The 144,179-nt window shown below is 31.8% G+C and overlaps 2 protein-coding genes across 5 annotated transcripts; both read right to left on the minus strand.

Annotated features, from left to right (window-relative positions):
• Positions 1-8,587: 8,587 nt before the first annotated feature.
• On the minus strand, positions 8,588-23,574 carry LOC143222487 (coatomer subunit zeta-1-like). Its single transcript, XM_076449088.1, has 7 exons — positions 23,447-23,574; positions 19,199-19,267; positions 16,372-16,453; positions 12,713-12,804; positions 10,785-10,918; positions 9,498-9,588; positions 8,588-8,773 (listed from the first exon to the last, which is right to left on the minus strand). Exons 1-7 carry the CDS (start codon positions 23,462-23,464, stop codon positions 8,726-8,728), a joined length of 534 nt encoding a protein of 177 aa, XP_076305203.1. The 5' UTR covers positions 23,465-23,574; the 3' UTR covers positions 8,588-8,725.
• A 5,880-nt stretch (positions 23,575-29,454) lies between these two features.
• lili (LMBR1-like protein lilipod) lies at positions 29,455-81,566 on the minus strand. Of its 4 annotated transcripts, XM_076449092.1 has the most exons (17): positions 81,339-81,566; positions 76,829-76,916; positions 75,538-75,571; positions 73,546-73,609; positions 71,276-71,415; positions 66,033-66,136; positions 65,190-65,310; positions 64,086-64,121; positions 54,159-54,227; positions 51,145-51,209; positions 49,622-49,706; positions 48,034-48,120; positions 47,366-47,442; positions 47,064-47,141; positions 44,941-45,014; positions 40,996-41,153; positions 29,455-37,583 (listed from the first exon to the last, which is right to left on the minus strand). In XM_076449092.1, exons 5-17 carry the CDS (start codon positions 71,412-71,414, stop codon positions 37,339-37,341), a joined length of 1,338 nt encoding a protein of 445 aa, XP_076305207.1. In that variant the 5' UTR covers position 71,415; positions 73,546-73,609; positions 75,538-75,571; positions 76,829-76,916; positions 81,339-81,566; the 3' UTR covers positions 29,455-37,338. The 4 variants fall into 4 exon arrangements, with proteins under 4 accessions (XP_076305207.1, XP_076305204.1, XP_076305205.1 ...); XM_076449089.1 differs by lacking the exon at positions 73,546-73,609; XM_076449090.1 differs by lacking the exons at positions 64,086-64,121; positions 73,546-73,609.
• Positions 81,567-144,179: the final 62,613 nt, after the last annotated feature.

The raw sequence follows: 144,179 nt of genomic DNA on the forward strand, positions 1-144,179 counted from the left end.
GTAAACTTTACAGAGCTCTTACGGCTTCAAACGGCGGAACTCATTTTTGCGACAATGTAATTGAACCCAAGAATTCTAGGGTTAAATGCGAGTATACTTAGCTACATCTAGCCCATGAATGTAAATAATAAAAAAAACAAACTTAAAATCTTCAAATGTGAAAATATTAAAAAAACAAACAACTAAACATTTTAGTAAATTAATAGCAAGATTTTATTATTGGGAAGAAAATATTTCTGCAGAAGTACAAACATAATTTAAGAAAATTGATTGATTGATTGATTTAGTGTTTTATGGCACAAAGCAGCGAGGCTATCTGCGCCAGACATTCGGTAAAAATGTAAAAAAATAAAAAAAATAAAATAAAAAAAAATAAATAAATGTAGTAATAGACACAAATGGAACTGAAGGTAAAACAAAAAAGTATAAAACCAATGTTGACATCTAGTCTACAATGTTAAGATAAAAGGTAGAGTATAAGAAGTTGTAAGGTATTTACTCTAGCAAAAAGGTAATGATCATAACCCACCAGGAAGACTAACAGGTAAGTTCAAGAACCACCGTCAGTCACCTGAAGTTGGTCTTTCCAGTCCTGGTTCCGGGTTATGAGTCAATATGGCCAGTACTAAAAAGTTAATTAGTAAAAGTGTGAAATGATATGCAGTAAAAGTATAATAACAACTCGCCAGGATGACTAACGAGTAGTTCAAACAGGAGCGTTAGTCACCTGAAGTTGGCCTTTCCAGTCCTGGTGTCGAGTTATTTAATGTTCTGGCCATTGTCCAATGTCAAATTGAATGACAGAGATTAAAACTGTAAAAAAGGAACCACAATTAAAAAGGTGTAATGAATAAACATGCAACACTTAAATGAGATTAAAAAGGTTAATGGCCATTAAAAAATTAAAAACATTATCAAGGTGGACAGAGTCACCATCACCAATAACTCTGTCCAATGTTACAGATTGACCCTGGGAAAAAATATGTTTAAAATATTGCCGTCGTTGAGAATTGTAACGATGGCAAGAAAGTAAAACGTGGCTGATAGTGATTTGAGTGTTACACAAATTACACATTGGTGCATCAGTTCCAGATAAAAGAAAATGATGAGTTAAAAAACTGTGACCAATGCGTAGCCTAGTGAGAACAACTTCCTCCTTTCGAACTTTACGGAAGCTAGATGGCCAAAGTCCAATTTTGGGTTTGATTTGAAAAAGTTTGTTGTCACGTTGCTCACTCCAAGTGGATTGCCAGCTGGCACGGAGCCGACCCTTGAAGATAACACCATAGTCCATGTACGGAATAGGCATAGGAGTGATGGTGCTGAAGCAGACATATTTAGCTGCCATGTCTGCAAGCTCGTTCCCGCGAATACCAACATGGCCTGGTATCCAGAAAACTGGATTGAAGTAGCTGCTAATGAGAAACGGGCCAGTCGGTTACGAATATCAGCGAGAATAGGATGTGAGCTAACGTGTAGCGATTCCAAGGCAAGTATAGAACTAAGCGAATCAGTATATATAGTGCAGTTGGAGTACTGCTCAGCTGCAATATGATCCAGGGCAAGAGATATGGCATACAGTTCAGCAGTGAACACAGAAGCTGTAGAAGGGATTCTGCGTGCAACTACTGACCCATAGCAAACCATAGCAGAGCCCACTGAATTACCTGATTTGGAACCATCTGTATAAATAGGAACTGAATGATTGTTTGAAAGATATTCATTGAATAAAAGACGGTACTTCCAATCTGGAGTATCTGCCTTTTTTAGGTGACTGAAAGAAAGGTCACATTTGGGGCTGTAATAAGCCATGGTGGGATGGGCCGACCTGTGGAACATGCAATGTTATCCAAGGACAGACCCAATTCATCCAATTGCTTCCGGATGCGAAGGCCAAACGGAGCAATGACAGATCGTCTGTTCTGAAAAAGTACTGCCCACCGAGGAAGGAAAACACATTTCCAGGTGGGATGCTTTGGTAAGGAATGAAGTTTCGAAGTATATTGTAAAGATAGTTGCAAACGGCGAAGGTGTAGAGAAGGTTCATGAGATTCAATGTATATACTTTGAACTGGAGAGGTACGGAAAGCCCCAGTGCAGAGTCGAAGTCCTTGGTGATGAACGGGGTCCAGCATCTTTAAGGCCAAGGAATCTGGCAGAGCCATAGACCATTGATCCATAATCGAGTTTCGATCTAATAAGAGCACGATATACCTTTAACATTGAACAGCGATCTGCCCCAACTGGTAGAAGAGAGAACACGGAGGATGTTCAGTGCTCTTGTGCATTTGACCCGAAGCTGCTTTAAGTGTGGTATAAAGGTCAGTTTACGATCAAAGATAAGCCCCAAGAACTTGGTCTCCGGGACAACTGGCAGCAAAACTCCACCGAGATGAAGTTCAGGATCAGGGTGAATACCCGTCGACGGCAAAAGTGCATGCATACAGTTTTGGAGAGAGAGAAATTAAAGCCGTTCGCCATAGTCCACTTCCGTACACAATTGAGGGCGGTTTGTAGTTGCCGCTCAATATATCTCATGTTTGACGACTGACATGAGATGTGAAAGTCATCGACATACAGCCCATTCGCAACAGTGAGAGGGAGTTGTTCAGTGATGGCATTTATCTTTATACTGAAGAGTGTAACACTCAATACACAGCCTTGAGGGACTCCAAGTTCCTGTACAAAAGAACGGGAAAGTGTCGAACCCACACGAACTTGGAATCTCCTGTCCATTAAAAAATTTTTTAATAAACATGGGTAGATGGCCACGTAACCCATATGTATGGAGGTCTCGCAAAACGCCATACCTCCATGTTGTGTCGTAAGCCTCTCTATGTCAAAGAATATTGATACAAGATGTTGGCGGTTGAGAAAGGCTTCTCTGATAGATGTTTCAAGACGAATTAGGTGGTCTGTGGTGGAGTGCTGTCGACGGAACCCACACTGGGTGGGCGAGAGGAGGTTGTTTGATTCAAGGAACCAAACAAGACGAGCATTAACCATCCTTTCTAATGTCTTACAGAGACAGCTCGTCAAAGCAATTGGACGGTAGTTTGAAGGAATCTTGGGATCTTTCCCTGGCTTAGAGAAAGGTAAAATAATAGCCTGGCGCCAAGCATTAGGAAAAACATTCTCCTGCCAGATCCGGTTGAAAACAATCAGAAGGACATCAAGAGAAGCAGGAGATAGATGGTGCAGCATGTCATAATGAATATCATCAGGTCCAACAGACGTACTGGCAGACCGATGACGGGCCATTTTTAGTTCCACCAGGGTAAAGGGACAATTATAGTCAAAGAAACAGTCAGTTCGAAAGGAAAGAGGTGATTGCTCCGCCCGAGTCTTGATGGACAGGAAGGTGGAGGAACAAGCAGAAGTGCTAGATACCCGGCAAAAGCTTTCACCTAGAGTGTTAGCGATGTTCCGAACATCAGTCACCTCCTGACCATCAGAGAGTAAGATCGAGAGGGGGATAGAATTGTAGTGTCCATTAACCTTTCGAATCCTGTCCCATATGATCTTGGAACTGGTGGTAGAAGATATACTGGTTGTGAACTTAATCCAAGATTCCTTCTGGCTGTGACGTCTTACCCACCTAGCATGTGCACGGGCCCGTTGGAAAGCAACCCGGTTTGAAAGTGTGGAATATCTACGAAAAGTATCCCAGGCCCGCTTTTGAGCCTTCCGTGCTAAGTGGCAAGCAGAATTCCACCATGGACGAGGATATCGTGGAAAACGTGTCGAGGTTTTAGGAATACACTGAGCAGCTGCATGTATAATACAGTCAGTTACCGCTGCTACACAGTCGTCTATTGATGGCTGATTTACGATGGCAGGATCAAGTTCTGCGAGAGCAGTGAAAGTGGACCAGTCTGCCTGATCCAGCTTCCACCGGGGCACGCGGGTAGGGTGGCATCGACCACGGCCAGTCTCTTATAAGGATTGGAAAATGATCACTGCCTAGTGGATTACTATCAACCCTCCATGAAAAATGGGAGAATAATGAAGGGGAGCAAACTGAGAGATCAATAGCGGTAAAGGACTGACTAGGTGCATGAAAGTAAGTGGAAGAACCAGTATTGAAAAGAGAAAGATTGTGATCAGAGAGCATCCGCTCTACAGATCGGCCCCTCCCATCAATAATAGCACTTCCCCAGAGGGGATGATGTCCATTAAAATCCCCTAGGATTAGAAATGGAGATGGCAATTGTTCAACGAGAGCATCCAGATCTGATTGATCATATGTCTTTCCAGGGGACAGGTACAGAGAACAAACAGTGATGGTATGACCCAAGGAAACACGGATGGCTACAGCCTCCAAAGGTGTGTTGAGTGACAAAGACAGGGTGGGCACGTGTTGATCAACCAACAGTGCCACCCTCCATGTACTCGACCATCACACAACCTGTCATTTCTGTACAGAGAAAACTGCCGAATGGAGACAGTATCAGTAGTTTTGAGAAATGTTTCTTGTAAAGAAAGACAAACAGGATGGTAGGAAGCAATCAGCGTTTTGATATCATCCAGATTAGAACGTAAACCTCGACAGTTCCATTGTATCAAGGTGGCCATTTTTAAGAACGGGTAGGTGAAGTGGCTGGAGAACCCTTCGGTTTACGACCACGTCTTTTTCTTTACTGTCTTTAGTTGGAGGAGGTCTATCAACCTCCATGGATCCTGCTCTGTGTCGGGTGGGCAGGTTTTTGTTATTGGAAGGGGAATCTAGTGACTGAGGACGCGAACGAATAATTGTTTTGTCTCTTGTGGTGGGAGAAAAAGATGTATCAGAAGAAATGCCTGTATTTGAAACTGAAGGACGTGGATCTTGAGGTGTGTTGGAAGGTATGGGAGGGACAGAGATAGGTGTGGTAGTTGATTCATCAACCTTTTTAACCACGGAGGTCAAAAGGCTTTTCATTTGTTTTGAAAACGATTCTTTTGGAGGCACAGAGAGATCTGTCTGCACCCCACTGTAGTTGTGGAATGAAGTGCAGCAGCATATGTCCGAGATGGAGTTGTGGATAGCAATTTCCGAGCCTCAGGATAACTAATGTTATGTGTCGTTTTCAAACGCTGCACCTCTTTTCCTCCAACCATTTTGGGCAAGAATGAAAGTATGAGGGTGAGAACCATTGCAGTTTACGCAATGTGGGTTCATGTCACAGTCATAGGCATCGTGGTCCTTGCCTCCACAACGAGCACATGTCAGGGAACCACGACAAGATGTCTTTGAGTGGCCGAATCTCTGACATTGGAAACATCGAAGAGGGTTTGGTATGTATGGCCGAACCCTGCAAATGAGATAACCTGCCTTGATGGTGGCAGGTGCACGTGGTGAAGTAAATGTTAAAACGAGGGTATTTGTTGGCAATGTAATTCCATCTTTGCGAGTGGAGATGCGCCTCACTGCAGAAACTCCTTGAGTGGAAAGACCAGCGAGAATCTCTGACTCGGGAACGTTCTTCAAATCCCTTTCAACAATAACTCCTCGTGAAGAATTCAAGGTAGCATGGGGTGTAACCTCAATAGGTATATCCCCAATTGCCTTTGATTTCAACAGGAGTTCACTGTGTTGGGATGTGGATGTTTCAACTAATATGTCACTAGATCGAAGTTTCTTTACTGATTTTGGAGAGCCAGCAAGTCCCTCTAGTCCCTTTTGAATAAAAAAAAGGGACATTTGCCCTAAAGGTTTTTCCGAAAGAGAATGTAATATAAGAAAATGAGGTACGTGTGTTACTGATGTTGAAGATTGCTGTTCTGAGTATTCAAGACGTGGTCGCTTACCCATTGACTGTTTTTTTACAATTTTATTTAAATTTTTTGAGGATCCATAGGAAAAGGAAAAAATTTCGGTACCCACTGACCCCACCCACCATGGAGCCCTACAAGGGGACGCACTACAAAGTCACGCAAGGACAATGCAACAACGCCAGGGTTTCGTGAGCACTATACCCAAACACCAGCATCAGGCACAATGTCCACAACACCCGTTGAGAACTTCCAATACTGGTACTTGGTTGACTCTAGCCCAAGTGGACCAGCCGATTGACCTAAGGGGGGCCACCCAAAGGCCGCCCGTCTACAGGAATTGAGGCCAAAGTGGTGTGTTAGGGTTGGACCCTCAACCACCAGGATCCTCTCCTCCCCTTCACGGGTCGCCACGCACGGCAAACACGTGGGTGGATGTTTAGATCCCAGAGAAGGTAACCAGATAGAACAGAACCTTCCCTGGGAGGTCCCCTCACCACGTACAGGAATCCACACCGAGGGGAAGTTAAGAAAAACCAAACAAGAATATTTGATAGTTTTTTATATGCAAAAACGGCTCGTTTAGGTTGAGAAAATTTTTTATGTAGAGGAGTGAACAACATCACTGATTATTTGATAGTTTTATCATCATATACGTGTAAAAGTTCGTCGCTGAACGTAAATAAGTATATATTCAACTTCCATGTTTAATTTAATTTAATACATTATTATAAAAGCTGATTACAAATAAACGTAAAGCGGATGTGGAGTTGTTACATTAAGATCAAAATATTATTATGGATATTTATAGAAACAGACGACTTCCTGTTATCGTACAACAATCTACATGAAGTTTGCCCTAAACGTTCACTTTCTATTTTTTGTTTTTGCTTAACGATACAGATGCGCGGAAAGTAAAAGGCTGTTTTTCTTTCACCAAACGCTGCATTTTTTTCTAATGATGACAAAGCTAATTCGTTTGTTTTTCAAACTTAAGTGTACCATTATAAATAAATTAGCCAATAATAAAAAAGATAAAACAACTTTAAAATATTTCAGTGAATAAAACCGCACATTGTTAGTTCGTATTAAATTTAACAATATTTTATTAATTTTAATCCAATATTCCATTTATTAACCTTCAGCACAAAGTACGTTTAACCACTAACTTTTTCATGCCTACCAAATGAAATTAAGGCTCCCTCTCACGTTATCGTCAAGTGTAACATTCCAATTTTATAATGTAATTTTAATATTTTGCAAAATTTTAATGGTTTTGTTATTGAAAAACATCGCAGACGTAAACAAAAACTTAAAATCGTTAAATTAATCCACTTATTTTTAACACAATTATAATTCTGTAATATTTTTTTATTTGAATGCGTATAATTTTTTTTCTGAGATACTGGGTTCGAGCTACAATTTTCCCAACAAATCACATACCCTATTTTGTGATTTCTACTGTCACTTGATACACTAAAAAATATTTTCATTGAAGCTTGAATTTTTCCTTTTTTTTTTACATGTATAAATAGTACCAAACAAATAATTATTATCAGCACTACAAATACGTGACATAAATATGTCATTATTGAAACATTAAATCATTTGTTTGTTATGATTGTTGTTTTTTGTTTTTGAATTTCGCGCAAAGCTACTCGAGCGCTATTTACACTAGCCGTCCCTAATTTAGCAGTGTAAGACTAGAGGGAAGGCAGCTAGTCATCACCACAAACCGCCAACTATTAGGCTACTCTTTTACCAATGAATAGTGAGATTGACAGTCACATTATAATGTCCCCACGGTTGAAAAGGCGAGCATGTTTGGCGCGATGGGGATGCGAACCTGTGACCTTCAGATTACGAGTCGCACGCCTCAACCCACCTGGCCATGCCAGGCTATGTATATTATGAAGTAGTCTATGAACACAATACTGTACTCTGCATTCTTATTTGATATTTGTTCATTACCTAAAAATATTTTCTAAAAACATTAATAAATGTTACATCCTTTTAATACAAGAAAACTAATATAACAGACAATGAAAAAAAGTTTTTAAAATTCAAGATAAACGAGATTAATCATTTTTATATTTTACATTTTTTTGCTTCACATTTATAGTAGTAAACTATTTCCTGCCGTAAATATATGACAGCTACAAATCAGTTGGATCTGAATGTAACATGAATGACATCTTGTTGGCACATGAGCAAAATGGTAAGAAGAGACTTAGTTTAGGTACAGCAGTCCATAATTTCAAACTACTTAGAACTTTTTGAACGGGACTGACTGTCACGTTTTCAACTCACCCACACTTGAAAGTACCCAGCAGTATCAACATCATCAAAATTATCTTGTAGTTCTTCATTTATTTTTAATGAAAAATAAAATTGGCCATGCTTAGAATAATACATTAAAAGCACAAACTAGGACTACTTAAGAACATGAATTAATTGTCAAACTACAAGATAAAAGTCCATCACAAAAACAATTTTAGTTTTTTAAGTTTGAAAAGTTAGATATACTTGTAAGTTAAACTGCAAATGAATTGAAATGCTCCAATTATGCAAAGTTTTCATTATTTCATTATCTAAACGTCTATTATGCAGTTTCTGAACCCCTCACGTTTAAATACACATGATTACCATGTGTAGTTCTCCTCTGCAAAACTAACTTTTTAAAGCCTTTTATAAAAACAGTAAAAAATGTTGCTGGAAAGATACATTTTAATTTTATTTTTCTTGCTTCTCCAAAAATCACTTGTTTGCCAAAATGTAAACTCTGGACATGGAAAAATTTGTCATAACATTAAAAAAAGAAGATGAGTAAGTCTTTATTTACTCTGGTGAACAATGTTTTTACAATACGTTTATTTGACTTCCTTGAATACAACAAAGAAAATTACAAGTTTCTTAAACCAAAGTAATGTGTGTGCTATATTAATTACAAAGAACTATGTTTATGATGGAGCTATTTCAGAAGAGACCATTTCAGCTGTTCTTTTGCTGATTGTAGTACCTGTAAGAGCCAAAATAAATTAGAGTTTATAAATTAAGATTTATAAGATATAGTAGTGTGAAAATATTTTAAAAAGTCAATATATCTGAAAAAAAGAAAAAAACATTTGGGGGGGGGATAGTAAAAATCATGAAACTAAATACATAGTATTAATGGCTGCAATATATAAAAGATAAATATAAACTTCTGAATTCTGATTAACAGCTGCTTTAGTTTTACCTTTTTTGACAAATTTTACAAAAGATACAAGTTTGAAACAAGATGCCTTGATTAAGTCATCACACATACTTTTTTATATACTAAAAAAGTATATAATACTGAAATACCAGTATTTCCTGAAAACATATTAATTCTAAGCTATGATACTTGGATTCTACAGGTTATCACTGCTATATTGTACAGTTTTGTGCAAAATCTGTTTAAACGATACTGCTAAGAAACAAGTTGCACTGGTAACTGTAATAAGCAAAAGCAAGTCTCTTTTAACTTTTACTTCAAAAACAAACAAAAAAGCCGATCCTCAGTGACTGCTAAGTTATTACTGTAAAACAACTATTATTTAGAAAATATGTTTACCTTTAGCCCTGTACAAGAATTGCAACGTTAATTTTAATCAAATCAAAACAAAAACTATTAATAATGCAATTATAACTATTACTGTTGTGAAGTACAAATATAATGTTTGTAAATAATTAATTTACAAAATGATCAGGATGTAACTTACCTGTGCAACTGTCTGTTCTCCTAATGGAATGTCATCTGTTCTTAAAGCTACTTTTTGTACAACAGCTGATGGATCTCCTTCAAGTATGATACTGAAGAAAAACAGACAAAAATCTATTAAGAAAGCAGTACTAGTAATAAGTTGGTCTTATGTGTTGTTGAAATGCAGGACAGAGGAATTTCATTATACTATTATAGCCTAGTCAAAATCTATTACATGCTAATCTGTATCAAATCTTACAGCTGATGATCCAGATATAGGATTAAAATACTCTTGAAACAATTATATAATTAGAAAGGGTGTACAATTTTAAAAATCTCTCTTCCAGCCAGTTCAATTTAAATAGGTAATGAAGGAACTTCCTCAAAGGTTTAAAAACTTATTATTACTGTCTTCTTGTCAAAGGTATGCTAATTATACAAATCAGACCTAAAATGTAACTTGCAAACTAATGAAGTCTACCCTAAAAACAAACTGCTGTCTTGTTAGTTGTTAAATACAAAACTAAACAATGGGCTATCTGTGCTGCATCAACCACAAGCACCCAAAGCCAATTTGTTATTGTTATAAGCTCACTAACTCACCACTGAACCACTGGGGAGCAAACTGAATGTACAATACTTTATATTATAAATAAATACATAAGAAAACTGAAACCTATAAATGATTAGACTGCACCAGATCATTAGTTTGGTAGCCTTGTTATTAAGAACAATTTCAGTCGTTATCCCAAATTCATACACAACATTAAAGTGCAAAATAATCTTTATAAGTGTAAAAATGAATTATAATAAGAATTTTGACCATTATAACCAACAATATTAATAAAACTAACTTTCAAAGAAAAGTATTCACTGTTTACGAACCACATGAAGATCAAAACTTTACTGCTACAATTCACAGACTTCATTAAGATACATTTAACCTGAACAAATGTGTTCACGTACCTATAAAGTACAAACTGTTAACACATCTTCCAATAAAACCATTAATATATTCTTTCTTTTACTTTATAATAACAAGATATTTCAAATATTAAACTAGAAATAAATGAGCTATGTGGGTAATAAATCTCTATTAGAACCATAGAGTTAAAAAACTGAGTTTCAAATAATTGTTTCTTTTTTTAGCGTTTATAACTTTGAGAAACACAAAAAATGCTTTGAGACCAATAAATAAATTATTAATCACAATTTTTCATAATTCCTTGAGTAATGATACAAGAATAGGTTCCAAGTTGTTAGTATCAAAACACTCTGTACTGTATAAAAATTAAAGAAATTTTACCCTCCATCACATATTTCATCAATGGCCAACATGATGATGTCCAAATTTTCCAGAAGTGTTTTTTTTTCCACATTTTTGCGTAAAATTTGTCCAACAGCATCATACAAGCAATTAAGGACACTGCTTAGTATAAGCTACAGAAAAAAAGGTTCATTTCTTTTTTTTTTCATTACACAAAAATAACTGATGCATACAATATGCATCAAAACAGAAAACAAGACGAGAATACATTTAAAATAAACTTTTCCACAAATAATTTTGTTGATATTAAAATAAATTTCGATTGAAATTTCACCATTTATCTATTATTCAATTAAAAAATAGTTGTACCACAAGAGAAGCAAGTTTATCCTTTCATATTTTCCATTTTAATAAAGACAGTTTCATAAATAAATTTAAGAAATATTTCTAAAACACTGACTATACAACCACCCCAAAACACATACTCCACCTTAATATATCTCAAATTATCATATAAAACCATAAAAACACAATGTAGAGAAGTGGAACATTAACATACAGTAATTTTTTTTTTTCACAGTTGAATGCACTAAAAATTAGGACCAAAAGACAATGCAGCAGTAAGTAAATAAACACATTTGTAAAATAGAGTTCTTAACTGTACTGAATTGTTAAGATAGGTACACATATGTACCATCCTATATTAACCCTTTGGATGCAATAATCAGATTTATATGATTTGACATTTATAGCTGTTTGGTAGGATGAAAGGATTTACCTTATGGTGTCACAAAAACTTTTCCTCACAGTGCAACAATTAGGATACTTGTACATCTTTGAATTTCCTGACTCATACACAAGTGTATATGATCAAGCAAAAATGCAACAAGTGCATTTTGTTATTGAAAAAAAGTTTAAATTATAAATTTTATTTTTAAGTGGCTAACTGACACTTTGAGAACCAATCCTAAATTTAATTATGCACTTGGAGTGTTGAGTTATTTTATTATTGCTTAAAAATTCTCTTCAAAAATGATTTAAGTGCAGAAAACTTTACTTCATTTTTAATTTGTACAGTATATGTAAGTGTTAATACTCCATGTAAACTTTCATAAGAGTAGTTATCACAGTAGATACTGGTTATATTGATAAACTTTATACCTTAATAACACATGTTTACATTATTAGAGTAGATATTTAAAGATGGCATCACTACACTGTAATGTAATATCTCACATTTTAAACTTAGCATCAATGTTACAGAACAAGCAATTTTACACTAACAATCATATGACACAACAAACTTCCCATATTATTTTTAACACTACCACAAAATTAGATAAGCCTACATTAATTTTATTAAATAATGTTAAAAAATTGTGTATATTTTCAAGCATATAAAATAACTACAGTAACTAAAAATGACAATCTCCAGAAAACTTTGTTCATTCAACCTGAAAATAACAATCTCCAGAAAACTTTGTAAACTCATATTTCCATCACCATTTTTATTAAAGTGAATTATTCCAGTATTTTACTACTGTACACTGAAACTCATATTTCCATCACCATTTTTATTTAAGTGAATTATTCCAGTATTTTACTACTGTACACTGAAACTCATATTTCCATCACCATTTTTATTTAAGTGAATTATTCCAGTATTTTACTACTGTACACTGAAACTCATATTTCCATCACCATTTTTATTTAAGTGAATTATTCCAGTATTTTACTACTGTACACTGAAACTCATATTTCCATCACCATTTTTATTTAAGTGAATTATTCCAGTATTTTACTACTGTACACTGAAACTCATATTTCCACTTATCCTCAGAAAGCTTTTCAAAATTCAATAATAAAATACATTTTAAACACAACCTTTATTTCTATTCAAATCTAGGCTAAACATTAAAGTAAATGGAAAAAAACAAAACAAAAAGCTACGAAGACCAATTTCTCACCTCATTCTCATGGCTACTTCCCATCACATAAAAATAGAGGTCAACGTTGCTTCTATAGATACTGGTCATTCCATCCAGCATAATGATCTCGGCTATTCTCAAAAAATATAAATTGAAAAAAGACTAAATAATTGTTTTTTGAATTTTGTGCAGTTACATGAGTACTATCTGCTCTAGCCATCCCTAATTTAGGAGTGTAAGACTGGAGGGAAAGCAGCTAGTCATAATCACCCACTGCCAATTCTTAGACTACTCTTTTACCATGAAATATTGGATTTGACAGTCAAATTATAATGTCCCCATGGGTGAAAGGGCAAGAATGTTTGGTATGATGGGGATTCAAACCTGCATCCCTTGAATTACGAATCGAGCATCCTAACCACCTAGTCATGCTGGGCCAGACTACTTTATGAACATTACATATGGACACTTACTCTGCACATGTGTATATTTGCACATATTTTTAACTTGTAATGATCTAAGCCCAAGGTTTACCATTTTATATCTTTTACATTCTTTCTCAGTATAATATCAAACACAACACCAATGAAAAGCTTTTCATTTTTAATTTATTGCTGAACTGACAAAATTAAATAATTTTATTACGTATTAGAGATCTTTATACCTATTAATATTTTTTTGGTTTTAGCTTACTTCATGTTCAAATAATGAAAAATAATAAATCTATTTTAACCCTTAAACAGCAGAAATGTTGTAGGTAGAAGCATCAGTTGATGATCGCCACTGTTTTAGAGTTAACATTAATTGAGAATGGCCTCCAGAGATTTTTAATGAATGTACCCAAAACCTCTGATAATGGTGCACTTCTGTTAGGGTGGAACAAGGGGTAGAATCACTTGAGAAAGTCAAGAAAAGTTGTATCACAAAATAAATCCCTCTTACAGAAAATACATAAACAAGCAAACATTTAAAAGCACTAATCTTTTGTGATGAGAGTTTATTATAAATCATATGAAGGTTTTATTTACCCAAAAAACCATTAACGTTGCACCACTTAGTTTGAAATAGGTTAACTCTTTTATCAAACTGTCATTAACATTGCATCACTTAGTTTCGAATAAGTTAACTCTTTATTAAGTTATTCAATAGTGAATTTTAATTTTTCAATATTTTAAACAGTTTGTTGTTTAAACACTTTTACCATGAGTGGGTGCGGGTGAGTGGATTCCATGCACCCCATATCCTCCAAAGTAATAATAAAACAGTAACTGTGTAATGTTTAAACATTTATATCCATCTCAAGATTTTAGAAATTATCAGTAAATATTACAAAGCAATTATAGACAAAATATCAGATTCATAAATTAAGGTTTAATAATTTAAATTAATTACTTGCTTGGGCATTTTTTTTTTTTTAATGTTGACTACCCAACCTGCAAATTAATTTTATTTTAAGATTAAAAATAGTTTTATGCATCAGAAAATTGCCACATTTCACATGCAAAATCTCTAATAACCTTGAGATAATTCATCAAAGGTTTTTTGTTTGCTTTCTAAAGAAAAATCTTCATATTGTATCAGTTATTTCCATTATTACATCTCTGTATGGGTTTAATTGATTTGACCAGTCATAACTATCATAAAAACTAGGAATATAAATTGTTTTTTTCATTCTAGAATGACTACACATTATTACATGAAACCACAAATGTTTAGCCTAAATTCCATAATATTATATACATATATAAAAATTTATCATTTTACGTTACTGACTTTACAACAGTGTCTGACTCCCACTAAAGAAGTTGAATGATGTGGTACATATGCACTCATGTTACCATATCCGAGAATATAAAACTGACCTTTACAAAGCGACCTGTCATGGTCATGTTCTAATTAATCAGTATTTTATAAAATATAGGGACATTTTGGTTACAATACATGTGTATATGTTATTACCATTTATAAACAAGTTTTTAAATTTCAGTTACTTTCCTTAAAACATAAAACAATAAATACAAATGTATAGAAAATTATCTCTATTAGTTACAAACTTTGAGGTTGTTTGCTGCAGAATAAAATATTTATATCAAATATATACAGTTTGAAATAACAAAAAATCACATTACTATATCATTACTACAGAATTCCACTAATTTATCAGGCTTAGTAACTAAGCTGTGTTTGGGTTTATAAAATGATTTTTTGAGCTCCATAATGTATTACCTTATCACTTCCATTCTACCATGAAATAATGGTTTTGATTCATTTTACAAACATCACAGGGAGAAGTAAGTTTATGTAAGCAAATGTTTATTATTATCTTACAAAACACAGAAGGTACAAGGTACTTTTTAAACTAGCATTTTAATATTAGTAATTTGAGTAACTAATTTGTAAGAAACTACATACTATGTATTTGGTTATCACAAACACCTTATTCAAACAAATGCTGCATTTAACATATCACGTGAAAAACAAAAATCAATATTTAGGATGTTTAAAAATATATACTTTTAAATTAATAAATTTTCTAATATATAATATTAAAATTAGGATTATAATCTATAATTTGATATACTTATTGACATATATTAATAAAATAGTAGTTTAATAAGATTATTCATATTGTCGAGAAATTAACAGCTTCTTTACTCTTTACCGTAATTTCATCACATCGTAAAACAGTCTTTCTCGGCACTCCCCTGACAATAGCAATAGAATGCATATAGAATAATGATTATTTAGTTAATCAGTTCTTTCAAAAAGGTTATTACTAACTGGGTTAAGAATGATAAGTAACATAATGACGACAAATAACCATTTAAACTTCACAGCATAATAACAACCATCACTAACATTTGTAATGCCAAGAAAGTATCTGTTGTCAAACAGTAGTTCAAAACTAAATGAAATGTTACAAATATTGAGTTGATCTGTAACTGACAAAAACTTATTTATATTTGTTTTTTAATTTTGAGAAAAACACCCAGAAGTATCGTTAATCCAAGGTACTGTTAAAAGCAGAATGTTTACAACATTTGAATGGTTCATTAGGTAAGTAATATCTTTATTGTTCTTTTCATATTTTTGATACTTTGGCATTTATATGATACTTTGGCATAAAACACTTACATAGAAGAGCAACAACGTTTACCTTCTATGTAAATTTTTTAAAAGTGGGTTTCTCGTCATCACTGACTTTGGCATATTATTCATTTACATTTTTAAAAGATAGAGCTATTACCTGCTTTCTTTTTGTGAAAGGAAATACTTTCATGTACAAGTGGAACCTCTACTGCTTTTGCAGATAAATACTGGATAAAACTGTTAAAATAATTATTAGGAAACTAACTTATTTCAACTACACATCCTAATAATTTTTTCTGACATACTGTGATACTCTAACCACAAGTAGCAAACTCATTAACTTCTGTGACAGTAAACTTTAAAAAATTAATTCAATAACATTAAAACCTTGCTTAAAATTAGATATATGGACAAAGTTGGATATTCATTACATAATGTACTGTTTCTTTTTATTCCAACATTTAAACTCATTAACTTAAATATTAACACAATGAATAGTTAAGAAGTTTAATACTTAGAATGAAAAACAAATTCACACAGTGAACGTTCCACAACTTTGTTTCTTAACTATAAATATCTATGTAATAAGTCTCAAACAACAAAATTACCATTAGCTCTGTGTGTCTTGTTGAAAAGATTCTTTTCAAATGCCTTCTGTTCTTTGACAGTGGGAAAAGTGTTGTCATAATACTGAAATGAAAACAATTACATAAAGGCTTAAACTATAAATAATTAAACTCTCAAGCAGAATGTTTAACTTCCTACCAGCAACACAATGACAAGAATTTGGTAAAATCTCTTTATGGATGAGCTCAATGAAATATGACAAGTTCAGAGTATAGAAAATGTTGTCAAAGGACTTAGAACATTTGAATAAAAGTGTAATATAGGCAGCCCTCAAATCACCAAGGGAAACGAACTTCTGATTTTTAACATTGTAAATATGAAGACCCACAGTTGTCCCACCAGGGATTTTTTTTTTTTCAATTTTTCAGCTTAGAAGTGTTTTGGTTTTAGACAACAACAAAAAAATCTTCTTTGAAAGATAGCAATCACTGGCCTAAGAGTCTGGAAGTGAGGGTATTAGAAACTTGTAAACACAGAGGAAGCACTATCTTCTATATGCACATGTAGGAAGCAAATTTCAAAAGCAATGAGATGTTGAATATATTTATCTTTGAAATCATCATCAACAGTATTGTAAGACCAATTACCAACTTTCTTCAGCCATAGGGTTCCCAAAGGAGACACTACCACTCAAGGAAGACATTGAAAAGTAAAATATCTCAGTTTAAGTTGACAAAGCATATCTATACAAGTGAATATATGTGTTAAAACATTCTAAATAACAGATAAGATAAAAGAATGAATGAGAGTGAAAAACATTTCTATCTTCTTACAGTGTCCTTTTTCAAAGAAAAGTTGAATTCATAAAAACTGACAAATGTTCTCTAAAACTGTATTCAAATTAAATATTTTGCAATAACATGCCACATAAATACCAATCACATGTTGAAAGGAAAAGAAAAAGTCCAACAAAGAAAGAAGCAGATCAAAAACGTTTTCAGCAACACTTATTTAAAAACATCGTGCCATGACAGTTAGACAAGAAATAAAAAAAAGAAAAATAATAAAAACAAAAATATTAAGGTTGGAATTACAAATAGTTAACTAAAACTTACCACAAACATACTAAGCAGAATGTTTAACTTTCTATCAGCAACATAATTACATCAAGGCTTAAATTTCAAACAGTTAATTAAACAAACTTACCACAAACATACTCCAAGCAGACAGAGCAGGAGAGAAGAAAGCTCAGTACCTGGAAATTAAACCCCGCTTCTTTCACTGGGGATCTTATTATATTTACAATAAAACTAACAAGTGCACATGAGAAGGAGGGATGTACCATGAATAAAACAAGATGGACAAAAGTAAACTTAGGCTAAGACAGCCAGAAAAAGAGGATACAACTGATACTGATACTTGAAGCTGTTGGTACTTTGTGAAACTTCACAATTACAAAATTGAGGAAAAATAAGACAACTGTACATTTTACAAATACATCATGAAGAAACCAAGGTTATGAATAAAAAATGAATTTGTGAAATGTACAATTTTCATTTTCAATTCTTAAAAAAAGAATTAGGTAAAAGGACCTATGAGTCACAAAAAATTATGTACAAGTAAAGATTATATTAACCCTCTTTCAATCCATCACATCACAAATGGACATGTTTATTGCCTGAAATTTATCACAAAAACATTGACTGTGGAACCAAACTAAATACATTACTAAAATGTGCAATGGTAGTAGAAACACTATCCTGTTTACAAAGTCCTATGTTTGTGGAAAATATGACCTGCATGACACTTAAGAGCATTGTATAAGCCAGTCTTCACTTTTTTTGCAAAGTAATATTTCAAGTAGTTAAATATACAAGTTTTAGTGAAAAAAAATAATTCAATATGGGAGACAAGTTTATTAACTTTCAAGGCAATTAAAAAGGTTAAATGACATAACACAGCAAACAAAATTATGTCTTCTGAACATACCAGTTTTTATCACAACAGAAAAACCTAAAATTCTTTGTTACAAAGTGATATAACTATTGTAAAATCAAAGCGTATCATAAATACTTTGTCACTTTTGCATATTTTCCAAAGTCATGTGCTTTATGTTATTAAGTACTTTATATTTAGTTGAATGAAACAGTTTTTTTTCTGCTAATTTCTTGATTAAAATTAATATTTTATGATTAAATACTTGTTAGCAGGTTACCACATGCACACATTACTTCTCAATTCACCCGATTACTGCCAATATTCACAAATCCCCATTCACTGCTTCAAATAAAAGTGAAAACCAGTCTACAACAGATAGGGTTAACTAGTACATTTAATTGGTTATAAATAATTTTAAAGAATAAAATATTCAATTCACATTTCATTGGTTATAGTTTTATATAGAAATATTCACACAAAATATATTTGACATTTTAGTTTGCTGTTAAGTTGTGAGAATGTATTATGACAGAAAGCAAACAGCTTTGAACAGTTCTTAATGGGAACTCTATGGGACTAAAACTATATTCTGTTATAAACAAATGGTCATTGCACATACTACAGTTCTCTAATTGTCTGAATTTTGAATACTCAAAGTGTGAAATTTTGTATGTATTTTTGTTTGTGGTGCAAGTCAATTGACAGTGCAGGAGTTTTGGTCAGATACATAGATGCTGCAAGATACTTTACGTCCATTACAATAAGAAGATTTTAACACAGATATCTATAGAGACAAGAAATAAAACTGAGAAACTTAAGTTCATGAAGTCAGTTCTCTACATAAAATCTGATCAGGAATATATTTTTACATAACAATACAAAAAAAAAAAATGCACAAATTACAATAATCTGTAATAGACTCTTTCTTACCTTTGCCAAAATTCTATTTCCATCATTGTCCAAAATGGCAATGGCCTTCACAGTGTACAGTGTTGGTTCCTTTTTAAAGAAAACAAATACAATTAAACAGTTCTTAAAAATGCTCATATTCACAACAAATAATTTGTTGAGACAAGCTTTTAAACTCATTGAAAAAGAGCAGTTACATAAACATGTTGAGATATTTTTTAAAAAGTTATCCAAACCGGATTAATGATTTTGGTTAACTTAAAGAAATAATGCACTTTAGTACAAACACGATTATCTTGTCAAAACATTTTTGAATGAAAAGAATGAATAATGTGAACACATTACACACTGCTCTTCTATAGATCATAAAAAAAAGTAAAATAAACAAAAATTTTTTGATTACCAACATCACCTGAATCGCATTTCTGATAAAAATCCATTAAGCTTTTAAAATGTTTTAAGCATCATTTATAAATTTTGTTTCTGATACTTAAAATTATTAGACCATATCTTGTTAGATCCATAGATGCCAAATAACTATGGAACAAAAATAAGAGCAAAAGAAAACATCAGAATCCCAAATATTTGACTTTTTCTTTCATTAAGTAATACATTCCAAAGTTTTATTATTGGGAATCTCTGAAAAAGGTGAATTACATAAGAGTACAAATAAAAAGCATTTTATAGAATAGTAACGTCAATTCTATAAAAGAGACAGACTAGAAGTACTTAATGAGATATACAAGAATATTAAACCTATAATAATAATAATACATAATTCAGCCAACTTGAATAAATTAGGTTAGATTAAATACATATCACGCCAATACAAATTATTTTAATTTTACATGTACTAATGAACATTTATGTGTTTGCAATAACGCAGATCTAACAACAAAAACTGAACAATGTTAAAAACACTAAAACAAAATAACATTAGATATTTAGATACCTTTACAGATAATTATACCAATGCTCTGTCACCGTTTCCTTACAACAGTAAATTACAAATATAAAGAACTTTCTACATCTCTGTTAACCTGAAGATGACCTAGAAAAGTCAAAACATTGTTCTCTGCTCTATTAGATAAAGTGTTAATACCAATACCACCCATTCTGAGATGCATTTTTACCTCAAGTGGGTTTCTCGTCATCAAGAGATATGATGTAAGGATAACTTGTGTCACTTTTTCTGATGGAGATTATTATTGATTGTGTTAATATACTACTGCCATTTCACTCTCTAACTGCTTGAGGTTTGTGATGGTTGAACAGATATGTTGTAAAAATAACTTATGTCACTTTTTCTGATGCAGATTCTTCTTGACTGGTGTTGCATACTGCTGCTTGGAGCAACTTTTGTCACTAACCTTTTGTGTTTATAGATTCTTACCTGCTACAAGAGATATATATACATTTTTTCCACAATTAATGAACAACTTGTTGTAGGTCTTCCTCTGGATGGTTCTGCACTCTACGTTTCCCCAAATTCACATTTACTAAAGCTTCTAAGTACAAGAAATATCTCCATTTTGTAAATTTAAATTTCTTGATCTAATCATATCTTTATGATCTAAGTGGTTTGGTTTGTTTTGAATTTTGCACAAAGCTATATGAAGGCTATCTGCTCTAGCTGTCCCTAATTTAACAGTGTAAGACTAGAGGGAAGGCAGCTAGTCATCACCACCCACCACCAACTCTTGCTGTTTCTTCTTTCCAATGAATAGTGGGATTGACCATCACATTATAATGCCATTACTGCTGAAAGGGTGAGCATGTTTAGTGCAATGGGGATCTAAGTATATGAATATAGTATTAGAAATGGTTGTTACCTACCCCTTCCCGAAAACAAATTTAAGGCAGTATCATGCTAAGCAAAGTCAAAATGTTGCTTTCATACATTTGTATGATAACTTTACAGCAGTTATGGTTGTCATATATCTTGCCAATTGACATATTCAAATACAATCTTCTACATAAGCTTATGGTTCAATAAACTGTCAGATGTGAATTCTGCAATTAATTTAATTAAGATAATTATAACAGAACTTATAATGAGTAGTTTATATAAACAAATGATTATACTCCAAAGATGCACAAATGATAAAATTACAAAGCAGACATAATTAATAAATTCAAACCTTAAGAATCTCTCTTACATACTAGTAAATACAACTAACAGTATTACCAGCTATTAATTCAACTATACTACAGAAGTCATGCCATAACATAGTGTTATACATACTACAGCTGAGTGAATGGTAGTGCTAACATTCACCTAATACCATGAAGACTTTACTAAATCAAAAATTAAAATAAATAGCAAATAAACAAGCGTTTAGAAAGATCATGTCATTTTGTAAAATTTTGCTTCAAATAAATTGTAGCAAAAAGAATGTTGAATTCATAATAGAATGGAATAACATAATATGGACAATTAGAGTTTAATTCAAATTCATCTCAGAAATATTTAAATGTAGAACAAACCCTTCTACACTGAATAAATTGTTAAAACAAAGTATCATAGCAAAACTTGTTTGTTGGCTTGTGCTGGGCACTAAAAACATTCCTTTGGTGCTTTTTTAAGGATTTTTGAGTCCAATGTGTAATATTAAATAATAAAATATGGTGCAATGCAACAGTATTATTACCACAACTCAGTTAATTTAGGCTATTACTTAGCGAGTTAAGATGGACTCAAAAAACCCATAAATACTGTATATACTTCACTAACATGAGAGGCCTAACTATAGGTTTTTAGTTGCCAAGCTGTACAAATGAGATACGAGCAGATAAAATTTCACTCCACAACAGAGGGTGCAGTCAATAAGGAACAAATTAAGTCTCTACATCACAGAACATATTTTCAGTTTTATCTTTGATGAAAATAAAAGAAAGTTGCAACATAACCACTCCTTTGATGATTTTACTCAAACCTAAATAATTGAGCAAATCATTTAATGCTCACAAAGTCATTTGACTAACTAGTATTTATTACCCTATCCAAACTATCAAAAATATTAAATCTTTGACAACAGTTAACAATTAACACTTGTGTGTTCCATACTTTTTTCCTTTAAAAGTTACTTTGATTAACATTACTGGCTAAAATGTTTAATATATCTAGTCTTATTACTATACTTTTATTGTAGAAATTGTTTTGTATTATTATGTCAGTAAATTAATTTACAACTAATCTAAATTTCCTGAGATTCATGAGATATCACCTGATTTGTGGCACAAAATATATTATTATTAACAGTGAAGAAACACAAATTACATTTAATTAATTAATTATACTCATTACTATGTTTATTTTTAGTTTAAAGTTGTAAGATTGTCCTTCTTAGAGGTTAATTTAGATCTTATAATTTTCTTTCATGTTTCTCAACTCCTCCTCCAATGAAAATCATGTAAATAAACCTTCAAACCTGGACTCATTTTGGTATTTCTTCTCTAAACCCTCTCAACATCTCTTTTAAAGTACTTTAATCAAACCCAAAATAAACACACTATTTCAGTGTTAAGTTTTAGCCATTTTGCAAACAAACCAATGAATTAATTTGATCCATAACATTACTTCTATGCATAAAAACTAAAATAACATTTACTTTATTTCTAATTAGCTTACATTGTGTAAGCTAATAATATTTACTTTATTTCTAATTAACTTACATTGTGTAAAAAAGTTTTGCCCAGATAATTAACAACAGTTATATCACAAAATAAGTAACTGTATGAATAATAAAGACCTCTTGATTTAATGTAATAATCTTTATTACTGTCAAGTAATCTTTGAAGTTAATTTTTAAAAACCTGTCACTGTAGATTCTAAACTTTCAAAACACACAAGTTAGCACTAATATTATAAGAAGTTACAGAGAAACTTGAGCTGTAAAGTGTTATTTACACGCTGTACCAGTGAAAATGGTATCAATTTTAACTCCTCAAAATAATTACGACAGTTGGTTGATAATATCATAAAGTCATTTATGCATGAGACCGATAAAAACGTAACTTACAAGTCTCCGGATAAGTTTTAATAAAGGTTTTACACTAACATTTTAAGTTCAATGGCAGTTAATACACACTAGCAATTGCACATAAATTTAACGTGCAAAACTGGGTACTGTTAAATCAAATTTTACTTTAAAACTAAAAAATTAAAATAACTTTATACATTCGGAAAGCTGTTTTATAATTTTACTTGTAGATCAATTAACTGCTTAACACATCTTAAATTAAATACCAGCAACAAAAATTACAAACCAACAAATTCACGTCCATCCTGTCAGATCCCACGTCACAACAGTGCCATCATGACGTACAATTCAATTCTTCAGAATATGAGAAATAAAATATATTATATATTTTATAAGAAAATAGAATAATTTTTCTTAGACTTAAAAATATTCAGTAATTTACATAAGTAAATCGTTTTTTTCTAAGTTTATTAGTTTTTGTCATTTTTTGGCATCAGACGAAATATAAATTATTTCAAAATAAAACGCGAATAATTTAGAATTTATGTTTTATAAGAGCAAATACATCTTAGTAAAGTGAAATTTTGGAAGAAATCACAAAGCTGCAGTATTTTTAATCACTTGTTCATACGGATTTGCAAATTTAGCATTAAAGTTGTGATTATAATGACTTTTATATTACTGTTTATATACTTCATGGACCCAGCATGGCCAGATAAGGCGTTCGACTCGTAATCTGAGGGTCGCGGATTAGAATCTCCATCTCACCAAACATGCTCGTCCTTTTAGCTGTGGGGTCGTTATAAGGTTCAGTAAATCTCACTCTTCGTTGGTAAAAGAGTAGCCGAAGAGTTGGCGGTGGGTGGTGATGACTAGCTGCCTTCCTTCCGGTCTTACACTGCTAAATTAGGGATGGCTAGGGTAGATAGCCCTTGAGTAGCTATGCACGAAATTCAAAACAAAACAAATATACTTCGGGAGTCATATTCATAGTTGACTTTACGATCTCTGGTATTAAGAGAAATATTTTATCGGCAGTCACGTGTGGTAGAGAAACTAATGTGTTTATTTTTATTTGAAACTTGTAGTATTCTCCCCCTCCCCCGAAAAAAAATGTGTGAAATTTTTTATCACTGTTACTGCTGTGTGATATCATATAAATTACCGATCAATCCTTAACGTTTTTCTACTGTAAGGTGTTATATATCATAATAATCTGGATAAATTTGTTTCATTCCTCTTCGAAAAATGTATTAAAACATAGACACTGATGTTCATAGATTCTTTATTCTTTAGGGTAATTTATTTTAAAATAAAACATTATTTTTGTAGGTATTCCAATTTAATGTTTCAAGGATATTGAGTCCCTTCCTAGGATAAAAAGACCAAAAGTGAAAACAATACTTTAAGTGAGGTAAACATTTTGTTTATTGATTCAAGTAATTTCTTAATCATGGTAAAACAAGTTGAAGGCTTCAAAAATATTTCTACAATTGCATTTTAAACTGCATAAGTTTTCACTTGTTAAAGATGAAATAGCTTTTACATACTCAGCTAACAATATTTCCTCCCGTATCACACTCCCCAGTAATTAAGTACTATTTAGAAATTTGGCTAATTGAAAAGAGAATATTGCTCTGATAATTATTACTAAAATTCTGTCACACAACAGGTTTTGGTAAATGATATTGTATAAATTAATTATTTTGTCTCGAACGATTAGTTATTATTAAATGGAGATATCTATATTTTCGTAACTTTAAAAGGCACGAAATTATTCATTTGATTCATCTTAATTTTTCACATTCGAGTATCAGTTAAACAATTAATAATTACCATATTAAATTGCAACTTATGAATTTGTGTACGTTAGAGGGTCAGTAGCATGTTTGCAGAGTTACAATGCTAAAATCCGGGGTTTATTACCTTGAACAAAGTGTAATTAACTAATTGTGTAGCTTATGCTCAAATCAAACAGTTTGTATTTATGTAAAACTACTGTGATGTCATATATATATTCTACGTTATTAGTCCCTAGATAAATCTTTCAACTTTTCAATGTATTTCCTTAACTAATAAAAACTTTAGGCTTGGTTATTCGCGAAATTAAATATATCATCAAAGGCGTCACGTGCTGTCTTCTCAGGAATAACATCAGAAAAGATGCTATAAATAGAAATAGCGATCAGTGGCGGCATCAGGATATTTTCGTTGGGGGGAACTGAGGTAAACTGTGAAGGGGCTTCCAAAATGCCATTAATATGAAGTATAGATGGTAAATTATAATAATGTAAATACCAAGGTACATTTCAGAAAGGTGTGCTATTTTGAACTGCGTTTTCAATGCAGTTTTCATTGTAAATTCATACTCTGATTGATAATTCATTATTACAAATTAGAAATAATCTGTTTATGAAAATATGTGTATGTGTAAAAAAGGAAGCTCACCTAAACTCCACATAATAATAAAGAAATAAAGGCTAACTATCTTTCATCATGTTGTGTTTATAGCCAATATTACTTCAAAAAAAATGCTCCTGTTCTGGTGATTGGCAGCAAATTTTGGATGGCTGATACACAATGCAAAATGATCCCACAGAGAACACAACACCGACTAAATGCTTCATAGATTTGACCTATACACAATACACTTATACATGCATGCTATGTTTTACTTTTCAATAAAAGATAAATTAAATTAATGGGTAAATACTTGTGAAACCTTTGATTTATCAAGTAAAATCCCTGATGATCTGTTGTAACTTGAAATCAAGGTGGTTGTCTAATCTTCGTTAAAGCTAAAGACAGAATGGCATTACACAGAGAGCAGCAATACAGCGCATGGTTTCAGTGCATTCAAAACGTTGCTATGGGACGCATGACACATACTTCCGTCTGAATGAAGACGTTGAGTTCTTCAGGTCTATGTCTCTTTGTTGTTAATTGTTAAGGAACAACGACGATTGTGTTTTCCATATTTTATGTAGGTAACAATATGGGGGGGGGGGCTCAAACCCCTTTTGGCGCCGCCACTGATAGTGATACAGTCTGGCGGTGGCAGCTCAACAGTTATACACTTCTCGTTGACATAAGAGTAGCCTTTCGTCATGTGCACTGTTTGTAATAAATAAATATTTTATTTTTTCAACTCAGTTCAATCTTTTTATTTTCTCGCACAAGATGAAATCTCAATGAAGTTTTCAAATGGAGATTACTTCACAGATTTCCTGTTCAATCTCGCTGTTAAAGCAAACTTATCTGATGCTCGTTTGGAAATTAGTTTTTCCTGCAAATACCTTTGGATGTATTGGAGAATACACCTTTGTTACGTTATATTTCTGCGTAACCAGGTAGATTTAAATACAAAAATCTTGTGATTCACAAACTAATAAAGTTCGCACCCAAAGTTCTAACTAGATGTGTGTGTGTATATATATCTCCAATGAAAAACAATATTTCATTGAACATCAAAACTAAGTTGTACTTGAACAAATTGTTTTTATTGGATATATATATATATATATATATATATTAAATTTATATATATATATACATTGTTTGAAAACCTGTGTTAAGTATCTCTTCTTTGAGTAACAACCTGGTGAAAGGTAAAGAAAATCAGCATTATTCTGTAATACAGGATCTAACAAACCTTCCTGTTTTTGTGGTTTCTACAGGTTACTCTAAGGGAAATCAAGGGGATCTAAAATTATCACTTCACTCAGTCTATATGTCACCAGTCCTACCTTTGAACTACTGACCAGAGGGAAGGCAATCAGTCAGCAACTAGTAACATACCATAAATGAATGACAGATTAGAGGTGACTTGGGCCATGGGCATCAGGAGGAGAAAAGTAGCTCCCTTACTTCTCATAATAAATTTATTTGTTCAGTTTTTGAATTTCATGCAAAGTTACACGAAGGCTATCTCTGCAAACCATCCCTAATTTAGCAGTGCAAGATTAGAAGGGAAGCAGCTGGTCATCACCATACAATGCCAACTACTGAACTATTTTAGCAATGAATAATGGGATTAATTGTAACATTATAATCCCCTTACAGCTGAAAGGGCAAATATGTTTGGTGTGATGGGGATTCGAGTCAAGTGCACTATCCAACTGGCCATATCAGGCCCACACAAGATTGACATCACAACCAGGGAGAGACCTGATAAAGCAGGAAGTTCAGACAATGTAAGAAGTTGGAATCAATGAGCCTTCATTTCCAGCCTTCTGTTCATCACTTGTAATTATAAAGAAGAGGGGTGGATCAAAATACTTCTGCATAAATTTAAAAAAAAAAGTGAACTTTGTAATGAAATTCTACTCTGAACTTATGCACAACCAAGAGGCTATCAAGGCAAAACTAGATGGGACTAGGTTATTTTCAAAAGTCAACCTCAGTAAAGGTTATTGGCAGATTCTAATGGAGATGGCATCTAAAAGAAAGACAGCATTTGTGATACCAGATGGATGTTACCAATTTAAGTGGATGCCATTTGAGTTAGGCAACTCAGCAACAACATTGAACTGTATGATGAGATGGATGTTGTGTAACACCACCAACATCAAGTACAATGTGGATGATATTCAGACACACACTGCATGATAAAATACCACATAAAAAAATTTAGAGAGCTGTTCTATCAAGCAAGGGCAGCAGGTCTTACCATCAGACAATCTAAGTGCTACATTGGATATTCTGTGGAGTTTCTTGGACACAAGGTGAGAGTCTGACAGATAACAATGGAAAAGGTAGTTCATATACAAGACATATCAACTCTGATGACTAAGCAGCAAGTCATGTCGTTCCTGGGTTAGCAGGATAATACAGTAAAATGCATCTTGAACTATGTTGAAGTTACTGTGCCACTGACTGACTTGTCTAACAAAGGCTTGCCCAACAAGGTGAAGTTGGAACAACTACAGGAGGTGGCATTCCAGAAATTAATAAACATAATTGGTAAGTTTGTCAATTCTTAGAATATCACACATCAACAAAGCATTCATTGCTTAAGTTAATGCTTCAGATATTGGAATTGGGGCAGTTCTCTTCCAAAATCATGAAGACAGACTGTTATATATAGAGTAATATATATATAAACAATCTGTTAAGTAGGAAGAACTACTCTGTGATTTAATGAGATTGTTTGGCTATCATACTTGCCTCATCCAGACAGATTATCTATCACTTGAATATATTCATACATGCAAAATCGACAATGTGAGGAACATGAGGTGGGCATTATACCTCCAGAACTACAAGATGCACATTGAAGCCATTGAGGGGACTGCAAATGTTGGAGCAGAATGTATGTGTAGACTTTGCAGATAAGCTAAAAACAGTCTTTGTACACAAGTGTTAAAAAAAAATTCCCTTAAAGTGTCTTATTGTCATATATAAAAGACTGTTTAGTTTTATTATTATTAATTCATTAATTTTGTATTTGTAATTCATTAGTGATGAGGTTATTGAATATTGTGTTTGAAATATAGGCTATGGAGATTTCTAGAAGGCCTAAGTGAAAGACATAAATAGCTACATTAAATATTCATGTTAGAGATATTGGATCAGAAAAGTTAGAAAATGCAAATTCAAACATTGTGGGAATGAATAGCCTAATGGTTAATATATTAGAGTGAAATTAACAGTGTGAAGACCAGGAGAATAATTTGTCTCCTAAAGGGTGTTCTTAACTAATTGAACCCCTCTGTGTGGATTTTGACAAAGGCAGATGATTATTGGAAGTGCAGGATTCAACTGCAGCAACTCATGCAACATCACAAGTGATTTACACAGAGATATTATTGCAATAAAAATAGTTCAGCTTGTCAACTGAATTGGCTTAAGTGGACTTTTGGCAAGAAGAGAACAAGATAGTGTTTAAGTACATTTAACTTGTTTTGAAAATATATACATTATTCTAAAGACAAATGGAATGTGTGCTGTTTGTTTATTATTGAAATCATTGCCAAAAAGTCACAGACACCTACTGTAGAAGAATCATTGACTCAACACACCAATACATTTACATTACTACATACACTGCTTAAAAAACAACAACAGGTATTTGAGAATGGCTAATTCTAAAAAAATAAAATGCCCCTCCTGCATCATTTACTTGAAGTATCAATGTTATGTGCTATAGTGAAACATATATTTTACTGAAAACAGTCTATAATATACAAAGTTAAAAATTCAGGTTTAGATGAGTTTATTTTCCATACAGAATAATAAAATCATGTCTTAGAACACTAATCAGTTTACAGTACTGAAGTTGATGAAATAATCACATTCAATAAAAAAAATGTTTATTACTTTTCATTACACAAACACTATACAGTCAACCTTATGAAACAGACAGATATGTAAACACAGTAGGTGGAATGTTCATTGATAATAGTACAGTCACAGTGAATTTGAGGTGCACAATCTAAATGTTATTTATTACTATATTAACACACTTCTACTAAACATATTCTTAACAAAACTGTGAATGTGATAATCAGTGATTAATGCTATTGAACAAGATATGCACCAGAATTACAAAGCAAAATGTGTTTCCTCCTGAAAATATCAATCGACACTTTTAAATATCTATGTTTAATCAATAAAAGAAAGAATGGTTAAAAAATATCGGTATCTTTAAAAATTTACCCTATTGTGAAAATCCCAGAGCATTATGCAAGTTTACTTGTAACTGTAAGCTATTATGGTCGTGCACACAATACTCATTTCCTTAGCAGTTACTAACAAACGTGAAAGAATGAAAATACAACAACAAAACAAAGTACAAATGTACTTTTAGTAGGATATTATGTAAGAAAATTCAGAAAATGGCAGTAAACATTCAAAACTACACAATATCAATATATAATATTCAGTTATCTTTGGTTCAAGTGCTACAATGAGCAAAGATATGTATGCTTTGGTGTCAGATTAACTGCTAATAACACAGTATTACATATACATATTTTGATGAGATTTTGAAAACTAAGAACTTGTTAACATATACTCTGTTTAACAGAATTTTCAAACCATTCTTTCTCTTCAAAATAAAAAGGAACACTTTCTTTTTTTGTAAACCTTTGGTAGTAATATTACCAATTTAATATTAATTTGTTACTATCTTATTTTCATAAAGACAAACATAACTTTTCCACATTCACATGTAGTTTATTTCACATTTCATATTTTCTTTAAACACAATGAAATACAAATTTGAAGTTGGTAAATAAAAAACAAAAACTTCCTTCTTGCACAAATTTCTACTTCCAAGACTACAGCTCATCAGAATTATCTGCTCATGGTGGAAGGCTTTTGAATGTGCACTTCCATTTTAAAGTATAGTTCACTTTAAGATGTATCAACCATGGTGATGCCAGTTACAATAAACTGTAACTGATGTAAATATTGGACAACAAATTACACCACCTTCTAAAACTGTTTGAAATTTATTAGTTAGAATAAATATAAAAGTACTGTGTAAATGTCATACATTTTAGTTGCTGATGAAAAAAAATGAATACTTTGTGTTTTAATACTTCATGTATAAACATCAACACATCCTTAGCATTTACAAAATAATTTTTAAGGTGCAAAACAAGCCTACATAAATATTAGTATGTGCTTATTTATACTGCCAACAATATTGAGAAGAATGTCCATTACAAATGCATGATAATACACATTTTAATGGAGGGAAAACATATGGAAACTTTTTCTGTTTCAGTAAAACATCATCGTTGCTTGAGAACATGCAGGAAATGAGATATAGAACATAAAGTCTGGGTTTCAACAATAACAGAATTTAAAAACAAAGTAAAGGAACATGAAAGAGAAACCCTTCAGATTTAACTTGTTTACCTTGTATAAAAATAACTGAAGTACTTAAGGCAAGATAATAAGGATAAGGAAACTTTGACAAAGGCTCAGAAATGTTGAATTTTATACAATCCACTGATAAGAATTAATCATTTAAAATAATAGATAAATACTGGATGACACACAGAACAAATGCAAGTACATTTATTCATTAAGTTCAAAGTTATTATGATATATGTCAAACCCTAAATACAATAAGATATAGAATGCTACGGACATATCACACAAGTTACTTGGCACTGAATTTTATATGTATTAAAAGTTGCATGTCCTCATAAAATAAGCAGTTTTATTATTTGTTGTAATTAAAATCCTATCATATTTTAATAGAGTTATAAACTTGTAAGTTAATTATGCAGTACATGAGCACAGTTTACTTTGAACATGCTACTTCTAATACCACATATATTCATATCTTAAACAATCAAAATTCAAACATAACCTCTACTCTTAAGCTATTTTTGGACACTCAAGCTTAAGGCAAATCTTGTGTGTAAAAAAGACAAAATTACAAAGGTGTAATAAAGTCAACCATGTTGAATATTATCATCAATATATTCTTACATGCATATTACATCACAAAGTAATGCAGTGCAAATATCATACAACATTTAGCTAACAGATAACTGTAAACAAAAAATATATGACACAAGAAACTACTAATTGTTAAAACAAATCCTACACAAACAGCATACCATTCATAGCGAGTTAGTATCAACAAAAGCCAAGCTGGCAGACAAATAAAACAAACTCAAGTTATTCAGAACAATGGAAAAATAAACTGGGAAAAAAACCTCATTTCTATAAGTATTCTTCAACACACTGTGTTAATCTTATGAAGCTATTAGCATGCCAAACTATTTACAATATGAAAAAGTACAATGCTACAAACTTTCGGCTTGGGTCATTCCAAAGCATCTGTATAAGTAGCTAAACACACCATATATTGTTTTTAAAGTTACTACAACCTCTCGTACGGCTGCATGTACTGGCCTTGTTCTTGAGCATAATCAACTATCACAGTTTCTAATTACTTTATTTCCTCTGTTTTCAAGTACCTTACTCACTATGCTGAATATGAACAAAGAGTACTATGAGATAAGAGCAAATAATAATCTGAATCTGAACAGAACTATCAGATTAAAAGATTATTAACATCCAAAGACAAAGTCAGATATATTAGATAAAGAACACATCCATAACTGAATGTCAACATAGTACTACCATTAAATAAGTAGCATACACACATACACAGTCCTTAAATCAAATACTCAACTCATTCTGATTCACGATGTACTTTGAAAGTGTGTGACCACTGTAATGAAGTTCAGGAAATTTCTTTGCCATAATTTGATTGAATTGTCTCCTACTTCTAAACTAACATTTTCACCTTACTAGTAACGTTGAGCTTATATGGCTACATAAAGAAAACGAAGAAACCTCTGAGCTCTACAAAACAGAGTAGCAGAATCTGACAAAAATGAGAATAGTATTGAAAACCTGCTTGCACTATCATTTCATATAATAAAATAATACTGTTGTATTATTTTGGTGTAATCGTGTTTTCAACATGAACAATTTATGTTATGCAACTTAATCTCAACCAACATCTATTGCTTACATTTCGTAATGTCATACAATGTTCGACATCCTAAAATTAACATTTTTTGTGTGCATATATAAATAAATATATACATATACACACTAAAACATTTTACTGGTTATTTATTGAGAAATATTTTAAAAATTATAAAGTTTGAACCTTAATTTTGTGAAAACAGGTCTGAATTTATTTTTCAAAAAATAAATTTAAAGTAGATATTTTAGCTTGACACATATGTATCTCATTTTTATTTAAACATACATGCAATAACTAGTGTCTTTATTTCAGTAATATAACTTGTTTTCCTGGATGTTTAACAATCTTTGAAGTTAAGCACTAGCAACAAAATGGAATATCTGTGCTCTATCTACTGCATGTGCAGAAACCTGGTTTCTAGCATCGTAACTCTGCAGACACACTACTATGTTATTAGGATCATTTAGCAATGTGTAGTAGTTACCCATTCTGTAAAGATGAAAAGATATAACATTTAATTTATTTTAATTATGAATATTTATACCTTCTTTCTTCAGTATCAAAGCCTAAATTTATCTGGCTTCACAAATTAAAAAAGTTAAATTTTAAAGTTTTTTCTTGTACAACTGAAAGATGATATAACAGTTTAAGATACTTAAATGTATTATGCTCGTGGCATATTTCAACCTACTCATGTAAAACAAACTGATGAAATGATATACATTCATCATTTAATCTCCATACTATTAAAACATTTTTTCTTACTTTTACAAAACAAAAACCATATCAAACTGTTACATTTGTTCGTTTCAAAATGTGAAATGACAATATTAAAGACTGCAGGATCTAATTTTCCATAAACCAAAGCCTAACGTGTATGAACTAAATTATTACACTGTGATTGTGAGCAATTCTTATTCCCTTCCTTGTGCAAAACAAGTCATACTCAATTAGGCTTAAAGTTTTCAACAGTATTTTATTTTGTACTGATATCTGACACCCTTCATAAATTCCAGGTTTTTGTTTACAAATTTCAATAGCTGTTGTTTTCTTATTACATTTATGAAAGAAAACTGTTCATTATCTATTCCATATCTTTGGAGAAATACATACTGAATATTGTAGAATTTCTGTCAGATTTTGATAAAAACAAGCTTTTTTTCTTAATGGACTAGCTGCACAGCATCCAGAATAGGAATTAAACCCTGAATTTTAATGCTATAAACCCTCAAATTTATTGCTGAGATATCAGGTGGATATATATATAAAAATAAAGGACACCATATAAGTACACATGCTTGATAAAATGTAAACTCATTCTTCTATGTATTTGAATAATGCAAAATTGGTCAAAGTTGACAGATGTTAGAAACAAAAACAACACAAGAAAGCTCAACACTTGTTGTCAACTTGATAAAGTAAAAAACAACTGATTGCATAAAGGCAATAAACACATTTGATAATATCACTGACATAAGTCACATCAAATTTGCAACTGGGTTTGCAAAGGTCAACTTAAAAAAGAAAAAAAACCAAAAACCCTATTTCTATTATTAAAATTACATATGACCTTAACTAGTTATTTAACTTCAGTGTTTTGATTTTTTTATAATGTTGAACTAACCCAGTTGAGCTTCTGTAGTTCAATGTCTGGTTCCATAGAAACAAAGCCATGCAACACATTTTTTTCAGCGAGATGTCAAAACACAGTAAAAATGATTGAGACTAGATTATCATAAGAAACACAGCTTGAGCACAGTCCAATAACAACAGCTTTGGAAAATGTATGCTAGTTTTCATTCCATGTAAGAATAAGGAAACAGTTATTTAAAAACAAATACATATGAGAATAAGGTTTAAAAATCAATGAATAAACATTGTTATACTGAAAAATATGGGATATTTTTTCATGGTGATTTATCTTTGTTAGAAAGGTGCAAATAAATGACACAACATTTTCATAATTTATATTATGCAATGTTAAGATAATGAAAAAAATATCTCTTAGGCTTCAGAGGTTCACAAAAACAACAAAAGAAACAGATCACTTAAAGGTCCGAGGAAAGCTAGGCCTAAGTATTTTCAATTGATTAAACAGTCCTGTAGGACCTATCACTCAATACATTTTGCATCACGAGTATATACCCTTTCAGTAGGATAGACAGCAATGACAAATTCTTTCCAAGTCAGTTTGTTGTGAAGTTGACCAACAAGAGAAATATATTATTATTAACAATGTACAGAAAAACATTTTACCTCAAAACAAATTAATAAAGGGTGCAACTGCAAAATACAATGAGTAAATAATTAATAATGAAAATTAAAAAAAAAAATTGTGATGGAATATTTACTTTTTTTATTTTGAAAAACAAAGGTATTTTCACAACTGTGATAAAACTTAGTTATATACCAAACACAGAGAAAACTCAGCAACCAGTAAATATTAAAAACAAAAGTTATGCCATCCATTATAAGAAAGTGAAACTAAACCATGTTAAAAAATTAACACCATGCAACTGACTTTTTCTTATGTAATGGGAACTTTCTTTCATTCAAAATATAACTGTATGATAACTTCCTCAACCACAAAAATGAAATAAAAAACAACAACATTTATTTAACTTATTAAATTATTTGAGAATAAAAAGTGTGTTTAGTTTCATTTGAATGTAACATCAAATAAAATTATTGGGGATAATTATTTTTTTGTGATTTCAAAATGATCAAGCAACTGTGACAAGTGTCAAAGAACTTAATGAATGAAGACAACCACATTTTGTTAAGTAGTATTCATGCACTTGAAAACAATCAAAACATTCAAATATTTTATTGTCAATTTCTGTAAAACAAAATTTTGTTCTATCCTTATTTTGTAGTTATAAAAATGCACAACATTACACAGCTTTTTATAATGCAACTTATGAATACCATAAAAAGATGTTTGTCACTACAAGCTCATCCAAACGAATCAATAAATGCTTTTGCTATCATTGGCTTTACAAGGTGTGAGCATTAAATCATGATAGTAAAATATTTAGTGTAATTTTATAAAACTGTAACAAAATTACACTGTTTATTTGTACTGTTAGCTGATGGTTGTACACAGGTTATAAATTCATCCCTCACAGAGATTTTGTTGAAAAAAACTGTTTTTTGCCAGAGTTTTACCAATTTCCCTTTCATTTTTTACACTATTTTCTGCTATATTAACTATGAAGCAGCAGCCAGTATCAATTCCTTTCAAGCTTGTTGATCAAATAAACTTCTTGTTAACTTAGATTTTTACATGAAATGTGTATTTTTATGTGTCCCAAGAATGGTTGACTTGCATTTTTCACTTTTTTTCTTTGACCTTCAATTAGTTGACTTCACTAAACCCATGAGTAAAAATCATCTGTGCTGACACTTCAACATAAGATCATGCTCACACACAATGGAAATAACCATATTTGAGATATATCATATCATTAATATCTTCAGACTTCTTCACTCAATAATGTACGATACAAAATGTTTAATAACATCTTATAGTAAAGTAATTAATTTTCCTCATTTTGAACAAAAACAAACAGTTATAAACAGGACTTTTCTCTATCAACTTTCTATGTTCACTCGGCATTGCTGATGCAAGACAAGCTCATAAGGAATACCTTACATTGAACACCTTAATATAATGGGATGGGCAAGGTTCGGCCTTTCAATGACATAATGGTGTAAATGCTCCTTGTGTTGTAAGTGTTAACAATTCCATGAGGTTATGACATTGTTTCTAGAGTGCTAAATGTATTGACACCATTTTAAGGCCATATTATTCTTTTTTTTTTTTTTAAATCAAAACAATCTCAAGTTAATGATGTAAAATCTGAAGTTGTTAGCATGATGTTAATTTCACATGATTTAGTTCTAAATTTTATTCAAATATTTTGTTTGAAAAATGTTGATTTCATTAATGAGCTGTGTCCTTTACATCTACGTTATAAAAGCAAAATAACACGAGTATAATTTTACTAAACACAATATTTACATGTTGAATGAGGAGTGACTGCCAGGGAACATTTAAAAATACTAAATATTGCTTAACAAAGACAAAATCAAACAAATTTTAATCTTAAAAACAATTCACATACAGAATAAATCTGAGAAAGTGAAATTTTGATTTAATATAGGTAACACATGGTGAGCATAACCATAACTTCACTTCCATGGCATATTCTGACTGATTGTTGATCCTGACTAGCAGTTGAAAAATAGTCTTAATAGTTACTTGTCTAGCAGAAATAGACAGCTAATTAATATTTGAAACTCCAAGGCCTAACAATGATGAAAAATATAATCCCTGAAAAGTTTTATACCATAATTTGCAGTGGAAATTTGGAAGCTCGATATAAATAATTTTCATCAACAAAAAGTTAGAAAGATATGAGAAATTATCCATTATAGTTAAGCTTTTAAGACTAAGAAACTTGTACTTACATCGAACTGAAATTAAAGTAATTATTACAGAAATCATATATTTTGAATCTCTTCTTGGAAACAGTGTTTTTTATAGGTAGACTATAACAAAAACACTCCTTATCTGTTAGAGAACATGTGTTCAAAATAGGCTTCAAATAAATATTTCCAAAGCAAAGTATCAAATTAATGACCTTTCATCCAACTGGGTGTACTTAAACGTACACAGTTTTTGTTTTAGAAATATTCCACCATAATTCTCTTTACTCATCCTTAAGACGAGCATTTCCACCATTAATCGAGAAGGATCGATTCTCTCGTCTCAAAGTCCAGTTTCCAAGCAAGCGCAGGCGACGCAGCAGTTCCTGCCTCATGGCTGCTGTGAATTTTGTAACTAGACATAGTGCCGTGGCTCCAGCAAATACCACATTGTAAAAAAGAATGATGTAAAAATTTCCTAACCACTCAATTCTTCCAAACTCTCCTAACAGATCAAAGTTAGTGATTCCTGAAACAAAGTACAAACTTTACCTTTTGCTTTCAGATTTCTAGCACTATATATATACATATTTAATTAAAATGGTCTCTCATTTTTTTGCATTATCCTTTACATTTACAGATAAATTAAAGCAGTCTAGCTACAGATAGGTTGATTGTACAGACTTTAATTCTGCAATACTTTCAATGATTATAACCTGAATCTTTACAACTAAACAAATCTGAATTTTAAACTTGTATATGTTATACAAAGTTTCATGCAAGTACATCAAGCAATTTATATTTCTGGGGGAAATGATACCTAATCAATTACTTAATACATGGTTCTCACATTTTGGGTTTAACAAATCTCAGGGGCTTTTCCAAAACTACTGAGAAGTTTAGGTGGACCTTTCAAGTCTACTAGTAACTAGACACTTCATGCATAAATCACTTCTTTTTGTGTCAGTCTATTAAATTAATAAGCAGAAAAAAAGATTGATTTTAGTGCAGATTTTATTAGTTTATTTTATTTTTACAAATCCAACACGTCTTCCAAAGATTTTTGTATGTCATTCTTTTGGGAGACTATTATAAATCAAACACCTCTTTCCACACGTGGTGTCACACATCCTCTCTTTCATAATTCATTAATGCTTATCTCTGATGTTTAATTCTATATAATCTATAATCAATAGAAAGCCAAGGTTTTCACCTAACAAATGATGGGAAAGATGAATTGAAGATTAGCTTCAATGAATTTGCAACAGCTCTTGTCTCATGGTTAAAAAGCCAGAAAAACTGTGATAGTTAGAGGAAACTGTCTGCTTTTTCTATGTTCTTTGATGTATTATTTAATTAAATATAAATTATTTTGTGAATTACCACCATTTGTACAAAAAAGTAGGGTTAAGTTTCATCAACAGATGACAGCAAAAAACAAAGTTACAGGCAAATGTTTTTTTATTCTTTATTTATTGTTGTAAAAATAGCTAAAATGTAAAAATATGGATTGCATTAGGTTAGTTAAGATAAAATTAATAATAATAAAAATGTTTCATGAGGCACGCACACTAGCAGCTTGAAATATTAATGGGTAATGTAATTTGATGGTGTAACATGAGCTGAATGTTCCCCAAGTAAATTACAACTTATAATGGTGCAAATAGTAGTTAGGCACAAATCAAAGGGTAATAAAACAATAAAATGTAATTATAAATAGTTGCACGTTTAAAGCCACTTGAGATAAATGAATGTAGTTTAATATTACATTTGATGTAATTCTAGAAAGAAAAAAAAGAGTAATTTAGATTTTTTTTGGTGGTTACAAGGTCGGTCAAACTATACTTAAAGAAAATAACAGATATAATACAAAAAATCAAACATTTGAAAAGTATTTTGAAAAGAAGTACTCAATATATTCATAAAAAAATCTGTTTTTAGTTTATTAAAAATACTTTCCTAAAAATGTTTCTGTATGTGAAAAAATTTCAAATTTTACAAAGGTATATGTATATACTATTTTAAAAGTTAATAGTATCAAATTTAAAAACACTGAACAAAGTACAAAGAGGTCACATGGTTGATCAAACAGACTGAGTCTGCATTGAAAGGGTCAATTAATTAACAGAGTGCACAAGAATATGGGTTTGTACCCATTCCCTTTTCATGTTAAAATAAGTAATTTTTAATGAAAAGTGAAGAGTGATCCTATGACAAAAAATATCATGTAATAAAAATTAGCTGCAAGTCAAAGGTTGTAATCTGTTGGACACTCACCAATTACACTGCAAAACAATATTTTTGAAAAGTTTTTGCTGATTTTGACAGGTGGGTATGTACAAATATAGTTTTGGTTTTGCTTCATCATGTAGAAACTCTGAGAAATAGACAGTTAACTGTTTACCAGCAATAATGTATTTAATTGCATTTATGTTTCTAATACGCTATTAAGTTCAATATAATTAAAAGTGTTTTGTTCTTGATTTTTGTTTGTATTCAATGTCTGGTGCATCATGTTGCTGTGTCCAACAGTAGTCAGCAAGCATTGACGAATTCCAGTTAACTTGATATCATTTTTCCATTGCAGCAATATCCTGGTGAGACTGAAGATTTTGATGAAACGGTTCGTGATGGGAAAATTTGTATGTGATTTTTGTGGTCAGCAGTAAAAACTTTGTTGTGCAGTGTTATCTGTGAATTTCAATGACAGGATCTTTATATTAACCCTTAAACAGCAGTCATCATTGATCGATGCTGCTCGTAACTACATAGGGTTGCAAGACTTAACATGTGAATGATAGTAACCTATGTAGTTACGAATTGAAGAAAACTATCAAATACCAATTACAAAGTTTCTCTTGGACCTCTATCCAATAGATTAGTACCAATTAGCTGGTGCTTAATAAAGTTCTTCAAAACATGAATTATTTATTACACACACACAGTGGTAAATCCACTCAAATAAAAAATCACAAAAATGTGGAATCTGATCAAAATTTTAATTTTAACCATCAAAAATTAAGTTTAGTTTTTCCATAATATGAACCAATTTTCTGTTGCTTATGCACTGATCCAACCACATCTATAAACATTTGATGAAAGCAGGAGAAATACCAATAACCATTTACAATACTACTACTTATTCACCAATTTATCCATTTGTAGCTGCCACAATTTTCATTTAATCACTTTGCCATTTTTACACCAATAAAAAAAGAATTGTTAAGCCTTTCCAAGTTAGTACCTCTTCAAGAGCTACGAGAACCACATTAAAAAGAACTTCTTTGATTGTATTTTGGTAGCAAAAGATAAGATTTCTTAAAAACAAATTTATTCAGATTTGTATAGTTTGGATAAATATTGTAGATATAAGACATGACTAGCTGAGTATACAGGTATACAATATATAATATATTAATTTTCATTTAATCACTTTGCCATTTTTACACCAATAAAAAAAGAATTGTTAAGCCTTTGCAAGTTAGTACCTCTTCAAGAGCTTTAAAAGAACTTTTTGATTGTATTTTGGTAGCAAAAGATAAGATTTCTTAAAAACAAATTTATTCAGATTTGTATAGTTTGGATAAATATTGTAGATATAAGACATGACTAGCTGAGTATACAGGTATACAATATATAAGTGCTTCCATTAAATCTGCTCCTTTAGCTCAAAAATCATAAAACATCCACAATATGTTTTACACTTAACTATATATACATATATGAAATAACTTTGTGCAGCTAGTGAAGCCAAATCTTTCATTATAGAGAATTAGAAACTAGATTATTACTTTTCTTATTTATGAAGCAAATGATATGAAGTAAAAGTGAACTGTAATAAGTAAAGCTAAAACTAATTACAATACCTAAAGAAAAACATATACATGTAAATCACTGAAAAGAAAAAATATTAGTTGACAATAATAGAAGTAAGGATTTACCTAATGTTCGTGTCAATACAGGTAAAGCTGAGCTGAGAACAAGAAGTACTGCACAATTTCCTACAACTTGTGTCATAGAAGTATCATGTACAGTGGGCTGAATACGACAAAACAGAGGTAAAGTATACAATCCTACCACTGAAGCACACCACAAATATCTGAAGACAGTTAAGGCTTTGTTTATATCTCCATCAACTTTATAATTATATGATACACAAGTATCAAGATCAAATTCCACATCTGACCGTATTACTACTTACAAGGTCTTTAGAACCCAGCCTGAAATATAGCAAAAAGAAAGATAAAAAATAAAAATAATAATAATAACCACTAAAAGGGCCAGGATATTTTCCAGTCTAAAAATATTTATTATTAATTTTTAATATTATAAAATACTTATTTTGTTAAACAATTATCTTATATTTTTATCAACAAGTTATCTGCTATCTTATTGAACTCAGGTCTTATTTTGACAATCAGTAATGCCTCAATATAGCAGAATTTCATAAAAATTTCTACATATATCTTGAGGTGCCATTCATAAGACATAAGAATGACTGATCAATTAATAAACTTCAAACAACTTAAATACCCTTCATAAATCTAATATGTTGAGTGTTATGAAAGTACTGTCCTGTACTTGAAACAATGACACTTTTATATAATATTAAAGCAACATTTATAGAGTATATAAATATATATACATTATTTTTTTTTTTTTGTGGAAAGTTGTATAATAAGCACAAAATTCTTTGTGCAGTGGTTTGGTATCAATAGTAAGTAATTTGTACTCAGGCATTTTGTATTCTTAAAACCCACAGTAAACTGGGTTTGGTTTGTTTTGAATTTTGCAAATATTGTGAGGTAGGGGTCGATAACAAATCTGTAAACCGATTATCTGGCATGGTTTGTTTGTTTGTTTGAATTTTGCACAAAGCTATGCGAGAGCTATATGTGCTAGCTGTCCCAAATTTAACAGTGTAAGACTAGATGGAAGGCAGCTTGTCATAACCACCCACTGCCAACTATTGGACTACTCTTTTACCAACAAATAGTGGGAATGACTGTCACATTATAACGTCCCCATGGCTGAAAGGGCGAGCATGTTTGGTGTGACAGGGATTCAAACCTGGAGTAAACTGGGAAATATGAAATATCAATATTTTGTATTCATTTTATTGTACATATTTTTAGGTCTAGTGAGAAAGAATATATGGTCTCTAATAATGATAACACTATGTAACAAAATTTTTACTTTCTCTTGTTCCTGGGCAGAAAGTGTTATTTCTCAATTGCAATTGCTTATGCAATCCAAGTAAATGGAAAAGACCTATTTTTCTCTTCAAACTTTGCTTTTGTGATCTGGAAGCGTATAACCAAAACATGATCTAGGGGCTGATACATGAAAGTGATTTACATTACAGTCACAAATCGTGAAAAACTACTCATTTCTAAACATTTTTGTATAACTTTAGTATAAATACATGTAAATCCTGATTCATGTTGTTTATTCAGACATTATGTAAATAAAAATGTGCAAATTTGCCCATTTAATTTCAGGTCACAAAAGCAAAGTTTGATGGGTAATGGTCATTTTCTGTACTTTTACAACACAAGTAATTAAGAAATAACATGAACTATATGGGAACAAAATTTGTGTTACATACTGTAATTAGTAATAATAGTTACATTAAGTGCACCCTATATGGTCTCTAGTAATAGACATTAAGTGCACCCTTAAGGTAAAGATTAAAACTGTTTTAACTTTCTTTACTTCAGTAGATTTAGATTACGTTTTATTTTAATATTTTCATGCACTTCACTATTACTGAAAAAAATGAAAACATTTTCTTCCATTTTAATATAATACCTTCTTCACTAGAAAACATGTCTTACCTTTGTTGTTGTCATAACCCATGTTATACTTAAATGCTGACAGGATATATTTATTCATAAAGACAATCATGCTTTTGTGAAAATCAATGTTTAACCTTTTAACAACTCTGCTTACTCCACTTGAATCAAATGTCATTAAGATATTGAATCCACAAAAATGGCTCTTAAAACATCTTACTTGTCAATCATGAGATGAATGCAAGTCCAAAGAATAACAACCATGTTAAGCCTAATGACTGATTCTCTTGATATAATATCAACTTCATAAGATCAAAAATTAAGCTCAACCACCCACATTTGAAGCACTTGTATTTAGTACTCTGTTATCAAATTGTAATAGTAAAATTTAGACAGTCTCGTGCCTTACCATGTTCAATCTAATGACATCTTTTTTTAAGAGTAAATTCTAAACGTACTTTTATTAAGCATCTAGCACATCATTAGATTAGTTTGAAACCTACTTGTGTATAAATAAATACCAACAATGTATCTTGAAAATCATATTATTTTTGCCAAGCATGTTAACCCTATGTATATCAGAGGATAAAAGTGTGTTATAAACTTTTTACAGAGTTACAATCAAAATTTAATTTATCTACTTTATTATCAATGTATGTCAATAAGATTGGCATTAAAACATAGTGTATGATTCAAACTTTTGTATTATCTAAGTTTCAGTTTCTTAATTTCAAAATGATATGGTTAAATAATTTTATTTCCTGAACTCTGTGTCAAGTGATACACCTGGCACCCTGATTACCCTATTTCACTTCTCTTTCCACCCCTTTATGCATTTCAGAGTATCCAATAAATCAGATAAATATAAGGAAAACCTAGTATATAAAAATGTGAACATTTAATCTTCTTGCTTTACTGAGATATTATTTTTTGTAACACACTGATGACATCTCCTCCTATTTCTTTGTCTTTCAAAAAGTATGCTTATTATTCTCTCTCTCAATGCTATTACATACCCATAACCAATACACAGAGCAATTTCGAAGTCATATAAATCTGAAAATTTTCAAACTGAACAGAATTAATAATTTTCACCTATTCATAACTTAGATAGTTAGAAAGACAGATTAGTAGTTTTTGAACATTTTGCTCTAGTGTGTAATATATTTTTTGTGTTTTAAAATACATATTTGAAAGCAACAGTAATTTTGTGGATAAACAATGCAGTGTACAAAATCAAGTATGTTCTTCAGTACAAGTAAGGACTACCATAATTTCTTATTTATGTCAATTTGTATATACTGTTATATATTTTTAGCTGTGGTACAGTGACTTATGGAATGGCTTTGAGTTGTTTTCACCTACAAGCTTTCATAAGCCCATAGCTCCGTCATCTCTAGACTGATTTGAAGTCAAATTACAGTTTTGGACTCAGGAGTTCAAGCCCTTTCGACTGATATATCTTACCATGCCCAAGGTCTCAGATTAAATTACTCTAATTCTGCCTAAAAAAATCTTAATTTGAGAGTAGGCTTGTAGATACCTCAATGAATAATAATATTGAATATAGCACATGCATGCCTTACCCTTGATATTGCTGTTGTACAAAAATATAGTTAATAAAATGGAAAATACAGGTCTTATAGATAAATGTGCTCCAATCCTGCCTAAATGAATTTCAAGTACTGTGGATACTGAGAATTCCCTCTTATTTAAATTACTAATGTGTAAAAATTAGAAACTTACCAGGTCAGCTAACAAAACATGAATGAAAACATTCACACGACCAGCTCCAGACAACTGTGTCATGCAGATGAACTGAATAGGTTGCTTACACTAAGTTCTTCTGCTGGGGTTAATGTACTAAGCCATTAAATAGATCATTGTACAGTAATATAATTAAAAGCAAAACTGATGTAAAATGTTTAGGAAATTGAAGTTATATTCGAATAAGTCATTGTTTTCCAAAAATCTAAAGCTATTCTAGAAAAAGAAAAAGGTACTCTTCATTTCATTTGGTATTTTATTATTTATTTCTCATATCATACAACAATGAAACAACATTCTATGGAAACTGGTATCAAAGGATACAAGATAAGGACTATTTCTAAGGCAGCTCCAACTGGTCCTAGAGTTGACAGAGAGCTTATACCTAAAGAAAATTGCTGGAAAAAAAAGAATCTTTAGTTGATTTCATCTGATACATTACATTATAATGTACAATGTAAAAGAAATAAGTGAAACATTTCATCAAGCTGTCAAAATTGAAAATAAAACAAATACACTTGCATCTTATAATTTTGTTACAACCTTAAAACAGATAAATAATCATGTACACTATTGCCTTAAAATTAATGTTTACCATCTACTGAACACTGATAATACAGGGTGTTCAAAAGGTCACTGTGCAATTATATATTTATTAACAGAGATGTTTCAATATAGAATACAGGAGGTAAATATGAATGACAATTATAAACAATGTTGAAAGTGACCCCCGTTGGCATTAATACAGGCTTGGATCATTCTTATTTTGTTTCTAAACACAGCTATCAGTTGCTGGCTTGAAATAGACTGAATAAATGCTGTTACAAAACTGCACAGTGACTTTCTGAACACCCTGTAGATCGGCACATGTGCAAAAATCTTAAAATTAAATTACATAAATTGTGCAGTATTTGTGATTCACTATTACTCATTACCATAAGAAGTATACTTGTGCATGAAAAAAGAACTGCAAAGATTTACTTTGTTTCAAAAACTTTCTTGCAAGACTACAGAGGTTATCTACACATATCCATTCCTAATTCTGAACTGTTAGAACATAGGAAAAGTAGTTAGTCAACAGCACAAACTGCTAACTCTTGTTTGACCAAATTTTGGGATTTGAATGATACTGTTATTACATCCATAGCCCAAAGTGAGGAATGTAATTTTGCAGCAATAAGCCCTAAAGTGAAAATCTTCAAAACAATAGCCAATGTACATTAACCATTTAGCCATGTTCTGCTTGACCAAAAAAGAAACGTGTCTATGAAATTTTATAGCCATATTTGTAATCTCCGATATTCCATATTTTAAGTTATCTAACTTGTAAAGATGTTCATATTAGTGTAATATCAAACTAATGAAGATGAACCAAAACTGTTGTTACAGACATTCCATGAAGAAGAGAAATATTAATATATATATTGTAATTTTCATACAATAAGAACTTGGAACAGTAAAACTGATTCTTACAGATGCACTACAACAATTCAGATGTTTTATAAAATTACAGGTTTACAGAATCACAGATAATTTTATGCAGAATCCATAAGAGGAAAGATAAAAATAATTACCTGTCCATTCATCTATTGCATGTAGCTAAGTCGTAGTAAGCTATACTTCAATAGATAAAACTACAATCAAGTAATTTAAGAAGTGTAGCAGATGTTTTACAGTTCCTTGGGTTACTGAAGAAATATCTGCTCTCACTCCTTTGATAAATACTAATGGGTACTGATAAACTAAAAAAAACAATTAAAGTTTGGATGTTTAATGAAGGTATTCCTACAGAGGATTTATCTGTTAAATACAAAACCAATGTTTTGTATTTGTCTTAAAAGAACTTCAAATTCAATTAAGAAGTAGTCAAAGCATTTATAATAGTAATACAGGATGAAAATAAATGAGTTAATAATATGTTACCTTTATTACGTTTTCCAATAAAAACAGTAACTTGATTGATTGCTTCACGTATGATGGTTTACTCAAGTCATTTACATTAAAAAGAATTAAAATTTTCCAATTATAAAGCCATATAAAATAAGAAGGAATCTTCAGTAGCTGCTACACATGAAATTCTTTTTGGCAGGATAAAGTACATTAACCTACAAGACCTTGAGCACCGTTAAATATATTAATCAAAAGGTTAGACTTCTGAGACCAAAACTGTAATTGGATCTCAAATTGGTCAAGAGATGACAGATATATGAGCTAAAATTTTGTAAGTAAAAACATTTAGAGACGTTGTATGAGCTCTTGTGCTGCAGTTAAAACCAAACAGTGTAGTACAGCAAAGAAATTTTCTCAGAAAACAGAATTTAAGATTGCACAGTTATTAAAAAATCTCAGAAAACTAAACTGACCAGTCATTTCTTTATAAGTATACAGTATTGTGAACAATTAGTTTGTTTCAAAATGAATCTGAAAGCATTACAAATAAGACTCACCTTAGAATATAAAGGTAGAGCTCGTATGCCCACTAAAAGTTCTAAGGTGTTGTGAGCTACCATTAAAGCTGAAATTCCCTGAAAAATAACAAACAATAAATTCTAGCAGATACTTTACAAATTTAATTCATAAGGTTGATTGAAAATCATATTTTTTTTTCATACTTATTTACTTTTAGGATTACAATACCTGAAAAATTCAACATGGAACTATTAAAACAAAAACACTTTATAGCCCTAAACTGATCCCTAAATTACATTCACACAAATACACAAAAAAACTTAAATCTGTGAACACTTACAGTTAATCCTAAGAGTAAAAGCATTACTACAGGATAGACCAAGTTCCTTCTTATGGGTGAGAGTTTAGTCTGATGTTCTATAATGAATAAAAATACATTGTTTTACCAATTCCTTTGCAATTATAGAATAAACATGATTATAACTTGAAAGAAAGAGATATCCTTGCTTATATAAACAAATAAAGGCTTCCACAACAGTTTTACTGCATGATTAATATAGTTATTAAGAAAATCATTTTACTTTTTCTCTTACTGATTTTTTGCTTTAATGAGAATAGAAACAAATGTAAGATTTTTCATAATTAAACCATAATTTCTTTATATGCATAATAATACTAGAAAAAAAAAGATGGACTATGTATAAAAGATGCCTAAGTTAATAATATTTTACATCAGATATTTATACATTTTAACCAGTTTAGTCATCCATTATTTCAGAGCTTTATACATCAAATGATAGTATTGGATAAAGTTCATTAACTTTATGTAAAAAGTTTGCTTCTCTATGAGTTTATTTATTTAAAAAGACTTAATATTTCAATAAGTGATTTCTTTAATTTCAAAGCATACATACAGGTAAAAATATGAAAGATTTACAAAAACAAAGTTTTATACAATGTACTGCACATGTGGATTAAATATATAACTAAACTTTCACTTATCCTTACCTAGTTCTTTTCTAACTCGTTCAGCTTCCTGAAGTTTTTGAACTAAGTGATTCGTCCCATTTTGCACTGTACACGAATAGGCCGTTGCTGTTGATGAAAAAACAAATCTTTACTTTTCTGTTTATCAGATAGGTTATTGACAATTTATTGGCTATATAAAATTGTGATGCCAATTAACTTTCATGTACATGCTAGATTTACATGAGGAATTTATTTTTATAACAATTAACAGTACAGTGTTTTGAAATGGAAGCTCAATCTTCCTTTAGGTACAAAAGCTATATGAAGTAAATACAATGCTTGTAACAATTAAATATAATTTTCAGATTAAATTTAAATGTTTTAAATAATCACTCAGCACAAATGCATAAGTTTATTTCTCTTTAACACATGCAAAAGTAATAATGAAGATATACTATTCACCACTGCTGCTTTTTTAAATCACCTCTTTACCAATTAATAATCACTAAATACTTTTGAGAAACATAGCAAACCATTAAAGTATTACAAAAAATCAATCTTCTTATGATCATTAAATGGTAATTTTCAACTCCATCTCTCACTTCTAAAAATTAGACTGAATTACACTGACAGGATGATTCAAGCATTGTCATAATGACTCAATCTTAGCTAAACTGTTTCAAAAGCTTCTTCATAGCAGGAAGAAGTTAGAAGTTGGTTTTACTTTTAGAAACAGAAATAAACAACATTACATAACTTCTTTTACACATATATATTTACAATAATAATCTACATACACTACTGTATAGTAAAAAGTAACAGTAAATAATGCACACAGTTGTATGTGCATAATTATGATTTTGTAAATTCCAATACAATCACAAAAATATTTTATCACTTTGACCGAAACTCCATCTATTTCATTTCAATAATAAATACAGGTTTTGCATTTTGTACTTACGGTAAAGCTATTAAGCTGTCTTAATTTTGACCTACTGACCAGTGGAAAGGCAGTCAGTCAACACAGCATCCTTCCATCCATGTTTAGGTTTTGATCGTCATTCTTATAATGCACCGAAAACTTACAATGTAGATAAAATGCACAACCCACCATCTACACTTGGGTTTCTATCTACGTCTAGAATGTCAGTCTCATGTCACAAAATGCGTAATTTATTAAACCGAGCTTACATGCTGCAAAATTCATAGTTATACTACACAGCAAAAGTCCAAATAGTATAAAATGAGCTATCTGCAGTAGCCCTCCTTAATTTACCAGTGAAATACTAGAATGAATGCAGCTAGTCATCACCACCCTCTGCCGACTCTTGGGCTATTCTTTTACCAACGAATAGTGGGATTGGATTGTTCACCACATTATAACACCCCCATGGCTTAAAGGGTGAGCATGTTTGTATGGTAGGATGGGGATTCTAACCTGCAACCCTCAGATTGCGAGTTGAGTGCCCGAACCATCTGGTCATGCTGGGGTCACTAGTATAGAAAACCTGATGAATGAAACAGTGTAAAACAGTTGTGTTGCTTTAAAGCTTGTAAAACTGGACTGACCAGAGAGAGAGACAAAACAGAATCACCACAAAAATAAAATATTCAATCACATATTTACAGCAGGCAGTATTTTGTATTCTCATTCGAAGTCCTTCTTCTTCAAACAAAGCAGCATAATATTCATCATGAACATCTCTGAGAAACTGTGAAAAAATATAAAATAATTTTGTGTTAGTAATAACAACTCATTTCTTTCCTAATTACTATTATTTTTTCTTCAAATAACCACGTATAATTAGCAACATATGGGAATACAAATATTACTATATTTTAATTTTTAAGACAATCAGTAGGTTGAGTATGCTAGCAAGTGTTTCAGAGACAATTTCCATAAGAAGTCTGTTGCAAAATTTGTACAATTTTTTAACTGTTTGCTTAAAAGTATAACATGGTTAAATACTTATTTGTAGAGAAAAATAATTTCATTGTTTAGAAGAAAGCGAGAAATGTGTGTTTTCTTATAGCAAAGCCACACTGGGCTATCTGCTGAGTCCACTGAGGGGAATCAAACCCCTGATTTTAGCATTGTAAGTCCGTAGACTTACCGCTGTACCACCGGGGGACAAAAGCAACAAATAATAGGGATTACAATACTCAACATGTTAATGTAAGGTTGCCCCAATCATTTATCTGTATGATATATAGACTGCTTAGACACAATCACCGATCCTTAGGATGAATTTATTACATCTAACAACTTAGAGATGTTGACACCAACACATGCTCTTATGTGGAGAGGATTTGATTATTTGTGTATATTTAATTTAACAAACATTTACTCAAAGGCTATTACTGTAAACCTTCCCAAATTTTTGTAGTAATAAAGTAGAGGGAAGGCAAGCTAGTCAACACAACCAATTATCGGCTTACTCTTTACCAAGGAATAGTGGGACTGACAGTCACATATATCTTCAATGTACATTTGATGACAAATTAAGTTCCACAATCCATAAATTGCAAGTTGAGCACCTCAACAATCAAGGCCAGATGCGAGATGGAGTTTACCAAACCAAGGAGAGAGTTTAACTTATTGCTATTTTATAAAACAATATTGATTAGATTGAAAAAAATAGATATAGATACACAAAATCACTTTTGAAATTTTTTATACAATAATTTCTGCTACCGAATGATAACTACATTTAAAATAAGTTACAAAGAACACATGATATTGCTGAAGTAACTTGGATAACTGAAAATAATATGAAATAATATTTTGATTGAAATACTGTATTACTAAATGCAATGACATCAGAGAAAGAATTTCTGATTTACATGTCCTCTTGTGATCAGTGTGCTATCAATCTGCAAATACATTGTTTGATCAATTTACAACAATCTCAGTAATAATGAAACAAAAGCATTAATGGAAGCAGAATGTGATATGTAAGTATTATAAATTAGGGCTAATAACAAATTTGTCCCTTAAAATTTAAAATCTAAGTATCAGCTTCACTGTTAACTTTATATATTGATGGTGTTATCACACAAAAGCAAGAAATATGGTTAAAGTAATTCAGTGTTTACATAATATTTAAAACTAAGTTTAAAATTTCCATTTTATATAGAAACAAAGTTTACCTTTGGTTTTATAACTAATCCTCCAACTACAGTGAATAGTCTAGCAAAGCCAACAGGTGTACACACTTTAGGAGGAAAAACAGAATATTATCAACAATTTGTCATACAATATTTTAAGTTCTGTACTGAAAGTGAAAGAAAAGGACAAACCATTTGTCATTCTTATACCATATAACTTGTAGTGTGGTTAAGTTAAAAGCTAAACTGTGTGTGCTTGTGTGTGTCTATATATATACTTTTGTACACACAACTTGAAATTCATACTTTTACTATGTAGTCAACCACTGTTTATGCAGCCGTATTTAAATTAGGCAATGAATTTCATAGCCACATTATCATGTCAGACTCAGGAACCTTTGAATAAAAGAGAACTTCATATGGATTAATTATCATTTTTTTTGTAAGCCAGATGAAAAAATAATTTTACAGAAGTTTCGATAAAATGTTCAAAATGAACAGTTATCTATGAACCAATGATACGACAATAACAGGTGTAAAAATTCTCAACTGACTCATGCCACTTCAAGTTCATTAAGTACCTCTTCCTAGTAATAATAACCACACCCTCAATATAAGTGTAAGTGATAAAAGAAAGACTTATACAACACCAACATCAAACCAGGTTATCTTATTCATTTCGTTCCTAATGGCCAAGTAATGCATCCTTGCAAGCTCACCTTTGGGGGTGTAAAATGCATGAAGACTCTTAGGTCCTTAGCTATAAAAGGTCAAGTGTAGCATCCCCACAAGTTCACCCTACAGAGTGCAACAGGCAATGAGACCTACAAGGCTATATACCTAGTGTTTCAATCCCAGAATTTTTTTGAGGAGCAAAACTTACAGGGAATTTTCAATAAAACGTTTTATATGTAGAATGTGTTGCTTATCTCCTCTGGGGGAGTAAAACAAGTAACACACAGAGTATTAATAAATATTTCAATTAGTTTTAGGAAACCTCAAACTTGGGAGACCCACATAACAGTTGTTTCTCAGGAAGAGAAGTTTTTGGAGTGAGGCATTCTATAACCTCACTTCAATTTCTTTCATAACCAAACAAATAATAAACATTTGTGGGATTACTATCACAGTACAAATTTGTTTTAGAAACTAGTGTTACCCATTAGCATAGGTTTTAGTGCATGTTTCTCCCACAGAAACAAGTTTGTTAATGTTTTAAAGACAGAACTGGCAAAACAGAATATATTAATGATAGTATAATAAACCTGCTACCATGAAAATATAAATGTGGATAAATGATAAAACACACTGTATTTTAGAAATATTCAAAGCTTAGGAAAAATGGTTAGTTTAATGGTGAAGGATCAAACTTCAAAGGACGTGAAACAAGATGAAACCTGTCCTATACAAATAAGACCACATACAAGATGTTACAACAGACCAGTGCTCAGTTATCATCCAATATGTAACAGGTGGGATCATACAGGATCAGATTCTGGCTTTTGTGAGTTCACAGTTAGAAAGAGACAAATAATTCTTTCATTTGTTGCAGAGAACATTTGAAAGGCACAAAACTGATGTGGAGCAGGCATGGCTTGAAAACATCCTCACCAGGCCACAATGGTATGAGTAGTTAGACAGTTCAAAGGACAATAAAACAGTAAAATTTAAGTGTAAATACATATATATTGTTGTGAATTTAAAATTGCTTAGAAGAAACAAATGCACTTGTTTCATGTTACAATCTGAAGTCAGTCTGAAAAAAAAAATGATAATTTATATTTATTTCAATTTTTTTGTTTTGCTGGTTAAGAGGTCAGTTAAACTGACCAATCTTGAATAGAGTTAGGGTAAAAAAATAATTGATAAAATATAAAGTTTTACCAAAAAAATGTATGAATATATTCAGGAGATTTCAGAGATTATTGGAAATTAAATGATATTTTTAGGATGAAGAAAACTATTTTTAATCTTAACATGTAATTCACTTTACACTTGGCCTAGTATATAAAAAAAAGACAATATATTCATAGAGAAATCTTTATTAAAAATATTTCACTAAAAATAAGATTTTTCTTCATGTAAAAAATTTGTAGCATTTACTAAAAGTCTGCCAAATTTTGTGAAGGTACATATATTATGTTAAACATTAGTTGTATCGAAACTATAACACGTACAAAGTGGTCATGTGGTTGGTCAAATGGACTGAGCCAGTGCTGAAATTTAGAGCACAATGAATTATTTGTCAATATATCTCAACTACACCCCAAAATTTTTATTCTGAAACTGGAAAGCTTGTAGATGCAGAATATTCACCATACACCCAGTCTTGTTGTTAAAATTAGGGACATGACCTAAGAATTCTCACAAAAGCAAGTAGAATTATTGCATACCTCATAGTAATCACACATTCTGTCACTTGGGTAGCTTGTGAGCAAATATTTTTCAAAGCTTAAGACAATAAAAGTAAGCATCAGGAGACAGTTCACAAAAGAACATCTTGAAAACGTGATGATGATCAACATGAAACTGATCTTGGAGACAGGTCGAACAGAGAAGGATTGTTAACAATGTCCTCTAACAGAAGTACTGAACTTAAAAGAAACTACTTTTACTTTGATTATTATCAATAACAAATCTAACTTCAGACTGCTTTGTGACTCATTTCAAGTTGTGTTTTAATTTTTGAGATTAATGAAAGTTAACAAATTTTGAATTTTTTTCTCATGCATTTGAACTTGTAGCATTAAATTACAGTATTTCTTTTGCAATGCTAATATTCATGAACAGTGCACTTGTAAGCTAAACCCCAAGTTCTTTTTCAAAGGTAGTCTGCTTTTGTTTATGTGATGCAACATCGCTTTAACATGAATAAATTCACTTTAGAATTGACTCCCATTAGGCCTACTTGCACTTGCCAATGCAATAAAAGATTTCATTAAATACAGTCTATAAATTCAAATTCTTATCTGCTTTAAATGTCATTATCATTGAAGACACAGCAACTAGATCAACTCAAACTACAAGCAATAAAATGGCTGTGCACAAAGACTTACCTAACAACATCAACACACCAAGACAGGAGACACACGAATACAACAAAGGAAGGTAATACTTCCATACATCTGTTGAATAAAACAAGAGTATTAACAACTTTAAATGTATGTTTTAATAATTCTGGAATATCACAAAACAACAAAAAGGTATTTCAAAAACATACTACAAGATAAACAACCCAAGTCACCTTTATGTTATTTTCCTAGTCTTGATTATTTTAGTCTATGTAATAACTTCAATAACTGTTTTATATAAACACAAATAACTTTTTTTAATACTCATATTTTTCCTTTGTTATAAAGAACTAAGCATTAGATCATACTTCAAATACAATGATTAGGTATCTTAATTAATAAATTTTAACCACACTGCTGACTGTATTTATTTTATTCACTTTGATACATATAATCCAACTTTAAGATATAAAGTCAAATTACAAACTAGAAAAATACTACTGAGGTTGATCCAAAAGCACAAGATAGAATATTAGTATAACATATTATGAACTATTTTAAAATTATCTAGTGATTAATAATAACACATTTATTACATAGTACACCATTTTCTGACGACATGTTTAATGTATGGTTGTTTACAAGTTAGTAAGGATCTACAGTAGAATTAAGGCAGAAACAAAGCACATTTGATGTGTGTGTACAGTAAAGTATGCTTATTTCTTGTATGATTCAAAATATATATGTATACATATGTTCAAAAACTTTCAAGAATTAAATGTGTTTGTTACGCTACATGCAAGTGTTAAATGTTCATTGTTGCTGCTGTTGTTCTGTTGATCATGATTAAATTTTGTTTCCTGTCATGTGAATATGTTGTTAGTAAGGACCTATTAATATTATTCACAGTACATCAAAAATGTGTAATATGAATAAAACATGTTAAAATTGGATGATACATAAACATTTGTTAAGCTCTCTTACTATTCATTTGCTTTTAAAAATATACTGTGGATGAAAACATTTTCTAGTACAAAAATAACCTATAGATAATTAAATTATTCTTTATTCTATTGATGTAACAAGATTAATATTTTCTCCCTCTTGTACACATTTACTTCATTAATGACAAAAATATAAAACTCAACTTTCACTCAACTGAAGCAATGACATGAATCTTAATGAAAGTTCTCTCTTTAAAAAAATGCTTTGAAACAATTCTGTATTTGTGAATAAGATTCATAAGTTTCATTGATTACATGTTTAAAATTGCAGAAAAATAAAAACTATTTATAAAAATGGAATGTTACTGACATGTGAAACTTATAAGCTGATGTTCCTTCTTTGTATTTCCTTAAACAGATGTCAACAACATAGATTATATTAGATTACTTGTTGTATTCTTCTATATATTATTATACAATCGTTCTGTATATCTATATGATAATTTATTTTCACTCGTGAACAAAAACTGCCACAAAGGAATAGGTTCTATATAATGACATAGAATAATTATATTTAACTAAAAGTAAGATGGCAATAATTTATTACTTATTTGTTATAAAGAGCATGTCACAATCGAGCAGATCACGATAATTACTGTGGAACATTAATCCTCACCCAACCCTACTTAAGAGGCCAACTTGCCATTTAAAGTAAGCATTTATCCAACAATTGCATTGCATAATAAAACCTTACCTTCTTGAAACTTCAAGTTTCATTTAAATTTCATTTTGTTTTATTTTTATCATGTATGATTTTAACTTAACAGTACCAAATGGAACTTTGTATATATTTCAGTTACAACCTTCAAGAAATGATGCTCAAGTTACATTTTTCTACAAACAAATCATGTTTCTGGTTTTATGTTGAAACCATTAGTCTGTTCAGTATTTAAATTTCTGGTCACAGAAGTTAAAAGTGATATTTTTGATACACGATCCACATTAACCTAACAAACAGAAAGTCCCAATGAACTTCACAAGTTTACTTATTCCCAAGTTTAGTTTCTGTATTCCCTACAAATCTATTCACAGGCTGTCTTCTGCACTCGTCGCTTCCTAATTTAGAAGTGTCAGAGTAAAGGGAAGGCAGCTAAGTCAACACCATTTACTATCAATTCCTGGGGTACTTTTTGCCAAAGATTAATGGGCATGACCAGCACAATGTAACACTCCCATGGCTGAAAGAATGAGCATTTTTGACAACAGGATTGAAACCTACAACTCTTAGATTGCAAACTGAGTGTCATAACCACCAGACAAGTTAAGTGAATTATCCCACTAATAAATTTCAGTATTGATTGTTCCTTACAATTGATTTATTTTCACATATTGGTTTCTACATGTATAGTCAACGTAGTACACAAAGAAATGGTAGAAACTTTTTATAAGTTCTGAAACATTAGAAATTATATTACCTCATTTTATTATTTGTGAAAAACCAATACAATACATATTCACAAATGAAATAACAAAAGATACCCGATACAGTGGAGCACCATTAAGCTGCGGTATTTGGGGGGTGAACCTGCTTAACCGCGGGTTAAACCTTTGTGACTGAAAAGCCGAAGTCGCCAACAGCTCTGCTGAGGAGCCTCATCTGGGCCACTGCGTGATCATTGTATCGGATTATCGAATTAAAAATAATACTTTAGTTATTGATCACTTTTTTCACGGATTTACCGCAGATTAATGTATGGAGAGGTGTGATTCGGTAACAATGGCGGCCTCCATAAAGCTGACATAGAGAGCGGATAAGGTAGATTAACGGTTGATTTCTATTGTAATATATTTTATTTATTTCCCAAATTAAAGCAAATCCTTTTTAAATATCCCCAGGATTAAATTCATAAGCCGCATTTTTACAAGTTCTTAAATTAGCGGTGAGCCGCGATAATCCTTGCTCACAAGACTTGCTACAGCGGGTTAAGTGATTTCGCGGTTTACTGGTCCGCAGCTTAATGGTGCTCCACTGTATATTCTAAGTTATACCTAAGTTTATCTAAATACATATATCAATTCTTAAACTAGGTGAAATACACTGTCACTATCAACATTACTGAAATTTAATTTTACGTGACAAGGTATTGCAAATCACAATAATTAACCATCACTAAACCTTGATTATTTTCAACTAACAAGTTGGAGTTGGTGTGACATGTTTTGTTCATGACAAAAGCATTCAGACTTCTTGAAAAGTGATTGTTCTGACTAGTAGTAACAGTTTCTATGTGTACATTTACAAATATTTACATGAAATCACTACTGCAACATGTTTATTCTAAATATACACAATTACCACATATTAATATCATTAAGTAATATCCTAATACATAACCATGTTTCTAATGAAATGTATATTTGTACAGTACAAAACATAATACATCTTTACCACACAGTCTGAATAAATATATGCATATTTAGGTTCTTTAATTTCTGCAGTGCATATAGGTGTACAAAAGACAATTTAATACTACAGACAAATGACCTTCTAACACCAAACTGTTGTTGTTTAATTGAACACTTAATGTTTTAAGACACAAACTATAACTGACAGTATATAGCTTTATTATATATATTGTTTGAGTGGTTAAATTAATAAAACCTTCAATGAAAACAATATGTTTCATATTTTTCTAGCACTATATTGTTTTAAATTTTCAAACAACCTTAAATTTTGAAGTAACATTCTAAATTCCACATATTTTTCATTTCAAGGAATCACACTAACTGTTTTCATTACACACCATATGAGACACTTATTCTAACAGGAATACGTTCATATTGAATGCAAGTATACTATTTTTTCTCTAATATACATATTTATACACACACAAATAAAAAATTAAAAGCTTTCAAATATTTCTATTAAAACACATCACGACTCAAGTTAATGTTTTCCTACACTGAAAATGTATTTCCAATATGTACCTACCTTCTTTCACTGAAGGATAACCTCGATTTGTCCTCTATTATTCTGGTACAATTATCATTTTCAAGAATTGGCAGTTACAAACTAAAACACTGGCATATTAGTGAAAAGGAAGGGTGGGAAGTGAGTGAGAGGAGTTAAAGACCTATGAGAAATACATTTTAATTGTAGGAACTTTTGGTACCACCTCCTCTCATGCAAAGCTAGAATCTCATAATGAAAAGGTAGAGGGATTGATGAAGGCATGACAATATACAAATAAGGGCATAACAACCACCTGAAAATAACAGGTGTGTCAGAAAAAGAAAGTAAGGCACACCTGTTGGATACAGCACTACTTCTGGTACAGGTATGTACCTTGTTAAGTAATGAAACAGTAACATATAGAAGCAGAATGGATGAGGCAGGCACTACATACTCAAGAACAAATTTACAGCACTTTGTTTTGGAGTAGTATGGGATAACTATGCAATAAATCAGCATAGAGTAGACACACAAAACATAAAAAAAACCATGTGTCAAGGAGAGAGTCTTGGAGTGATCTTCCACTTCAAAATAATTACACAGAGTACGAGGGCTGTTCAAAAAATACGCGGACTGACGTCATAAAACAAAATGTACTTTATTTAGAAGTTACAGGTCTGGGACCTCTTCAAAATACTCTTCTCCCCAATGCACACACTTATCCCAACGGTGTTTCCACTTGTTGAAACAGTCCTGGTACGCTTCTTTTGTAATGTCCTCCAGCTCCTTCGTTGCATTTGCCTTAATCTCGGGAATCGTCTCAAATCTTCTTCCTTTCAAAGGTCTTTTGAGTTTGGGGAACAAGAAAAAATCGCAAGGAGCAAGGTCAGGTGAGTAGGGGGAGTGGGGAAGAACAGTGATCGAGTGTTTGGCCAAAAACTCACGAGTTCTGAGGCACAAATTTCGCAGCAAGAGGTGCATCTTCAATTTTTCGGTCAAAATCTCGTAACAAGATCCAACAGATATCCCACACTCTTCAGCAAGCTCCCTGACAGTCAGACGTCGATTTGCCCGCACCAGGGTGTTGATTTTGTCGACGTGTGAGTCGTCAGTTGACGTGAAAGGACGTCCAGGACGCTCATCATCTTTAATGGACTGTCGACCATCCTTAAAACGTTCATGCCACTTGAAACATGCCGTACGCTTCGTAGCAACATCACCGTAAGCCGTGTTAAGCATAGCAAAAGTTTCAGTTGCAGATTTTCCAAGTTTAACACAAAATTTAACAGCAAGTCGTTGCTCCTTCAGGTCATTCATTCTGAAATCCGCCAAACGAAAAAAATCGCACTTCACTTAAAACCGCGTAGCTAATACACAAATGAAGATATCTGCAATCGGGAAATGGCGTCATAATCAGCTGATCTGTGCGAACCTAGCGACACCAAGCGGATTCCCCTGGAACCAACTGGAGCTGCACAATTCAAACAGTCCGCGTATTTTTTGAACAGACCTCGCAAGGTGTCAGATAATGTTATATAGTGGCAAAGTGGCCACAGCTAAAGAATTGTAAAGTGTATATGAACAGGCCAAGTGTGGTCTTACTGGGCAAAAAATATCCAGGGGAAGTGCCTTGGGATACATCAGGTTATGTCAAGTGTGAGTAAAAAAAACAGTGGAAGTGCCTTGCATAAGATCAAAAGTGCAGTCCACCCTGGTCAAAAAATATCCAGGGAAAGTGCCTCAGATATATTATGATAAATAAGTACGATAAACCTAGGCAAAGCATCTGGGTAAAGTGCCTTAGATCTAGAACAGTACATTACTGCCTATCAAATGATTATAATGACAACAGCCCTCTTATTGCTGAGTTGGTAGTAATAAGTTATGAGTCTGATTTCTGTCATTGTACAAACATACTTAAGAGGAAACCTCCACGGTCCACCACTACAGGACTCTTGTGCTTTATTAGAAGTAAAAAGAAAAAAAGAATATATGCCAGGAAGTCTGGAGGAACAACATACTGAAGACTGTGCAATGGATATCTCAGATTCTCTATTTTTAAAAGCAGAAAGACCCAGAATGCAAGAATTATGGTTTAGTGGGAATGGGCAAAAATTCTCCATCTGCTTTACTCATGAGGTCCATGAGTGAGAGTCCTTTATATGAAATAAACTGATAATAAAAGTTTGATACATATATCAGACACATGCCACTGGAAAAGCATCCAGTGGTCTTACAGAAACACTTCATTTCTACAGTGAGTGTTTAGATATACAGGTTTAGTACATAGTTCTAATATTCATCATACCTGACCAGGCAACATCTGCTGCTAAGTGGGATCCTGAAATATGATGTATATCAACTGAAAAAGATACAAAATAATAACAGGTTAAGTTACCCCAGTCAAAAGTGAACAGATGCATGGATAATTGCAACTAAATCCTACAGACAGTGTGCTACGAATATATTAGGAATCGTCCACATACCCAGTTGAACAATCTCCTCCAAAGGTCGATGGATTTGAGCAGCTAAAGACATAGTTAAGTAATGAATTTGGTGTAATGAAACATTGTGCAGCAGGTGACAGTCTCTGGACAAGTAAAAATATGCTAGCTGTATTAGTTGCTGAACTCAGCCAATAAGGATAACAGGATATAGGTCCCAAAAAGCAGAGGGATTCCAGAAAATAAATAGGTGGGAACAAGAACCATGAAAGGTGGTATGAAGATGATTGGATCCAAACATGAGTATAGAAGGAGGTAGGGGAGCAAAACAACCTTCATGGGCAGCAGCTGTCTTACAAAAGAAGATCTGATGCAGATAAAGGATAATACAAGAGGAATGGCAAAGGATAGGGGAAACAGTAATGGAATAAGCATTGGAATGACGATTATCACATACCAGGATGAGAAGAAAATTGGTCGTAAGGGAAAGACAGCACAAGAAATATGTTGCAATGGGTTCAAAGGAAGAACCAGATAAGGCATGAAAAACAATACTTAGATCCTATTCTGGAAAATCAAAATGATTTGGAAGAGAGGACGAACAAGACAAAGGGGACATAAAACAGAAGGAAAATAACTGGAGAAGTGAAAGCTTTATATAATCAAAAGAAATGGAATATGTTTGAGAGAGCAGTCTGACAATTAGCAACTGTTGACATGGTCACATCCTGACCAAAGAACCAAGTAAAGAATTGGGACAGATGCAGAATAGAAGGATAGAAGCCTGAACATAATAGACCAATATCTATGGTATACAGACAATGAAGACGACCAAATTGTACTAGTAAGGAAACACATTACACGAGGAGTAAGTCCCAAGCTGAGGCAAGGAACTAGATAAAAGCCATGCATGGAGTTTGATGATGCCTGAAAGAAATACATCTGATCAATGTTGTCAAGAGTGATTTGGATGATAAAGGCAGGGGCTGCTGCTCAAGTAAGGGTCAGAGCAGAGGGAACCACACACAAGCTAGCCAATGTGGAGCAACTAGCAAAACACAACAAATGGTCTGGATGACAAAAAAATGACCCTGGAGATTAGTGTTAGAGGAGGGTAGGCATATAGATAAAAGCCCAGAGCTGAGGGATGTGAAACAGGAGACCAAAAGGAAGGTAGCATTTCCAGTGAGTGGCAAATCCATCTATATGTAGTATTTCCTAGGCAAGAACACTCCTACTAAAATACTTGAAGATGAAGGGACTACTCTATTGGTAAAACTTGGTTAGAATAAGACAAATGGTTAGCCACCAGATTCGTAATTCTGGACCCAGTACATGAGGTTGAGTGTCTGAAAACAGAAAGATCAGGACTTGGTTCCCCCTTTGTTTGGTTATGAAGCTGATGACAGTGAAATTGTTGGAATGAAACTATCATCATCAAGTGCTCCCAGAGGAATGGGAGGAAATGAGACAGCTTGTCAAATCATCAAAGGTTCAAGGAGGATGATATGGAATGTAGTTTCCATGACTGACTGCTGTCCTGAAATTTCTCTGGACTTGAGGGAAGCTCCCCAACCTACAAAGGAATCATCTGTGAACAGGTGAACATTGATACAAGGTATGGAAACCCCCACTGTAGCCACCATACGAAGTCAGTCCTAATTCTAGGAAGGAGGCCAATAGGACAATCCAGGGGATCATGAAATAAGTTTCACTGATTAACAAGTATCCACTGTACAATTGACCCAAGAGAATGAGAGCTTTCAATGAAGCCCAAGTTCCCAAGAGAGACAGACATCTATCTTAGTGAGAAAAGACAAAAGTACTGCTTTCATGATCGCTTGCTCCATATTCTGGAGCTGAAGTGGCAAAAGCTGGTCTTGACTGAGATGGGAAATGAAGAGAACCTCTAAATGAATAAGAGAATGGGGTGAGGGAACCCAAACTAAAGACAAAAACACTCTGACAGAACCTGTAGAACCTACAGATCTGCCATGATCCACAAAATGACTGAGAACTGTTGCAACCTGACCCCCACCCGACCTTGAAAAAGACATACCATCATCTAAACCTCTGACCCTGGAGGAATGGGAAAAATGAGTAAGGATGCAAGTGCCTGGAATATGGTAATTGATTGGAAGAGGAAGAAGAGGCAAAGGAAATTGGTGAAGAATGAGTGGGAAGAGCTACACAAGACAAATGAGACACCAGGAAGGGCAAGGAACAATGCTGTGTTGTCACATCAACCTAGATTCCAAAGACTCAGGATGATTCCTAAAAAACTATTTCCTGGAGAAAGAGGGCCTTCAAAGAAGACAAGGGAAGATGCACCCTGTCAAGTAATGTCTTTCCCAAGCAAATCCCAACAACATAACAATCAAATGTTGAGAGAGCATGCAGATGCTGAACAATAGGACAGGGCAGACCACAGGAAGATTCCAAGTTCATCAGAAAATTTGTCAGGTGACTGGCAAAAGGCTTGAGACAACAACTTGTAATGAGAAAATAACATGCAAAACAATGTTCATGGCAAGATGAATCCTAGAAAACCTACATTGATTAACATGAATCAAAGTTCCTAGACACTATACCCACAGGGGAAGGAGGGGATCCAGATCTTTGGAAACAAAGAAAGGATTTGAGGCCCATTGGTAACCCAAAGAACATTGGTCCAACTACTGGAAAGGGCAGGGAATACCTGCACCTGACAGTAAAATGTTGAGCATGAACTCTAGTGAATTGAGTGGGGGAGGAAATACAATATTCAGAATGAGGTTCTTCACCCAACAAGACAAGAGAGGAGTCAAGAACTAAGGTTGAAACATTTAAAATTTGACATATCTGATCAAGAAGGTGGAGAAACAGTGAGATTGGCAAACTCTCCTGACTGTGAGCATTATGTGACTGACCGAAAACAAGGCCAGGACCAGAATAGTCAAAATTATCTTCATCTGAATAACTTCTTCCTCAGAAGTTTGTTCAGACAAAAAGGGAGAATGAACTGACTACTGAGCAAAACTGTCCAACTCCCTGCATGTTTAGGCTTGAACTTCCTTGTTAGATATCAACCCACTTTGACAGGAACTAGAGAAATTACTGTCCTCAATATTAGTGATAATTTTATTATCCACCACTGTAAAACTTGAATTTATATTTCAAATCAGAATTCAAATGAAAAACAAAACTAAAATTAAAACTTCGAGTTGAAACTGGTGACAGACTGGAATCACAATGAAAAAGCAAGTATGGAGAGAAGTAAATACATGTCTACACATTTTAATGCTAATCAAGAAAATGATGACCGTGCTAAAACAGCTGAGGTAAGTACCTGTACTAGTATAGGTTGTCACATCAACCTATAGTATGATTGGTGGTTGGTAATCAAATGTTCTGAAATAGCACAAAAGCAGATGTACAATACACAGGTGTGATATTACTGATTTTTTTTTTTTTTACCAATGCTTAGAGAGAAAGTTAAGTTTAAAGTGGCTCTGAGTGATAGGAGTTGGCACCATTTTAGAAACCCAAGTGTTATTGATAAAGGACTATTAAAACATAGAATATTTTGTAGAAATTTTAAGCTCTACAGTAAATATATCACATATATACATATATTTTAGGTCCTACTTACACAGGAATACTGTGTGGAGATCCCACTTATCGGCAGCTTTGAAACAGTAATGATAAAACACCAACTAAGACTTTTATAAAACTTGTACAATTTGCTTAAAATACAAACATTTTTTGAGTCTTAATTTTTAAGTGAAGAATTTATTTTAATGAACTCTAAGAGAAGCTGCAAATATTATTACAATTTAATAGCTTTTGATGTGAGGAAGTTTTAAACATAATAGAAACATTTATATTTTACACAAAGTACAAGTAAAAGCAGTACAAAAAATAAAAATTAAAACAGAAACTACAAAAAATATCAAAAGCAAGCTTTTAAACTTTACAATAAAACTACTGAATTTTTTGAAATTAAATATATATACAGGTTCTCGTAATTACATAAACAATATGCTTTATACTGACCTGGTGTGTAAGAAAACTGGCTTTAGGAAATGGAAACCTTTGATTTGAAATCTTTCTTTAGGCAGCTTTTAACAAACAGTATCTAAAGCAGTTTGACTTACAGTATTTAAAAGATCTAGTCCAAAAATAAACTATCAAAAACTCCAATAACCTTTCTGCATAACAGTGTCCAAAACATGCATTATTATTATATAAAATAAAAAGTCAGACAACAAGTAAGTATTGTCATAAAATAAGCCAGACACTTCAGTATTTTCAAAACAAAAAAATAAAGTAAAAGAGGTGTGGAGCTTATTAAAACAGTTGTTTTGGAATTTCGCACAAAGCTACTCGAGGGCTATCTGTGCTAGCCGTCCCTAATTTAGCAGTGTAAGACTAGAGGGAAGGCAGCTAGTCATCACCACCCACCGCCAACTCTTGGGCTACTCTTTTACCAACGAATAGTGGGATTGACCGTCACATTATACACCCCCACGGCTGGGAGGGCGAGCATGTTTAGCGCGACACGGGCGCGAACCCGCGACCCTCGGATTACGAGTCGCACGTATAAAAACAGAGTAAACATCCTAATGAACTAATTTCATTAGATCTCCATAGAATCATGAGTGAAATATTGACTACTCACACTTGCTTTACAATGTTTGTGCCTTAGTTTTGGAATGTAAAAAATTAGCAAGTAAGAATTATAAATTATACTTACTAAAGAATGATCGTATGCTACCAGTGTCAAGCAAAGCAGACAAGATATATGTCATTCCTAATGTAAGAAGGCCCAAAAGAACTAAAACAAGGAACGTCTCATACACTCGTGCCATAATGCCCTGAAACATGTAAATTATATTTTTACAGTTCCTAAGTTCATAATATTGACTACATAAACTCTCAAACAATACAAAACAATATATTCCTTATGGATTTTCTGTATTTATTTTTATCTAACTTCAGACCAAATACTCTTTTGTCAATTCTGTCACTTCCTCAGTTGATTTGTATTTATATTATAAACATAAAAATGAAAAATTTGTTTGAGCTTACACAATTTTTTATCAGTTGTACATTTTACTTTTATTTGGTTCACAGCGTTTCTTTAGATTTACCTGGCATTAACAGGTGAGGTACAGGAATTGGGGCTAAGAGTTTAATTTTATTAAAAAAAAATCACCCAAGAACCTATAACAATACCAATGTACAAACAAGAATGTGATAAAGCATTTGCAAGATTAATAGAGTACTAATAAATCTGCAAATCTGTACCTTAACTGATGGTAAAACATAAACAAAAGTCTTATATGCAACTAACAAAAACTGTTTGTTGGTTTTAGTAAAGCCATAGACTTACTGGTCTCATAGGTGGACAAGAATGAAGACAAAAACGTTGACAAATGTGTTGATAACATATTCATTAGTGTCCTGTATCATGGTGTGAAAAGCTACAAATAAAATGTGTATGGAAGCCTTTCTTCTTCCATAACTTGTGGAATGAGCATATTTGGGATAAAAACTTGGCAATTCTTGGGAGAAGGCGTAAACAGGTTTCCCTTACCTTTTTGGAGCCAGGAAGTCCTTCAGATTCAGGAAACAGGTAGGCAAATGGAAGAAGAACAAAAATGGATATATTGGAAAACAAAAAAATGTAGTTCCATAATCCTACATGAAAAACAAACAAATATACATTGTTAGTAGATATTAGAGAAAGTAATACACCAAAACTGAAAATAAGATATTTTTACATATATGAAGTTCTCATAGATGACTTTCTGTAATGTGTACATCTAGAGCCTATATGATCCCACACAAGAGTAAACTGCAAAACTACAAAATGTATGAATGTAAGATGTAGAAAAAAGGTGGTATGATACATTGCCTATGGCAAAACACGAGGCCTTGAACAAATCTGTTAAGGACACAAGAACAAAAAAAAGGTTGAAACTTTTGCACTACTGACCTGTATCACTACTGAAGTAACAGACAGTAAGAACCATTTAATTCTGAAAATAAGAACACAGAATAAATAATAAAAGAGACAAGCAAAAGAAGGAAAAATGTAGCTAAATAATTAGTTCCAGGATGGCACTGATCTTGTGAACTGCCATGTCCAAGTGTTTGTTTACCTCCTGTTTGAAAGGCTATACAGGTAGGCAAAGCTCAACACTCACACTGAAATGATATGAAAGAAGCCATGAAAAGAGTGTCTATGGTAAATTTTATTTCACAAGCAGGATATTCTAAACTGTTATCATTCACACTGCAAAATATGATACAACCTAAAGAAATGCAGATTTCATGTATGTTATTATTGTTCAGTAGCTCTTAGCATAACTAAAATGCTCAACAATTACATTTCATGGTGGATGATATATGTAGATCAGAACTTTGGCTCTGAGTAAAACCAAGAGTGCAACACAATATTTTTAAAGTTCATGAAATAATTTAAATTAACAGATTAACTTACATTTTTTCCTGTAACTGTGGATGGGTGGGTACTTTACTAGTTTAAACTTTTCCTGTCACTGTGAGTGGGTACTTGTTAGTGATAAAATCTAGTTAAAATGTTATTACAATCATTATCAATTTTGTTTTGATGAAATCTGATACCTGTTATTAATTAATGGATTATATTTTGTCTAAAACTTCATGGCTCATAAGTTACTGATATAAATATTATTTCAACTATGTTGTTACTTTGTAAATCTGATGTTATATTATCGAGCAAGAGGCTAGTGTTTGCAGCAACATACAAATTATAAAGTGTAGTTGAATTACTATTGTATACACTTCTTGCCAGGAACATGTAATGGGTTAGCAGAGTATGTCGTTATTGAATTTACTATTAACTTTACTGTAATGGAATATATCTGCTACCAACTACTGTTGCTGTACATTGTAATTAATGAAGTAAATTAGTTTCTATGTGTCAAACAAATACCTGCATGAATAATTTTTGTAAACTCTTACATTAAATCAAGTGTTACAAACCAGTCTATTCTATGGAGGCCAGCTGTGAGTGATATATATTGAGCTATTAAAGATGACCGACATACATATTTAAAAGAATAAAGTGAGTAGCACCTTTCTATTAGCCAGTTACAAAAAAGTTAATTATTCATAGTTGAAAAGTATGGCTCAAATTAGCCTAGTAAACACACAGATTAACTTTATGTATTCAGGCTTGACTCTTTTGCTAACGTTCTGATGTTGTAGAGTTTACATTCACAACTTAATTAAATAAATTTATCAATATATATCAACAAAATTAGCATCATAATGTCATTTATAATTAAAAGTTTCATATTATCTAAGTTTTAGTTTCTTGATTTCAAAAGAAATATTTACAAAATTCTAAATCTTTACTTCTGTAGTCATGTAATGTGTGGGTGCTCTCAGTAGCATTGCATTTATACTACCAAAGTTGTATAGTCACAATCTATAAATATTTCTACAATGCAATGTACACTTTTAACATTCCAACTTTTCTGCATCTTGACATATCAATATATTTCCTCAACACTCAACAGATGTCCCACTCATCTATAATCAACTTTCAAGGAAGTTTTCAAAACAGTCTGATCTTATATTTTAAGCTCAGAACAGTTATTTTTAAACTAGCAGCATGTTGTTAGACTACAGAAATTATGTACACATGGTAAGCAAAATATAAACTTATAGCATTTAAACTTTTTTTAACCTCCTTGTATTTTAGTTAGAAAGCCAGTTCGATTACAGCTATTCACATATTATTTACATTTTAAAATGCATATTTACAAAGCTGAGAGCAGTTCAATAAGATTTCAGTAATGTTTAGCTCACTAGGCATTTAAGTACAATCTTCACGTGTAATGTCGTCATCCAACTGTGATGTGTTGTTTCTTAGTGATGAATAAACTGTACATTGTACAAGCCATGCAATAAAACTATAAATTAGAAATAAATATGAAAATGTAAACAGTTACAACTGTAAATATGATTTAGTGAAACTATGGAAATAAATTATGTATTCAAAAAAACAAGAAAGACTATGTATGCTCATTTTATTTCACAATTTTCAAACTTCCATTTCATTATACACTGATGATTCAGCTACAGTTAGTGTTATTGTTAAGAAAATTACATTTATAATATAAACTTCTAGTTTAAAATCCTTAAGAATTCTGCCCACCCAGAAACCTGACATTCATCATACACTGCCAACAGGAATAGAAAATGGAGGACAGAGAGATCTGAATTATTAATAATACTAAGCAACATGGGTTCACCGATATCCACAAGTTTTAGATAAAACTACATAAATCATAACACAGTTTGTGTATCTCGGGTTGGTTGGTATGGGTATTACTACTTTTGCTGATAAGCAGGAAACAATGTTCTGACCTTCTCAGGTCATCTTCAGGTTAATAAAGCACAGCTTGACACAATGAAGCTAAAATTATTGCACAGGGCTGTATTTGTAGCCGTGTATATAAAAGGAAGGACACTTTCAACTGTCATTTATTTGTTTCCTTATTTTCTGTCCATTTATCTTTGAAACAATCTTATTTTTAAAACAAAGCTTAATTATCAGAATGTAATGGTTACACTAAGTCTTCTTGTATGCAATGGGTCAATTTGATTCACCTTAGAAGAGTGAAAACTAAGCATACTGTAGCTGAACTTACTAACTGCATCTTTAAAAAAATTTGTAAGTTTTTATTAAACACACAAGTACTGTAATTTCAAGCATTGTTCTGTTACACTAAGAATGAAAAAACAAAATCATTTTTAGCACAATAAAAGAAAATCTCTATCAGATATTTCAGATTATTAATTTTCAGTAACACAGTTAACATAAACAGAGCTAGTAATTAGCCCTGATAATGGTAACCATATTATTGAAAAGTCAGATGATATGTCTAATACATTCTATCTTTCATTTTGCTAAGAAACACAATTTTTTTTTAGTTCTAATAAGTTTGTTGTACTGAAAAGAGCAGGTTTTTTAGTAAAGTATTTCTACTAAAGATTTTGTCTCTGAATTATTACTGAGTCAGTACAAGTGAAAGGTGTTAAGTTTAAAAATACTTATTTTCATTTTACAGTTTTAATATTTCTAGAACCTCCTATATGAATGTCAAATTTTTTTGGTAAACCTTTGTTTTATCTGTTATTTTTTTACTATAATACCAACTGTATGAAATTTATCAAAGTAAAATGACAAAAAGTTAAAAAAAAATATATAAAATGAATGCATTATTTGTTACCAGACCATCAACTTAGTTATCTGCAAAACTTCCTCTGTTAACCTTTCACACTTGCTTTATTTTGATTGTTTAAGTGCTGGATGTGTTCCAGGGAACCTGTTTATTACTCTGTAAAAAGCAATAAATCGTGAGGGGAAATTCCATATCTATTTAACTCTATAGATAAACCAATCAAGTTATATGTAATTTGGGTTCAAGCTCACAAGCTTAAATTATGCCATTTTTGTTACCCGAGCCAAGAAATTGTTAACATTTACATTCTAGTTATTTTTATTCAAAAGTATATACCAATAAATATCTAATATAATAAAACAAGAAATATTGTACTTCAAGACTGGAAGCTGTTTTACAATCAGATGCTAAGTTTTAGTAACCCCACTGTTTTTTCTCATGATGTCGATTGTTCAAAAATATATAATAATTCATGTAGCTTTCAAATATGCTTTACAGAATACGCACAAAACAATTAGGCACTAAATCAGATTATTAGAAATCTAATATAATTTAAATATTTTCAAACTAAGCTTTAAATGGTCCCCTAATATGTATTTTACTGCTAAAAGCAATAACATTATTCAAAACATGCCAAGCTTTTCTTGTAAAGCATCTCCTTTAACCGGATATAAACATATGATTTAAAGGTTCCTGTACATTATATGTTGTCTATAAGCATATAAAGCAGATTTGTAAAAGTAATGTAACAACTGGCTTGAAAAGCAAAAAATATGCAAGGAGCTTCTCTAATCAGTTTCACAAACTTATTGCAATCTCAGCAAATCAAGAGTGTAGGAGGTTCCAGTTTTATAGCCTTGTTTGTTTTTATGTGTAGCTTCTGTTTCTAATTTGATGTCTTGGCAACTTATTTTTGATGTTGGAAAATTGTGAAAGGGAGAATTTGAAACTAGATAGATCATGCAACACAGAAGAGCAAAGACAGATGTTTTTAAAACATTTCTTTTTGAAGTTAAGATATTAAAACTTAGCCTTTATTAAAATTCACATTATAAATTGCTTTTCATTTCAGCCAGAATTTCACCATTGTGCTTAATCAAAATTAATATATTTTAATGTCAGGTTTATTGACATACATTGTTATTAATGTTCTTCAATCAGAAGTTGAGCGTAACATTGACCCTGTTGTACATATAGTGTCAATCAAATGATTATTTCGTTAACACTCTTGTATCTGATCTACGTATTTTTCTTTATTTCTATATTTCTTTCTGAAAAAAAAACCAAAAACAGTTGCAATTTATTTTCAAATCCTTTATTACAAGAGATTTAAGTGAATCAATACTGTTTTATCATATTGATGTTGTTTAGGAACATGTTGAATAGCTACTTCATCATAAATTTAATTTTGTGGAAAATTACACCATTATTGAATTTTATATTTCCTAAGAGTTATTTAGATTTGAATCAGTTTGAAACCAAACACAGTCATAGGTGTGGATTATATTAAGTTTTATCTAAACTATTTAGTCTTTTATGGGTAAAATACTTTGATTTATAACAATTGAAAGCTATATAATAGTAGTGATAAGCTGTTTACCCTGAATGAGTGAGCTATTTAACCATTGCACATAGTAGCTATTGGGGTAAAACAACAGGACTTCGTTGCTAACAATAGATATGGGCAAAAGTAAAGCTGCACCTAAAGAGATGCCCAAGGAGAATGTACACATCCACATCCTGTAATAGAAACATAGAAAAATTAAGTCTTCTATCTTTCTGAATTTTTTTAAAAGACCAACATAATATTGTATAGTTTTATTTAATTTGACCTAAATATAACATAGACAAAATATTACAACAGACTAAGTTATATATAACTTTTATATAAATGCTCCTCATGACATATTCTTTTAATATATTGAAACAAAAAAATTCCTGTGGATGTTCCATTTAAAACTGGATAAATCTGAGTCCCCCACTATGAGAAGACTAGTTTTGTTTTCCCAAATTTCCCTTGTCCTAGAGTCACTGATAAGGGTTGTAATTCACCTAAACCAGTATAACTTAGCTACAAGAGGTGAACTGAATGATGCACTAGGGTTTATACTTATTTTTTAGTATTAAAAATATACTATTTATTATACAAAAGTAATTTAACATTGTGGAAATTATTCATATCACCTAAGTAAACCCTGTATTGGTAATTATGTAAATAAATTTAACATATGAAGTATTGTATCATGTACTGAAATTCAATTAAACTAAAAATGGATCATAAATAATATTTTTAAGAGGGAAAAGCAAGACAATCATATATTTTAGTAACTCTTTGACGAAGTAAAAGTATATTATATATTTACAACATCTGCATTGCGTCACATTTTTAAGAACCTGAGTATGTTTTTGTAATTTGTGTATTTTATATTACTTATTAGATTAATTAATCTGACAGTTCCAAGATACTACAAAAGAATCACTTTCATTTATGGCTTTTATATTATTCTTTAGTATTACTAAAAAGTTTCTGTTCCATTGCATTCCATCTATCCAGGATGACACTATTAATATTATGACAGCATGATTACATTGTATCAGTGATTTAAGTGTTCTAACAATTATTTTATAAATTAAAGCAATAAAAACTACACATGGATTCAACAACTGGCTGTTGACAAGACCATGTATTGCTAGGAGTACCCTGCCAACATTTATACACAGTATTAGTTAAATAATTTACTACTAATTTAAAAAACTACATAGGGCTTGGAAAAAAATGAAACAAACACGACACAGATGAAAGTGGACACATCACCTGATTCAACCATTAATCACATAGCAGTCTAAGCTATCTTGACTTTACATGAAAAATAAAATACTTACTAGTATCCTCACTTTGTCAATAGAAAGTTTGGGGTTTGAACAGAATCAAAGCTCCCAACATGATACATCTACTTTGGTTAACTACACAATACTACTTTTACGACTATTTTTCAATAGGTAACATTTTAAAATCAGAAATTCAGGTCCTATTTGTTTCGACTATGAAGAAACCAGTAATATACTTATTTTATTCTCCACGTAAAATCAAGACAGCTTAATCTGTTATGTAGCTGTTGGATTCATCAGTTTAATCTGTTATGTAGCTATCAGCTTTGCAGTTTAATCTGTCATGTAGCTGTCAGCTTCGCAGTTTAATCTGTCATGTAGCTGTCAGCTTCGCAGTTTAATCTGTCATGTAGCTGTCAGCTTCGCAGTTTAATCTGTCATGTAGCTGTCAGCTTTGCAGTTTAATCTGTCATGTAGCTGTCAGCTTCGCAGTTTAATCTGTCATGTAGCTGTAAGCTTCGCAGTTTAATCTGTCATGTAGCTGTCAGCTTCATCAGTTTAATCTGTCATGTAGCTGTCAGCTTCATCAGTTTAATCTGTCATGTAGCTGTCAGCTTCATCAGTTTAATATGTTATGTAGCTGTCAGCTTCATCAGTTTAATCTGTTATGTAGCTGTCAGCTTCATCAGTTTAATCTGTTATGTAGCTTTTAGCTTCATCAGTTTAATCTGTTATGTAGCTTTTAGCTTCATCAGTTTAATGTTATGTAGCTGTCAGCTTCATCAGTTTAATGTTATGTAGCTGTCAGCTTCATCAGTTTAATCTGTTATGTAGCTGTCAGCTTCATCAAGTAACACATTCATTTTGATCGCTGTTTTGTTTCCTTCTTATTTTAAAGTTCAGTAGCCAGCCCTATGTAGGTTTTTATTTAGCAATAAATTTTTTCTTATATTTTATAAGATGGGATATGTTACTAGGTTATAGAGTGTATTTTAAAGCTTTATAAATTTTGCACAGAATAATAATAAAGTAGGTACTCACAGACCATGAAGACTGTTTTGTTCTATGAATTATAGTTACTGCTCGAACTAGATAGGCACTAAGTCTGTTGAAGAAAGATTATGACAAAGAAAACTAAGAAATCTCAGTTTTGGGTATTTACCAGTTTTCAACATTCTGAAAAGCTGAAAAGCAGCATATACATTGGAGACAGAGTGACTATGCCAGGTAGCTCTCACATGTAGCTTCTGGTGACCAGTGTGTGTTTTTTATCCACTCCTTCACTTTGTACATAATATAGAGTGTGGCCCCCCAAAAGACACTGATTGTTTAATGTACAAAACACCAAGTTTTCTACATGTTACAGTCATCTAATGTTCATCTATTATTGGCTAGTAATTAATGTTTCACCGTGTATTAAGCTTTTCAGAGGAACACCACATTTCTGTAAGAAAACTAACTTCAAGAAATAATAATATTGTTTACACTTGTGTTATGATATTTTCCTTTCTTTAAAATTTTGTACAAAGTAAAAATAATATAGGTAGTCAAAGATCATGAAGGCTGTTTTACTCTATCAAATGACGATAAAATTACAGTTACTACTAGAACTAGGTAGGCATTAGGCCTATTGAAGAAAGATGATGAATGACGAGAAATTTCACTAGTTTTTCATTTTGGATGCCCTGGATAGCCAAAAAGCAGCATATACACTGGAGATAGAGCAACCATGACAGGTAGATCTTTGTTGTTGACTTTTGTATTACTTTAATATAGGCATCTGTTCCATGTCAACATACAGAGTGTCGGTGTAATCTTTCATAAGGTTTATGTTTTGGTCTACAGATAAACATCTTCTGCATTTTAAGGTGAAATCATCAAGTGTATGGAAACAAAACATTTCTGCACAATAACATTTTACCAAGCTCCCACTGAAAGTTGGTAATCAGGGGGAAATAATTCTAAAATAGTTTTACTTTCTAGCAAAAGCTCATACCAACAAAAAGAGGTAACCCTACACAACAAATCCATTATTTCTCACTTGCATAACATAGCACTCTGTGGTGAGTGAAGTGATCCGATGCACCTGAAATCTTGAAGAATAGCGAGACATTTGTCAACCTTCCTGGTTTTTGTTTTATTGAACAGTTTAGGTAAGGAGGTAAAGTCTGCATTTTACTTCTTTATAAAATATAAATTAATAGTCCCTTCAGAACACTTATCTTTCACCCTTAAAAATGCTGATACAATAGCAATTACATTCTCAATACTTATTTATAGTAGAATATTATGTTGCCAAGTTTACTGACATATAACAATATTTAACTAAATTTGTTGTATTTCCAGCGTTAATAAAGAAATGACATTAACATTTATTTATCAGATATAATAATTACAAATATCTCTTTCTCTAATTTCTCATGTCTTGATATTATGAAAATCATTTACATCAGAAAATCTGTAGACACATTAAAATGTTCACCAAATAATAAATCTTGAGATTTTCAGTAGAGACCTTAAAACAAAATTATGTAGCAAAATTAAATTGCTGTAAATGATAATAACAAAATCTCTCCCACAAATAAGAATTCTAAAACTATGAATTGCACTTGAAAAGTTAACCAATCAAGAAAGAAAAGTTATAGTGTACTCTTAGAATGTTCTGTATAATTACATCAGTTGAAAAGTTTTAAATTCAAACATTTGAACTCGAATTTCTAGCTTTATAAACTTAAAATGTGTATTTAAAACTATGAAAACATGATTAATTTCCAAGCCAAGACAAAGTGCAAAGTTTAGTGGTATTAACTAAGTTGATTCTCTGCAAATTATATTTAAGTAGTTGAAAAGAATATTTCTTATATATTATTTTAATATCAACAATTTTGTTTTATAAAGTACAACTAGTGTATTAAGAGCATATAAACAAACAAGAACTTAATATGACTGCCCACTATGATAAAGATAATTGTTGCCATTTTAACTATAGATTCTCATTTATTTACATAATAAAAACAAAACAGTATCACTTACGATATTCGATATACTAAAGCATCCTCATCATCCCCTGAAACAATACATAACCAGTCAAATATCTATCCATGATGACCAGTAAAACCCATTTGTAGAGAAAATATATATGTAAAACAGCTGGTGTAAAATTTCCTCACCCAATACCAGCCGTTTTTACATATATACTTAACAGTCAAATATCTGTTAGAGAAGAAATGTCTACTTTTATTATTCATACTACTTTTTATGTTAGTTTTTCATTACTAGGCATTCTACTAATTCAGGAAACAATAACACTTTATATGTACTTCCTAGGTTTTACTTGCCTGTTTTTAAATTGTTGCAAACAAAAGTAAACCAAACTTCTTTAACAAACATCTCTGTTACCTTCAGAATAAAATACACTGTGTTTAAACTTTGTTACCGTAATTGATGTCCAACTAATAGTACATATCATCTAACCACATTTAATCAATAAAATATTTTATTCTGTAAGCCTCAGACAATTCATCAGTTATACAAATGCAAGGCAAGGTTTGTTTCTTCTAATGTTATACTAACATGAATAAATTTAACTTCATTCACTCAAAAAATAAATCATGTTTTTCACAGTGTATTAACAATTTATACACTCAATACTTGTCAGCCAATTCTAAACAGAAAGATGATCATAACTTAATTTTTTTTTTTTACACTAAAGAAAATATTATCTGAGGGGGGGGAAAAAAAGAAAGTAGCATACACTTGGCCTGCTTTTGAAAATCATGTCAGTAAACTGGAAAGCTTCTTTGACAATGTTACTTAGATTTCAGAATAAGGATTTCACACTCAACAGGTATTCCTAAAATATTTTAATAATGTGTTTATAATTTTAACATTAGAAAAATGCAGAACTTAAATATGAATTAGTAATACTTCTAAAACCATTAAAAACAGAGCTGGGTGGTCACAGGATTTTGCTAACTGATCAACTGCCAGACTCATTAATTGATTACTTTTAACTAATTATTATTCTTACATGATACTTGAAAAATTAGAAGTTCTATTACAATATTTGATGAGGAGGTAACAAAATTTAAAACACAAAATTCAGAAATGGTTTGAATGGGTAATGCAAGAAACTTTATGAAGAAATAGTGTCGTAAAAGAATAATTAGAGAAGTTTTATTTTATGCACGCTATTAAAAATAATTTTATAAATTCACTTGGATACATTACCAAAACTAATTGGTTATAGCACTTTATGAGCAATATACATATACTTGAGAAATATTCCAATAATTTAAAATATTTATAGTAGCTTTGTACTCACCAGAATATAGTTCTTCCCTTTTTTTTCGAAAAGTAGAGATCAGAGCATAAGAAGACAGGTATAATATCAAGAAGAAAAGCAAGAAAATCTAGAAATAAGAAACAAATTTTATAAGATTTTAAACTGACTAATATTTCTACCATACCTAAATCTCAAGAGAAACATATAACTATTAAATTCACTGGAATGTTTTACATATTCACAGTATAAATGATTGTAAAAGCAGATATATGTACAAAATGTGTGTGTTCTCCCTTTAGAATAATATATGTACAAAATGTGTGTGTTCTCCCTTTAGAATAATATATGTACAAAATGTGTGTGTTCTCCCTTTAGAATAATATATGTACAAAATGTGTGTGTTCTCCCTTTAGAATAATATATGTACAAAATGTGTGTGTTCTCCCTTTAGAATAATATATATGTACAAAATGTGTGTGTTCTCCCTTTAGAATAATATATGTACAAAATGTGTGTGTTCTCCCTTTAGAATAATATATGTACAAAATGTGTGTGTTCTCCCTTTAGAATAATATATGTACAAAATGTGTGTGTTCTCCCTTTAGAATAATATATATGTACAAAATGTGTGTGTTCTCCCTTTAGAATAATATATGTACAAAATGTGTGTGTTCTCCCTTTAGAATAATATATGTACAAAATGTGTGTGTGTCTCCTTTAGAATAATATATGTACAAAATGTGTGTGTTCTCCCTTTAGAATAATATATGTACAAAATGTGTGTGTTCTCCTTTAGAATAATATATGTACAAAATGTGTGTGTCTCCTTTAGAATAATATATGTACAAAATGTGTGTGTGTCTCCCTTTAGAATAATATATGTACAAAATGTGTGTGTACAAAATGTGTCTCCCTTTAGAATAATATATGTACAAAATGTGTGTGTTCTCCCTTAAAAATGTGTGTTCTCCCTTTAGAATAATATATGTACAAAATGTGTGTGTTCTCCTTTAGAATAATATATGTACAGAATAATATATGTGTGTGTTCTCCCTTTAGAATAATATATGTACAAAATGTGTGTGTTCTCCCTTTAGAATAATATATGTACAAAATGTGTGTGTTCTCCCTTTAGAATAATATATGTACAAAATGTGTGTGTTCTCCCTTTAGAATAATATATGTACAAAATAATGTGTGTTCTCCCTTTAGAATAGAATATATATGTACAAAATGTGTGTGTTCTCCTTTAGAATAATATATGTACAAAATGTGTGTGTTCTCCCTTTAGAATGTTCTCCTTTAGAATAATATATGTACAAAATGTGTGTGTTCTCCTTTAGAATAATATATGTACAAAATGTGTGTGTTCTCCCTTTAGAATAATATATGTACAAAATGTGTGTGTTCTCCCTTTAGAATAATATATGTACAAAATGTGTGTGTTCTCCCTTTAGAATAATATATGTACAAAATGTGTGTGTTCTCCCTTTAGAATAATATATGTACAAAATGTGTGTGTTCTCCCTTTAGAATAATACTTATTATTTGCAGTAATTTCATTTTTAAAATTAAAAACTCATCGGAATTTAAATTTATACTCTTAATGTAGGGGTTACAGTGATATTTAAATAATAAAAATAACAATAAAAAATTCACACACCATTGGATTTCAATCACAAATTAGAAGATTTATACTGCAAATTCAGTTATCTAGTTCATAATTAATGAAAAACAATTAAAATTTGCACTTGTAAATCAATCTTTTGTTTCACACTACCATCTCATTGTAATAATGTTAAGAGAATATCACTGATTTATCAACATCTTGCAACCTGAGCAACACTTGTGTCAAGGCAAGATAAAATGTAGTCCCTTTAATATTCAATAATTTCAAATTCATATACCTGTATTTATATTATATGGATAAATAATTGAAAGCTGTCAATAACCAGATGTTAATAATGATGTGCGAGTTTACCTACATATGTATGAAAGGACGTGCAAAATCTTGTAATCACATTAGTTGCAAACTTGAAATACCATGATTAACATGTACATATTACTAGTAACTTCTGCCCATTCTACATCATATCATGATGTAATTGATACATTGTTTTTAGCCACACCCAGTGATATGATGTGTAGCAAACTCTTTTCAGGACAACAGTCTGCTTAAAACCAATGATGACGTAAAGCAACACATTGGCAGGGTAACATATAGGCTGTTTCAATCTCCATTTATCATATTTTGACACGTTACTGGTTCAATTTGGACACGTATTCATGTATCAGCTGATGCATTATGTAGTTCATTACACCAAGTTTACTGTATACCTTTGTTTCTGACAATTCAATGACTAAAAATAATTTAAAATAGTTTTTAAAGTTTTATTTGTGTGGTTTCAAATAGTAACTATTTCTTGAACCAATGAAACTGGTCAGATCAAAGTACAGCATTAAGATAGTATTGTTTCATGTATCACTGATCCTTATTGGTTCAGCCAATTCAAACAAACACCCTGGTTTTGGATTTAATATTTGCTCAATACTTACTGAAAAATGGTAGATGATGGTTTTAGTGATTTATGCAAGGTTTTTAAACTCAATTTAAAAATAGTAGGAATACAGTTCCCTTGAAATAAAACATGCAAATTCAGTGTGTATTAGTTGAATAGACATTTTAAATCTGTTAGTATAAAATATACAATTAGTATTTAAGTTAGATTTTATACAATCACAACTATGATTTCACTTCTTTGGGCAAGAACTATAATTATCTTAGGCTCACTTTTCTTAATAAACATAAAAAACATTCTTTAAGATGGAAAGCACTGTACAAAATTGTCTTAAGATTTAGTAGATACAATTAATTAAGGGGATTTGAGTGAAAGCTTAACAAATGCTTTAATAAGAGCTGGCTTGCATTTTTTTTTAGTGTTTAATTTAGTAGATATGATGGAAGATGAACCAAAAGGTCCCTTTGCCCTTTAACATTATATTACAATAAAATCTATAATGTAGTTGGTGATTAATAATTCCAATTTGAGACCATCCACACCTTTAGATATTTCAAATTTTACTGATTCTAATAAATCCAGTACACCTAGAAGATTCTTTACTCATAAAATTTGTTCTATCAGTAAAACAAAAATTTGAAGCTTCACACCACACAACAACAACAAAATCATTAAATATCAAAACACTTCATAGTAATGACATTATGAACAATATGATACACTTTACAAGGTCTGAATATTCACTAAGATGATTTTACTATTTTGCCCACTAAAAGGTTTACAGTACTTAAGTACTCTAAATTATTTATATATAGAAAATTGGCACTTAAAAATATGTTAATTTAAAGCATATGCACAAAATTACAGACTTGTAAGTATGGATTACAGACTGGCTACTCAAGAAGCAATAATTCATTTTAAGCCTGAGAAAAATGATCAATATTACCCTTTATTTTTATCTTTCCTTTCTTCTTAGTGTTTTCCTATGATCAAACAAGCATCTGATTTGTATGTCACAAATTACTACATAGGTCTTTTTTTGAATACCAAATTCCTTGGCTGAGCTAGAACTAAATTTTTGTGAATTTGTTTTTCAAATTTTTTTAATGTTATGATGGAAATTTCTCGAGCTGGCAATCAAATAATCTTCTTTTGTTGATTAAGCCATTTTTCAATAAAATAAATGAATTGTAAAAAAAATATTTGAAACAATACCAAAACTACAGAGAAAACTTACATCAAAGTTATAAGCAAAAATATTAACATTTCAAGTGCATAACTGTTTCTCAGTTTATGTTCAATAAATTTACTATTTGTATATTGTATATGGGTTTAAAATTAGTTTGGAAATTTTCAATGAAAGCACTTATTAGACATGCTATCTGTTGGTACTTTTGATATATTCGTGAATCAGTATACAGAAGGTTGCAACTATTAATGAATACAAGTTTCTAACTTCTTATTGATAGTTCTCATTTACATTAATTAAAACATGCAACATTACACTTTTGTATGAAATAAGGGTCATCCTTTTCACTTTTAATTATTCCACTAATATTAATCACTTTTAATGTTAGTAGGATATGGAATATACTGCAAATTTCAGTATGAAAAATCAAGACACCATAAAAGTGAACGTTTATTATACAACTTCTGCTGTTCTAGAAATACAGAAAAAAAAAAGCCTACCTTCTAGAACCATTACGAGTCATTTGGAAATGAAACTTATCAACTGTTTTGTTCCAGGGAAGGGTAGGGTATGTTTTTCTGAGCATCGTGAACAGTTACGAGTTAGGCTTACGTCAACATAAAATTAGAAATAAACTTTAACCCTACGAAATTTCTTGTAACAATAATCAAGTTTATGAAAACGTTTGTTGTTATGAGAATAATTTATATGAGCAATGTGCAGTCGCGTATACTACAAGTACGTGCACTTAAGTTATTGTCTTTCCTTAACACTTAAGTCTCAGACTTTGACTGAACACGTTAGTTCACTGTCTAGTAAATATATTTATATACTACCATACCACGTATTCTCTGACTGCATCGTGGAATAGTTTCTCCCGTAGTTCTGTATCTTCTTCCATTGATTCGAGCTGTTTCTTATAGTACGACATACAAAATGATAGAAAACTTGAAAATAAATACCTCATAATCAACTACGCGTGAACTTAAAACAACAGAAAAAAATTCATACATTGACTACTTCACGTTGAAAGCTAACCCCATTATTGTCATTATACTAACTTTCAAGGTCCACAAGAGGGCTACAAGTAATTCTTTATGAGTTTAATTCACAAAACGTTTATTTGTAAAAACAATCATCCTAAAAGAATTGTTAATAAATTTGGTGTTAAAATAAAGGTAACCGTGATTTATTTTGTTCTTTGTTAATAAAATGTTTTTCCAGTGGCATAACTACAAAAATCTCCTCCTCCTCCACGCATAAAATATCTCTCGTATGTTAAACACATAAAATACATTTATGGAGTTACAATGCTAGAATCCGGGTTTCGATTTCCGCAGTGGGTAGATGAGTTAGTTCAGTGTAGTTTTGCTTTAAAACGTACACACTAGCGTGAAAAGTAACTGGACAGCTATATTTATTTCCCTATAACTGTAGTTACGATTCAGGCACACTTTTGGTTGAAGACACTATGGGGACCACTGGACACAGAAAGAGAGCCCAACGAGCATATTATCTGAAATCATGGATGTTTATCTTATTATTATATCGATAATTGATAATGTAAACTATATACGATAATATACCGAGATTTCACGTTTATTATATATATATATTCAATGCTATGTACCTACCAGTTTACCTGTTGAAACTTTTGCTTTTCTGCAAACCTCGGGACCGAAACAATTCGTTTGAAACCGTTGAAAAGTTGATGTGACTAGCGGATTAGAAGAGGTTACGTGACACACGAGGGCAGAGAGGGAATTTGATCATTGTTAATACTAAGGAATTCGTAGGCCTATAACACGCATTTACATGACTTCTGTAATATAAATTTAATTTAGTTAACCAAGTTGCGGAAGGTAAGTTATAGGACTGCTTATTTATGTGCTCTAATTTTCACGAAATTACCGGGTTCCTCAAAGAGTGAGGTGACAAATTTTACCTTTTGCAATTTTAAAGATCAAGACTATTTTGTGATACCATTTAGAAGTGAATGCAACTAGCGGTTAAGGAAGAGTTACGTGTCACACAGCTACTGCATCTTTTTATATAAATATGAGGTCAGAAAAACAAGAAGGTTCAAGAAGCCTCAATACAAAACGATAAAAATCCTATTACCCGAGCTTTTCGAAATATGAACCTTTCTTCCTCAAGAGTATATTTATCTCAAAGAAGAAAGATCCATCTTTCGAAAACGATCTGGTTACATAGTTTTCATCGTTTCTTATTTATATGTACATATATATTTTTCTTTCACGGTAAAAAGTAGAGTCCTCTTTATAACTCAAATACTTCAGATACACGCTCATAAGCTTCTATTGCAAAGAAGAAATTTTGGAATTTAGAGTTCTATTCATTTTATCACCGAGTATTTTCAATATATTAAAAGTTGAAATTTAATAATGTATTTATCTGTACTATTCACTATGCTGTGTTAAATTATGCTATTTTGAAAATATTTCTCACGTTCAAATTATATAACCTCACGTAACAGCAGTCAAATTATTTCTTTTATTTGTTACGATGAAGGAAAATTTAACATATAAATATGTTATATGTGTTATTTAGTAAAACGGTCTGGACTATCATTTCTTTTATATATTAGTGATTTATTTATTTAAAGCTGTCGATAAGATAGTTTTAAAGCTAGGTGATACGGCCCAAACGATCGTAAGTAAACGTGTTGCTTAGTAGTTATTTTGAAAGTGATTTGGTTAAATTTTCTTAGTTTTATTGTTATAATAGTTGGCGAGCAATATCTGGAAATTAATTTTAGTTACTTTATGAGAGTAATACCACCATAAAAGCGACTATATTATTATTACATCGTCTAAAAGTGTAGATAAGTAAGTAATATGACACCAGATAGCTCCTTTTTAATCTGAATCTATAAATTTATTTCATGCTAAACAATATTTTGGTTATGCTGTTTATAGGAAGACTGTGAATGTTAAAATGACACTAAGTAATAACCAATAAGGTCGGAATGATGGCATTCAAATTTCACTCGAATTTATCCTACCAAAAAGACAAGAATAGTAGTTCAAACAGTACAATCTATTCACTACCTTGAATGAAAATAAAAATAATTTGGGGATGAATTTTATTACACGTTCTTTACTTTTATATAACTATGGTGTAAAATTCCATGACAAGTTGACAGAAAATAAAGCTATAAAACAAAAACTGCTTAGTTATTTATTATCCTACCAGCCGTGACTACAAAATATTTGAAGTAGTTTTCATATCCTTTGCTTGAATATTTCGTATTTTATCATTTTCATGTGGGCCCGGCATGGCCAAGTGGGTTAAGGTGTTCGACTCGTAATCTGAGTGGTTCAGGTTCGAAACCCCGTCCCACCAAACGTGCTCGCCCTTTCAGCCGTGAGGGCATTATAATGTAACACTCAATACCACTCTTCGTTGGTAAAAGAGTAGACCAAGAGTTGGCGGTGGGTGGTGATGACCAGTTGCCTTCCCTTTAGCCTTGCACTGCTAAATTAGGGACGGCTAGCGCAGATAGCTCTTGTGTAGCTTTGCGCGAAATTCAAAAATAAACATTTTCACGTACGTCATTTAAGCTACGCTTTTTTGCAGGCATCATATGTTAGATTTTAAATCCTGGCCTATTTGAAAAACAAACAAACAAAACTCAATCAGACAAACAAACTCACGTAGGCGTAGCTATATTTAATAATACTGTGAATATGTAACTTTATTTAATAAAATTACACGTAAACATGAAAGAAAGGTAATGCTGTTTACAAGTTACAACAGCTTACAGCTGTGAGTGTTTAGGGTATGACGCGATTTTACGAGTTGAAACAAAGAAACTCACCAAACGAAGATTGAAACCTGCAGTAAAGACAAATGTAGCTAAAATGTGTCCATACAAGTCTACGAAATGAATCGAAGCTAAAATATTGTAAAATAAAGTAAATGTACAATTGTAACGAAGGCAAATTTAGTTCAGTATGCAGAAATGTCTGAATGTGTGTTCAATAAGTGATAAGCATATCGTTTTTAACGAATTACTCATGCGTCTTTTAGACTTAGGTAAATTAAGAAAGCCCATAGAAATTTTATTTAGTGCAATGTTTATTTCTTGTAGGAAAGTACACAGAGGTTAAATGTTGTTTATATGAAATACTTTGCAAGTAAACAAATAAAGTTGAAATCGAAACTAGTCATCACGTGATGATAACAACATTGTCTCATATTCGTTACATTGAGAAGTTTGAATAATCAAAAATTGGCTAAGGTATTTGTGAATCGAAAAGCCCATACGTAGTCTGAACTTCTCTGACAAAGGCCTTTCTGATAATGTGTGATTTGCAGCGTTTGATTTAGAAATTTGCGAGAAAAGTTTCGGACAGATAAAAACAGCCTATTACTTAAATAGATTTCTCTCGCTATATTTAGCATCTTGAGAGCGTTACATTGTATGGTGTTTTCGCATAATAACGTATCAGTTACTAACTTACATGATCAACTTTTGTGAATTAATTGTAGTTACGAGTCATATAATAAAAATCCGTGATTCAGTTCCTAGTGGTGGACTTAGCAATAAGCCCAATGTGACGTTTTTCTTTTTAAAAAACTTTTTCACAACGATAATCTTTAATATGTACGATTTTTTTTCATTACCGCATAATATACTCATTCAAAAATATCAATGTGTACATGAGAACTGTCTATTTACCTCACGTAGACACACTTTGTTTTGTTTTTTCAGATGAAACCGATAATGACATATATTTTGTCTATAATAATAAAAGGCCGAATTCGTTAGTCTGTGTGGCTGTTATAGCTTCAAGAGAAAAGAACCTAGAATTATAAAATTTTGCTTCCATACTGAGTGGACCCTGAGGTTGTGCACTTGGGTGTTATTGCTTATTTTATTTACGTGCGTCCGCGCATGCGCTTGCATATCTTTTTAATAAGCCAAATTAGCGAAGAATCACATGAAAAAAAGTGGTTCCTTATATTACAGATATATTAGCTTAGTTAAAGGCTTTCTAGGCAAGGACGTTGGGTAGTAGAGAAAATACCATAAATTGGTGGAGTTCTGGGATCAATTGGTTTTATAAATCTGTACTGATAGTTTGAAAGCAGCCCTTTTTTGAGCAAAAATAAAGTGTGTGTTTTCTTATATCAAAGCCACATCGGGCTATCTGCTGAGCCCACCGATGGGAATCGAAACCCTGATTTTAGCGTTGTAAATCCGTAGACGTACCGCTGTACTAGGTGGGGTTAGGTAATAATAAAAGAGTGCAGAGTTTCCTTTCTCAGGTACGGTTTAACTTTGTGTCAGATGAGTTGAAGTGGATCTAGTCATGGGGATTTTGTTGTTTTGTAAGATGTCAGGAGAATCAATGATTTTAATGGATTCACCTCTATTTGCTGTGAAAATATTTTTGTTATTCCTTTTTGGGGATTCCAGAATATTTCAAGTGCAGTTTAAATTTATCAGTTTTGTTAATGTTTGTTTGAGCTTTAATCGAAAAAAAATCTTCAAATGATTTAGAAATGGGGTTATTTAGAGCAATATATGGGAAGGAAACTGGATGAAATTTTAAAAATAAAATTTGATATATTAATGAAACTGCGTTGGGCAGTTTATAGAGTAATGAATGTGATTTTTACTTGTAAAAGGTCTGTGGATGAATCTTGGTCTTAAATGTTTTTCTGACTGCAAGAATTCTAGCAAAATATTCCAAACCAGCTTGAAGTTCTGAAAAAGTAGAGTATTTCGGAATAGCTCCAAACTTAAAGCCTTTTCCAGTAATCTAGATTAATCACCGGAAAGTAGAGATTCCGAAACAATAAAAAGACATTTTTTTACAAGGTAAAGCTGATGAAGGTTATGGAAAATAACGATGAATTCAAAATGGAATTTAGCTGTGGTAAAACTGGCTATATTATTTAGAGTAAACAGTAAATCATAATTTTAACTGTATGCCGTTGACAGTCTTTAGAAAATGGTTGTTCAAATGAGTTAGTGTGTAATTCAGGAATCGTGGGGCTAAATCAAGATCATAACATGTCTTGAGGAATTTGATTTCCAGCTTTGTCTTTCCTATGAAGAACTGTCCTTATTTTAAAAACTTCTCAACAGAAGATTTACAGCTAAAACCACGTGTATATGTGTGTTGTATTTGTTTTTTATAGCAAACCCAAATCGGGTTGTCTGCTGTGTCCACCGAGGTGTCGACATAGGTGTTTATACGCTCTGAAAAAAAAACAAAACAAATTTTATTAGTAGTAGATAAACATTTTCTAGATCCTCCGAAAGTAAATAAATAAATTACTAGTTAATTAACTGTAGTTGATGTATCGGATAATGCCGGGTTAACTTGGCAAAAAGATGCACTAATACAGATAAACTTATCAGTAAATACGATGCTAAATTTTTAATAAATGTATATTCTACATTCGAATTTATAAATAGCTGCAAGAAAAACAACTTTTAATTTCGTGGTCAATATTAAGAACTAAAGTAAATCTAAAGAGTATAGTGGAAGTAATCAAATGAAAAAATAAAAAACAACTCCTGAAATGGTGCATGAGGAGAACAAGAAACTTATATATATTAAAAATAGAGACGTACACGTTTATTTTTGTATTCACACCGTGTAACAAACTTTGTTTGTATTTTTTAATACCCGAAAAGTTTCAAATACTGAAATATAAAATACAGAATATCGCGCAAAGCTACACGAGGGCTATCTGCACTAGCCGTCCCTAATTTAGTAGTGTAAGACTAGAGGGAAAGCAGCTAGTCATCACCACCCACCGCCAACTCTTGGGCTACTCTTTTACCAACGACTATTGGGATTGATTGTGACAATATATTGCCCCCACGGCTGAAAGGACGAGCATCTGTGGTCTGACGGGGATTCGAACCCGCGACCTAAATACAGAAATATACAAGTAAATAAATCATAAACAAGAAGTAAATAAGTAGTAGAAACACTTCTTTTAGTATTTAATATTTACAAAGCTAGAATAATTTTTATAGCAATGTATTCGTATTCACAAACTGTAATAAATCTATAAGTTTTTTCTTTATATATCTATACAATACGGAACATGCAAATACTTTATGTTAGGGCTAATGTATCTTTATTTAAAAGTTTTAACTTTAATTTGTAGTGGATAAAGCATTTTAAGCATTATTATATGTATTCTAGTATTGAGATAACAATGTTTGCGCTTTGCATATAAATTGCTGATTAAATATAAACTGTATGCTTTCTTTCTCTCTCTATATATATATATATATATTTCTATTGTATACTAAATGGGAGACAAGAATTGCAAATTTCTACCAGAAAAGTAATTCGATCAAAAATATTTCACATTAATAAAGGACAGGACCAAATCATGAAGATAAATTTGGGCTTAAAATATTGTACTAGTAAAATAAGAACATTCGTGATGAAGAGAAACACTTGAAGTAAAAATATATTTTAGGACGGCTGGTATGGGAATTAATACTTTTATTGATAAAGCAGAGAACAACGTTTGGACCTTCTTAGGTTAACCTGAAGATGACCTAAGAAGGTCGAAACGTTTTTCTCTGCTTTATTAGTAAAAGTGTTAATACCCACACCAGCCGTCCTGAGATATATAAAATAAAAACTTATTCTGACAACAGAGGACGCAACCGTTGCTGCTAAGCAGTTACCAATGAGTGAAAGAAACGGGAGGTAAGGTTAGTTCAAATTGAATTTTGTAGATATTACTATTTTATACGTTTCTCCGACCTTGATTTAAGATTTAGTAGCAGTTTTATACAGTTTCACTTTATTTAACATCTATAACATGGATTAATACAACAGTCGTCAAAGGGCATATGCATATCTGTTTAAATTACAAGTTGTTATTCCAAGAATATAAGTACGCATATATATAAACTCACAAAACACTGGAATGCGTAGCAAAGAAGTAAAAAAATAAAAGTGGCAAATACGGCTTTATATAATCCTTTAACATCCTAATAACATTTTGTTAGTGGAATTACAAGTTATTATAGTTTAGATATTTTAAAGCATACTCACATAAAACAAACAAACATACAGGAAATTACACAAACATTGACCCTAGAAAAAAACTTTACCCAAAATGTATTTCCTTTAATTCAGTGAGGCCAAATTTTTCAGAACTTTCAGTATAATTCTTCACCATCAGCGTAAACGTTTTCCGTTTGCCCGCATCAAGCCCAAGGCTACACAATGGGTTGGTTAACTGTGTTGTGCCAACCGCTGGCATGGAAAACTGACTTGTAGCGTTATAAGCACCTCAGATTTATCGTTGAACCACTGAAGGGGTAAGTGTTAAACTATATAATAAAATTAAGAGCAAAAGAAGTTTGGTTTGAATTTCGCGCAAAGCTACTCGAGGGCTATCTGCGCTAGCCGTTCCTAATTTAGCAATGTAAGACTAGAGGAAAGGCAGCTAGTCATCACCACCAACTCTTGGGCTACTCTTTTACCAACGAATAGTGGGATTGACCGTAACGTTATAACACACTCCATAACTGAAAGGGCGAATATGGTCAGTGTGACGGGGATTCGAACCCACGACTCTCAGATGACGAGACGAGTACCTTTACCCACCTGGTCATGCCGGGCCGCCCATAACTTATTGATGATAATTTTAACTGTTGTTTCTCTTTCACAATTTGAATAATTACTGTATATTATTTTTATGCATCGTTAGTACACTTTCCAAAGTGGTTCGTGCGTCAAGATATTCATATCCTCCAACGTCATCATAACTACAGAATATTATGATAGATTATTTAAAACGACGTTTCTCTCTCTATTCTTATTAAATACTTTTAAAAATAAATATTGCTTTTTCTTTCAGAATTTTAATAATATTCTGTGATATAATTTTCAGTTGAATGATTAAGCAGTTAAAATAATGATAATAATGAAAAATAACTTTAAAGTTTTTAAATTTTAATTACCGAGTGAAGCGTTACGTAAGAATGATGTGTTTTCGGTTTTAAATTACATTGTTGTAGTCGCTCAGTGGCTCAGCGGTAAGTCTCCAGATTTACGACGCTAAAATTCGGGTTTCTACACTTATGGTAGACAGAGCACAAATAGTCTATTGCATCAACATCAACCAAAACACTCATTTTTACATGCCATGTTGTGAAAGTTTTATTTCACATTATAGTCCAGAAGAAATGTTACACGTTTATTTCAAAATCTTTAACACACAAATGCTCCCAAGGTCCTTTAACTGAGATGCGTCAAATTATGAAGGAACCTGTGTTATTCGAACAATAGTAGTTAACAATGACTGTTTAAGTAATTAAGTCTTCAACCTTTAAACACTCGTACGTCACTTCATATTTCGCATACTTACGACTGAGAGTAGGTAATAGAGAATTTTATTTTTGCATTATCATTATGCAATGCAATTCATAACTATGATAGTCTAAGTGACTGTGGTGAAGTTCTAAAAAGTATAAATTTTATGTTGAATTAAAACAAAGAAGATAATTTTAATAAATGTATGATAAAAACGTCTACAGCAAGAAACTTTTACAAACGTATTTAGGCTTAAGCCTTATCGATCAAAGCCTTTCTCGTCGTTAGACCTCGTTCCTCACGTTCGTTTGCTTGCCTTGGTTGTAATTTGCTTACATAGTAAGTATATTGAAATACGGGCAGAGCATGGTCGGGTGGGTTAAGGTGTTCGACTCGTAATCTGACGGGTTCGAATCCCGGTCGCACCAAACAATCCCGCCCTCCCAGTCGTGGGGGCGTTATAATGTTACGGTCAATCCCACTATTCGTTGGTAGAAGAGTAGCCCAAGAGTTGGCGGTGGGCGGTGATGACTAACTGCCTTCCTTTTAGTCTTACACTGCTCAACTAGGGACGGCTAGCGCAGATAGCTCTCGTGTAGCTTTGCGCGAAATTCAAAAGACAATCTTAACATATATATCAGATACATTTTTTTAGTTTCTTTAACGTTCTAAAATTAAATAGATGAAGGACCATGGCGGGTTTAAGTTTCATTTTCATTTTTCTGTTTAATTCTTCGAAAAATTAAAACGTGTCTTGTGAAAACCGAAGCTCAAAAATGATTTAGGCCACAATAAAGACGATGATTTATGTTTTATCATTAATTATATCACATTGAGATTATATCACATTTTTTTAGCTTATTCGAGCATATTTTATTTAAAAAGGGAAAAAACAGAATGTGAATCAAACAGGTAAAAAGTTCACGAGAGCTAAAAAGGATATGTCAGTGTATAAGCCACTGTAACTAAAGGTAATGTATTTTTTTCCATATTAAAACTCATCATTTGAAGTCTTAAATCATGTTCACTTCTTGCAAATTCAAAACTATTTTCTTTCATAGCATACATACATTTATTTTTAAATTAAATTACACAATATTCACAGCAGGAGCACACTATTTTGCCATGCACCAGATATTAGATAAAAACATATATTTTTGCAAAATTTCTCTTATAAAATATCAGTTGAGAAACCAGAATTTATTTTTGCATATTTTATAGGACTAATTTGTTGCTGTTTTTTCGGATATTTGCTCAAAGTTACACAAAGGACTATCCGCATATAGTTGCCCTTAGTCATTAACAGAAAATTAAGATGTGAAACCATTGAATTACTCTCGTCCCATGACCGGATAAATAGATTTCAACTTTTAGACCATACCTACAGCTCAAAAGGTAGGAGTATATGTATTTTTTTGTGACAAGGGGTCGCGAACCACAAATTCCCTGATTCATAGTCTCGGCACGTTAACCACCACTTTTCCCTTCCTGTTCACTAAGACGTGAATTAGAACGGCAGATAACGCTTTACATACACGCACGTTTTCGCTTTATCTCAAAACCTCAACTCTCCGTAAAAAAATATTTCAAAATACCATCTTCGATACTGAGACAGACATGCAATCAATCAATTCGTGGATTTAAGTATTCGAATAGTCGAAAGGATTATGGGAAAATAAGTTAAAACATGTTGTTTTTTTGGGTAATGGTATTTTATATGGAATAGTAAAAGTTAGGTTTTAAAACATTAAGTGTTAATATTCTTGTGCACTGGCTCTCTTCTTCCCTTTATGAGTTGATTTGCATATTCTATTAAGTATAAATCAGGAAGGGAAGATTTTTTGTTTTGTTTTATCTTTACGACAGTGGGGGTTCATGTGTTTATGTGAACAACTCCCACTCCTTCTGGGACAAAAAGAAACGTTAATTCCATAACTGCCATATTTACTTGAAGGTTAACAGCAAAAACCAATATTCGTAACACAACCAAGACGTATTCCAACGTACTAGATGGACAGCTGTCCCACTTCGTAGAACAAAGTGAGAGGGTAAATGTCAAATCATTCTACACTGTACTGAGGTTTCTGCAAAAGCAAACAAACATTACACTGAAAAAACCGCATTCTGACCAGAATGTCTGATATTTTGAAGTCAGCTGGAGCGATTTAGGTTGTGTCTGTTTACAATCTGTATTAATAGCCGGGAAGATATGGGGCTTAAACTGATATATTCAATTGTTCACACAACCTACTTGTAGCCGGGGCGATACGATGTTTAAACTGATATATTCAATTGTTTACACAACGTACTAGTAGCCGGGGCATTATGGTGTTTAAAGTGATATATTAAATTGTTTACACAACATACCAGTAGCCGGGACATGATGGTGTTTAAATTTAAATTTAATAAAATTACTCGGTGTTTAAAGAGTTATATTCAATTGTTCACACAACGTACTAGTAGCCTGGGCATTATGGTGTTTAAAGTGATATATTCAATTGTTCACACAGCGTACCAGTAGCCGGGGCATTATGGTGTTCAAAGTAATATATTCAATTGTTCACACAACGTACCAGTAGCCGGGGCATTATGGTGTTTAAAGAGATATATTCAATTGTTCACACAACGTACTAGTAGCCTGGGCATTATGGTGTTTAAAGTGATATATTCAATTGTTCACACAGCGTACCAGTAGCCGGGGCATTATGGTGTTTAAAGTAATATATTCAATTGTTCACACAACGTACCAGTAGCCGGGGCATTATGGTGTTTAAAGTGATATATTCAATTGTTCACACAGCGTACCAGTAGCCGGGGCATTATGGTGTTTAAAGAGATATATTCAATTGTTCACACAACGTACCAGTAGCCTGGGCATTATGGTGTTTAAAGTGATACATTCAATTGTTCACACAGCGTACCAGTAGCCGGGGAATTATGGTGTTTAAAGTAATATATTCAATTGTTCACACAACGTACCAGTAGCCGGAGCATTATGGTGTTTAAAGTGATATATTCAATTGTTCCCACAACGTACCAGTAGCCGGGGCATTATGATGTTAAAAGTGATATATTCAATTGTTCACACAGCGTACCAGTAGCCGGGGCATTATGGTGTTTAAAGTAATATATTCAATTGTTCACACAACGTACCAGTAACCGGGGCATTATGATGTTTAAAGTGATATATTCAATTGTTCACACAGCGTACCAGTAGCCGGGGCATTATGGTGTTTAAAGTAATATATTCAATTGTTCACACAACGTACCAGTAGCCGGGGCATTATGATGTTAAAAGTGATATATTCAATTGTTCACACAGCGTACCAGTAGCCGGGGCATTATGGTGTTTAAAGTAATATATTCAATTGTTCACACAACGTACCAGTAGCCGGGGCATTATGATGTTTAAAGTGATATATTCAATTGTTCACACAGCGTACCAGTAGCCGGGGCATTATGGTGTTTAAAGTAATATATTCAATTGTTCCCACAACGTACCAGTAGCCGGGGCATTATGGTGTTTAAAGTGATGTATTCAATTGTTCACACAACGTACCAGTAGCCGGGGCATTATGGTGTTTAAAGTGATGTATTCAATTGTTCACACAGCGTACCAGTAACCGGGGCATTATGGTGTTTAAAGTAATATATTCAATTGTTCCCACAACGTACCAGTAGCCGGGGCATTATGGTGTTTAAAGTGATGTATTCAATTGTTCACACAACGTACCAGTAGCCGGGGCATTATGGTGTTTAAAGTAATATATTCAATTGTTCACACAACGTACCAGTAACCGGGGCATTATGATGTTAAAAGTGATATATTCAATTGTTCACAGAACGTACCAGTAGCCGGGGCATTATGGTGTTTAAAGTAATATATTCAATTGTTCACACAACGTACCAGTAGCCGTGGCATTATGGTGTTTAAAGTGATGTATTCAATTGTTCACACAGCGTACCAGTAACCGGGGCATTATGGTGTTTAAAGTAATATATTCAATTGTTCACACAGCGTACCAGTAGCCGGGGCATTATGGTGTTTAAAGTAATATATTCAATTGTTCACACAACGTACCAGTAACCGGGGCATTATGATGTTAAAAGTGATATATTCAATTGTTCACACAGCGTACCAGTAGCCGGGGCATTATGGTGTTTAAAGTAATATATTCAATTGTTCACACAACGTACCAGTAGCCGGGGCATTATGATGTTAAAAGTGATATATTCAATTGTTCACACAGCGTACCAGTAGCCGGGGCATTATGGTGTTTAAAGTAATATATTCAATTGTTCACACAACGTACCAGTAGCCGGGGCATTATGGTGTTTAAAGTGATGTATTCAATTGTTCACACAACGTACCAGTAGCCGGGGCATTATGGTGTTTAAAGTAATATATTCAATTGTTCACACAACGTACCAGTAACCGGGGCATTATGATGTTAAAAGTGATATATTCAATTGTTCACACAGCGTACCAGTAGCCGGGGCATTATGGTGTTTAAAGTAATATATTCAATTGTTCACACAACGTACCAGTAGCCGGGGCATTATGGTGTTTAAAGTGATGTATTCAATTGTTCACACAGCGTACCAGTAACCGGGGCATTATGGTGTTTAAAGTGATGTATTCAATTGTTCACACAACGTACTAGTAGCCGGGGCATTATGGTGTTTAAATTTAAATTTAAATTCAATTGTTCACAGAACGTACCAGTAGCCGAGGCGATACGGTGTTTAAAGTAATATATTCAATTGTTCACACAACGTACGAGTAGCCAGGGCGATACGGTGTTTAAACTAAAGAATTAAAATGATAGCATGCCTACCTTATATTGTATACTATATACAATAACTTGTAAGCTAGATAAAAATCATTTACATACTTATAATTGTGACGTACGCACAAACTTCATTTCAGTAATAAGTTGACAGCATTAACTTCGTTTTTAAAACTTTGGTTTCTTATCGTTACAACACGTGCAGATATACCAAAAAGATAAATTAGAACTCCTCTTCTCTTTCCTCCAAGGAAATTCCAGTGACACCCATCATATTAGAGCTCAAACATGGACATTATAATCGTATGCTTTTGTAGATAAAGCAACGAAAGAAATGTATTAAAAAATGAAGATATAAATTGTCGATAAGTTGTTCAATGTTTTAACACTAACTTGTTTACGTTGTTAACGTAATAACTGCATTAATTGTATTTTATAAAATAATTTTCTTTACTACTGCCTGCCTCCCGCTAGTACAGTGGTATGGCTACAGATTTACAACGCTAAAACCAGTCGTTCGATTCTTTGCGGTGGGCTCAGCAGATACCCCGATGTGGCTTTGATATAAGAAAACATACACCCAAACATAGTGCGTATATATATAAGGAAATCGAACGAGAATTAGCCCATTGAGTTGCTATTGGAATAATATAATACGTTAAAGGTTTTGAATGACCCTATTTCATAGTTTACTTTCTATAGTGCATATTGGTGATAAAAAGGCATTTTAGTGCTAATAATAAAGACCTTTTTAATACGAGATATGTGGTTTTTCTTTAATTAGATACTCAACGTTTCGCTTTACAGCTTCTTCGCCATTCTCTGTACATATCCTTACCTCAGGCAACAAGTACACAGAGAGAAACCTTGAGGAATCTCTTGTCATCAAGCAGTTACAACCAAATATGAATAGTTAACCAAAACGACGCCATTTCGATGACGTGAGGAAAACCAATAAATCAAATGATAGTTCAATAATATACATCTAACTCACACAATCGAAATAATACACACTTGTAGAACGTTGCACAGTTTATTATATAATTAAAAAAGACAAAATCATATATTGTTATTCTGAACCTATGAAACTTACACGTGAACATTTGAACATTTAGGTAAAAGTAAGAACATTGTAGCCATTAATTAGGTGTATTTGTCTCCACTTCCTACATTTTGTCGAAAATATTGCGTGAGTGAATGTCATAATTACCAAGATAAAACTTATTATTACTATTTTAAGATTTCTAAATGGGCTTGTAAAACAACAACAACGAAAAGACACAGAATACGTTTACAAAGCTGCTAAATCCACAATATTGAATATCTAATTTTAAGGTACTGAGGGGTAGGGTTTCAAAACACACTTGGATTTTTTGTATTGGTTGCTTGAATATCAAGAGTTGTTAACACCAGTTGAAAGATTAAAATACACTGAGAGGGTTCACACAACAGAATTGGATCCTTGTATTGGTTGGTTGACTATAAGGAGTAGTAAACACCAGATGGAGGATTTAAACACACCGAAGGGTTCATCAACAGACTTGGATCCTTGGATTAGTTGATTGAATATAATAAGTAGTTGATATTAGTTGAAGGAAATGTAACACAATCTGTTGATTCATCAAATGCAGCAATAAATATAATTGATCTGTACAAACGACCTCCAAATTAAAAAAAAACACACCAATAACTAATAAGTTGTCTGTGAAATATCAGAGTATTACCAAATTTACTTACATCTAAGAAAAAACTAGGTTCTTTAAAAAAACACGATGTGTTGCATCACAGTTAGCTCACATTGTCAGTTCAAAGTGAATTTCGAAATCGATCGTCTATTTATTACTGTAATAACTGTTTGTATTGAGCTTCTAACATTGAATTTCGTTATAAATGATCACAAAACTTTATTTATTGAAACGATACCAAAATCTTTGGTTAGTAACATCATTTGAGACTTAGTTTCGGGACAAAAAGATTTTTATGAAGGTTTGTTTGTTTGTTTTTGAATTTCGCACAAAGCTACTCGAGGGCTATCTGTGCTAGCCGTCCCTAATTTAGCAGTGTAAGACTAGAAGGAAGGCAGCTGGTCGTCACCACCCACCGCCAACTCTTGGGCTACTCTTTTACCAACAAATAGTGAGATTGACCGTAACGTTATACCTCCCACGGCTGAAAGGGCGAGCATGTTTGGTGTGATCGGGATTCGAACCCGCGACCCTCAGATTACGAGTCGAACGCCTTAACCCACCTGGCCATGTCGGGTCTTTTTATGAAGGTCCAGGGCTCTTAGGCTAAAATAGAGTTTTAGTATGGAATAGTGGCCCAGCATGACCACGTAGTTAGGGGCACTAAATTCGTAATGTGAAGGTCGTGTTTTTAAATCCTCGTCACATCAGAATGCTTTTCCTCTCAGTCGTAAGGGCATTATAACGTGTCGGTCAACACCACTATTCGTTGGTAAAAAAAGTAGCTTAAGAGTGGGGGTGGTGGTGATGACCAGCTGCTTCTCCTCTAGTCTTATACTGCTATCGTAGGTCCGGTAGCGCAGTTAGCCCTTGTGTAGCTTTGTGTGAAATTCAAACAAGTATGAAACAGCTAAAGATAATTGAAAAAAAAAAGACATCCACACATCATTCAAATATGATAAATCTCGAGCTTTTTCCCCAAGTTTGGTTGTTGATAAATGAAAACCTACATGATGACCGGATTGAACTTTTCCCACCACGGATATCGAAACTCAATTTTCACCGTGACAAGTCTTCAGAGGGGAGCTTTGAGCTCGCCACCTCTAACAAGAATGAAAACATTATTGACGACTTGGAATGACTATAGAAAATCGTTATGATGTACCGTAATAATCTGTAGGATTCTCGTGTTTAAGAATTATAGGATCAGTAAAAAGAAAAGCTGCTTTAAAATCTCCATTCCATATTGTGTTCTCAGGTGATGAATTGTACAGTTGGTAAGATCTATTTAACTCGAAGTTTTTGTTTCTCTTTTAGTTGGTTTGAGAAAAAACATCATATTTCTATGTTAATCCTCCCCCCGTCCCTAGAATTTTTTGTCTAGTGTCATGTATTATATTTTATAGTTGTTGTTTGGTTTTGAATTTCGTGCATATGTACGGGAAGGCTATCTGCGCTAGCCGTTCTTAATTTAGCACTATAAGACTAGAGGAAAGGCAGCTAGTCATTACCACCCACCGCCAACTCTTGGGCTACTCTTTTACCAATGAATAGTGGGAGTGATCGTAACATCATAACACACCCCATGACTGAAAAGGCGAATATGTCAGTGTGACGGGGATTCGAACCCGCGACTCTCAGATGACGAGACGAGCGCCTTAATCAGGCCATGCCGGGCTGCTGTAGTTTTTGTTATTTCTATGCCTAAGTAGGCTAGCGCAGACATCTCTCGAGTAGCTTTACACGAAATTCAAAAGAAAAAATTATAATCCGTACATAACCATTATGGGACACTAGAACTCTTATATTAAAGAATCGTATTAATAATAACAACTCTATGTATATCTACACAGGGTGGACAAAAAGTGACCCTCCTTAAAAATGTTGTTTATTTGTTATAGTTTTCAGTATATAAGATAAAATGTGTAAAAGTATATTTTTAGAACACTCAAAGAGACCTGTTCAAATATGATCACAGGTCCTAATTTTAACATTGGCTTTCGTAAATACCTGAATGATTCGTGATTTTAGTTACATTTTCTCATACAAAGTGTAGTGCACCTGCTGTAGTTTCTTATATCTTCTTATTACAGTTAGCTACAAAATGATCAAATCAGTTTTTCTGCACTAACACTATGTAACAAAAGTTTTACTTTTCTTGTTCCTGGGCAGAAAGTGTTATTTCCAATTGCTTATGCCTAAAGTAAATGGAAAGAACCTATTTTTCTCTTAAAATTTTGCTTGTGTGACCTGGGTAGTGAAATTTTTAAATTTACCCATTTTCCATAACATTTCAGGGGCCTGGCATGGCCAAGCGCGTAAGGCGTGCGACTCGTAATCCGAGGATCGCGGGTTCGCGCCCGCGTCGCGCTAAACATGCTCGCCCTCCCAGCCGTGGGGGTGTATAATGTGACGGTCAATTCCACTATTCGTTGGTAAAAGAGTAGCCCAAGAGTTGGCGGTGGGTGGTGATGACTAGCTGCCTTCCCTCTAGTCTTACACTGCTAAATTAGGGACGGCTAGCACAGATAGCCCTCGAGTAGCTTTGTGCGAAATTCCAAAACAAACAAACAAAACAGGTATATTCAGTGCTGAGTAACTGATAGAAAATTTTCTCGAACTTTCTAGAATGTTGTAGAATTTACAAGAATTTTCTAGAATGTTGTAGAACTTACTAGAATTTTCAAGAACCTTTTGGAATTTTCTAGAACTTTCCATTGTAATATATATACAGGTGCTCACCACTCATCACCTCAGTTTAGTTCTAGCTGCCTCAGTGAACACATAGACTTATCCGATGAGGCTTTACCAAGTTTCTCTGCTATCTTTGCCTCTGGGAAGGCAGGAACACCACAGCGCACTACAACAGGATGCACTGACTACAACGGACCGAGTTCTCTGTGGGGAGGCACAATGTCAAGTGTGAGCCACTAGGGGACCTCCAGAGTATGTTGTTTCCCCCATTGCATATAAAACTGGGTCTTATGAAACAATTTGTCACAACTCTTGATAAGGAGTCTGAAGCCTTCAAGTACCTTCGAGACTTCTTCCCTAAGCTGTTTGAGACAAAGGTCAAAGCTGGTGTCTTCGTTGGACCACAAATAAAGAAGATCCTGCAGTGCACAGAATTTCCCAAGAAGCTCAGTAGAAAGGGAAAAAAAACCTTGAGGCAGCTTTGTCGCAGTGGTCCGGGGCTTCTTGGGTAATCACAAGATCGAAAATTATGTGGAACTGGTTGAAGTTCTGGTGAAGAACTACGGCAAAATGGGCTGCAGGCTCATCTTGATAACTTCAAGGAGAACATGAGAGTATATTCAGAGGAGCAAGGCGAGCGCTTCCACCAAGATATACTGGACTTTGAACGCTGCTACCAAGGAGCGTATGACGAAAACATGATGGGAGACTGTATTTGGGGGCTGATACGTGAAACTGATTTACAATACTGTCGCAAATCTCGAAAAACTACTCGTTTCTGAACATTTTGTTCATTTTTGTATAACTTTAGTATAAATACATGTAAATCTTGATTCATATGTTGTTTTATTTATTTATTATGTAAATGAAAATGTGCAAATTTGCTGCACTTTAAAACATAAGCAATTAAGAAATAACAGACAAAATTTGTGTTGCATTGTGCAATCTAACGTAAAAATAAAACTCAAAATAATGCAAAACAATTTTATAAATTAATATTTAATCAGCATCCCCTTGGATTCCAGTCCTGCTTTACATCTACGTGAGGATTTCAGTCCTGCTTTACATCTACGAGAAGATTTCAGTCCTGCTTCACATCTACGTGACATGCTTTCAATGTGTTTGTACAGATATTGCTGAGTGATTGGCTGCCATCCTTCTTTGAGTGCTTCAAAAAGTTCATCTTCCGTGTTTGGCTTGCTATCTTTTGTTAATCGGTTCAACTCAGTTCATAAATTTTTCAATCAAACTGATATAAAGTGATCGACCTGGCCATTTCGTATTATCAGTTCTCTTACTTCTAAGATATCTTTTAAAGACTCCAGAATTCTGGAGAAACTTGATTGATCATTTTGTAGGCTAACTGGAGTAAGAAGATTTACAAAAACAACACCAGGTGTACAACACTAGATTTAAACAAACAACACCAGGTGTATAACACTAGATTTTAAAAAAACAACACCATCTGTACAACACTAGATTAAAAAAACAACACCAGGTGTACAACACTAGAAAAAACAACAACACCAGGTGTACAACACTTTGTATGAGAAAATGTAACTAAAATCATGGGAAGTTGAGGTATTTATGAAAGCCAGTTAGGGTTTGTGATCACATTTAAACAGATCTCATCAAATGTGTATTAAAATCATGTAGTTTTACATATTTTTCTGTTATCTAATGAAAAATATAACAAATTAACAACATCGTCAAGGGGAAGAATTTTTGTCCACCTCTAGTATGTGTGTATATATAGTGAAATTAAATAATTACATTCAAATAAAGGCAAATGAATAAACAAAATCATGAGGAAGGATTGTGTTAAAAATAACAAATCCCAACCTCTGATTAATTATATTATGAACATAAATTTTAAGCCGTAAACAAAACACATTAAAATTAAACAAAATACGCTGCATATTTCGAGATTCATCCTTTTACCTCAGTTAAAAAATACCCTAGGATATATTTTAAAATATGTAGCGTATTTTCTTTAATTTTAATGTGTTTTGTTTATGGCTTAAAATGTATGATTATAATATATATTTATAGGTGTATAAGACAGGCTCGGCATGGCAAGGTGGTTAAGGCACTCGACTCGTAATCTGAGGATGGCGGGTTCGAATCCCCATCGCACCAAACATGCTCGCCCTTTCAGCCGTGGGGACGTTATAATATGACGATCAATCCCACTATTCGTTGGTAAAAAGAGTAGCCCAAGAGTTAGTGGTGGAGGGTGATGACTAGTTGCCTTCCCTCTAGTCTTACACTGTTAAATTAGGGACGGCTAGCGTAGATAGCTCTCCTGTACCTTTGCGCGAAATTCAAACTAAACATATAAGATAAATAAACAATTTTTACTAGATATTACAGAAGTAATATTCAAGTAAACATACTCAGCATAAAGAAAAGATACATCAGGTTTACCACCCTTGTTTTAAGTTTTTGATCTTTAGGTTAAAATCTTGCTCTTTGGCGTTCGCTGTGTCTGACTGAGATAAAGAATAAACGTAACCTATCCTTAAATATGACTCTCTAACTTCAACAAAAAGAATGAATCATATTTTTGAGAACTTTCGTAGTTTTTTTAAAACGTACACCACAACCATCAGATCGCAAGTCGAACACCATTCCAGGTCACTTTATAACGTAAATATTCAATGTCAACAACCTACATAGTTGGTCTGTGAAGGAGGAGTTGTTAGTTTGGTAGATGAAACGGTCGAACTGCTATTTGCAAGATGATAAACAACTGACGGTTGAGTGTGGAAGGATCAATAGGTGGCAACCTAGGAAACGTGACCTAACGCCCCTCAGTGGCACTACAGTATGTCTACGGACCTACAACTGTAGGGACCGGGTTTTGATACCTGAGGTGGTCAGAACACAGAACACAGGGCATAGTGTAGTTTTGTGCTTAATTACAAACAAACAAACTTATCATTGTTCTCCTGTTCTTATAGTGGGAATATTCATACTGATCAAACCACGTTTGTTGTTTTATACAAACAAAAAAGATGGAGATATGTTTTAAAAACTCCGAGTCTTACGTCGGAAAGAGAATTTTTTACGTCGTAAATATCACTCTGTATCATCAAAGAAAGATAAAGTCTCTTATGGTCGCTGTCCACACACACAAACTCATAAAGATCGTGGGTATTACTTGAGTAGGTTTGTCTGCGCATTCACCTCTGAGATGCGTCATGGCGACAAACACAGAGCTGGTGAAAAATCGTTGTAACAGAAGAGAACACAGTATGAACGGTTTGATTAAAGGACCTCCTTTAAAGTCGTTTTTCTGAAATAATGACATTGAACGATCTGAATCTGAATGAATTTTGAATTTATTTTATCATATTTTAGTCATCTTTATTATTTGTTTTCTATGGTACTGACCAGCGACAGTGAGATAACTAGGGTTAAAAGCAGAAATAAACAAATAGATAAAAGGTTTAAAAACTTTATTCGCGTCATATTACAAGATATTTAACGCCATACCTTTACCAACTACAATGTCATGATTCAAGCTAGAAATGAATTATCATAGAAAAAGAAATGACTCTAAGCTAGTAAACGAGGCAGGTGTTTGAAACTAGAGAACTGGACATGCTTTTCTTTGATCAGCCAACAAGTATTTCAAAAATACGAGGTTTAACACAAAGCTACTCGATAAATGACTCACTTTGTGAATAATAGCTATAAAAAAATTCTTTAGTCAGCAGCTTTCACGTGAACACATGCCAAGTATTGTTTTGATTACCATGGGAAAGATAAAACCAGTATTCTGTCACTCAAACAAAGTAAACTATTAAACAAAAACACGGCTTGAATTTAAGGTCTCATGGAAGGTCAAAGTTAAGTTTGTGAACTTAAAATGCTAAATGCTGGAGTTTAATATTTTACCCTTGATCAGAACGCATACAGGTCATTGTATAGCGAAGCTTTAATTAACCCAACAACAAAAGAACAAAACAATCCACGATAAAATTACATTACAAATACATATACATATATGTACATATTGAATAAAATATCTGAGCACAGTAAGACACAATTCAAAAGCTTACAAAATATTGCATTAATCCCCCTGGTTGATTTAATTTATTTTGAATTTCGCCCAAAGCTACGCGAGAGATAACCGCACTAGCCGTACCTAATTTCGCAGTAACAGACAAGAAGGGAGGCAGTTAGTCAACTCTACTCACCGTCAAATCTTAGGTTGGACTTTTACCAACAAATAAGGGGATTGACTGCTACGTTATAACGTCTCCACATAGATGGACATTCATATTTAACAAACATATGACCACGATGTTTGAGAGGGATATGACACAGTTTACAATGTTTTAACAGATAAAGATATTCGGCTCAAATGTTTATGGTTTACAATTTGTGTTGATCGCCTTAACCACCAGGTCACTCTAGGTGGAAGGCAGAGCACAGATAGCCCATTATGTAGCTTTGAGTTTAACAACAAACAAACAAAACACGCTCTGCTAGTATGAATTAAATATATATATATTAACAAATACCTTTCATTTTATTACAAACTTTTAATACCATGAAGTGATGAATTAATTCGCCGAGTGCTTTTATACCTGTTACAAATGTTTCCGGTGGCTCAGACGTTGGCGTGAGAACTTATAACTATTGAATTCGGGGTTTGATCCCCGTAGTAGATCAGAAATAACTATTTGCGCAACTTTGTATGCGTGTGTGTGTGTTTTTTATAGCAAAGCTACATCAGGCTATCTGCTGAGCCCACCGAAGGAAATCGAACCCCTGATTTTTAGCGTTGTAAATCCGTAGACTTACCGCTTTACTAGCTGGGGGGATGCAACTTTGTGAACAAGCAACAAAAACATACTGTAATTATAACAAATTGTTAGTCAAATTTATATATATATATAATACGTCACTGGTAAACTTGTTAACTTGTTGTTCGCATTAATACAATTATTAATGCGAAAATTATGGCGAAATATTTCAAACTGTTTGTTTCTGAATTTCGCACAAAGTGACACGAGGGCTATCTGCGCTAGCCGTCCCTAATTTAGCAGTGTAAGACTAGAGGGAAGGTTAATCATAACCACTCACCGCCAGTCCTTGGATGATTCTTTTACCAACGAATAGTGCAACTGGTCTTACCTTTATAACGCCTCCACGGCTGAAAAGGCGAGTATGTTTTGTATGACAAGAACCCGAATCCGCGACCTTGAGGTCACTACTCGAGTGTCATAACCACTTGGCCAAACTGGGCACATCTTTCAAACTAAGTTTTGAAAACATTTGTAGTCATTAAGGTATTTTTTTAAATAAACACAGTAAAGTTTAATGTTTAAAAAATGCGGTTAACATAATTTCCAAAAATGAAAAAATAAAACAAAACAAAAGTGCACCAATGAAAATATGTCAAATTATAAACGAGTCTGTGTATCAAAATAACAATAACTGATGACTCTTGATTTAAAAACAAAAAAGATATAATTAATTAATTAATACGTAATTTTTGTAAGGTTTGAACCAGAAATAAATTTTAATTTAGTCGATAAGCTCGAGCTTTTGGACTTTTATATATGGACTTTTATATACGGACTTTTTAAATTACATTGAAGATCGTTAGTACCGGTGTTACAGCTGGTTTCGATTTTTGTTTCTAAAATGTCATTATACCTGAAAATGTAGGTATTCTGAAATCAATAGAATTTTCGATATTTCCATAATTATGCTAATAGTCTCCTTTCCGACCATCATCGTGATTCAAACAACTTAACAGTGTTTTTATAGGGCGAATATTTTCTAGTTTGCGAGGAAAATCAGGATTTTTTAAATATGAATTCGGTTAGCGTCTAAAATTACAAAATCGAACATTTTTGGTTCTTATAAATAGTTAGTTACTTCCAAAAACTTGCTATATTTGTAGTGTTGTAACGATTTCGTTTTTTATAACTCAGTTAAAGCAGTGAAAAGTTTAATGAGCATAATGAAATGAAAGCGATAACAATTGGTTAGACCAAACTAAGAAATAAAACTTTCAATTCAATTGTTAATTTTTTTCTGGCATCTACAAGTTGACCAATTAACACATTCACCAACTCATTAATCCTTTCTGGTACAGCATTAATACATTAATACAGCATTAACCCATCGACAATGCTGTACCAGAATAACTAATTAATTAATTAATGTTTTTTATATTATCACAATATTTACGAAAATTCAGGACGTCACGTAAAAATCTATACTTCAAAGAAATTTCAAGGTAGCACACATCATCACTGCTTCATTTCAGATCTCGCGCTAAGAAATAGTGGTCTTGATGACAGAAATTAAATTTTGAAAATTTCAATCGGAACACTAAGTTATGCATGGCCTGGCATGGGCAAGTAATTAGGACTCGTAATCTGAGGGACACGGGTTCGAATCCCCGTCGCATCAAACATGCTTGCCCTTTCAGCCGTGGAATCGTTATAATTCGACGCCAACTCTTGGGCTACTCTTTTACCAACGAATAGTGGGATTAACCATCACATTATAACGCCTTCACGGCTGAAAGGGCGAGCATGTTTGGTGTGACGGGGATTCGAACCGGTGACCCTCGGATTACGAGTCGAACGCCTTAACCCACCTGGCCATGCCAGGCCCGTGAGTGCTTTATAAAGTGGTGGTCAATCGCACTATTCGTTAGTAAAAGAGTAGGTCAAGAGTTGACGGTGGATGGTAATGACTAGTTGCCTTCCATCTAGTCTTACACTGCTAAATTAGGAACGGCTAGCGCAGATAGCCCTTGTGTAGTTTGGCGTGAAATAAAAAACAAACCAAACCAAATTCATTCAGCACATAGGCGAAATGACTAGGTCAAGAGATCTCCAGGTTTTAGATATAGCTCTCTCTGGTTTTGAGTTATTGACAAAAGGGATTGTATCTTTCAATCAGCATCCTTTGCTGCAAAAACACTGCGAATAACGCAACTGATTGTAACTAATGACGTAACTATGTACCTGCAGCTTTTGCAGTTGCGGGTGTGGCGGACGACGAAGACGAAGGACTTGACGAACATAAGAACTGTCGACAAGGGGATATATACATAAGAGGAAGGTAGATTTTCAAAGCACCAGCTGTTGAGGTAATCTTGTCTGATATTATAATGGAATTTGGATGTAACTCTTATAGTTGCACATTCAGAGCCTCAAAGAGCGTTTTTGTGACAACGAGTCACGAAGCGCTGAATTCATAGTTTGGTCACGCTCACCACTGAGCAATGCTCAGCTCAAAACTATGTATACACGTGCCGAGTTTTCGATGATAAAATTCTTGCAAACCTGCCACAATTATTGTTGAAATAACGTTGTACAGGCCATGTCATGTTTATGAATTGGTTTTAAACAGTGTCTGAAAAGGTTCATCCAGAATATTAATTGAACATAACATTGTTTTCATTTGTTGAGGGGAGAAAGATCAACATATGATTTGTGTTGAAGTATCTATATATTGAAAGTATAATTCACAATATTTAATAATAATATTATATTATTTTTCTAATTAAGCATCAAAAACAGAAGGTTTGGGATTTTTGACGTAAAGACAACTTTGGTTGCAGCAAGAAAAACGATAAGAAACCAAACAGAAAAACAAATAAGACAGAAACTTATGCGTAAGAAACGCGCGATTACTCCAGATCTGTGTTCATAGTTCTGCCGAATTGGAGTAAAAAGGTGGTTTTTGTATCCGAAAGACCTAATTTGCATATATTGTGCTTCAAACTGAGTGTGTTTAGAATAACATACTCTTGTTGTTTACATTTCTGAATCTGTTATTTCTCGGGAACTATAAAAAAGATGTTTAAATTGTAAACCTGTCTAATTATTAGGGTTAAAAGAGTTAAAATGTATTCTTTTTACAAATCACCAATAAATTTCGTTAAAAAACAAATATAAACAAATTAAATTAAAATTTTAGGTGCACAAACAAATGATTTCTACGCAATAGTACTTTTTGAAGTTTGCACAAGCTCGTTTTATAACAGCTTTCAAAAAACATGGATCGACACAACATGCCACATTTGACCGTTATTCGCTGTAATTTAGAAAAGAATAAAACATAAAGTAGATTCTAGATGTGTTTTCATTTCGAGAGTATGATCGATTTGAAATCCATTTTATTAAATCGCTAGGGTTATTTCGTGGAGATCATTTGTATCAAGAAACATGTTATTACCTTTTGATTAAAGTCATTCGGAAGAGACCTTAGGAATTATTGGAAAACTTAAATATCTGTGGGCCCGGCATGGTCGGGTGGGTTAAGGCGTTAAACTCGTAATCTGGGGTCTCGGGTTCCTATCTCCGTCGCAACAAACATGCTCGCCCTTTCAGTAGTGGGAGCGTTATAATATGACAGTCAATCCCACTATTCGTTGGTAAAAGAGTAGCCCAAGAGTTAGCGATGGGTGGAGATGACTAGCTGCCTTCCCTCTAGTTTTATACTGCTAAATTAGGGACGGCTAGCGCAGATATCCCTCGAATAGCTTTGCGCGAAATTAAACAAACACAAAACTTAAATATTTGAAGATTGCTAGATGATATTCATGACAGTCGGTATGGAGTGTCTCGGGTTCGAACCCCGGTCGCACCAAACATGCTCGCCCTATTGGTCGTGAGGGCAATATAATGTTACGTTCAATCCCACTATTCGTTGGTAAAAGAGTAGCCCAAGAGTTAGCGATGAGTGGAGATGACTAGCTGCCATCCCTCTAGTTTTACACTTCTTAATTAGGGGCGGCTAGTGCAGATAGTCCTCGAGTAGCTTTGCGTGAAATTCGACACAAAACAACGGTATTAAGTGATGGAAACTTGAAACAAAAGTGTATCCTCTGAAGAGTTCCTCCTCCTCCTTTGCCCACTAATCCTTCTTCCTCAATCCACACGTAAAATGATTTTATTTTATTTACTGCGCTTTTTTACTTAATCATTTAAAATAAAAATGTATTTTTAAAATAAAAAAATGGTATAAGAATTTGAAACCCTACAACATTACTTCAAAATTAACTTCTATGCCTTTTCAAAGAAGAATATGGTGGGTCGGCGTTAAATCAGAGGTCTTATAACTAAAAAAACAAACAAATAAGCTGTATTTATACTTGCTGTGGATAGTTGGCCCATTTTTGAAGTTTTTTGGTTAATGAACAAACAAGTTTTCAACATGATCAAACTGATAACATATATATATTTTACGTTAACTTCACATAAGACAAAAGCTAATAATAGCTCAATCGGATTCGTATTACTCGAATTGTCTCTATTTGTGTATAACATTGTTAAACTTATTAGTGGATCTCAAATATTGTAATTATGTATAGTATATTTATGTCTCACTGCTGGCTGGTGATGTGCTGTTATTTTACATGTTGTTGGCGTCATGATATTCAATATAATATTTTGTTCCTACGACGTACAATTTAGTTCGAATTTAGTTAATTCTAGGAAAAGAACGAAAATCTTGGTGTATAATATTGAATGTGAGGATAAAATCCCATGTGAGACATTAGTTATTATTAAATAGAATCTTATCTTTTTCGTCTTATACTTTAACTTATAAAAAAATATAAATATAAATTTTTTGGACCCTCCTACTCCTAGACATGAAGTAATTGTCTTACGGACTTCTATGCTACTAGGAATAAAAACATCTTTTGTTGAAAGTTGACGTCACAACTCTGAGCTGAATCAATTTGTTTAGTAACGGTGAATGAAAAGCTCGTATTAACTTTCAAAGACGATATGGAGAATATAAAACACGGTTAATAAAATGATGAAGTAGAAAGAAAGATTTATTACAGTATCGTAAAAATATTATTCGTATTATTGGCCATTCACGGTGAAATATAGAACATCACTGTCTCCACTATCATAAAAAAAACAAAACACACGTCATATGGCTGTAATGCATCAGTCTTTGAGTCCCAGCATTTTACGCTTAAAATGACATGATACATATATTAGGCATAGCTCATCCTAGTAATTATAAGAGGCCTAACAAAGATTGTACTTATTGTATTTATTGATAAAAGAGTAGCCCACGAGTTAGCGGTGGGTGGTGATGACTAGCTGCCTTTCATCTAGTCTTACAGTGCTAAATTAGGAACGGCTAGCGCAGATAGTCCACGTGTAGCTTTGCGCGAAATTCAAAACAAACAAACAAACATTTTTTTTTATTAAAGATCCTGTAACAAGAGAAGTCACGGACTCAGAAGCAAATGTATGTAAAATTCTGACACCGTCAGTAATTCAGGATTAGGGTTAGCTGTTGAATATCAAGACAGGCTTAGGGTTACGTTTGTTTGTTTTGATTTTTGAATTTCGCGCAAAGCTACTCGAGAGCTATTTGCGCTAGCCGTCCCTAATTTAGCAGTGTAAGACTAGAAGAAAGACAGCTTGTCATCACCACCCACAGCCAACTCTTAGGCTACTCTTTTGCCAACGAATAGTGAGATTGACCGTCTCATTATAACGCCCCCACGGCTGAAAGGGCGAGTATGTTTGGTGCGACTGGGATTTGAATTCGCGACCCTCGGATTACCGGTCGAACGCATTAACACGCTTGGCCATACCGAGCCACTTAGGGTTACGGTTATATAATATTAAAATAGGGTTAGGGTTATAGTTTCATAATATCAACAAAAGTCATGGTGGTGGTTTTAGTACGAACTTACTTTCAGAAGTAGTTTTTTTTGTTAATAATTAATGGTGTTTAAATTTTCAAACACAGTTAACATAAATATGTTTTTAAACTTTCCAAATACTACAGTATTTGAATAGTTGTATGAAGTGCAAAACCTTCGTCAGCAATCTTTTTTTTTTCTAGAAAAACAATAGACGAAACTTTAAGTGGAAAAATAATGAAACAAATGTTGCTTTATTATGTCCTGCAAAGGAATCGAAATGGAATTTCAAGATTAAAGAAAAAAATATGTAGTTTCCAATCACGTAAATCTTTAATATTTGGTGAAACTATTTGAAATGAAACCTGAAAAGAACAGAATTCGTAGCCTCTGAAAAGAACGTTTTTTTCATTCGTGCAATCTCGCAACTTGTAGCTACTTCGATGAATATATTCAAATTCAAAGAAACTTTCAATTCCATCCATGCTAAATGTTTACATCTTCAGATGCTCAAAAGAAGATTAGATTAGATGAAAGATTGGAAACAACATTTATGATGACAAGAAAGAGAGCGAGAAAAGAAAATTAGATTTATCATTTCGTTTTGAAAAACACCAGGTGAATGTTGTAAAATCATAAATTACGAGATGCAGTAAAGACGCTCCAACAGTTGTCATATTGGTTGACTAAAGTAATAAGACCTTTCAAAAATGACGAACTAAAGCAGAAATAAATTGTCTCTGAAGAGACTGTGACAAAAATATTTTAAATGTGTTCAATAAAGCGACAGAGGCGATTTGTTCAAAAGGATTATTTAAATTCCTTCTACAACGTTTAGTAACACGTTTGGGGATCATTATAAACAATACACTTGTCAAAGAAAGAACAAATACAAACTTGCAGTACTATAAGTGGTTCGAAAAGATATTCATGTAAAAATAGACAATGGGATGTAACATCAGTAACTTGTTTGTCAAACGTCAGGTGCCCACTTCGTTTTCTAACTCTTCTACAGTTGTCAAACAGTTTAAAACAGTGTGTTTGCTGTCAGGACCATCATTTCACGAAAGGCTTCTTGTTTTGGGACAGGGAAGCAAAGAAAGCTGACCCATTACAGCTGAGGGCACTAAGATATGGCATAATTTGTGCATATATGTATGTTAAATCCGGCTCGACTAGAAATTCACAGAAACTTCCATATGGGCTAAACCACATCCAAGTGATGCCCTTATGGGCCTGTCATAATTTTTAAACAAAAAAAATTCAAGGCATTTATGATGTTATACTTTTTAAATTAAATTACTAGTTAAATATTTTCGTTTTTTGTAAATACTTTTTACAGCGTTTTCAGTGTAATCATTCGAACATTAAAGACTTACAACGTCACAAATCTGGTTTTGATACGAATGGTGGGTGAGCACAGATAGTCTATTCAATAGTTTTTATATAACAGCAAACAAACAAACGTTAATAGTGGGTATAGATGAAAACCCTGAGACTCCAGTAAGTAATGTGACGAATAAGTGAGCCAAGCCTTGAATTTAAACATTATGTTGGATTTATGTTTGTATCTCCTTTTATATTTATGGCAAAATCACTGAGGCTGCTTTCCTTCTTGTTCAGTTGAAAACTAGAGACCATGTTTAATCTTCGAACTGGCCGTTTAAATCACTGGCGCAAAATGTTGAAAATTTTAGTTCTGGGTGTGGTCAAGTTAGGTACGAAGGCCACTGTGTCAGTTTTACTAAACATTAACAAATAGTTTAATTCGCATGTTTACGACACAGAAAAGTAAGCGTTTCCATACACACGAGTGGGTAGGAAGTTAACATCAAACTTTCGGCTCAAGGTTATGATGTTAAATAGAAGCTATAGGTTTTCATCAAGTAGATAAATGAGACTTCTGACGCTTCTTAATATAGGTCATTACTATAATACACTAACTTAAAACTGGCAAAACAAAAACAAATGATATGATATAAAAAGTTACATTTGTTTACTTCCTTATGAATGCGAATAAGTTTAAAAACTTAACAAAAACTAAAAAGGAAGCATTTACAGTTTATTTTTATGACAAAGCCACTAAGACCACGTGTTGCTATCTCTAGTTTTGTTTTCCTCGTTTATGTTAAGGGACTGATTATGACAAAGCCACTAAGACCACGTGTTGCTATCTCTAGTTTTGTTTTCCTCGTTTATGTTAAGGGACTGATTATCTCTGCTATAAGGCAACACAAAAAGGGGTGTCATATACACTTAAACCCGGTTAGTCAACTTTGAATTTCAGAGCTCTACCACACGACCAAATCTCCCCCCCCCCTCATGAACCCATGTAACCTTATTTATTTTTAAAACTTTCTCTGAATGTCATAAATTCTTATAAATGTGGGATACTCTGGCTTGAAAGGCTTTGTAAATTTCATTTGAATATATGCTCCCGGCGTTCCAGCGGTGAGTTTCAAGTCTTAAAACGCAAAAATTCAGTGTTAGATCCTCGCAGCAGATGATCCGTTGGTTAATCTTGTGATTAAAATATTCTCTTTAAAATAAATACTGAGCACAAAGAAAAGCCAAACTATACTGAAGAAACCTATTTAATACGTGGGGAAACTTCAGACCTAAGTAAGAAAAATAATTATTACTTATAATTATTTTTAAGTAATTTAATACGTGGGGAAACTACAGACCTAAGTAAGAAAAATAATTATTACTTAAGTTCTGATACAGTAGTGGCAATTCCGTACCATTTAATTATTAATTGACGGGTTTCACTAACTACGTCTTTGTAGTAACTTCTGTAACTTATTCTGATATTCCATTGTTAATGTAAAGATGATAAACATTATATTAATGTTGAATGAATAACGGTGTATTTTCTGCACATTTCTTAAATATTATATGATAACGGAAAACGCCAAACCAACACTGTAGGCCCGGCATGCCCAAGTGTTTAAGGCACTCGACTCATAATTCTAGGATCGAGGGTTCGAATCCCTGTCACACCAAACATGCTCACCCTTTCAGCCGTGGAGGCGTTATAATGTTTCAGTCAATCACACTATTCGTTGGTAAAAGAGTAGCCTAAGAGTTGGCGGTGGGTAGTGATGACTAGCTGCCTTCCATCTAGTTTTGCACTGCTAAATTAGGGACGGCTAGCGCAGATAGCCCTCGATTAGCTTTATGCGAAATTCAAAACACAAACACTCGTTAAAGTTATTCGTATAAATACAAATTAGCGAGGAAGAAGTATAGGTGAGTTCTTAGTTTTTTGAATTAAATGTTCACTCTTCTAACAGCGGTATTTAGCGATCTACACTGTTTAGGTTTAATTCTGTCCTTCATGCAGGCAAGTGGTTATTATGGGAGCTGAAATTCTAATTTCAGGTTTATTTATCTCTTCTAGTGGTCTGATTTAAGCAGCCTGTTTTATTAACACTTTTTTCTTGTTCACGGTTTTCTGCTTAATGTGAAGTAACTCCCACAAACTGATCGCAACCTTTTACTCTGTTGAATATATGGAATTTTGTGGCCTTGATCACTCACGTATATCTGCTCCTATTTGTTTTTATATCTAGTTTAATTTCATGTCTGAGATTTGTTTATACAGGTTACGTCTGAAAGACAATCTTCCTAAGGCTCCTTCATTGTAATTTATGTCTTTTATTATGTCTTCCCTTTATGTTCGTTGGTTTAGTTGTCTAGAATTTATTAGTACTTGTAAGACAAGCGTGTTCATCCAAGCAGGAGTCCTTGTAAGGAAACAATCAATAATGATCCATTTATTTCGTTAACAAACTGACAGCTGATAAAATCTATGCAGTATTATCAACATATAGGAGTAAAAACAGAAATTCTTCAGTCAAACTATGGAAAAAGAGAAAATAAAATAAAATAACGACAACAAAACAACTATAAGTTTATAACCAAGACTGTTTATTGGCTGAGTTTATAAAAATAATATATTGCAACATTAAAAATTAATCTATCCTTAGTTATGTATCCTATTGGTATAATACTGAGTAATCACACACACAAAAAAAAGGGAAAATTATTCTATTCCATCTTTTGGAAAATGTAAAACAACAACCAAAACATCGATACAGACGATTTTCATTGAGATGTTTTTCTAGGGTAGAACATCATAATAGTGTGTGTGTGCTCTGTCCATTACGTGGAATGGATTGTTTGTTTGTTTGTTTATTGAATTTCGCACAAAGCTACTCGAGGGCTATCTGTGCTAGCCGTCCCTAATTTAGGAGTGTAAGACTAGAAGGAAGGCAGATAGTCATAACCACCCACCGCCAAATCTTGGGCTACTTTTTTACCAACGAATAGTGGGATTGACCGTCACATTATAACGTCTCCACGGCTGAAAGGGTGAACATGTGGAATGGAACTCCGAATTTTAGCATTTTAAGTTCATAAACTTACCTCTGATCCCCTGGGGAAACTTTAGATAAAACATATTTATGAAAAATATTCCATCTGTTTATCGGTCAAAAATTGTGAGGTTGATGAGAACTAACATTGTAATTAAGAAACGATTTATTTATACGTTCTAATATATCCAGAAAAAAACATTTTCTGCAACAGATGGCAACCTAGTCAGAGTCTTTTCAATGTTCCTCGCCAAGTACGAAGTTTTAACAGACTGAGACGCTGTTGGTAACATTTCTAAAGTTTAAAAACACACAAAAAACATTACATTAAAATGTTAAACATATAAAGTAGAATAGGAAGGCTGTAAAATGTTGTAGATAAAAATACATGTACAAATGTTTGAAGGGTGACATTGAGACATTGAGAGATAAACTCTCTCCTACAGTCTGTATTTGAAGTTATACGAGAGCTATCTGCGGTACCCATTCCTAATTTAGCAGCGTAAGGCTAGAGGGAAGGCAGCTAGTTATTACCACCTAACTCTTGGGTTACTCTTTCACCTACGAATAATGGAATGGACAGTAACTTTATAACGTTTTCACGGCTGTAAGGGCGAGCATATTTGGTGTGACGGGGATTCGTTCCCGCGACCCTCGGATTACGAGTCGAGCGCCTTAAACACATGGCCATGAAGTCTGTAATAAAACAAAATATATACAAATAAATATTTTGACTTTTGAGTGTATTTGGTTCATATAAAATCAGTTCAGGCGTTACAAAGATCGAAATAAAACATGACGTCATCGACGGGTCACTTATGACGTTTTAAACTTTTGATTAAGTTTTGTATGATTTAAATATTTTTAGTGTGAAATTATATTAAATGTGATTCATAGCAAGAAATTGTGAAGCAAAGTATAAATAAGGTAAGCAATTTAAAATTGAATGAAATTAATACACTTAACAGAAGTTCTAGAGAAACCAGCGAAGAGATATCTTTCCGAGAAAAAAAAAAGGAAAATCTACCGATGGTGTTTTTTTTAGTCATTTTTCAAACACTTACTCTGTATGAAACCGACAAAAATATTCCGCCCATACCTTTCAGGTTTCTACAATAAAAAACCGATTTTATACTTATTTCTTACTTTTGTTAAAAGTGTCTATCCTGAGAACGGCGCTGTTGTCTCTAATGGCTTTTTTCTTTTATTTCTTCAAAGCTGAGTGGTTTAGATGACTGGTTAGCAGGTTTCTAAGGAGAAGATATAGGAAATGAAAACAAATATGGAAATAAAAGAAGAGAATATGAAGAGAGATTTTAACAACACTTTTACAACAGCTTAAGTACGCCCTCTTGTCCCTCAATACACGAGCAGGAACAGTCGTGTATAAACACTTGGAGAAGTTTAATCGTTTCGTTCTTTTAAATAAGTTGCCAAACATATCATGCCTTTTATTTTACATGAAATTTGTATATTCTTGCTAACAACGCAAGTAAGTTGGTGAGTCAAATTTGTCTTCAAAATGAAATCGCATTAACAGTAACTTTATGTACTTCAATCTTCTCCAGCGACACAGCAGAATGTCTGTAGATTTACACTGCAAGAAACCGGGTGAGCAGAACACAAGTAGCCCTTTGTGTAGCTTTAAGCTTAATTATAAACACAGGTCTCAAACCTAGTTGACTTTCATACATTTGTTTCTGATAATTTATGTTTATTTTGGAAAGTTATGACAAATCACTGCTTGCTCTGCTTGTTTTTTAATTTCGCGCAAAGCTACAAAAGGGCTATCTGCGCTGGCTGTCCCTAATTTAGTAGTGTTAAGACTAGAGGTAAGGCAGCTAGTCATCACCACCCACCGCCAACTTATGGGCTGATCTTCTACCAACGAAGAGTAGAATTGACCGCAACATTATAACGCCCTTACGGCTGAAAGGGCGAGCACGTTTGATGTGACGCAGATTTAAACCCCTCAACCCTCGGATTACCAGTCAAGTGCCCTGAGCACCTTGCCATGCTGGGCCGCTTGTAGCAACTGTATTAGAGCTACTCGGAGCCATCCGTAATGTTGAAGTACTAAATAGATGAAAGCGGCTAGTCAACAACGCTTTATCGCCCACCATCTATGTTAAATATTTGATTGTCACTCTTATAACACAACCACAACTTGTTAAAGTGGGAAGAATAATTTCTCATATTGCATGGATTCGAAGCCGGAATGCTAACTAATAAATCCAGAACTCTACCAAAGGACCAAAACTCGTGTTGGTTGCGATAATAAGGTATGGATAAGTTTTAGTGAAATAACATTTAGGTTATTTACTTTTCTGCATACTACTTTTCTCACTTTTCTTGGTTGTAATTATGTATATCTTGGCAATAAGTAAATAAATACAAAACATTTAAGTACAATAAAATGCACAACAAGATAGGCCGCCATTTTTTGTACCTCATTTAACATCAGCCTCTTGTCTTCTATCCTCCAAACCTGTTATTCTCCTTCTATAATGCCCAACACGGCCATGTGGTTAGAATATTTATTTCACAATCTGAGGGTCGCGGGTTCAAATCCCCGTCCCACCAAACATACTCGCCCTTTCAGCCTTAGGGGCGTTATAATGTGACGGTCAGTCCCACTATTCGTTGGTAGAAAAGTAACTCAAGCGTTGGCGGTGGGTGGTGATGACAAGCTGCCTTCCCTCTGTCCTTACCCTGATAAATTAGGAACAGATAGTATTAATTCAAAAGTAAACAAGCAAACAAACCATAATACCACAACTGCGGCAATTTTCTGTTCTTTACTTTTCAACTCTTTCACTGTTATCAAAAATATTTTTAAACATATTTACTGATGATGAATATTCATATTTACTGTGGTAAAATAATAATATAATTTTATTGTTTTCTGAATCTAATAACGATCACAGTTACCATTAGTGGAAAATCGTGAGTGTGTTATAAAAACACATATCTGTCCAACTGGGGCTAAACGGTTCGTGTAATGTTCTAGTCCTAGCGACATATTTCTCAGTCATAAGGCAAGAATAACAAATCGTAGGTTTTAAACCTATAAGAAAAGCATATTAATGATGAAATATTAGCTAATCGTGTTTTTAATATTCATTTTCAATATTAAGCAACATTCGAACTTTTGTTTTCAAAATCGGGGCATATCCGTAAGTTCAAAATATTCTTGTTATAAACAAAGAATACTTATTTGACTAAATAACGTTTTTTATTTACCGATAAGCAAGTAAATATGTTTAAAAACGCTACGTTTCGTAGAAGCATCATAAGAAAATATTTTAATGTAATCTTACAATAGTTCAAACATGTTATAATATCAGTCGTGATATTACGTCATTATAAGTAACGTAATACAGATCACTAATAGCTATGTAACAGTACTTCAAGTACACTATGTCCGCTATGCCCATTGATGAAGACAAATATACACTTATCGGAAAAGCCCTAAAAGACCAAATGAAGAAAAAAAAAAGAAGGTCAAATCTTCGTATGACGAAGTTCGACTAATTCTTCCGAACTTCAGTTTTAGGTGACACAAACGCAGGGCGAACGTTGACCTTTATCTCTTAACAGATAATACCAATACCAGCGCCAGCTGAATATAGCGGAATAAGTGGTGTAAAGTGACTTGCGCAAGGACACAATACCATGAAGCCAGGTACGAACCCGTAATCATCTGACTATGATTTCAAACCAAAAAGTCACTAAGTCAACCTATGTATTGAATAAAGAACGTAGCGTTAAAAAATAAAGTAATTATAATGTTGATGTTTTATGTCAAATATAGAGGTTGAGTAATGTTATTGTAAAATGGGTTTGAAACCTTACCTGATAACCATGCATCTTAACAATAGCCTTGCAACGTAGTTTCAACAACCATCATATGCTTTGTCACGTTCAAAGTACATCACTCTCTCGTGCATGCCTTCTATAATTCATATATTGTTCGAGAGACGACGTACATTGTTTCTTCATCTCTCTATTTGAAGTATTCGACGGTTGAAAGGATATATCAAGGAAATAATTTATGTGACTTTTCCAGACTTAGAACCATTATTATTATATTGCCTGGGTCATGTGGACGACTTTATGTACTGACGTTTGTGACTTCTCACCTGTTAATAGGCGCCGCACTTTGCTTACTACAGCTGTGGTTGTTGCAGCTCCCTTTGTGTGAGATCCTGGTTTCTAAAGTTCATCAATATTCTTCTAGTTCTCCGATGCCATTCAGTTCAAGAGGTATTCTTGTGTTGAAAATTTTAAATATTCTGTCTTAACACATATTTATGAGCTGATTGTAGACAAAATTTCTGTCGGAAAGATTTGTTACATCTCCTTTCCAAATGTGGTTAAATTGCTGTGACATAGCGATACTTACGACCGCAAAACAATGCCAAAATGCCGTTCTGTTATATTTTGTTTCACCGTGACTTAATATTAGCTGAAATTGTTACAAAAGTAATTCATTTTCATACTAACATAAAGTACTTAAAAGCTAACTAAGGAAAATATGAGATAAATACAACTGCAGACCGGTTTATTTATTGATTTCAAACTTTTATTTCATGTTAAAGGAAATTTCTACAGTTTCAAAGATACTTATTGTTTTCATTGTGAATGATTTCAACATCTGAAACAAAAAGAGTGATTATGTTTAACCATGTGTCGAAATAAATGTTTATGTTATTTCAATTAATTATATTAATATATCTGATTAACTAATATTAAACAAAAGAGTGATAGTACTCATTCCTGTGTTTGAATAAATGTTTATGTTATTTCAATTAATTATATTAATATATCTGATTAACGAATATTTCAGTTAATTGTGTTTTCCCCCTTGCGGAGGCCTGGAATGGCCAAGCGTGTGAAGGCGTGCGACTCGTAATCTGAGGGTCGCGGGTTCGCATCCCCGTCACGCCAAACATGCTCGCCCTCCCAGCCGTGGGAGCGTTATAATATGACAATCAATCCCACTATTCGTTGGTAAAAGACTAGCCCAAGAGTTGGCGGTGGGTGGTGGTGACTAGCTGCCTTCCCTCTAGTCTGCTAAATTAGGGACGGCTAGCATAGATAGCCCTCGAGTAGCTTTGTACGAAATTCCAAAAACAAACAAGCAAACCCCCCAGCGGCTTAGTGATAACTTTTTTAAAGCAAATATAAATTGGACTATCGGTTACGTCCACCGTGTAGCTTTATGATTAACACCAAAAAGAGAAACAAACTTTTTTTTTTTCCAATTTAACTCCAGTATCGGAATCTTCAGTATAATTAATGAAAAGTGTTGGATAAATAATATGAAACTCAAACGTGCACAAAAATCATTAAACTTTACCATACTCTTTACCACAAAGAGTAAAATTGTACGAAACACCTAATTTTTTGTAATCATTAAGAAAAGAAGGTGTTTAATATAACATAGAAATTGTATATATACACACACACATAGATATTAGGTGGGCACCTACCTACGAAAGTACAGGTGAGGAAGAATAGGCAAATTATATAAGTTTATATTAAAATATTTTGGTAAGTTTTAAGGAGGTTGATGTAATTTATCAACTACTTTTAATTCATCAAGTAATTATATTTTTATTCATAGATTACCAAATGAATGAAAATTGACTGGAAATTAAGTTAAAAAAACTTGTTTGTTCGGATATTATAGCACAGCAGAACAGGATGTCTCTAACTGTAAAATGATTGGCCAGAAAGAGGCCAATCACGTAACCGCATTCACCGTCAATATTTGCACTACTCTAATCGAACAGTGAAATTTATTCGTCGCTCTTATTATGCACTCAGACTAAAAGATCGGACTGTTAGTTTACGGCAGGGGGTCAAAAACCATGAACCCTCGGATTCACAGTCCGGTACATTAACCAATATATATATATATATATATATATATATTTTAATAATATTCATTTTCCTGTTGCCTGTAATTACTTCACAATATTTACAAGGTTGTTGATAACTTACAGTGTGATTAAATAATTGTAGATCAAACACTGAGTATATATTAATAACAAAGTAAATTCTAATTCGATTTCGCTTCCAACGTTAACAACAAAAACACAAAGGATTATTTCTTTTCTAGCTTTCATATTAAGCAGTAATCTATTTGTCAGGATGAGAAGGTTTAAAGGAAACAATTTGGAACAAGAAAATTGTTTTTTTTTTTTTGAAATTCGCACAAAGCTACTCGAGGACTATCTGTGCTAGCCGTCCCTAATTTAGCAGTGTAAGACTAGAGGGAAGGCAGCTAGTCATCACCACCCACCGCCAACTCTTTTACCAACGAATAGTGGGATTGATCGTGACATTATAACGCCCCCACGGCTGAAAGGGTGAACATGTTTGGCGCGACGGGGATTCGAGCCCGCGACCCTCAAATTACGAGTCGTACGCCTTAACACGCTTGGCCATGCCGGGCCTTAACAAGGAAATGCTGTGTAAACAAATTGTGTGTGTTTCTTAAGAAGCAAGCACAAAAAAGACAATTTACGTCAGAGAAACAAGAATCAGGGCCGGATTAAGGCTTAGCGGTGCCCTAGGCTTAGGTAAGATTTGAGAATAATAATAATAATAACTCACTCTGGTCTCTATTCCACCAGTTTTACGATCTATAACTTTTTTCATTTACTTGGGTGACCGGCGGAGCTCCTGTATGGCCGGGGCCCCTGGTGATCTATGCGTTGATCCGGTACTGAAGAAAATATATAACACTGACAAAATCTTTGGGGTCTAAAGCATGCTACAACAGCAGGTATTGTAGTAAACCGTCGGCTCAGGACGGTTTAATACCATAATCAAAACAAGATGTCATCAAGAGATAAGGCTTTCTAAGAACTATATTCTGGAATTACTTTGTGTCGAACATGTGAAGGTTTACCGAGATTAAATACATAAATGAGGAAAGAGAACAATATATATATAAAACTATTCTGCATGAGTTGTTGTTTTGAATTAAGCACAAAGCTACACAATGGGCTATCTGTGCTCTGCCCACCACGGGTATCGAAACCTGGTTTTTAGCGTTGTAAGTCCGCAGACCTACCGCTGAACCACTGGGGGGCTGCGTGAGTTACACTTTCTGTTTGCTTATATCAGAGTTCGTTCTACGTTTACCAAACACTTAAAATATTTGAAAAAAAAAAGACTAAATGTTCGAGTGACTGAAATACTGATACCTTACATTTTCCGAAGAAATCCGGATAACAAATATCATGTGGAAAATTGTAAACCAAAATCTTTGTTCAATATTGCAGACTTAGTCCTGTTTTTGATAAATGTCATCGACATGTTCGCTCTTTCAGGCGGGGGGTCGTTATAATTTATTGGTAAAAGAGTGGCTCAAGAGTTAGCGGTGGGTAATATTCACTGACTGCCTCCCCTCTAGTCTATTACTTTTAAGGCAGGGACGAATAATGCAGATAATTCTCGAAAATGTTTGAGCAATTAAATATTGTAGACTGAGTCTTGTGTCTGTTTAATATCAAATGTTTGTGTTATCTCTGTTAAACATTATTGAGTAAGTCTTGTTTGTGTTAAATATTGGAAGTTTGTGTTATCTTTGTCAATATTGTAGAGTAAGTCTTGTTTGTGTTAAATATTGGAGGTTTGTGTTATCTCTGTTAAATATTGTAGAGTAAGTCCTGTTTCTCTTATCTCTGTTAAATATTGCAGGTTTGTGTTATCTCTGTTAAATATTGTAGAGTAAGTCCTGTTTCTGTTAAATATTGGAGGTTTGTGTTATCTCTGTTAAATATTGTAGAGTAAGTTATGTTTTTGTTAAATATTGGAGGTTTGTGTTATCTCTGTTAAATATTTTAGTCTTGTTTTTATTAAATATTTTAGATTAAATGCCATTCCTGTAAATATTATTAGACTGAGTTCTGTCCTTGTTAAATATTGTAGACTAAGACATCAATTCATGATAACTGATTGTCAATTTGTGTAACTGGCATGGACTAATGGTTAATGTGCCAGTAAACACAAACCACGAAGTGGCTGCTACCTGTAAATAAGAGGTGTAAATGTTACTGTCTATTGAATGTTTTATCAACAAAAAAAACTTGTAGTTGTGGTTAGTAGTGAAGTAAGTAAATAGTGGAAAATATTACTGTTTATTGAATGTTTTATAAACCAAACAAAACTTGTAGTTGTGGTTAGTAGTGAAGTAAGTAAATAGTTGAAAATATTACTGTTTATTGAATGTTTTATCAACCAAACAAAACTTGTAGTTGTGGTTAGTAGTGAAGTAAGTAAATAGTTGAACATATTACTGTTTATTGAATGTTTTATCAACCAAACAAACCTTGTAGTTGTGGTTAGTAGTGAAGTAAGTAAATAGTTGAAAATATTACTGTTTATTGAATGTTTTATCAACCGAACAAAACTTCTAGTTGTGGTTAGTAGTGAAGTAAGTAAATAGTTGAACATATTACTGTTTATTGAATGTTTTATCAACCGAACAAAACTTGTAGTTGTGGTTAGTAGTGAAGTAAGTAAATAGTTGAAAATATTACTGTTCATTGAATGTTTTATCAACCAAACAAACCTTGTAGTTGTGGTTAGTAGTGAAGTAAGTAAATAGTTGAAAATATTACTGTTTATTGAATGTTTTATCAACCAAACAAAACTTGTAGTTGTGGTTAGTAGTGAAGTAAGTAAATAGTTGAAAATATTACTGTTTATTGAATGTTTTATCAACCAAACAAAACTTGTAGTTGTGGTTAGTAGTGAAGTAAGTAAATAGGTGTAAATGTTACTGTTTATTGAATGTTTTATCAACCAAACAAACCTTGTAGTTGTGGTTAGTAGTGAAGTAAGTAAATAGTTGAAAATATTACTGTTTATTGAATGTTTTATCAACCAAACAAACCTTGTAGTTGTGGTTAGTAGTGAAGTAAGTAAATAGTTGAACATATTACTGTTTATTGAATGTTTTATCAACCAAACAAAACTTATAGTTGTGGTTAGTAGTGAAGTAAGTAAATAGTTGAAAATATTACTGTTTATTGAATGTTTTATCAACCGAACAAACCTTGTAGTTGTGGTTAGTAGTGAAGTAAGTAAATAGTTGAACATATTACTGTTTATTGAATGTTTTATCAACCAAACAAACCTTGTAGTTGTGGTTAGTAGTGAAGTAAGTAAATAGTTGAAAATATTACTGTTTATTGAATGTTTTATCAACCAAACAAACCTTGTAGTTGTGGTTAGTAGTGAAGTAAGTAAATAGTTGAAAATATTACTGTTTATTGAATGTTTTATCAACCAAACAAAACTTGTAGTTGTGGTTAGTAGTGAAGTAAGTAAATAGTTGAAAATATTACTGTTTATTGAATGTTTTATCAACCGAACAAAACTTCTAGTTGTGGTTAGTAGTGAAGTAAGTAAATAGTGGAAAATATTACTGTTTATTGAATGTTTTATCAACCAAACAAAACTTGTAGTTGTGGTTAGTAGTGAAGTAAGTAAATAGTTGAAAATATTACTGTTTATTCAATGTTTTATCAACCGAACAAAACTTGTAGTTGTGGTTAGTAGTGAAGTAAGTAAATAGTTGAACATATTACTGTTCATTGAATGTTTTATCAACCAAACAAACCTTGTAGTTGTGGTTAGTAGTGAAGTAAGTAAATAGTTGAAAATATTACTGTTTATTGAATGTTTTATCAACCGAACAAAACTTGTAGTTGTGGTTAGTAGTGAAGTAAGTAAATAGTTGAAAATATTACTGTTTATTGAATGTTTTATCAACCAAACAAAACTTGTAGTTGTGGTTAGTAGTGAAGTAAGTAAATAGTTGAAAATATTACTGTTTATTGAATGTTTTATCAACCAAACAAAACTTGTAGTTGTGGTTAGTAGTGAAGTAAGTAAATAGTTGTAAATATTACTGTTTATTGAATGTTTTATCAACCAAACAAAACTTGTAGTTGTGGTTAGTAGTGAAGTAAGTAAATAGTTGAAAATATTACTGTTTATTGAATGTTTTATCAACCAAACAAAACTTGTAGTTGTGGTTAGTAGTGAAGTAAGTAAATAGTTGAAAATATTACTGTTTATTGAATGTTTTATCAACCAAACAAAACTTGTAGTTGTGGTTAGTAGTGAAGTAAGTAAATAGTTGAAAATATTACTGTTTATTGAATGTTTTATCAACCGAACAAAACTTGTAGTTGTGGTTAGTAGTGAAGTAAGTAAATAGTTGAAAATATTACTGTTTATTGAATGTTTTATCAACCAAACAAAACTTGTAGTTGTGGTTAGTAGTGAAGTAAGTAAATAGTTGAACATATTACTGTTTATTGAATGTTTTATCAACCAAACAAAACTTGTAGTTGTGGTTAGTAGTGAAGTAAGTAAATAGTTGAAAATATTACTGTTTATTGAATGTTTTATCAACCAAACAAAACTTGTAGTTGTGGTTAGTAGTGAAGTAAGTAAATAGTTGAAAATATTACTGTTTATTGAATGTTTTATCAACCAAACAAAACTTGTAGTTGTGGTTAGTAGTGAAGTAAGTAAATAGTTGAAAATATTACTGTTTATTGAATGTTTTATCAACCAAACAAAACTTGTAGTTGTGGTTAGTAGTGAAGTAAGTAAATAGTTGAACATATTACTGTTTATTGAATGTTTTATCAACCAAACAAAACTTGTAGTTGTGGTTAGTAGTGAAGTAAGTAAATAGGTGTAAATGTTACTGTTTATTGAACGTTTTATCAATCAAACAAACCTTGTAGTTGTGGTTAGTAGTGAAGTAAGTAAATAGTTGAAAATATTACTGTTTATTGAATGTTTTATCAACCAAACAAAACTTGTAGTTGTGGTTAGTAGTGAAGTAAGTAAATAGTTGAAAATATTACTGTTTATTGAATGTTTTATCAACCGAACAAAACTTCTAGTTGTGGTTAGTAGTGAAGTAAGTAAATAGTTGAACATATTACTGTTTATTCAATGTTTTATCAACCAAACAAAACTTGTAGTTGTGGTTAGTAGTGAAGTAAGTAAATAGTTGAAAATATTACTGTTTATTGAATGTTTTATCAACCGAACAAAACTTCTAGTTGTGGTTAGTAGTGAAGTAAGTAAATAGTTGAAAATATTACTGTTTATTGAATGTTTTATCAACCGAACAAAACTTGTAGTTGTGGTTAGTAGTGAAGTAAGTAAATAGTTGAACATATTACTGTTTATTGAATGTTTTATCAACCGAACAAAACTTGTAGTTGTGGTTAGTAGTGAAGTAAGTAAATAGTTGAAAATATTACTGTTTATTGAATGTTTTATCAACCAAACAAACCTTGTAGTTGTGGTTAGTAGTGAAGTAAGTAAATAGTTGAAAATATTACTGTTTATTGAATGTTTTATCAACCGAACAAAACTTGTAGTTGTGGTTAGTAGTGAAGTAAGTAAATAGTTGAAAATATTACTGTTTATTGAATGTTTTATCAACCGAACAAAACTTGTAGTTGTGGTTAGTAGTGAAGTAAGTAAATAGTTGAAAATATTACTGTTTATTGAATGTTTTATCAACCGAACAAAACTTGTAGTTGTGGTTAGTAGTGAAGTAAGTAAATAGTTGAAAATATTACTGTTTATTCAATGTTTTATCAACCGAACAAAACTTGTAGTTGTGGTTAGTAGTGAAGTAAGTAAATAGTTGAAAATATTACTGTTTATTCAATGTTTTATCAACCGAACAAAACTTGTAGTTGTGGTTAGTAGTGAAGTAAGTAAATAGTTGAACATATTACTGTTTATTGAATGTTTTATCAACCAAACAAAACTTGTAGTTGTGGTTAGTAGTGAAGTAAGTAAATAGTTGAAAATATTACTGTTTATTGAATGTTTTATCAACCGAACAAAACTTGTAGTTGTGGTTAGTAGTGAAGTAAGTAAATAGTTGAAAATATTACTGTTTATTGAATGTTTTATCAACCAAACAAAACTTGTAGTTGTGGTTAGTAGTGAAGTAAGTAAATAGTTGAAAATATTACTGTTTATTGAATGTTTTATCAACCGAACAAAACTTGTAGTTGTGGTTAGTAGTGAAGTAAGTAAATAGTTGAACATATTACTGTTTATTGAATGTTTTATCAACCAAACAAAACTTGTAGTTGTGGTTAGTAGTGAAGTAAGTAAATAGGTGTAAATGTTACTGTTTATTGAACGTTTTATCAACCAAACAAAACTTGTAGTTGTGGTTAGTAGTGAAGTAAGTAAATAGGTGTAAATGTTACTGTTTATTGAATGTTTTATCAACCAAACAAAACTGTAGTTGTGGTTAGTAGTGAAGTAAGTAAATAGTTAAAAATATTACTGTTTATTGAATGTTTTATCAACCAAACAAAACTTGTAGTTGTGGTTAGTAGTGAAGTAAGTAAATAGGTGTAAATGTTACTGTTTATTGAATGTTTTATCAACCAAACAAACCTTGTAGTTGTGGTTAGTAGTGAAGTAAGTAAATAGTTGAAAATATTACTGTTTATTGAATGTTTTATCAACCGAACAAAACTTGTAGTTGTGGTTAGTAGTGAAGTAAGTAAATAGTTGAACATATTACTGTTTATTGAATGTTTTATCAAGCGAACAAAACTTGTAGTTGTGGTTAGTAGTGAAGTAAGTAAATAGTTGAACATATTACTGTTTATTGAATTATTTTATCAACCAAACAAAACTTGTAGTTGTGGTTAGTAGTGAAGTAAGTAAATAGGTGTAAATGTTACTGTTTATTGAATGTTTTATCAACCAAACAAACCTTGTAGTTGTGGTTAGTAGTGAAGTAAGTAAATAGGTGTAAATGTTACTGTTTATTGAATGTTTTATCAACCAAACAAAACTTGTAGTTGTGGTTAGTAGTGAAGTAAGTAAATAGGTGTAAATGTTACTGTTTATTGAATGTTTTATCAACCAAACAAACCTTGTAGTTGTGGTTAGTAGTGAAGTAAGTAAATAGGTGAAAATGTTACTGTTTATTGAATGTTTTATCAACCAAACAAAACTTGTAGTTGTGGTTAGTAGTGAAGTAAGTAAATAGTTGAAAATATTACTGTTTATTGAATGTTTTATCAACCAAACAAAACTTGTAGTTGTGGTTAGTAGTGAAGTAAGTAAATAGTTGAAAATATTACTGTTTATTGAATGTTTTATCAACCAAACAAACCTTGTAGTTGTGGTTAGTAGTGAAGTAAGTAAATAGGTGTAAATGTTACTGTTTATTGAACGTTTTATCAATCAAACAAACCTTGTAGTTGTGGATAGTAGTGAAGTAAGTAAATAGTGGAAAATATTACTGTTTATTGAATGTTTTATAAACCAAACAAAACTTGTAGTTGTGGTTAGTAGTGAAGTAAGTAAATAGTTGAAAATATTACTGTTTATTGAATGTTTTATCAACCAAACAAAACTTGTAGTTGTGGTTAGTAGTGAAGTAAGTAAATAGGTGTAAATGTTACTGTTTATTGAATGTTTTATCAACCAAACAAACCTTGTAGTTGTGGTTAGTAGTGAAGTAAGTAAATAGTTGAAAATATTACTGTTTATTGAATGTTTTATCAACCAAACAAAACTTGTAGTTGTGGTTAGTAGTGAAGTAAGTAAATAGTTGAAAATATTACTGTTTATTGAATGTTTTATCAACCGAACAAAACTTGTAGTTGTGGTTAGTAGTGAAGTAAGTAAATAGTTGAAAATATTACTGTTTATTGAATGTTTTATCAACCAAACAAAACTTGTAGTTGTGGTTAGTAGTGAAGTAAGTAAATAGTTGAAAATATTACTGTTTATTGAATGTTTTATCAACCAAACAAAACTTGTAGTTGTGGTTAGTAGTGAAGTAAGTAAATAGTTGAAAATATTACTGTTTATTGAATGTTTTATCAACCAAACAAAACTTGTAGTTGTGGTTAGTAGTGAAGTAAGTAAATAGGTGAAAATATTACTGTTTATTGAATGTTTTATCAACCAAACAAACCTTGTAGTTGTGGTTAGTAGTGAAGTAAGTAAATAGTTGAAAATATTACTGTTTATTGAATGTTTTATCAACCAAACAAAACTTGTAGTTGTGGTTAGTAGTGAAGTAAGTAAATAGTTGAAAATATTACTGTTTATTGAATGTTTTATCAACCGAACAAAACTTGTAGTTGTGGTTAGTAGTGAAGTAAGTAAATAGTTGAAAATATTACTGTTTATTGAATGTTTTATCAACCAAACAAAACTTGTAGTTGTGGTTAGTAGTGAAGTAAGTAAATAGTTGAAAATATTACTGTTTATTGAATGTTTTATCAACCAAACAAAACTTGTAGTTGTGGTTAGTAGTGAAGTAAGTAAATAGTTGAAAATATTACTGTTTATTGAATGTTTTATCAACCAAACAAACTTCGTAGTTGTGGTTAGTTGTGAAGTAAGTAAATAGTTGAAAATATTACTGTTTATTGAATGTTTTATCAACCAAACAAAACTTGTAGTTGTGGTTAGTAGTGAAGTAAGTAAATAGTTGAAAATATTACTGTTTATTGAATGTTTTATCAACCAAACAAAACTTGTAGTTGTGGTTAGTAGTGAAGTAAGTAAATAGGTGTAAATGTTACTGTTTATTGAATGTTTTATCAACCAAACAAACCTTGTAGTTGTGGTTAGTAGTGAAGTAAGTAAATAGTTGAAAATATTACTGTTTATTGAATGTTTTATCAACCAAACAAAACTTGTAGTTGTGGTTAGTAGTGAAGTAAGTAAATAGTTGAACATATTACTGTTTATTGAATGTTTTATCAACCGAACAAAACTTGTAGTTGTGGTTAGTAGTGAAGTAAGTAAATAGTTGAAAATATTACTGTTTATTGAACGTTTTATCAATCAAACAAACCTTGTAGTTGTGGTTAGTAGTGAAGTAAGTAAATAGTTGAAAATATTACTGTTTATTGAATGTTTTATCAACCAAACAAACCTTGTAGTTGTGGTTAGTAGTGAAGTAAGTAAATAGTTGAAAATATTACTGTTTATTGAATGTTTTATCAACCGAACAAAACTTGTAGTTGTGGTTAGTAGTGAAGTAAGTAAATAGTTGAACATATTACTGTTTATTGAATGTTTTATCAACCAAACAAAACTTGTAGTTGTGGTTAGTAGTGAAGTAAGTAAATAGTTGAAAATATTACTGTTTATTGAATGTTTTATCAACCGAACAAAACTTCTAGTTGTGGTTAGTAGTGAAGTAAGTAAATAGTTGAACATATTACTGTTTATTGAATGTTTTATCAACCGAACAAAACTTGTAGTTGTGGTTAGTAGTGAAGTAAGTAAATAGTTGAACATATTACTGTTCATTGAATGTTTTATCAACCAAACAAACCTTGTAGTTGTGGTTAGTAGTGAAGTAAGTAAATAGTTGAAAATATTACTGTTTATTCAATGTTTTATCAACCGAACAAAACTTGTAGTTGTGGTTAGTAGTGAAGTAAGTAAATAGTTGAAAATATTACTGTTTATTGAATGTTTTATCAACCGAACAAAACTTCTAGTTGTGGTTAGTAGTGAAGTAAGTAAATAGTTGAAAATATTACTGTTTATTGAATGTTTTATCAACCGAACAAAACTTGTAGTTGTGGTTAGTAGTGAAGTAAGTAAATAGTTGAAAATATTACTGTTTATTGAATGTTTTATCAACCGAACAAAACTTGTAGTTGTGGTTAGTAGTGAAGTAAGTAAATAGTTGAAAATATTACTGTTTATTGAATGTTTTATCAACCAAACAAAACTTGTAGTTGTGGTTAGTAGTGAAGTAAGTAAATAGTTGAACATATTACTGTTTATTGAATGTTTTATCAACCAAACAAAACTTGTAGTTGTGGTTAGTAGTGAAGTAAGTAAATAGTTGAAAATATTACTGTTTATTGAATGTTTTATCAACCAAACAAAACTTGTAGTTGTGGTTAGTAGTGAAGTAAGTAAATAGGTGTAAATGTTACTGTTTATTGAACGTTTTATCAATCAAACAAACCTTGTAGTTGTGGTTAGTAGTGAAGTAAGTAAATAGGTGTAAATGTTACTGTTTATTGAATGTTTTATCAACCAAACAAACCTTGTAGTTGTGGTTAGTAGTGAAGTAAGTAAATAGTGGAAAATATTACTGTTTATTGAATGTTTTATCAACCAAACAAAACTTGTAGTTGTGGTTAGTAGTGAAGTAAGTAAATAGTTGAACATATTACTGTTTATTGAATGTTTTATCAACCAAACAAACCTTGTAGTTGTGGTTAGTAGTGAAGTAAGTAAATAGTTGTAAATGTTACTGTTTATTGAATGTTTTATCAACCAAACAAACCTTGTAGTTGTGGTTAGTAGTGAAGTAAGTAAATAGTTGAAAATATTACTGTTTATTGAATGTTTTATCAACCAAACAAAACTTGTAGTTGTGGTTAGTAGTGAAGTAAGTAAATAGTTGAACATATTACTGTTTATTGAATGTTTTATCAACCGAACAAAACTTGTAGTTGTGGTTAGTAGTGAAGTAAGTAAATAGGTGTAAATGTTACTGTTTATTGAATGTTTTATCAACCAAACAAAACTTGTAGTTGTGGTTAGTAGTGAAGTAAGTAAATAGTTGAACATATTACTGTTTATTGAATGTTTTATCAACCAAACAAAACTTGTAGTTGTGGTTAGTAGTGAAGTAAGTAAATAGTTGAAAATATTACTGTTTATTGAATGTTTTATCAACCGAACAAAACTTGTAGTTGTGGTTAGTAGTGAAGTAAGTAAATAGTTGAACATATTACTGTTTATTGAATGTTTTATCAACCGAACAAAACTTGTAGTTGTGGTTAGTAGTGAAGTAAGTAAATAGTTGAAAATATTACTGTTTATTGAATGTTTTATCAACCGAACAAAACTTGTAGTTGTGGTTAGTAGTGAAGTAAGTAAATAGTTGAAAATATTACTGTTTATTGAATGTTTTATCAACCAAACAAAACTTGTAGTTGTGGTTAGTAGTGAAGTAAGTAAATAGTTGAAAATATTACTGTTTATTGAATGTTTTATCAACCGAACAAAACTTGTAGTTGTGGTTAGTAGTGAAGTAAGTAAATAGTTGAAAATATTACTGTTTATTGAATGTTTTATCAACCGAACAAAACTTGTAGTTGTGGTTAGTAGTGAAGTAAGTAAATAGTTGAAAATATTACTGTTTATTGAATGTTTTATCAACCAAACAAAACTTGTAGTTGTGGTTAGTAGTGAAGTAAGTAAATAGTTGAAAATATTACTGTTTATTGAATGTTTTATCAACCGAACAAAACTTGTAGTTGTGGTTAGTAGTGAAGTAAGTAAATAGTTGAAAATATTACTGTTTATTGAATGTTTTATCAACCAAACAAAACTTGTAGTTGTGGTTAGTAGTGAAGTAAGTAAATAGTTGAAAATATTACTGTTTATTGAATGTTTTATCAACCAAACAAAACTTGTAGTTGTGGTTAGTAGTGAAGTAAGTAAATAGTTGAAAATATTACTGTTTATTGAATGTTTTATCAACCAAACAAAACTTGTAGTTGTGGTTAGTAGTGAAGTAAGTAAATAGTTGAAAATATTACTGTTTATTGAATGTTTTATCAACCGAACAAAACTTGTAGTTGTGGTTAGTAGTGAAGTAAGTAAATAGTTGAAAATATTACTGTTTATTGAATGTTTTATCAACCGAACAAAACTTGTAGTTGTGGTTAGTAGTGAAGTAAGTAAATAGTTGAAAATATTACTGTTTATTGAATGTTTTATCAACCGAACAAAACTTGTAGTTGTGGTTAGTAGTGAAGTAAGTAAATAGTTGAAAATATTACTGTTTATTGAATGTTTTATCAACCAAACAAAACTTGTAGTTGTGGTTAGTAGTGAAGTAAGTAAATAGTTGAAAATATTACTGTTTATTGAATGTTTTATCAACCAAACAAAACTTGTAGTTGTGGTTAGTAGTGAAGTAAGTAAATAGTTGAAAATATTACTGTTTATTGAATGTTTTATCAACCAAACAAAACTTGTAGTTGTGGTTAGTAGTGAAGTAAGTAAATAGTTGAAAATATTACTGTTTATTGAATGTTTTATCAACCAAACAAAACTTGTAGTTGTGGTTAGTAGTGAAGTAAGTAAATAGGTGTAAATGTTACTGTTTATTGAATGTTTTATCAACCAAACAAAACTTGTAGTTGTGGTTAGTAGTGAAGTAAGTAAATAGGTGTAAATGTTACTGTTTATTGAATGTTTTATCAACCAAACAAAACTTGTAGTTGTGGTTAGTAGTGAAGTAAGTAAATAGTTGTAAATGTTACTGTTTATTGAATGTTTTATCAACCAAACAAAACTTGTAGTTGTGGTTAGTAGTGAAGTAAGTAAATAGTTGAAAATATTACTGTTTATTGAATGTTTTATCAACCAAACAAAACTTGTAGTTGTGGTTAGTAGTGAAGTAAGTAAATAGTTGAAAATATTACTGTTTATTGAATGTTTTATCAACCAAACAAAACTTGTAGTTGTGGTTAGTAGTGAAGTAAGTAAATAGTTGAAAATATTACTGTTTATTGAATGTTTTATCAACCGAACAAAACTTGTAGTTGTGGTTAGTAGTGAAGTAAGTAAATAGTTGAAAATATTACTGTTTATTGAATGTTTTATCAACCGAACAAAACTTGTAGTTGTGGTTAGTAGTGAAGTAAGTAAATAGTTGAAAATATTACTGTTTATTGAATGTTTTATCAACCAAACAAAACTTGTAGTTGTGGTTAGTAGTGAAGTAAGTAAATAGTTGAAAATATTACTGTTTATTGAATGTTTTATCAACCAAACAAAACTTGTAGTTGTGGTTAGTAGTGAAGTAAGTAAATAGTTGAAAATATTACTGTTTATTGAATGTTTTATCAACCAAACAAAACTTGTAGTTGTGGTTAGTAGTGAAGTAAGTAAATAGTTGAAAATATTACTGTTTATTGAATGTTTTATCAACCAAACAAAACTTGTAGTTGTGGTTAGTAGTGAAGTAAGTAAATAGTTGAACATATTACTGTTTATTGAATGTTTCATTAACCAAACAAAACTTGTAGTTGTGGTTAGTAGTGAAGTAAGTAAATAGTTGAAAATATTACTGTTTATTGAATGTTTTATCAACCGAACAAAACTTGTAGTTGTGGTTAGTAGTGAAGTAAGTAAATAGTTGAAAATATTACTGTTTATTGAATGTTTTATCAACCAAACAAACTTCGTAGTTGTGGTTAGTTGTGAAGTAAGTAAATAGTTGTAAATGTTACTGTTTATTGAATGTTTTATCAACCAAACAAAACTTGTAGTTGTGGTTAGTAGTGAAGTAAGTAAATAGTTGAAAATATTACTGTTTATTGAATGTTTTATCAACCAAACAAAACTTGTAGTTGTGGTTAGTAGTGAAGTAAGTAAATAGTTGAAAATATTACTGTTTATTGAATGTTTTATCAACCAAACAAAACTTGTAGTTGTGGTTAGTAGTGAAGTAAGTAAATAGTTGTAAATGTTACTGTTTATTGAATGTTTTATCAACCAAACAAACCTTGTAGTTGTGGTTAGTAGTGAAGTAAGTAAATAGTTGAAAATATTACTGTTTATTGAATGTTTTATCAACCGAACAAAACTTGTAGTTGTGGTTAGTAGTGAAGTAAGTAAATAGTTGAACATATTACTGTTTATTGAATGTTTTATCAACCGAACAAAACTTGTAGTTGTGGTTAGTAGTGAAGTAAGTAAATAGTTGTAAATGTTACTGTTTATTGAATGTTTTATCAACCAAACAAAACTTGTAGTTGTGGTTAGTAGTGAAGTAAGTAAATAGGTGTAAATGTTACTGTTTATTGAACGTTTTATCAATCAAACAAACCTTGTAGTTGTGGTTAGTAGTGAAGTAAGTAAATAGGTGTAAATGTTACTGTTTATTGAATGTTTTATCAACCAAACAAAACTTGTAGTTGTGGTTAGTAGTGAAGTAAGTAAATAGGTGTAAATGTTACTGTTTATTGAATGTTTTATCAACCAAACAAAACTTGTAGTTGTGGTTAGTAGTGAAGTAAGTAAATAGGTGTAAATGTTACTGTTTATTGAATGTTTTATCAACCAAACAAAACTTGTAGTTGTGGTTAGTAGTGAAGTAAGTAAATAGTTGAAAATATTACTGTTTATTGAATGTTTCATTAACCAAACAAAACTTGTAGTTGTGGTTAGTAGTGAAGTAAGTAAATAGTTGAAAATATTACTGTTTATTGAATGTTTTATCAACCAAACAAAACTTGTAGTTGTGGTTAGTATTTAAGTAAGTAAATAGTTGAAAATATTACTGTTTATTGAATGTTTTATCAACCAAACAAACTTCGTAGTTGTGGTTAGTTGTGAAGTAAGTAAATAGTTGAAAATATTACTGTTTATTGAATGTTTTATCAACCAAACAAAACTTGTAGTTGTGGTTAGTAGTGAAGTAAGTAAATAGTTGAAAATATTACTGTTTATTGAATGTTTTATCAACCAAACAAAACTTGTAGTTGTGGTTAGTAGTGAAGTAAGTAAATAGTTGAAAATATTACTGTTTATTGAATGTTTTATCAACCAAACAAAACTTGTAGTTGTGGTTAGTAGTGAAGTAAGTAAATAGTTGAAAATATTACTGTTTATTGAATGTTTTATCAACCAAACAAAACTTGTAGTTGTGGTTAGTAGTGAAGTAAGTAAATAGTTGAAAATATTACTGTTTATTGAATGTTTTATCAACCGAACAAAACTTGTAGTTGTGGTTAGTAGTGAAGTAAGTAAATAGTTGAACATATTACTGTTTATTGAATGTTTTATCAACCAAACAAAACTTGTAGTTGTGGTTAGTAGTGAAGTAAGTAAATAGTTGAAAATATTACTGTTTATTGAATGTTTTATCAACCAAACAAAACTTGTAGTTGTGGTTAGTAGTGAAGTAAGTAAATAGTTGAAAATATTACTGTTTATTGAATGTTTTATCAACCAAACAAAACTTGTAGTTGTGGTTAGTAGTGAAGTAAGTAAATAGTTGTAAATATTACTGTTTATTGAATGTTTTATCAACCAAACAAAACTTGTAGTTGTGGTTAGTAGTGAAGTAAGTAAATAGTTGAAAATATTACTGTTTATTGAATGTTTTATCAACCGAACAAAACTTGTAGTTGTGGTTAGTAGTGAAGTAAGTAAATAGTTGAAAATATTACTGTTTATTGAATGTTTTATCAACCGAACAAAACTTGTAGTTGTGGTTAGTAGTGAAGTAAGTAAATAGTTGAAAATATTACTGTTTATTGAATGTTTTATCAACCAAACAAAACTTGTAGTTGTGGTTAGTAGTGAAGTAAGTAAATAGTTGAAAATATTACTGTTTATTGAATGTTTTATCAACCGAACAAAACTTGTAGTTGTGGTTAGTAGTGAAGTAAGTAAATAGTTGAAAATATTACTGTTTATTGAATGTTTTATCAACCAAACAAAACTTGTAGTTGTGGTTAGTAGTGAAGTAAGTAAATAGTTGAAAATATTACTGTTTATTGAATGTTTTATCAACCAAACAAAACTTGTAGTTGTGGTTAGTAGTGAAGTAAGTAAATAGTTGAAAATATTACTGTTTATTGAATGTTTTATCAACCAAACAAAACTTGTAGTTGTGGTTAGTAGTGAAGTAAGTAAATAGTTGAAAATATTACTGTTTATTGAATGTTTTATCAACCAAACAAAACTTGTAGTTGTGGTTAGTAGTGAAGTAAGTAAATAGTTGAAAATATTACTGTTTATTGAATGTTTTATCAACCAAACAAAACTTGTAGTTGTGGTTAGTAGTGAAGTAAGTAAATAGGTGTAAATATTACTGTTTATTGAATGTTTTATCAACCAAACAAAACTTGTAGTTGTGGTTAGTAGTGAAGTAAGTAAATAGGTGAAAATGTTACTGTTTATTGAATGTTTTATCAACCAAACAAAACTTGTAGTTGTGGTTAGTAGTGAAGTAAGTAAATAGTTGAAATATTACTGTTTATTGAATGTTTTATCAACCAAACAAAACTTGTAGTTGTGGTTAGTAGTGAAGTAAGTAAATAGTTGAAAATATTACTGTTTATTGAATGTTTTATCAACCAAACAAAACTTGTAGTTGTGGTTAGTAGTGAAGTAAGTAAATAGTTGAAAATATTACTGTTTATTGAATGTTTTATCAACCAAACAAAACTTGTAGTTGTGGTTAGTAGTGAAGTAAGTAAATAGTTGAAAATATTACTGTTTATTGAATGTTTTATCAACCAAACAAAACTTGTAGTTGTGGTTAGTAGTGAAGTAAGTAAATAGGTGTAAATATTACTGTTTATTGAATGTTTTATCAACCAAACAAAACTTGTAGTTGTGGTTAGTAGTGAAGTAAGTAAATAGTTGAAAATATTACTGTTTATTGAATGTTTTATCAACCAAACAAAACTTGTAGTTGTGGTTAGTAGTGAAGTAAGTAAATAGGTGTAAATGTTACTGTTTATTGAATGTTTTATCAACCAAACAAAACTTGTAGTTGTGGTTAGTAGTGAAGTAAGTAAATAGTTGAAAATATTACTGTTTATTGAATGTTTTATCAACCGAACAAAACTTGTAGTTGTGGTTAGTAGTGAAGTAAGTAAATAGTTGAAAATATTACTGTTTATTGAATGTTTTATCAACCAAACAAAACTTGTAGTTGTGGTTAGTAGTGAAGTAAGTAAATAGTTGAACATATTACTGTTTATTGAATGTTTTATCAACCAAACAAAACTTGTAGTTGTGGTTAGTAGTGAAGTAAGTAAATAGGTGTAAATGTTACTGTTTATTGAATGTTTTATCAACCAAACAAACCTTGTAGTTGTGGTTAGTAGTGAAGTAAGTAAATAGGTGTAAATATTACTGTTTATTGAATGTTTTATCAACCAAACAAAACTTGTAGTTGTGGTTAGTAGTGAAGTAAGTAAATAGGTGTAAATGTTACTGTTTATTGAATGTTTTATCAACCAAACAAAACTTGTAGTTGTGGTTAGTAGTGAAGTAAGTAAATAGGTGTAAATGTTACTGTTTATTGAATGTTTTATCAACCAAACAAAACTTGTAGTTGTGGTTAGTAGTGAAGTAAGTAAATAGGTGTAAATATTACTGTTTATTGAATGTTTTATCAACCAAACAAAACTTGTAGTTGTGGTTAGTAGTGAAGTAAGTAAATAGGTGTAAATGTTACTGTTTATTGAATGTTTTATCAACCAAACAAAACTTGTAGTTGTGGTTAGTAGTGAAGTAAGTAAATAGTTGAAAATATTACTGTTTATTGAATGTTTTATCAACCAAACAAAACTTGTAGTTGTGGTTAGTAGTGAAGTAAGTAAATAGTTGAAAATATTACTGTTTATTGAATGTTTTATCAACCAAACAAAACTTGTAGTTGTGGTTAGTAGTGAAGTAAGTAAATAGTTGAAAATATTACTGTTTATTGAATGTTTTATCAACCAAACAAAACTTGTAGTTGTGGTTAGTAGTGTAAGTAAGTAAATAGTTTTAAAATGTTACTGTTTATTGAATGTTTTATCAACCAAACAAAACTTGTAGTTGTGGTTAGTAGTGAAGTAAGTAAATAGTTGAACATATTACTGTTTATTGAATGTTTTATCAACCAAACAAAACTTGTAGTTGTGGTTAGTAGTGAAGTAAGTAAATAGTTGAAAATATTACTGTTTATTGAATGTTTTATCAACCAAACAAAACTTGTAGTTGTGGTTAGTAGTGAAGTAAGTAAATAGTTGAAAATATTACTGTTTATTGAATGTTTTATCAACCAAACAAAACTTGTAGTTGTGGTTAGTAGTGAAGTAAGTAAATAGTTGTAAATATTACTGTTTATTGAATGTTTTATCAACCAAACAAAACTTGTAGTTGTGGTTAGTAGTGAAGTAAGTAAATAGGTGTAAATGTTACTGTTTATTGAATGTTTTATCAACCAAACAAAACTTGTAGTTGTGGTTAGTAGTGAAGTAAGTAAATAGTTGTAAATATTACTGTTTATTGAATGTTTTATCAACCAAACAAAACTTGTAGTTGTGGTTAGTAGTGAAGTAAGTAAATAGTTGAAAATATTACTGTTTATTGAATGTTTTATCAACCAAACAAAACTTGTAGTTGTGGTTAGTAGTGAAGTAAGTAAATAGGTGTAAATATTACTGTTTATTGAATGTTTTATCAACCAAACAAAACTTGTAGTTGTGGTTAGTAGTGAAGTAAGTAAATAGTTGAAAATATTACTGTTTATTGAATGTTTTATCAACCGAACAAAACTTGTAGTTGTGGTTAGTAGTGAAGTAAGTAAATAGTTGAAAATATTACTGTTTATTGAATGTTTTATCAACCGAACAAAACTTGTAGTTGTGGTTAGTAGTGAAGTAAGTAAATAGTTGAACATATTACTGTTTATTGAATGTTTTATCAACCAAACAAAACTTGTAGTTGTGGTTAGTAGTGAAGTAAGTAAATAGGTGTAAATATTACTGTTTATTGAATGTTTTATCAACCAAACAAAACTTGTAGTTGTGGTTAGTAGTGAAGTAAGTAAATAGTTGAACATATTACTGTTTATTGAATGTTTCATTAACCAAACAAAACTTGTAGTTGTGGTTAGTAGTGAAGTAAGTAAATAGTTGAAAATATTACTGTTTATTGAATGTTTTATCACCCAAACAAAACTTGTAGTTGTGGTTAGTATTTAAGTAAGTAAATAGTTGAAAATATTACTGTTTATTGAATGTTTTATCAACCAAACAAACTTTGTAGTTGTGGTTAGTTGTGAAGTAAGTAAATAGTTGAAAATATTACTGTTTATTGAATGTTTTATCAACCAAACAAAACTTGTAGTTGTGGTTAGTAGTGAAGTAAGTAAATAGTTGAAAATATTACTGTTTATTGAATGTTTTATCAACCAAACAAAACTTGTAGTTGTGGTTAGTAGTGAAGTAAGTAAATAGTTGAAAATATTACTGTTTATTGAATGTTTTATCAACCAAACAAAACTTGTAGTTGTGGTTAGTAGTGAAGTAAGTAAATAGGTGTAAATGTTACTGTTTATTGAATGTTTTATCAACCAAACAAAACTTGTAGTTGTGGTTAGTAGTGAAGTAAGTAAATAGTTGAAAATATTACTGTTTATTGAATGTTTTATCAACCAAACAAAACTTGTAGTTGTGGTTAGTAGTGAAGTAAGTAAATAGTTGAAAATATTACTGTTTATTGAATGTTTTATCAACCAAACAAAACTTGTAGTTGTGGTTAGTAGTGAAGTAAGTAAATAGTTGAACATATTACTGTTTATTGAATGTTTTATCAACCAAACAAAACTTGTAGTTGTGGTTAGTAGTGAAGTAAGTAAATAGGTGTAAATATTACTGTTTATTGAATGTTTTATCAACCAAACAAAACTTGTAGTTGTGGTTAGTAGTGAAGTAAGTAAATAGTTGAAAATATTACTGTTTATTGAATGTTTTATCAACCAAACAAAACTTGTAGTTGTGGTTAGTAGTGAAGTAAGTAAATAGGTGTAAATGTTACTGTTTATTGAATGTTTTATCAACCAAACAAAACTTGTAGTTGTGGTTAGTAGTGAAGTAAGTAAATAGGTGTAAATATTACTGTTTATTGAATGTTTTATCAACCAAACAAAACCTGTAGTTGTGGTTAGTAGTGAAGTAAGTAAATAGTTGAAAATATTACTGTTTATTGAATGTTTTATCAACCAAACAAAACTTGTAGTTGTGGTTAGTAGTGAAGTAAGTAAATAGGTGAAAATATTACTGTTTATTGAATGTTTTATCAACCAAACAAAACTTGTAGTTGTGGTTAGTAGTGAAGTAAGTAAATAGGTGTAAATGTTACTGTTTATTGAATGTTTTATCAACCAAACAAAACTTGTAGTTGTGGTTAGTAGTGAAGTAAGTAAATAGTTGAAAATATTACTGTTTATTGAATGTTTTATCAACCGAACAAAACTTGTAGTTGTGGTTAGTAGTGAAGTAAGTAAATAGTTGAAAATATTACTGTTTATTGAATGTTTTATCAACCGAACAAAACTTGTAGTTGTGGTTAGTAGTGAAGTAAGTAAATAGTTGAAAATATTACTGTTTATTGAATGTTTTATCAACCAAACAAAACTTGTAGTTGTGGTTAGTAGTGAAGTAAGTAAATAGTTGAAAATATTACTGTTTATTGAATGTTTTATCAACCAAACAAAACTTGTAGTTGTGGTTAGTAGTGAAGTAAGTAAATAGTTGAAAATATTACTGTTTATTGAATGTTTTATCAACCAAACAAAACTTGTAGTTGTGGTTAGTAGTGAAGTAAGTAAATAGTTGAAAATATTACTGTTTATTGAATGTTTTATCAACCAAACAAAACTTGTAGTTGTGGTTAGTAGTGAAGTAAGTAAATAGTTGAAAATGTTACTGTTTATTGAATGTTTTATCAACCAAACAAAACTTGTAGTTGTGGTTAGTAGTGAAGTAAGTAAATAGGTGTAAAATATTACTGTTTATTGAATGTTTTATCAACCAACAAAACTTGTAGTTGTGGTTAGTAGTGAAGTAAGTAAATAGTTGTAAATATTACTGTTTATTGAATGTTTTATCAACCAAACAAAACTTGTAGTTGTGGTTAGTAGTGAAGTAAGTAAATAGTTGTAAATATTACTGTTTATTGAATGTTTTATCAACCAAACAAAACTTGTAGTTGTGGTTAGTAGTGAAGTAAGTAAATAGGTGTAAATATTACTGTTTATTGAATGTTTTATCAACCAAACAAAACTTGTAGTTGTGGTTAGTAGTGAAGTAAGTAAATAGTTGAAAATATTACTGTTTATTGAATGTTTTATCAACCAAACAAACCTTGTAGTTGTGGTTAGTTGTGAAGTAAGTAAATAGTTGAAAATATTACTGTTTATTGAATGTTTTATCAACCAAACAAAACTTGTAGTTGTGGTTAGTAGTGAAGTAAGTAAATAGTTGAAAATATTACTGTTTATTGAATGTTTTATCAACCAAACAAAACTTGTAGTTGTGGTTAGTAGTGAAGTAAGTAAATAGTTGAAAATATTACTGTTTATTGAATGTTTTATCAACCAAACAAAACTTGTAGTTGTGGTTAGTAGTGAAGTAAGTAAATAGTTGAAAATATTACTGTTTATTGAATGTTTTATCAACCGAACAAAACTTGTAGTTGTGGTTAGTAGTGAAGTAAGTAAATAGTTGAAAATATTACTGTTTATTGAATGTTTTATCAACCAAACAAAACTTGTAGTTGTGGTTAGTAGTGAAGTAAGTAAATAGTTGAAAATATTACTGTTTATTGAATGTTTTATCAACCGAACAAAACTTGTAGTTGTGGTTAGTAGTGAAGTAAGTAAATAGTTGAAAATGTTACTGTTTATTGAATGTTTTATCAACCAAACAAAACTTGTAGTTGTGGTTAGTAGTGAAGTAAGTAAATAGTTGAAAATATTACTGTTTATTGAATGTTTTATCAACCAAACAAAACTTGTAGTTGTGGTTAGTAGTTAAGTAAGTAAATAGTTGAACATATTACTGTTTATTGAATGTTTTATCAACCAAACAAAACTTGTAGTTGTGGTTAGTAGTGAAGTAAGTAAATAGTTGAACATATTACTGTTTATTGAATGTTTTATCAACCGAACAAAACTTGTAGTTGTGGTTAGTAGTGAAGTAAGTAAATAGTTGAAAATATTACTGTTTATTGAATGTTTTATCAACCAAACAAAACTTGTAGTTGTGGTTAGTAGTGAAGTAAGTAAATAGTTGAAAATATTACTGTTTATTGAATGTTTTATCAACCAAACAAAACTTGTAGTTGTGGTTAGTAGTGAAGTAAGTAAATAGTTGAAAATATTACTGTTTATTGAATGTTTTATCAACCAAACAAAACTTGTAGTTGTGGTTAGTAGTGAAGTAAGTAAATAGTTGAAAATATTACTGTTTATTGAATGTTTTATCAACCAAACAAAACTTGTAGTTGTGGTTAGTAGTGAAGTAAGTAAATAGTTGAAAATATTACTGTTTATTGAATGTTTTATCAACCAAACAAACTTCGTAGTTGTGGTTAGTTGTGAAGTAAGTAAATAGTTGAAAATATTACTGTTTATTGAATGTTTTATCAACCAAACAAAACTTGTAGTTGTGGTTAGTAGTGAAGTAAGTAAATAGTTGTAAATGTTACTGTTTATTGAATGTTTTATCAACCAAACAAAACTTGTAGTTGTGGTTAGTAGTGAAGTAAGTAAATAGTTGAAAATATTACTGTTTATTGAATGTTTTATCAACCGAACAAAACTTGTAGTTGTGGTTAGTAGTGAAGTAAGTAAATAGTTGAAAATATTACTGTTTATTGAATGTTTTATCAACCAAACAAAACTTGTAGTTGTGGTTAGTAGTGAAGTAAGTAAATAGTTGAAAATATTACTGTTTATTGAATGTTTTATCAACCGAACAAAACTTGTAGTTGTGGTTAGTAGTGAAGTAAGTAAATAGTTGAAAATATTACTGTTTATTGAATGTTTTATCAACCAAACAAAACTTGTAGTTGTGGTTAGTAGTGAAGTAAGTAAATAGGTGTAAATGTTACTGTTTATTGAATGTTTTATCAACCAAACAAAACTTGTAGTTGTGGTTAGTAGTGAAGTAAGTAAATAGGTGTAAATGTTACTGTTTATTGAATGTTTTATCAACCAAACAAACCTTGTAGTTGTGGTTAGTAGTGAAGTAAGTAAATAGTTGAAAATATTACTGTTTATTGAATGTTTTATCAACCAAACAAAACTTGTAGTTGTGGTTAGTAGTGAAGTAAGTAAATAGTTGAAAATATTACTGTTTATTGAATGTTTTATCAACCAAACAAACCTTGTAGTTGTGGTTAGTAGTGAAGTAAGTAAATAGTTGAAAATATTACTGTTTATTGAATGTTTTATCAACCAAACAAAACTTGTAGTTGTGGTTAGTAGTGAAGTAAGTAAATAGTTGAAAATATTACTGTTTATTGAATGTTTTATCAACCAAACAAAACTTGTAGTTGTGGTTAGTAGTGAAGTAAGTAAATAGGTGAAAATGTTACTGTTTATTGAATGTTTTATCAACCAAACAAAACTTGTAGTTGTGGTTAGTAGTGAAGTAAGTAAATAGTTGTAAATATTACTGTTTATTGAATGTTTTATCAACCAAACAAAACTTGTAGTTGTGGTTAGTAGTGAAGTAAGTAAATAGGTGTAAATATTACTGTTTATTGAATGTTTTATCAACCAAACAAAACTTGTAGTTGTGGTTAGTAGTGAAGTAAGTAAATAGGTGTAAATATTACTGTTTATTGAATGTTTTATCAACCAAACAAAACTTGTAGTTGTGGTTAGTAGTGAAGTAAGTAAATAGTTGAAAATATTACTGTTTATTGAATGTTTTATCAACCAAACAAAACTTGTAGTTGTGGTTAGTAGTGAAGTAAGTAAATAGTTGAAAATATTACTGTTTATTGAATGTTTTATCAACCGAACAAAACTTGTAGTTGTGGTTAGTAGTGAAGTAAGTAAATAGTTGAAAATATTACTGTTTATTGAATGTTTTATCAACCAAACAAAACTTGTAGTTGTGGTTAGTAGTGAAGTAAGTAAATAGTTGAAAATATTACTGTTTATTGAATGTTTTATCAACCGAACAAAACTTGTAGTTGTGGTTAGTAGTGAAGTAAGTAAATAGTTGAAAATATTACTGTTTATTGAATGTTTTATCAACCGAACAAAACTTGTAGTTGTGGTTAGTAGTGAAGTAAGTAAATAGTTGAAAATATTACTGTTTATTGAATGTTTTATCAACCGAACAAAACTTGTAGTTGTGGTTAGTAGTGAAGTAAGTAAATAGTTGAAAATATTACTGTTTATTGAATGTTTTATCAACCAAACAAAACTTGTAGTTGTGGTTAGTAGTGAAGTAAGTAAATAGTTGAAAATATTACTGTTTATTGAATGTTTTATCAACCAAACAAAACTTGTAGT

The sequence above is a fragment of the Tachypleus tridentatus genome, chromosome 8 (assembly GCF_004210375.1).
Source record: "Tachypleus tridentatus isolate NWPU-2018 chromosome 8, ASM421037v1, whole genome shotgun sequence".
Lineage (NCBI taxonomy): Eukaryota > Metazoa > Arthropoda > Merostomata > Xiphosura > Limulidae > Tachypleus > Tachypleus tridentatus.

Coding starts and splice junctions, on each gene's coding strand:
- LOC143222487 (XM_076449088.1), bottom strand. Junction 12,805..16,371: donor CAAGACACACAGAGCTAATG/GTAATTTTGTTG, acceptor TTTTGAGAATAG/CCGAGATCATTATGCTGGAT. Junction 10,919..12,712: donor GAAGTAGCCATGAGAATGAG/GTGAGAAATTGG, acceptor TTTTTTCTGTAG/CTTATACTAAGCAGTGTCCT.
- lili (XM_076449089.1), bottom strand. CDS start 81,464: ATGAGGTATTTATTTTCAAGTTTTCTATCATTTTGTATGTCGTACTAT. Junction 54,228..64,085: donor TCTCCACACAGTATTCCTGT/GTAAGTAGGACC, acceptor TTTATTCAACAG/ATGTATGGAAGTATTACCTT. Junction 47,142..47,365: donor TTTTACTCTTAGGATTAACT/GTAAGTGTTCAC, acceptor GTTATTTTTCAG/GGAATTTCAGCTTTAATGGT.